General features: G+C 40.6%; 1 protein-coding gene across 4 annotated transcripts; it reads right to left on the reverse strand.

The window, feature by feature from the left end:
• Positions 1-15,221: 15,221 nt before the first annotated feature.
• On the reverse strand, positions 15,222-93,561 carry cab39l (calcium binding protein 39-like). Of its 4 annotated transcripts, none has more exons than XM_080204240.1 (10): positions 93,393-93,561; positions 80,344-80,471; positions 72,268-72,405; positions 59,871-60,035; positions 50,549-50,667; positions 44,625-44,793; positions 38,362-38,421; positions 38,156-38,221; positions 28,455-28,598; positions 15,222-16,704 (listed from the first exon to the last, which is right to left on the reverse strand). In XM_080204240.1, the coding sequence occupies exons 3-10, from the start codon at positions 72,373-72,375 to the stop codon at positions 16,516-16,518; spliced, it is 1,020 nt and encodes a 339-aa protein (XP_080060366.1). In that variant the 5' UTR covers positions 72,376-72,405; positions 80,344-80,471; positions 93,393-93,561; the 3' UTR covers positions 15,222-16,515. The 4 variants fall into 4 exon arrangements, with proteins under 4 accessions (XP_080060366.1, XP_080060367.1, XP_080060365.1 ...); XM_080204241.1 differs by lacking the exon at positions 93,393-93,561 and adding an exon at positions 89,912-90,183; XM_080204239.1 differs by lacking the exon at positions 93,393-93,561 and adding an exon at positions 86,068-86,247.
• Between the last annotated feature and the right edge of the window lie 11,679 nt (positions 93,562-105,240).

The raw sequence follows: 105,240 nt of genomic DNA on the forward strand, positions 1-105,240 counted from the left end.
ATTAGGGGCAGAATTCCAGGATTTTGACCCAGCGACTGCGAAGGAATGGCGATATATTTCCAAGTCAGGACGGTGAGTGGCTTGGAGGGGAACTTGAGATGGTGGTGTTCTCATGTATCTGCTGCCCTTGTCCTTCTAGATGGAAGTGGTCGTGGGTTTGGAAGGTGCTGTCTGAGGATCTTTGGAGAATTGCTGCAGTGTATCTTGCAGATAGTACATGCTGCTGCTACTGAGCGTCAGTGGTGGAAGACGTAGATCTTTGTAGATGTGGTGCCAATCAAGCGGACTCCTTTGTCCTGAATGGTGTCAAGCTTCTTGAGCGCTGTTGGAGCTGCACCCATCCGGGCAAGTGGGGAGTATTCCATCACACTCTAATTTAATTTAATTTAATTTAATGGATAGGCTTTGGGGAGTCAGGAGGTGAGTTACTCGCTGCAGTATTCCTAGCCTCCAGCCCACTCTTGTATAGCCACTGTTTATGTAGTGAGTCCAGTGGTAACAATGGTAACCTCAAGGATATTGACAGTGGGGGATTCAGTGATGGTTACACCATTAAATGTCATGGGGCGCTGGTTAGACTGTCTTCTATTGGTGATGGTCATTGCCTGGCATTTGTGTGGTGCAAGTGTTACTTGCCACTTGTCAGCCCAAGCCTGGATATTGTCCAGATCTTGTTGCATTTGAACATGGATTGCTTCAGTATCTGAGGAGTCCTGAATGGTGCTGTGTGCAATCATCAGTGAACATCCCCACTTCTGACCTTATGACAGAGGGAAGGTCAATGATGAAACAGCTGAAGATTGTTGGGCCTGTGATAGGACCCTGAGGGACTCCTGCAGAGTTGTCCTGGAACTGAGATGATTGACTCCACAACCACAACCAGCTGCTCCTGTGCCAGGTATGACGCCGACCAGCAGCAAGTTTGCCCCTGATACAGCCCATTGATTCCAGTTCTGCTAGGGCTCCTTGATGCCACATTTGGTCAAATGCAGCCTTAATATCAAGGGCTGACACTCTTGCCTCATCTCTGGAATTCAGCTTTTTTTCCACGTTTTTCCATGTTCCACTAGCACATCTTTCAAACTGTGGGAGGAAACCAAAGCACACAGGGGGAGAACGTGCAGACTCCACACAGTGACCCAAGACAGGAATTGAACCCAGGCTGCTCTTGCTGACTTCAAGGTTGGTAATTTTAGTACATCTATTCCTCCTCAGACAGATTAAGGCTAAAGCAAGAGGGTTTTCAAGGCAATGAAATTGTTGGTAATAATAATGTATATATAGCCATTGATTATCATTGTTTTAATCGTTTCCTTTGCTAATCTCACCAACACTGTCATTATTGTGAAGCAACAGCACTGTTGTGACATAGGACCTGCAGCAGTCAATGTGTCTTGTCAATATCTCTGTGGTTGGGCTTCAATGTAGACATACTGGTTGCCACCTCTCCTACATTACAACACTTAGTACACATCAAGAAATTCATTGGCTGTAAAGTGCTTTGGGACATCTTGAAGTAGTGGAGGCACTACATAAACTCAGGACTACTTTATTCATAGTGGTCACCGACCTCGACAAAGGGTGGGAAGAGGATAGCAAAACAGCATAATCGGTCTCTGTATATCCAAACTATCCCACTTCCTGGTGAAAACTATGGCCGTGGATATTGAGCGAGGACAGGGTAAAGCTTGTTGGTGCTTTTCCTTAAAATCCCTGATAGCTCCTTCACAAGAACATGGCTCATAACGTTCACTAAATCTTAGACGTGTAGAAAGCGTAAGCCACACTCGCACTTCAGGACTATGTGGAACATTATGTGCACACTAAAATCTTTAAACTTAAGTGCATGGAAGGACTGTGCTGAACCGGCTTTTATTAACGGGACAGCGCTAACTTCGTGTGCTTGCTGATGTTAGTAAGTATTGATACCTGTTTATTTATACAGTTCCTTGGTTCTAGCTACAGCACACAGAGACAGGAGACATGGCGGAGAGATTCTTTCGCAGAATCTTTTGTAAGTGTCTTTAAAAGATGTTTAGAATGCACAAAGTAAAAGGCTCTTAATTCCATTAAAAAATAATATATAATAAAGTGGATTCATGTCTGAAGATCCGACGCCCCAGAATATGGAGAATATGGAGGTCCCGCTCCTCTCTCAACGAACAATATCACAACTCCACGCCCCTAACTCATTGATACTAGGAGCATTATAGGTAAGATTAAGGTCCATGAAGTTCTAACTTTTCTTCAGGACTAAATTTCAGATGCCATAGTCTAAATTATGACATACAAATGTTTTTAAACGTGGTAATTTCACAGATTTAAAATAAATAACAAAACCTACATTCACTTACAAATATTGAATAATAATCTCAATCATATAAAATAAACACATACTTTAAATGAGCTAAAACAAAAGCATTAGCTGTTTAAAAGAAATGAGCAAAAACGATAAAAATGCTTTAACATAACTTGAAAGTAGCAGGGAATCCTTTTGCTTTCTGTTTTCAATACAAAACTGCTATTTCAAAACATAACCTTAATAAGTGTTCCCAATAAGGCCCTATTTGAAGGACGTATGGCTAGACTCGTTTGAGCCAGGCTGGGGTCTACGGGACTGTACTGTGGCAAACCGAAGGCTGCTACTGCGATCAGGAGTTCAATCAAAATTTTTAAATGCAGGTAAGTTCATAATTTTTCCCCAATTTCTATAAAAGGAAAATGTGGGCTATTATCTCTTTGGCAAGGCATGATTTTTAGTTTACTTATTAGTTACTTATTATTTAGTTTACTTATTAGTGTTTACTTATTACTTATTAGGCAAATTGCGCAGAGGGTGTGGAGAGTCTGCAGAAGGATCTAGATAGGCTGGGCGAATGGGCCAGGAAATGGCAAATGGAATTTAATGTTGGCAAGTGCGAGGTGGTCCACTTTGGTAGGAATAATGGTAGGAAGGACTATTTCTTACGTGGCGAAAAACTGCAGCAGGCGACGGTGCAGAGGGACCTCGGGGTCCTTGTGCATGAGTCGCAAAAACCCAGCTTGCAGGTGCAGCAGGTGGTCAGGAAGGCTAATGGGATGCTGGCCTTCATAGCGAGGGGGATTGAATATAAAAGTAGGGAGGTCTTGCTGCAGCTGTATAGGGCACTGGTGAGGCCGCAGCTGGAGTACTGTGTGCAGTTTTGGTCGCTGCACTTACGCAAGGATATTTTGACCTTGGAGGGAGTGCAGAGGAGGTTTACTAGGCTGATACCAGAGTTGAGGGGGTTGAGCTATGAGGAGAGGCTGAATAAACTAGGCTTGTACTCGTTAGAGTTTAGAAGAATGAGGGGAGATCTCATTGAGACGTATAAGATGATGAATGGGATGGATAGGATAGAGGTGGAGAGACTCTTCCCGCTCAGAAAGGACAGTAGGACTAGGGGGCATAGCCTCAAGATAAAGGGGGGGCGGTTTAGAACAGAGTTGAGGAGGAACTTCTTCACTCAAAGGGTGGTGAATCTCTGGAATTCTCTGCCCGTTGAAGTGGTGGAGGCTACCTCGCTAAATATTTTTAAGACGCGGGTTGATGGGTTTTTGATAAGCGAGGGGATTAAGGGTTATGGGGAGAGGGCGGGAATGTGGAACTGAGCCACGACAGATCAGCCATGATCTTATTGAATGGCGGGGCAGGCTCGAGGGGCTAGATGGCCTACTCCTGCTCCTATTTCTTATGTTCTTATGTCGCAAGTAGACTTAAATTAGCACTGCAATTGAGTTACTGGGAAAAATCCCTGAATTACCACACTCCAATGCCTGTTCGGATACACTGAGGGAGAATTTAGCACGGCCAATGCACTTAACTAGCACATTTTTCAAACTGTGGGAGGAAACCAAAGCACACACAGGGAGAACGTGCAGATTCTCCACAGTGACCCAAGCCAGGAATTGGACCCAGGTCCCTGGCATCGTGAGGCAGTAGTGCTGACCATATGCCACCACGTCACCTGGGCTGCTGATAAATAGTTTTCAGCATTAATCATTCTCTCCAGGGAAGGAGAGTGGAATGCAAATGATGTAATGGCAATACAATTGCTTCATAGAAATAATAGTAAGCCTTCTCATCACTTGAGCCTACAATCTAGACTGTGTAATATTGAGGGAGTGCTTGTCAGCTCGGTGGCACAGTGATTAGCACTGCTGCCTTACAGTGCCAGAGACCTAGGTTCAATTCCTGGCTTGGGTCGCTGGCCGTTTGCACGTTCTCCCTGTGTGTGTGAGTTTCCTCCCACAGTCTGAAAAATGTGCTGGTTGGGTAGACTGGCCATGCTAAACTCTCCCTCAGTGTACCTGGTACCAGAGCATGGCGACTAGGGGATTTTCACAATAACTTCATTACAATGTTAATATAAGCCTACTTGTGACTAATAAATAAATTTAAACTTAACTTGTCAGACGTGCCATCTTTTGGTGAGATGTTAAACTAAGAAGCCATCTTCCCTCAGATGACCATAAAAATTCCAATGCCACACGGTTGAAGCAGTACAGGAGAGTTCCTGGCCACTATTTATCTCTCAATAAACATTATTAAAATTGATTATCTGTGCATTACCACAGTCCTGTTTGTGGGAACTTGCCGTTCACAACTTGACTACACATTTCCCATATTATGACAGTCCCTACACAAAGTACTTAATTGACTGTGAAAATGGTAGGACATCTTGAGATAGTGGAAGCAGTATTTAAATGTTCTGTGGCAAATTGACAGAACATCTTAGTGCAGTCAATCTTCCAATAATTCAGCATTTAGTACAGATATTTTCTAGTTCTCAGACATGCCACTAGAGGGTGCTCCGAGAGCAGCAATGACCCTTCACATAAAGTTAGTGGATGGGGAGAATGTACACACAATCCTCAAGAGTGACAAAGATCAGAAATAGGGCAGGCCCCACCTCATGTGTGAGGGTATTGTATTTTGTAAAAGAACAGGACACAGCAGGGAAGGTTTTCCTTTGAGATTACATGAATTTCCAGATGTACCTCAGGCAGGGGAAGATGAAAGACTTCTGCAATGAAAAATGGGACAGACGTTAAAAAAAATTGGTGTTGACATCAACCAGAGAATATAAATGGACCTTGTGCATCTTACTTCAGAGTGTAGAATTTCCCACCTTCTGGGACAGACAAAGAACTTAGTGAGAAACCAACATATTTTCCAATAAGCAACTCATGGTGAGGTTCAGTTATTATTGATTCATATGAATTAGGGTAGGCCAGGGTTAGCGTGAAGACAGTACATATGTTTCAGCTAATAAAAAATACAATATGCTTATGATACCCATCATAAACATGGAAAATCCCAAACTGTAAAAATCAGTTGATCCATCCATATAAATAATTGGAAAAAAATGATCCAACCAACTGAATTATAGAGGAGTTAACATCACATGCAAATAAAAAAGCAGCTGATTTTAATCAAAACTTGGATGTATTCCCACAAGGCAGCTTCTGACCTCATGTCACTGGAAATATCCCAAACAATCATTTTTTTTCCCCATATAAAAATGTCAAACCACTCAGATTACTGTCCAATTACTGTTGGAAGGTTCTCTCCTATTTTTTTTCTTTACCAGCACTTTTACTGAAGCCAATTACTTTGTTTCTCAGGTTTTGGATACCAATAGTAAAGGTCCACATTTATTGCTTGTCTATTGCCAGAACTGAGTGGCTTGCTAGGCACCTTCAGCGAAGACAGTGACGAGTCAATATTGGTGTTGGACTGGAGTCACACAAAGCCAGAGCAGATAAAGAAATAGGAAGAATATTAGGGAGTCAGTTGGAGGTTCTACAATTGTGCAGTACTTTCATTGTACTTTTTACTGATATGAGCCTTTTAGTTTGAAACTCTTAAAACTGAATTAAATTTCTCAAGATAGGTTTACAAACTCATGTTCTCCTGCTCACCAGTGATTTCTAGTTCATAAACATGATCGCTACACGACTATACCCACAACGGATGGTGCTGTGAAGCCAAACTATAGCAAGCTTCACATTGTTATGATATCGCTAAGGGAATACGTATTATCAGGCTGTGAAACAGCATGTGACAAGCAGCTACTAGTATATGTGTGTGCGTGTGTGAGTACACATATGTGTGCATGACTGAGAGTGAGAGGCTGGATGGGATAGGGATTGCAGCTGTGAGTAATAGTTGCCGAATCCAAAAGTACATCTGTCTACTGAGCCATCCTATGCTGTCTCTTCAGACAATCCAAACCTATGTACAGTTTATTAGTCTTGCTGTAAGATTGGTGTGATCATGTAAAACAAATATAGAAACACAACATGGCAGTAAAGATAGGATTTTGGAGACAACTGGACAAACTACAGGGATGTTGGCACAGTGGTTAACACTTACTTCACAGTGCCACGGTTCTGGGTTGGATTCCAGCCTTGGGTGACTGTGTGTGAAGGTTACATGTTTTCCGTGTTTCATCTGGGTGCTCTGGTTTCCTCCCATAATCCATAGATGTGCAGATTGGTGATAAATTTCCCCTCAGTGTCCAAAGATGTGTAGGATATGGGATTAGCGGGATAAGTGTGTGAAGTTATGGGAAAAGACCAAGGGGTATGCTTGGGTAAGATGCTCTATCGCAGAGTCAGTGTAGATTTGATAGGGTGAATGGCCTCTGTCTGCGTCTAGAGATTCTATTAATATTCAATTCAATATTTAAGTTTGCATGTCCATTGAAATTCCAGGAGGCAGATTAATCTGTGGTTAATCGGAGCAAGACAGATGGTGCTTTGCACAACAATGAGTACTTGATTTGTAGAATAGTCAGATCCGTGGTTAATCGGAGCAAGTCAGATTTAAATTGGCAGTAAAAGTAATAGGGCCATGAATCAGGTGCCACTCCTGCATGCAAAATGGAAAATCTTGAACCATTACAACAAGAAAAAGACAGCAACTGACTGAAGAGGCTCAGAAGCTATGGTGTTAAGCTATGGAACATGCGCTACCTTGGAACTGATGGCCTACAGACAGTAAACATGAGAATCAATCAGTTTATCAGCCGGTGCCCTGGTAAGGTCTGTAATGTTTCAGAAGCTGAATGAATAATGGAGCTGGTTATAGCTTCAAGGACAATCAAAATCTTCTAAAAAGACCTTTCTGAAAAAAAAACAAAATGTCACACTATTGACACAAACATGGACTGATAGTCAGGAAACAGAAAGCCGTGTGTGATGTACAGCCTATTGCACCCACCACGAAGCATTATGTGTCCCAAAATTTTGACCTAGTATGTATATAAAAGAACATTGGGCTCGTTCATGCAGAAAATCTGGTTCCTGGTGGCCAGAAGTTACAGTAAGATAGAACCAAATAAAAAGTACGTGCAATACATTGGCATAAACAACAGAGTGCACCAAATACCCGCATGAGCACAAGCATCTACATGAGGTTAGTGGCAATGCAGACCAGGGTAGAAATTCAGACTGGAGAAATCTTGAACTGGGGAGCAAACAGACTTTCTAGATTGTGAGCGTGACACAATTTGCGTATTAAGTCAAACAATTACAGGTTGTCACTGGCGGCACAGTAGCACAATAGTTAGCACTGCTACCTCACAGCGTCAGGGACCTGGGTTCAATTCCTGGCTTGGAGTCACTGTCTGTGTGGAGTTTGTATATTCTTCCCGTGCCTATGTGGATTTCCTCAGGTTTCCTCCCACATTCTGAAAGATATGCTGGTTAGGTGCATTGACCCGAACAGGTGCCAGAGTGTGGTGATGAGGGGAATTTCATAGTAACTTCATTGCACTTGTGACTAATAAATAAACTTTAACTATGATCCTCATATGCCTGAAGAAAAGTGGCAAAAACATGCTCACAGCCAACATAATCACAGAAGTGTGTGAACATTTTATCAGAGTTCTGAATATACTTGGAATGTTGGAAATCAATGAAACAATCAAACTAACCATGTACAATGGGTCACCCATTCATTGTATGACTACATTGACATTGAAACGCAGCTATGGCAAGTGTGCATAGAAACCACAAGTATTTTACCTGGTGGATGAGTGGGCTATCAATAGCAGGATTACCAGTGTGTACGGAACTCAACATTGCAGCAATACATGCAATCACTAATATACCTGCTTTGGCAGAAGAGACCAAGAATAATCTCATTGAGTCAGTCCTGACCAACAGACATACCAGACAAATTCAATGCTACAGGAAACTTTAGAGGTGATACTTTTGCAACACTTCAGAGAAGGTGCAATTCTTCCAATTGACCCTCCTAGAAAGTATAGAGTGCAGGTACAAGAGAGGCTGAAAAGTGAATGAAATGACATGGAGTGTAATGGCATTGTTGTGTGCATCAGCACAATAACTGCCACAATTCAATCACATACATACTGAAAAAAGATGGCACAATCTGGTATGTTTGGACCCAGGATGTCTAAATTTTGTTCCAAAGAAATGCTTATGCACAATTCCAATTAGAGGAATTGATTCCCAAATTCATAAGGAGCAAAGTTTTTCTCCAAGTTGGATGCCAAACCCAGATATTGGTTGGCTAATTTGGTAGAGGAATCTCAAGAAACCACTAATTTCATTTGGACAACGTTGCTTCCAGGAGATTACCATTTGGTTTATCCATCAGTCAGAATCACTTCCTACAGCATATGGATGGAATTACAGAAATTATTCCTGAATGCATATGCATTGCCAAGATATTGCAATGATGGAAAAAAACCAAAGAAGGGTATGATCAAACATTACAGTCACTGATGGCAGCACATTCTTCAACAGCAAGAAATGCCACGCAAATGTAGGTCAAATTAATGTCATCAGTTCTACTTATTCAAGTTCCAGCTGACCCAGACAAAATTAAAGATGTATGACACATGCCTACTTCTAGGGCAAAGAGGACTTTCAATGATGTCTCATATTTTTCAACATTTTACTGCCATACCTACCCAGCTTTGCAGATAAAAGCATCATCAGAACTTTTAAGGAAGAATGTTCCATATATATGGCAGGAAGACTATTGGGTAGCACAGTGCTTAGGGACCTGGGTTCGATTCCCAGCTTGGGTCCGATTCCCAGCTTGGGTCACTGTCTGTGGGGGTTTCCTCCAGGTGCTTTGGTTTTCTCCCACAGTCCAAAGATGTGCAGGTTAAGTGAATTGGCCATACTAAATTAGTGACTTTTGAGAGATAGCTGGACAAATACATATATAGGATGGGAATAGAACGATATGGCCCCCAGAAGAGTGGGGGTTTTAATTCAGTCAGGCAGCATGGTCGGTGCAGGCTCGGAGGGCCAGAGGCCTGTCCCTGTGCTGTAATTTTCTTCGTTCTTTGTTTTTAAATTGTCCTTCAGTGTACCCGAACAGGCACCGGAGTGTGGCAATTAAGGGAATTTCACAGTAACTTCATTGCAATCGGAATGTAAGCCTACTTGTGACTAATAAACTTTAACTTAAGATGTGTTGAGTCACTTAAACTGGCATCATTGGAAGGGATGAGTTCTACACTGCCATAACCAGAGACAATCTAAGAGTCTCAAAAAGAATTAGGAGCATCCATTATACAAGATAGCAAACTATTTGCCTTTGACTCCAAGTCTAGCACAAGGACAATCCAATTATTCAAACATAGAATGAGACATTATGGTACCAATGTGATAGTTGGCGCTACGTGTACCTACTTGGTAAACAATTTCTTGTGGAAATTGACCAAAACATCTGATTAAGAATATAGTGTTATGCCTTTGAGGGCTACTGAAAATCAGCTGCAAAATAGTTTTGGACCTAGAAATGAGTGGGGTAGATGATGTACTCAATGTTGATTCAATGAGTGTTGGTCAACACAAACAACTTCATGCAAAAGCAACAAATAATCCACGGCTGAAGACATTATGGAGAACTACTGTAGAAAATTGGCCTGACAATACAAGTGGCAGCAGACTCCCTCAGATGCATTTAGCTGTATGGAGGTGAACTAATATTACAAGAGGTGTGATTTTCAAAGGAAAAGGAGTGCTTGCAGTTCTCAATTGTCATAGTTACACCTAAGGCACATGGACATAGAATGAACAGGACACCTGACAAGGGAAACTGTGCATTGGCCAGGAATCAACAATATCGAGAAGGTCACGAGGGTGAGCCGTTCATGCCAGAGTCACCAATCATATCAGTGCCAAGAACCTCTATACCGCAGGATTCCATTGTGCCCTGGTCTAAAATTACAATGGATTTATTTACTCTCCACATGGCGAATACTTTCTAAATTACTTCTCCAAACTTCCAATCATTAGACAACTGAAAGATACTTCGAGTCTGTCCGTGGCAGAAACAATAACTGCAATATTCAGGTTGTTTGATATACCTGAAGGCATCATATCAGACAATGGGTCATTTTTAGGGACAAACAATGGCACAGCCTGGCCTGCTAATCTAAATCCAGTGGTCTTGTCAAACAAATGGTTTAAGACATTAATCATGAACTGCAGGGAAACAAAGCAAGATCATTGCCATGTTACATCTAAGAACAATATCTTTTGATATGGGCTTACCGTCACCAGTGAAAATCATGGTCAGGAGAGGGTAAGGTAACTTTATCAAGACATCACCTGCTCCAGCTCTCAGAAATTCAGGGTAAACTCCACGAAAACCAAGAGAGAATGAAGATGGCACACAACCAACATGCAGGTGTGGAGTTGCCTAATCTGTACATGGGTCAAAACGTTCAGATTATACATCTTACCCAGGGAACCTAGTCACCCACAGAAATATCTAAGGCACGCAATAATCCTAGATCTTAAGAGATCACAACACCAAATGGGGCGACGTTAAAAATAAACAGAAGCCAGCTAAGGGAATTGTACATCTGTATAATATCCAGCACACCAACTGCATCTAAAAGTACAAAGATAAAGTGCAAATGCGCAAGACCATTTTGTAAAAAAAAATTAATACTTTATTCTTAATCAAAAAAGTCAATTAAGTCAAATCATAGTCCCCACATGAGAGACAAACCAGATTCAAGCTGACAAGATAAGGATATATACCCCATCTTGGGTTTGATCAAACAAGATCTGAGCTGATAAGACATTGCACCCCCTCCCAGGCTTGATCTAACGCTTCATCTTAGCCAAAAGACCAAGATGGTTTTGAAAAATTGCTTCAGTGAAGCCTCAGTTTAATCTCATTGGTTACCATGTATATTTATTCTACCCAGAGAAGACCACAATCGCAGGTGCCAGCACACCAAGTTCAATGAGCAAGCCATACCCCTTGTTTGATCATGGTTTCACCCCTGCCAGGCATTCCAATAATACTCAGGATGACAACACATTAGTCTAGAACACCCAAGTGCTAAATCTAGATCGTTACACCATACCATCGCAATATGACAGGATTAGTAGGCCACCCTTTGAACTCTAACAATCTTTTGTATCTTTAGTTACCACAATCACCCTATTGTGCAGTTATTCTGTGGGTGAAAAAAGGGATATTTTCCACTTTAGTTAATATACAAATGAGTCCAGTAACCAGGATGCAAAGCAGCATGTGACCACCAGCTGGAAGGGTCTATAGGAATTGTTGCTATGCTGTCCTGGTAATAGTTGATGAATCCATTAGATCTGTCTGCTCAGCCACTGTGTACTCTATCTTCAAATAAGCCACACCTACTCATAGTTCCCCAGTTCTGGTTTGAGATTGAGAAGCAGATGTACAAACATGAGATGTGCTTCACCTGATCAGAAATTGAAAGGACTCGAGAGGTAAAACTTTCTAATGGCCATTCAATTTTTTTCTTCCTCACTTTTGTGAAGTTTTGCACTCATTAGTACAAGTCAATATTAGGAAAGAGAACTTTGCATTTTGGGTACCCAGTGTCAGCTTCAAGGACTTCCAAAGCACAGCCTGAGACAGCAATACGCTCCCATTAATCTAACCCAATAAAGGTGGTTATAGCACAAAGTTCAGAAAAAGTAACCACTGTATTAGTGTAAATCTTTCTGTTTTCCACGCTAGCCATTGTGAATACCTCCAATTGAGATTGGGCATTCCCACCATAAAAATGAATGCATTTTGTATAAGATGATTATAAACCAGCTGACAGATATTTCCATCCCATTAGTCTAGGTTGTATGCAAACTCAAGTCCCTTACTGAAAGCCTTCCTCTATAACTGCATTGACCTTTTTTTATTTGAACCAGGCTGTTTGCAACCATGACATTACATCTGACCAATAGCTGAGCTTCCAACCCCATATCTTCTGCATTACCAAGACTACTTTAGTTCCACCTATAGAAGATTGCCAATCTCCACCCCTGCCTCAGCTTATTTAACATTGGAACCCACCATTAAGGTCTTTGTTATCTCTAGATTCTAGTATTCTTATCTAGTCAAGAGGTGACTAACACATGGTTTCTTACCCCAAGGCATGACTAGAATAGTTAAGTTGAATTAAATTATTTAAATATATTGATATGAAATTAATTAACTTAGAGAAACAAGAAAAAATATACAAAGACAGGCACAAGGGGAGAGGAAATCCTTCCTCATAATATCCAAGATAATGGATAGATTTTAAAATGTTTTACTACTGTAGAAGTCTAGTATGGCCAGCTTAGAGGAAAATATGCCGCAAAACTAGTAATTTGCCCTCTTACATTGCATCCTCCATAAACTTGAGCCCATTTAAAATTCTTCTGCCTGTAACTTAACACATCAGGGAATCCATCATGTCTGCACTCCGTGATCTACATTTATACCATGTCTTTAATAATGAAAAGTCCCAAAATATTTTCCACATTTCTCTTGTGTTCTATACCTGGACAATTCAGGTTTGGGCTGATAAGTGACAAGGAACATATGTGCACATATATGCCTGGCAATGACCATCTCCAGTAAGAGAATCTAACCATTCAATAACATTACGTTACTGAAACACCCATTCCCACTATCAACACGTAGTTGGAGTATTCAGAAATTTAATTGGACCAGCATTTAAATACTGTGGCCACAGGAGCAAGTCAGACTGGGAATTTTGTGGAGACTAACTCACCACCTGACTCTCCAAAGCTAGTCCACCACCTACATGGCATGAAAGTGATGGAATACTGTCCATTTGCATGGATGAGTGCAGCTCCAAACACCGCACAAGCTCAACACCATACAGGACAAAGCATACCACTTGTCTGGCACCCCATCCACAAATATTTCCTGCCCCCACCCACAGAGACAGCCTTGTGCATCATCTACAAGATACGCTAAGGAACTCACTAAGGCTTCTTTGACAGCACCTTGAAAACCTATGAGTGATGTCTACCACCTAGAGAAACAAGATGCACGGAAACACCACTACCTGCAAATTGCCCTCCAAGCTACACACCATCTTGAATCACATCACTGTTCTTTCACTGTCACTGGATCAAAATCCTGAAACTCCCTTCCTATTAGTATTGTGGGTGAATCCACACCACATTGATTGCAGCAGTTCAAGAAGGCAGCCCATCACCACCTTCTCAAGGGCAATTCGGGACCTAGTTAGTGATGCCCACATTCTCTGAAAGAAGAAAAACTTTCAGTCTAGCAATTCAGTGTTAATGGATGAGTAGTTTCAAGGTTATGGACTTGCACCTATTGGGAAATGGATCGAGTCCAACAACCTCATTCTTCATGAAGCTACACAAAGGATACATTCAGCCCATTGGGTTGGACTAAGTTTGAACCTTTGCTCCAAAAAGGTGAAAAGGATCTAATACACAGCAACATCCAATCTGAACACATTTGCAGTTCATAACTTGTTTGTGACAATATATGCATCTTTGGATACAACAGGACTGCCAAGTACCTTCACAACTAGCATAATCATGATTTTTTCTGAATATTGCTGTTGGCGATTCCCACATTTGCTGCTCCACAGCTCAGTTCAACTTACAGAATCATATAATCCCTACAGTGCAGAGGGAGCCCATTCTGCCCATCCAGTCTACATTGACCACAGTTCCACCTAAGCCCTATTCCCAGAAACCCCACATATTTACCCTGCTAATCCTTGACATTAAAGTCAATTTAGCACGGCCAATCATCTAACCCGCATATCCTTGGAGAATCACTTCCTGTGATTAGGTCCAGAGCACAATTTTTAAAGCAGCCTTGCGATATCAAAATGGATGCTGCAGAAAGTTCAAAGTTTTAACTTATCAGTCACAGTAAGGCTTACATTAACACTACAATGAAGTCACTGTGAAATTCCTCTTTCACCACACTCCGCCACCTGTTTGGGTCAATGCACCTAACCTGCACATCTTTTTAGACTGTGGAGGAAACCCATGTAGACACATGGAGAACGTGCAGACTCTGCACAGGCAGTGACCCAAGCCAGGAATTGAACCCAGGTCCCTGGCACTGTGAGGCAGTGGTGCTAACCACCGTGCCATCCTTCAGAGAGGAATTTAAAAATTAATTGATATCAGTTATCTTTAAGACAATTTACTTAGAGTGCTCTTTGATGACTTTGCAGTGTCACTAAAACTCATTCATAATTGTACCAATGCTTCCTTTGAATAGGCAGTGGGTAACCAAAACTGACCAGAAGATCCTTGGTTTAATTCACAGGCTGTCTGACTTCACTACTGCACCCAGAGTTGATAGTAGGGATACCACAAATTAGTTGGGGTGACATTGGACATTGCTGTGTGTTAGTCCTTCCATCTTTTTGGAGCTAAAGTCCAATCTGAGTTCAGCCCATTGGATTGAATGTGTCCTTTGGGCAGCTTCATGAAGATATTGTCCTCAATCCAATTGCCAATCAATGCAAGTGAGTAAACTCTAAGCTACTCATCAGTCAACAGTGAATTGCTATTCAGTGATCCTGGCTGGAAACATGTGGATATGAGAGACCAGAAAAAGATTCATTGATCCCTTCCTGCATTAGACATCTCTTGACTGAGACTCTAGAGGGTGGCTATTGTCCATGGAACCCCTCCCTCAAAAGGAGGGACAAAATTTGTCTCAAGATCGCGAGCAACCTGCAAAACTCAGTTTATGAGAGGAAGGAATATTAAAAGGGAGGGGAACAAAGGAAGTGGAAGAGATTAACAAGACTTTAAACAATGCTTTAAGAAAGAGAAATATAACATTGTTTGCTTATAGAACTACACATGCTGTCATACAACATCAAAGCACCATGATGGACCAGTACTGTAGTCTTAAATCAGTAAGTTTTCTTTTTAATTTTTCAACTATGTCTACACAAATGTTGTATAGTTATTCACCAGTGGAATAAACAATTCATCAATTTACTCTGAAGTATTCTCTAGATTATTTTCTTCAATAATAACTGCCTTAGGAAGGCTAGTACAATGTTTCACAACTTCATAGCGCAGTACAGAAAGAATTCCCCCAAATCATCGGATTTTGAATGTTAAAAAACATAAGCAATTTATGGGAATTAATGGCCTCAAAATAATACATAATTCATATTACATCTTTAAAAGTGAAACACTTTTGGCAAGCATACAGCATACATCATTTAAAACAAAAAAAACAAATTAAGCTTTTCATAAGTTTAATATCTTTTATTTAAAAAGTACTCAAATTAGGCTGTATTTGTGATTTTGTGAAAAGCTGACCATCAGAGCACTTACTTCTAAATGCAGCCGTACATTGTAACAAGTATTCATTGAATGCAACCACATATGTACAATTACACGTTTTGGAAAGAAAAATGATATGTGCAACCACAAAATTAAATTACAGCTTGACCCCTTCAAGGTAAATAAACAAAAATGATTGGGACATGGTTTCAGTTTTATATGCAAAGAAAATATTCACCAATCATTCTTTATCTTCTTTATGCTGACCTGTTCACAATAAAAATTGTGTACCAATATTAATGAGTAGGTTTATATGGATAGACTTAGGGTGTCTGCTCTTGCTATTTAGCAATGTTAAATACCTCAGTCTCTAGCTCATCTAATATAGGGCTAACATGGTGGGTGCCTTATGGAGATCAGCTATTAAAGCTGATCAGAATCGTTTCAAAGTTGCAAGCTCTGCAGATTCACCATTGCAAAAAGATAGTGCCGCAGACTTTTCCCTAATCCAGTGATAAACGTACTCAAATTAAAAATAACCTCATTTACATAGTAATACAGTAGCAAACTAGATCTGATCCAAGGCTATAGCCACCTTACCAATGGCATGCTAAGCCTAGCCACAGTTACTTTAAAAATTTTAAACTATCAGGGCAAAGAATCACTGCTGCTGTACAAGTATGTAAACTCCTAAATCCACATACAACCATAGATGTAGGAGGGGGAAAAACTAATATACAGGCACTCAAAGACAATATGCATGAATAAAATTAGTTTTATTATATATAAATATTAGAAGTGAGTTACTGTTACTACACAATCCCTTCCCTACAAAGAAATGTAATCAAATTGTATACAGGTGCGGCAAATAGTTAAAGCTCCATCCATCGATACTGCTTTGAACCAAATATGTTACGACTGTTGAGCTGCAGGTCTTTTCAAATCCCTGATCTGTTTGATCAAATAGGACTTCTCATCATTAAACTGGTCGTCATCTGTTCTGTCTGCTTGAAACTGACTGAGGAACTCTATCAGTTTGGTCTGGTTTTTCAACAGGATGTCCAAGATAGGTTGTGTTTTATTGGGATTTGCCACAAAAACCTAGGAAGAGCAAAGAGAGAAAAATGTGCAAGTTATTCATAAATTAGGCAAATGTAGCTTACCTGTGATGTCCAAATCTCATGTATACCATTTTAAGCTTCGTCCTAATGTAGAATCAATCCATGCCCATTATAACCCACCTCAGGAATTTAATTCTACATTTTTTGTAATTATTTTGTAAAATCTTGATTTACTGCACTAATTGGAAATGCAACAAACTAAACAGTGATTTATTTGTCGACCTGCCAAACTCATTTAAAACATCGAGTTCTCGTGGTTGAGGGCAAACTGTTTGCATCCACTCAATTCTGTTTTTTCTTTGTTTTGAAACTTTGGATGAGGTTGGCAATGTAATGAAACTCAAGGCTGTAGGAAGACAGAGGGGATTTTTGTTTCCTATGGTAGGACACTGGGCAATAGACACAGCAAGAAACATTTACACCAACAATTTAAACAGTGGACCAGCACAGAAAATCAAACCCTCACGTTACATTCTAAAACTTGCCAGGACTGTAGAATAAAGTTCCAGTAAGGACTTTCAGCTGTCTGGTCACCAAGAGGGTTTCTTGCTTTGTTACAGCAGATTTGTAGTGATATTTATGTGGGATCATGATCAATTCTAATTAAAAGGAAGACTTTTCTTTAGTTTTATCAGTTCTAGTTACTTCAGTAGATACATAGAGCAGTTTCAAAAATATAAAATGAAGCAGAACAGTTCAAGAAAAAAATCTTATGTTAACATTAACTTGCTCTCAATGACTGAAGTATCCAATTGTTAATTTATTATCTTTTCACAAGATATCTCAATTAGTTATGTTTGAAGCACAAAAAGCTCAATTGCCCAGAAACACTACACCAGATGTTGTGCATTAGTCTCCAGTCACACTTCCCATCTCAAAAAGGGAAGCAAAACTGGCCGATGCAGCATTCCTCTAAAGGAATGCACAGCCTACTGATGTCTCAGAATGCTGCACAGATGAATGACACAAACCCAAACAGCAACCCATTTGTCAAACTTCTTTTTTTTAAAAAAAGCACATCTTCGCCCACTTTCTCCCCTTTGGGAGATAGTGGGGAGGTGACGGAAGGACTCGCTGGGCTGATTATCAGCCTGTTGAATAACATCATGGAGGTTCTGTGGCCAACAAGTCTCGGAGTGGGACTTGAAATTGGAATTTCTGGCCCAGAGGTAGAAATGCTACCTCGACTGTAGCAATGGGTGACTTGGGAAGCAGAGGGTGGTGTGGGAAGTACAAAAGAGAAACACTTAAGGAATTTATATATGATTACCTTATTGACTAATTGAAGGCCTCACAAAAATACTTCTGATGCGTTTCAAACTATCAACAATTGGAATAAAGCCATCAATAATTGGAACAAAAAGGCAAGAAAGATAGATTTCTAAACGTGCAATAGTTTCCAGCAATAAATGAAGTGCTTTGGATTCACAACCAATTGAAGCCAAATCCTGATAAAATTACAAGGAACTTGCTTGGAAGATTCATTATTTAATGAGAATGCGGTTGGGATTTCCATAATTTTGTCTGTAAAGAAATCATTTGCATTTCAATAGCACCATTTCACAAGCTTAGGATGCCCTGAAGTGTTTTACGGCCAATAAAGTACAAAGGTAGAAATTTATTGCACAATGACTTCTACAGGTCAAGTCCCAAAGGAAAGCAGCCATACACATAATAACTGCAGAAAAAAAATCATTAGTAGCAATTTCCATCAAAATCAGCTTTACATCTGGAATTACATTCTTCCAATATAATTAATGAACTGCTATTAAAATTCTAAGGTTAGTACAAAAACTCAGAGATAATGGTAGAGGTAAACTCAGAGTGCTGCTAAATTGGAGCTTATTTTAACTTTAAGCATTAGCAGATAAACACTATCTTCTGAACTACTCATACAATTTTCAGATCTTGCACCATCCTTCAGTTGATGTTTTTCAATCTAAGAACACACCTTGACTAGAGAAAACTGCACAATTATGTAAATATGTATTAAAATGCACATTATTAGCTTAGCCAAGAGTACTCAGCCAGGCAGCTTGCTCAGTTCTTGCTGGGAACTGGGCAGAGTGTTTTATTGCTTTGCTACACTGCTGAATGAAACACAAATACAGACCAAAAACACATCAATGGAATACAATTACATTTCTGTCAAGGGCACTACACTGTGCTTGTGACAGAACAGTCTTGGTTGGCCTTCCCTTTCACCTCAAGTTGAATTTATGAGAAACTGATCTATGCCCATGCTGTGTTTTAATTGAATTTTTAATTGGGAGTACAAAAGTCACGTTGTCCTCTTCCTTAAGCTCTCCGCTGCTACTTGCATCTCTTTAGCAGCTTTCAGCGCAAGAAAAACATCCCAAATTGCTTCACAGAAATGTCAAAACAAGAATTAATACCAAGGCATAGATATTAGAACAGGTGACCAAAAGATGGCTTTAATGAATGACCCAAAGGAGGAAACAGCTGTGGAGAGGGCGATAGGTTTGGAGAGGAAGCTCCAAAGCTTGGAGCCTTGACAGCTGAAGATACAGTTTGCAACAGTGGGACTACCATAATCAACCAATTGCAGAGGCCAAAATCAGAAATGTAGTGAGATCTAACAGGAGGGATTTGAACACACGGGTCAGAATCTTACCAAAAAAAAAGAGCCAAGTGTCAGGGTCTGACTGAAAATTGGTGTGTTTCTTACCAAGGTGCGCGCGTGCCGGGGGTGGGGGGGTGGTGGCGGTGGTAGGGGATATCCATATGACAGGTTAACATCTGGGTGAGCATGTTGCAAACCTCACTGATGTGATGTCGTGTAAAAATGGTTTGAAAATATGGTACGTGGTGAGGGAGTCTAATTACATTCAAATGTATTGTGGGCATAAATCCGATAACATCACTGGCAAGAGGTGGCTAAGGTTGGACATCATGATTTTGTCGGCGAGATTCAGATTTTGTTGGATTGATTGAGCCCCGCTAACATTCGAGGATTGAATATCCCCACATTCCTAGGGATGGAATGCCCCGCCCACATTCCCGTGGGTGGAATGCCCTGCCCAGCTCCCCATGGATGACAGCATGGGTTCAAAATCGCTCCCAAAGATACCTGTTTACATTCAGGTCAAAAAATATAATCTCAGGTGCTGCACAGTGATGTAATCGGGACGAAGTAGAAAGGGTCAGGAGCTTCAGGTTTTCAGGTGTCCAGATCACCAACAACCTGTCTTGGTCCACCCATGTCGATACTATAGTTAAGAAAGCCCACCAACACTTCTACTTTCTCAGAAGACTAAGGAAATTTGGCATGTCAGCTATGACGCTCACCAACTTTTACAGATGCACCATAGAAAGCATTCTTTCTGGTTGTATCACAGCTTGGTATGGCTCCTGTTCTGCCCGAGACCACAAGAAACTACAAAAGGTCGTGAATGTAGCTCAATCATGCAAACCAGCCTCCCAACCATTGACACTGTCTACACTTCCTGCTGCCTCGACAAAGCAGCCAGCATAATTAAGGATCCCACGCACCCCGGATATTCTCTCTTCCACATTTTTCCATTGGGAAAAAAGATACAAAAGTCTGAGGTCACATACTAACCAACTCAAGAACAGCTTCTTCTCTGCTGCCATCAGACTTTTGAATAGGCCTACCTGGCATTTAGTTGATTTTTCTCCACACTCTAGCTATGACCGTGACATTACATTCTGCACTCTCTCGCTTCCTTCTCTATGAACGGTATGCTTTGTCTGTGTAGCACGCAAGAAACAATACTTTTCACTGTATGTTAATACATGTGACAATAATAAATCAAATCAAATTGGTCTGACCTGAGTCAATAGTGCTGTCATGACTTGCTGAGCCGACCCCATCAAGTTCAGAGTAAACAGTATGTAGAATACTGACCATCCATGGAAGAAGCAGATGGCTGGCAACTACATGTCAGCTAATTTGTACACAAAGTCCCACAGACAATAAGTGAATGTCAGACTACTGACCATAACCATGAAAATGTGAACAAAATGTAGGGGTTCATTTGTTTCCACTTGGGGGAAACCAAAGCTGGGAGTCATAATTATATGATAGTCACTACTAATTTGAATAAAGAATTCAGGGGAACTTTTTTTACCCAGAGTGTGGTTAGAATGCGGAACTTGCTAACACATGGAATAGTTTATTTTTAAAAATTAATTCATGGGGTGTGGGCGTCATGACAGCATTTATTGTCCATCTCTAATTGTCCTGAAGATAACGATGAGTCACCTTGAACTGTTGCAGTCTGTGTGGTGAAGATTGTGGCAATTTTGTTACAACTGAGTGGCTTGCTAAGCCATTTCTGTGGACAAAGAGTTAAGCACATTGTTGTGGCTTTGCAGTCACAGGGGCCAGACCTAACAAACAGAAAAGTTCCTTCTTTGAAAGAGATTAGTGAAACAGATGGGTTATATTTTTATGAAAATTGCTATTATTGATGATGGCTTTTTATCCCAGATTTATTTAATCATTAACTGAATTTAATTGCCATGGTGGTATTTCATTTTAAGTCTCTGGATCATTAGTCCAGGCCTCTGGATTACTAGCCCTGTAAATAAGCTACTATACAACTATATCCTTTACTTGAGCAAGTATCATTTAAGGGGAAACTAGATAACTATCTGACAGATAAGGAAACAGAAAGAGATGCTGACCAAGTTAAATGAAGTTGGGTTGGGTGGGGAAAAAGCTTATGTGGAACAATAGCACTGGCATCGACTTGTTGGGCAAATGGTCCATTCAGCGTTGTAATTTCTATTCAGATTATCTGATGTTGGTTGAGGGAGAAGGGGAATGGGGAATGGGGAATTGTTTGTTCAAGTTGCATCATGGGAGTTTGTGCATCATAAGTAGGCAGATGGGGCCTTGACCGAGATCCTCATCCAAAATGTTTCTTTTTTAACATTCAAAACAGGAAAAGAAAATGAAAAACAATTTTTTTTAAAAACACATGAATTCTGTGAAAAAAAGCTTTTCAGGATGTGGACAAATGTTGGTTTAGTCTCCAATTGTTCCAAGAAGTTGGTGGGCTGTGGAATTGGGGCAATTACTATTCAGCAAATATTAAAGAATTAACTGCATATTGTGAGCTGGACTGGACTGAGAAAGGGCAGTATTTTGCCTTCTTTGCAGGTCACTGATTTTTTTTCCCTAATGCAGGTCATCATATTGTCAAATTTATTCATTTCAATTTCACAACTTGCCATGGTGGGATTTGAATTTACAATGCTTAGGGTTGCAAACTCAGCACCACAGCACACCACAACAAACCCTGGCAAAAAAACTTAACTGGGAAAAATGTTGCATTTTGCTAATTTTAGAGCAGCTTTAAGAACCACCAAATGCCACGACTTCTTTATACAATTTACAAGCATCATTTGATCCCAGTGAGTGACTGGGATCTGAAACCCACTGCCTGAGAGTATAGCTGAGGCAAGTTTGAACTGAGGCATTTAAAAGGGAAGTGGATTATCCAAAAAGGAAACATGTGCAAGGCTGCAGGGAAAAGACCTGGGAGCGGCATTAGGCTACACAGAGCAATGCAGACATGACAAGCCGAAAGGCCTCTTCCAGTGCTATAACCATTCTGTGATCCTGAATCATGATTCGGCATGCTTGAGGAATCATTGGACTTCAAGATAAAATTACAGTACGACTACTGTGGATACCTAACAGATTCTCTAAATTACTCCCATAGCTTAATAAATTCCAAATGTCAATTCATCACCCAATAACATCCATACATTCTCAATATAAAGGAATCCACCTCTGCATTCCAAATAAATCAGTCTTACTTATGAGAAATCATGAGTAAGGTCATTGGGACTTGCAAACTCCTCAGCCGTGAAAGGATATAAATAAATTTTAAAAACCAGAAACTCAATGCCTCAGCTCATTAAGATAAAATCACACTGGCTTGTGGCTAATGACAAACCACGGCTTTAGCTCATAGGCCATTTCTGATGCACTTTGTTTTCTCCACCATCTCATTCAACACAACTCATTCCCATCATGGATTTATGATAATGGAGAGGAAGAGCACTCTGCACCTTCACTAACTGCAAGATAGAAGAAATGTTCCTTTCCAGGGCAAGCCGGTTATGCCATCATTTTCTATTTGCTGACTACAGAAGTAACAGGAAGCAGTATCTACATAGAGTGCAGTTTCACCTCTGTAAAACTAACATTTGCCAAACCATTTTTTACAAGTATTAGTTATAATGAAACAAGTGATGGCTTTTGCACCAACTACTCCTACAACAGATGCACTTTGGGAACATAGTGTCATAAGCAACAAGTTAGTATAAGTGACTCGACTTCATTAGATAAAAGGACATACAGATTTATATTACACAAAAACTGAACTAAATGAGACTCCTGAAGGGTCACATGTTCAGAGATTTTATCTCTACTGAGGAGCACAAGTGGCTAGGGTTATGCTGCTTCCTTGAGCAACGGTTTGATTTTAACTTCATGACACTCCTTTCCTCAAACTCTAGAGGCTTCTAAGCAAAATTACCTAAATGCAACCCCAATTGAAATAGCCCATGCATCAAAGTGGGGCATGGTGAAATAATGTCTTGGAAAAAATTACTACCATGTTAGGATTCTTACACGTTTTAAGTAAAATGAACATGAATTGACAGAATAATGAATGTATACTCCACCCTGTACACACCCAATTATTGTTTGCTGCAAGCATTTAACACACTTAGGAACTGAATATTAATCAAGTGTGAAACATTATTTAGGAACAACAATTAATGTTAGAGGCTGGTTACAGCTCAAAGGTGTTTATTCATATATAACATAACTAGATTTTAATAAAAGCAGAGAATCAACATGTCCAGAGAACTTGTGTTTTGACTTGCACCAAGTTCCGTTTGCCCCGTGCACACTGATCTACAATGACTCCAGTAAAACTGCTCAATTTTAAATTCCACTAGGGCCTTGCCCTTCCCTCTCTCTAATCTCCTCCAGCACGACAACCCTCAGGTATCAATGCTGCTCTAATTCTGTTCTTGAGCCTCACCCAATGTTAGGTGCACCACCAAAGATGGCATGCATTCAGCTGCTGAAGCCCTAAGCTCCAGATTTTCCTCACTACCACTTCAATACATTACTTTTCTTTCTTCCTTTAAGGTGCTCCTTAATATCTTGATCAAGCACTTGGCTATTTGTCCCATCATTTCATGTGAGTTGGTGTCAAATTTATTGAGTAATGGTTCTGTGAAACAGACATTTTATTACATTGCGGGTACTGTATAATTAAGTCTATATAATTTTTTTTTTAAACACAGGAGACCATTTTGCCCATCATGTTTTTGTGACAGCAACTCAGCTAGTCCCACTTCTCTACCTTATCCCATTGGGCTTGGAAATCTCTTCAGATAATTATCTAATTCCCTTTTCAAAGTTACAAGTTGTTTTGTTTTCAGGTCTTAAAAAAATTCCAATTCTCAAACATTGGCAAAAAACCTAATATTGCAGGTTAAAAAGTTGCTCAATACTGAAATAAAATAGCAGGAAGACAATTCTACACAAAACTTCACATATTTCAAACTTCTGTGAACCTCATCCCCCCATTATTCTTCGCTTTGACCCATTCTTTCTCATCAGTTTTGACAAGACCCTATTCCATATCTGTTTCTATATAATTTGGGATGGAAAAGATCTACATTTAAAAAGCTGTTCTCCAGGTAATTTAGGACAGATCAAGCATGTGCAAAAAGCAGCATGGATTGTCCCATTAGTCGCCACACTTTGACACCTGTTCGGCGCAATGCACCTAACCAGCATGTTTTTCAGACTGTGGGGGGAAACTGGAGCACCCAGGAGGAAACCCACTAACACGGGGAGAATATGCAAACTCCACACAGACAGTGACCCAAGACTGGAATCGAACTCGGGTCCCTGGCGCTGTGAGGCAGCAGTGCTAACCAGTGTGCCATCATGCTGCTGCCCCTATTATATTTATTGTTATTTATTATTGAGTGGTACTTGTTGTGGTTAAGCCAGTGTTGTAAACACAGAAAACCCTGTTGAACGCATCCTGTCAACATCAAGTTCTATTTAAGCCAATATCTGAGCACATGGAGAGAAATAGCTTTCTCTGGCAGCAAGGTCAGTAGGCCAGAGGAATCAGACTTAAGGTAATTGACTAGGAATTGAGGGGGAAATTATGTTTTTATATAAAGTGTTATGATGGGCTGGAATGCACTGCCTGAAAGGATGATGGATGCAGATTCAGTGGTAAGTTTCAAAGTGAAAATTTGAAGGACTCTATGGAAACTCTCAGCTGAAGCACAATAGGTATATGTTTCTATGATTTGCTGATATCCTTGCTGAACTACAATGTCTCCCCAGCATCTAGTGCCTCATGTTTAAATTCCTTCATGGTCTCCAGTTCACCACCACAGCCTCTCCTCCAGCCATATATCCTGAATTGAACTCTCCATTCCTAATACCAGCCTTTCGTGCATGGTTCAGGAGAGTTTGGGGGCCTTCAGTTTCCTGGGGGCAATATCCTGGCAGGGAGGTTGCTCATGCTGTTCCTGGGGCATGGTGTGTGGGGAAACCTGAGCATAGATTCAGAAAGAACAGAAAAACTTAAGGTGAAAAGGCAAAAAATTAGTAAACAAGCATGGAAGGCAGACAAAAAAAGGCTAGAAAATAGACAGCAAAGGAATTAAATGATATATACAGCAAACATAAGTAGTCTAAAATGAAAAAAAGAGGCCAAGAAGGTTAAACTGAAAAACAGGAAAGGGGAAATATGAGTCAAGAGGTCAAATATGTAGACAAATTTCTGAGAAGTGCAGAAACAGAAAAGCATTAAGAGTATGGATTGAAACTACCCTAATATTAACTGGATAAATCAATATAAAAGGTTTAGAGGACACAAAATTCTTGGAAATGTAGCCAGAATGTAGCAAGTCCAATAAAAGGGAAAGACAGTTCTGGATTATTTTTAAGAAAAAAGGCTGGACAAAAGAAGGGGACATCAGTGGACAGGTTGTCAAGGTAATTAAGAAGGCATATAGAATTCTTTTAGTAGCAGAGGTATAGAATACAAGAGCAGGGAGCCATATCAAACATTAGTTTGGCCATGACTTGAGTATTGAGTGCAGTTCTGGTCAACTCGTAGCAGAAAGAATGTAACTGCATGAGAGAGTGTATAGGGGAGGTTGAAAAGGATATTACCAGGACTGGAAAATTGCAGTTACAAAGAAAGACAGGATGGTCTGAGGATGTCCTCCTCAGAATCAAAAGGAGGCTGAGGGGAGATTTAGTCAGATGTACAATATCATAAAAGGGCCTCATTAGGACCTATTTACTTTTGCATGAGAAGTCACTGACTATATTTAGTGATTGGCAGATTTTATCATTCATGTTACATAGACATCACTGGCTGGCCAGCATTTACTGTCCGCCCCTAGTTGTCCTTGGAGGGAAGTTGAGAGTCAACCACATTGCTGTGGCTCTGGCATCATATGTAGGTCAGACCAGGTAAGGACAGCAGATTTCCTTCTCTAAAGAACATTAGTGAACCAGATGGATTCTTCCAACAGTCAATAATGGTTTCATGGTCATCAGTAGATCCTTAATTCCAGATTAGATCTGGCTCAAAAGAGGGGTTCAACTGGATAGCTCTTTTTCAGCTGTCAGACGTGGGCCAAATGCACACCTTTGGTGCTTAAATTCTCTGCTTCTCACCTGCTATCCTTTCTCCTGGTTTGCTCTGTTTCCCAGGGTGCATTAGTGAAACATTTTAAAGGTGCTTTTTATATTAATATAAATGGAAGTCACTTTAAAGAGAAACAGATCTTGTAACACGCTGAAAGGACAGGAAGAAATTTGCTCAATTTAATAGCTCAGAAGTGATAACAGGTCAGCAGAACTGGAAGTGTGAAAACTAAATCCCATTTCTCAAAGAAACATAGGAGGCCTAATCAGACATTCTTTTCATATTTTGAAGAGCAGACCAGGTCAAAACTGAAATCTCTTTTTAAAGGTTTCAATTAAAGTGTTGATTATTACTAGGGTGTGGCTCAAACATTACTCTACTATCGCACCCATATGTGGGGCAAAGCAGTGAGTGTCAGGAGGTTGTTTGACTGGGAGGGAGAGCATTCACACACTTCACAGCCAAGTCCAATTTTGATATCGCAACATCCGCATCTTCAGTTCTGTTATCAGTCAGTATCAACTCAGGTCCCATCATCTGTTCATAATCACATGAACTATTGCAGACACCCTCCCCTAATCAAGGTAACTCAAGATGAATTGTGAGTCAAGTCCTTGGGTTTCCAGTCTCTGTGGCACAGTGAAACATCAGAAAATAGCTTTGTCAATTAGGCCCTCAGAAAACCCCAGCGATCGACTGTTACCAGTCCACTTAACAACAAAGTGTGTTTAGACATCATCTTTAATGTAGCAAAATATCCAAATGTGATTCACAGGAGTGAATCTCAGACAAAAACTGATATCAAGTCAAATAAGGAGACATTTAGACAAGTGACTAAACACTTAGCCAAAGAGATTTTAAGAAGCAAAAGGTGGAGATAATTAGAAAACCAATTGACTTGAATCATCACAAATTTATTGGTGGCAAAACTACTGTATTCTGTGTGAGCAATAGGTAAAGATGCTGTTAACACATGTATCTGTAGAGCATAGAGAAATAGCTTAAAGTTAAATAGATTGGATATAGTCAGGCACATTGATAACCCACATTATGGAAACAACTGTGAGTTTAGTCATAAACATAGGACATAAGGTTCGATGCTGCTAACACAGCATTAGTTAGGGATAATAAAAAGACTGCCTGTAATGTGGAGATAACACCAGAGATGTGATGTGCAGTGAAGCATACACCACATCCTGCAGGAATGTAAGAGGCCAAGTTACAAAAAGCAAATGGTCTGCAAGATGTGTTGTTTTTACAACTAAGCATAAAAGGGGAAAAGGTCACTGAGATGGTTGGGACAGCAGTGATTAAGTTGGCAAAGGATTGATTACCGCCAATCTGAACTGGACATGTAACAGTGTTGGATAAGATGGATGAGTTTGCTAATGCACTCTTGTGATAACAGGAGACATTGTTAGATGGGGAATAGAGAGGATGACACCTCGAGCCAATAGGGGAATGACAACACATAGATGGGACAGGGACCACCAATTAGGGGAGAACAACATATTGCAAAGCCATTACAATGCTTGTAAAAAAAGTATAAAATGTGCTGCCACTTTACATAAAGTGTGCCTATTTCGCTAGACACCCGGTCTTGCAAGAACGTCAAATAAAATCTTGCTCCTTCAGAACTTGACTTGACTAAATTGTTTAACTGTGAGCTGTGTTTCTCACATTCTGTAACTAGCAATCCTCTATAGCTGTAATGCCTTAACGTTCCAAACTGAGAATGTGGGGATGGAAGTCGCAAGGATGCATTCCAGTTTTAAAAATTAAATAAAATCTCCAACTCAATTTAAAATAAGAAAAATTAGGCTATGTATTCCTTCTGTCAACCTCCTTCATCAAGGGTCAAGAAGATAAACTATATTCAATCTAGACTGAAGGATGGAACTTATCCTAGTGAGATGATTTTTAATCAAACAATTATTTACCAGTTTTCAAGGTGATCCATTGGCAGGTTAAGTTTCATTTATCGTAGATCAGCTTGCTTTTTAAAAAATAAATCATAAAGACTCACCTTGAATACATGAAATGCCTCAAACTGAATATTCCTACTTTGGTCCCTTAAGAGATTCATCATGAGCTTGAGGTTTTCAGGTTTGCTGATGTACCTCGTCATAACTGTAAAATTGTGTCTGTCCAAAAGCAGCTCTCCAATAAGCTTGACCAGGAACAAAAATAAGTGTCAAAGAACAGTGCACAACACAATACTGCATTCAACATAAACTCATACATTTATAGGTGCATAGCTTAACTTACTCACTCCACACCTCACCTATAAAATTAACTTTCCTTTAGTAATGGTTCAGGCCGAACTGAGTGAATAAAAGGCCATTACTGGGAATACCAAAAGCAAGTTGCAGCAAGATAAATCTGTAAAAGCTCGGGTCTGCATCCTCGGGGTATGAAGGAGAGTGTAACAAAGGAATGCAAATAAGATCATGACTGATTACCTGTGCTCTGAGAAAAGAGAAGCATTTCTGATCCTTGTGGTCCACAAGGATTTCATAGACAGATAAATTTTAAAATCTTCCGCAGTCTCTACTGGGTAGCAAATTGTAAGGGGTGACCTCTGTGTTGAAATGAACATTTTCTTGTGTTTTTATTGTGGCACCAGGATATCATTATTTTGCAACTTATGAATCTTAAATAGGCTCCTGCCCACTTTTAATGGGGGTCTTGATCCATGGTCTAAGTCATCACTCTAAGTAGTATGGTGGTCAACAATGTGGTGTGTTGGAATTTTGATTTTCAGAATTTTAACTTCCTCATCCAAACTTTCCCTGCTAGTCAGTAGGGTGGGATGGGGCTGCCGTAGATGATAATGCTACAGAAGTAGAGTGGCTGCCAATGTATATAGAGAAACTCATGCCCATACATGATGTTGGCAAAGAGCAACATTTAATTGAAGAAAAGAAGAAGCAAGCAGAAAGAGAAGATGACACTGCTAGCAATCTGCAGAGATGAGAGTGTTACTACAAACAAAAGAGAAGCCCCATGGATAGCATGATTGACTTTAATCAAATATCAGATAGAAGCCAAGGAATGATAATGCACCAAAATCACAGTCACAGCAGCAGACATTACTGCTGACTTTGTGACAGGGCTGTTCTCAATAGTGTGTGCGCATGGAAAGTAGATTAAAAATTCAAAACATGACATTGGGATTTAAAGTTTAATTTAGAGCAAAGAATTGGACAAATCATATATAGCACAACATAAAAATAACAGATTGATAAAGCAGGCAAGGAGACAATTTACCCTGTGAAAGTTACAGGTTTCTCCAGTTTAAGAAAAAAGGCCCAAATATTATTTTCTCCAATAGACGACCCTTCCATTTTAACATCAATTATCAACATCTCATGAGAATAAAGAAATACCTATACAATTCTTCTGTACAGGCAGTCATCTAAAAACTCCAACATTAAAAAAGTCCTCATTAGTATAAACTCCCAATCCCTTGGAAGGTAGCATATTTGATAACATCAAAATAGCAACACTTTTTGGGCACCCAACTGTGGAAATCTTCTGCACTATCATTGAATCCTTACAGTGCAGGAGACAGCCATTCGGCCCATCAAGTCTCCACCAACAACAATCCCACCTAAGCCCTATCTCCGTTACCTAATGTATTTATTCTGCTAGCCCCCAACACTAAGGGGTAATTTAGCATGGCCAATCCACGTAACCTGCACATCTTTGGACTATGGGAGGAAAACGGAGCATCTGGGAGAAACCCACGCAGACACGGGAAAAACATGCAAATGCCACAGTCACCCAAGGCCAAAAGTGAACCCGGGTCTCTAGCACTGTGAGATAGCAGTGCTAACCACTGTGCCACCCCTGAATTAATTGCCTGAGTCATTGCTTCTTTAATACTTCATCCCCTGAAGATGCATCTATAATTTGATTAAAAATCTCATGTCTGCAAGCATTTCTATTTAAATGTCTATTTAAACATATAGAGTGAAAACTAACTATGTAAATTTATCATACTATAATTATATCATCCCCATTAGAAATGCAACAGAAGAAGCACTGACAAGAGGATGCCACAATAAACATGAACGTAGAAATGTAAATCAGAACTATAAAAAACAAGGGCAGATGCTAGATTTTAAAATGGGAACTGAATTACATCTGTGGACCCTGAACTAATTCGCTCATGGTCTCTAACTCGGTTTCATAGAATTAAATCATCACGATAGCTCTCACTTCTCTATTCTTTGTCAGTAGCCCTGATTTATTTTCCATTTCAAGTGCCCATTCAATTCCCTTTTAAAAGTCAGTATTGAATCGGATTGCACCACCCTCTCAGGCAGTACATGACAGATCCTTGCAACTCGCTGCGTAAATTTTCTTTTCGCCCTCTGGTGCTTTTGCCTATTACCTGAAATCTGTGCAGTGATGACTGACTCATCTGCTGCTGGAAACAAGTTTCTCCCTATATATCTCATCAGAAACTCTTATGATTTTGAATACCTCTATCAAATCTCCTCTTAACATTCTCTGTTCTCAGAAGCATCTGAAGTTGACACATGATCTCAACATCTCACATGCAATACCACATAAGTGTGACTGATGAGTATCTAGAACATGCAATTAAAGTTTAGAGTATACAGTTTATAGTACACAATCTGTAAAAATCTAAAACTTCAAATCAATCAGACTCATCTTACTTTGAAGGTCAGGGAGAAGACAACAGGTAGTAATACAGACAATATCACTGGTGATTTTGACAGCAGTGGACTCAGCAGTCATCTGCATCCTGTCCCACACAAACCCCATTCATCTTTCATTTCTGCCTAATCAACCTGCACTGGCTCCCCATACCTCTGCAAATCATAATTTTGTCTGTGGATCATTTGCTGGCCTTATCTGTCACTGCAATCGCTCGTAGCATTCAATTTCTACATATCAGGCTTGTAAATGGTCAGCTTGGGAACACACGTTCAAATCAGACAGTTATAGGTTCAAACCATCTCTAATACTTAATCATCGGCTGACACCTTAGAGCATTAATGAGGGAATGTTGCTGTGCCAGAGACGTATTTCAAAAATAAGATGCTAACGGAGGCCCATTCTAGTGATTGAAGATCCAATCATGCAAAGAGAAGCATCACATTTTCCTAGTGTCCTGATCCATATTCATCCTTTAAACTCCATCAACTGTCACTCACTCATCTCTTGTGGCAGACAAATAGGCAGCTGGGCTACCAACAGAATAGTTGAGAGAGTTGTTACATAAATACAAATTCCGTCATTTTCAATTTTGGTTTGCTGTGCTTTTTCCCCAGCCTTTAGAACACTATCAGGGTGCAAGTTTTCAGCCATCTTGCCTTCACAATCAGAAACTTACTAATCCTTACCCTTGCTAAATCTATCATCACCATCACACCCACCATAAACCAATCGCTCTTTGATCACACTTTGCAGATCTGCACTTATAAAAGATCTGCAAAGTGTGATCACAGAAAGATTAGTTTATGGAGGATGTGATGGTGATGGTAGATTTAGCAAGGGTAAGGATTAGTAAGTTTCCGACTGTGAAAGGCAAGGTGGCTGAAAACTTGCACCCTAGTAGTGTTCTAAAGGCTGGGGAAAAAGCGCAGCATTTAAAATTGAAAATGATGGAATTAAACAGCCAGGGAATCCCAGAGGGCAGGGTACACTGCAACCCAACCATGATGAGAGGAATTTCAGAAAGGGGGAGGGGGGCAGAGTTGAAGGGCCATGAGACAGACAACATGGTTTATATACACAGCAGTTTGAATGTGTATAGCATTTTACATCTCAAGGTGCTGGACAAGAACATTGTGAATAAAAACCATTTCTGATAATGAACTGCAGAAGCAGATAACGGAAAGGTCAAAAAATGTTTGAAAAATGAGGTAAGTTTTATAGCATCTTAAAAAAAAAAGAAGAGATTAAGGGAGAGGCTCGAGACCCACCAGTTGAAAACACAATCACCAATCGTGGGGCAATTTAAATCTGGAACGTACAAGATGTCAGATTTAAATGAATGCAAATATCTCAAAGGCTTGTTGAACAAAAGAGGATATGGGAGGTTGGGAGGAGCAAGGTCATGGAGGGCTTTGAAAGTGAGGTGGAGAGCTTTAAAATTGGACTTGGAGTCAGCATAGGTCAGTAAATACAGCGGTAATGTGTGAAAACTTTGAGAGAGGTAAAATACAAGTAGCAGAGTTTTGGACGAGCACAAGTTGGAAGATGGGAGGCTGGCCAAGAGAATACTAATGGAATTGTAAAATCTAGAGATAGCCAAGGTGACAAGGGTTATAGCAAATGAGCTAAGGCAAGGTCAGACAATGGATACTCAAAGTATTCAGAAGTTGAAGAGCAAGTTTAAAAATAAGGGGTCTCCCATAAAATGAAGATGAGACAAAATTACATCTCTGAGAAAGTTGTTAGTCTTTGAAATTCTGTTCCAAAGCAGTGGAGGCTGAATCATTTAACATATTATAGGCTGAGTTATACAAATTTTTGATCTACAGAAGAATCAAGAGTTATGGAGACAGGCAGAAAAGTGGAGCTAAGGGCACAATCAGGTCAGCCATGATCTTATTGAATGGTAGAGCAGGCTTGGTGGGCCAAATGCCAACTCCTGCCCCTATTTATGATCTGATAATTGTGGTTAGTTTATTGAATTGTGAAATAACTACCAGATCATAGAACTTGGGTTTCAAACGACAAGTCAGATTTATGAAAACCAAAACAGAAAAATCAGTACAACAGATTAACTTGGTTACAAAAAATTAAATTGTAACCATTCAGGTACAAAAGCAGCAAAGACGTGATACTTTGTTAACTTAGCAGTACAAAACTGTAACGGGATGTAACTGTTTAATCATCACGGAACCGCCAATGGATTGAGAAGCACTAGAAATTCATTCTCCTGGAAAAACGACCAATACCCTTCAATTTTTTATCTGAATACAGGAAATACAATGACAGCTTGCATGGTTCAATAATGATGATTCATGAATCACAACTAGGTGCGAGACACAAATCTAACTGCATATATTATCTAGCTCCTTTCCAATCAAATAAATCATTTTCAGGACATAGTTAGCACCGTGTGTTAACTGTTAAATGAAACTGACTTACATACAATGTACTGTCTATAAATAGTTACTTGATAACAAAATTTGATTATTGCAGATACATGCTGTTGAAGCTTTTTGTCTTGTACTTTTCAGGACTGATGCAAGCACGCCAAATTTTGAATGAAGCAATAATTTACACTGCTGCAAAGAAAAGGCTGATCGTTGGCAGGTGCAGCAGGTGGTCAGGAAGGCAAATGGGATGCTGGCCTTCATAGCGAGGGGGATTGAATATAAAAGTAGGGAGGTCTTGCTGCGGCTGTATAGGGCATTGGTGAGGCCGCAGCTGGAGTACTGGGTGCAGTTTTGGTCGCCGTACTTACGCAAGGATATTTTGACCTTGGAGGGAGTGCAGAGGAGGTTTACTAGGCTGATACCGGAGTTGAGGGGGTTGAGCTATGAGGAGAGGCTGAATAAACTAGGCTTGTACTCATTACAGTTTAGAAGAATGAGGGGAGATCTCATTGAGAGTATATGATGATGAATGGGATGGATAGGATAGAGGTGGAGAGACTCTTCCTGCTCAGAAAGGACAGTAGGACTAGAGGGCACAGCCTCAAGATAAAGGGGGGGCGGTTTAGAACGGAGTTGAGGAGGAACTTCTTCACTCAAAGGGTGGTGAATCTCTGGAATTCTCTGCCCGTTGAGGTGGTGGAGGCTGCCTCGCTAAATATTTTTAAGACGCGGGTTGATGGGTTTTTGATAAGCAAGGGGATTAAGGGTTATGGGGAGAGGGCGGGAATGTGGAACTGAGACACAGTGAAAAGTCTGACAACACCAGGTTTTAGTCCAACCTATTTATTTGATAATATACTCACAAGCTTTCGGGTTAGTCCCTTCGTCAGGTGAATGGAGAGTTCTGGCCTCAGGCAGAGCATATAAAGCACAGACAGTTTACTGAATCAGTAATCTCTAAACTGTCTGTGCTTTATATGCTCTGTCTGAGGCCAGAACTCTCCATTCACCTGACGAAGGGACTAACCCGAAAGCTTGTGAGTATATTATCAAATAAATAGGTTGGACTAAAACCTGGTGTTGTCAGACTTTTCACTGTGTTTACACCAGTCCAACACCTGCATACCCACATCAGAACTGAGACACGACAGATCAGCCATGATCTTATTGAATGGCGGGGCAGGCTCGAAGGGCTGGATGGCCTACTCCTGCTCCTATTTCTTATGTTCTTATGTAAGTTGACTGATAGGTCAATGTGCTGTCATGGAGAACGCACCATGTAAGCCTACATGTGACTAATAAAGAACTTTAGGGAACTATTGCCTCCAATGCTTAGTTTCAATTCAAAAAAGGCACATTGCTCATTCTGTGCCGGTAAAAGACCAGGTCTGTAGGCCATACATCCTAACAATTGATAGATTGTATCAAACAGCATGTCCTTCAGCTGTTCACAGTGGCAACGTACTTATCACATCAACAAGCCTGTGCTTGTAGAACTCAAGTATAATGGCCAGAACTCTACCACTCGCCTGCCATGGAATCAGGGCAGGCGGGAGTCTGACAATGGATATCTCTGTTGACCCTGGGTGGGAATTTCCAGTCTTGCTCGAGCAAGTCCGTAAAATCCCACTCAAAGTCTAACATTAGATGTGAATATATGATTGGACAGCATTTGCTGACACAAAACTTCACAAAATTTTAATATGGTGTCACGATCCAAGTATACTGGTGTCTTATGGAAGTGTGTTACTCTCTGTTCGTCCTCTCTATGCCTTAATTTGTACACCATTAACCTCATTTCCTTCTAAATACACATCAAACCCAATCACAATTTCTTTGTTTAAAATATGTAAGCAATTTCAGCAACATTTTAAACTTGCCTCTCTTTCACTACTAGGCAATGTACTGATCACACCTGATCATCACTGAACTACTTATTCTTGCTTGTGAAGGGAGACAGGACTTGAATGGTTTACCCATGTTTGTTGTTGGGACTTCTGCAAACTCGCTGAAACTGGCAACCAAACTTAATTTGCCTTAATCTAGCCTTTACTGTTATTTTCACGCCCATGGTTTAATTCACTGACATTGCTCATCCTTTCCTCAACTACATCTAAACACAACCATTGAAAGGAATTTTTTCACTGCCTCAACCTCACAGAGGTTTTATCAAGATTGTATGATCCCATGCTATCTTCTGCACCCTTCCTTCTCCACAAGAAATGGCTTGAGGCTGATCTTGGATTTGGTCTCTCAGATGACTGGTGGAAGGCGGCTCTCTTTAGAGTCAACTCCACATTCTCCTGCACTAGGTTAAAATGAATTCAATTTAAAGTTCTGGACAAAATGTACTTCAACAGGGCCAGAGTACTTTTCCAACACAAACGATAAACGTGACAGGTGTTCACTTGCTCCTGGGGGACAGACCCACATGTTCTGGTTGTGTTTGAAACTGGCTGGCTTTTAGTCGTCTTTCTTTGACACTCTCTCCAAAGTTCTAGACTTAGACTTGCAGTCTTGCCCTTCGACAGCCATATTTGAAGTCCCATCTAAACTTTAAGGAACGGTCAGTCTCAATAAGATTAAGGCAGACATCATTGCATTTGCTTCATTAATAGCTCACAGGTTGATTCTATTAACTTGGTGATCTCTCAAACCACTCAGTGCTTCATCCTGGTTAGAAGACTTGATGTCTTTTCACCATAAGATGATCCACTGAGAAATGTTATCATAGGTGGTAGCCTTTTTTCTCTCTCTTTAAAGAGTTTATTATTGTGGACTGTTAGTTTTAATTGGGTTTTTGTTTGCTCCTGTTCTGCATAGTTTGTTCACTTGCTTACTGGAGGGGGAGCTGCATCACTATTGTATTTTGTTTGCTCCTTATCTCTTTTGGAAACCAATAAAAATAATTTTAAGATGTGCTTGTTGAACTTGTGTAAGTGTAACAAGCTGTCTGATAATGTAATATGGTTAGGATTTGTTCGCTTGTTCACTGCACCAACATATGCATGGACTGCCCAAGGCACACAAAAGTGATGTCCCTTTATGTCCTATCTACAACTGGGTCTGCAAACATGAATCAGCTAAATGAGTGAGTTGCTACAACCAGTTCTGAGCAAGTTTTCAACATGCATGATGGAGAATTCCTTCAACTTTGTGAAGATCATACAGGAAATGCATACTGATAGCAATGATGTTTCTATGTGTTTGCTCAGCATTGCCTATTCACTAGTGTATCACTCAAGGAAGCTATAGATGTTTGCACCACATCACCATAATATGATAATCAACGTGCATCGCCATTGTTCGGATCTGTTTTCATTGATCTTATGAACTCAAACTTGCATTGTTGAGTTCAGTTTTAATGACACCATGTATGCCAAGCAGATAGTGTTGCCAAGCGAACACCTCTACATTGAGTTCTAACATCCTTGTCAGCTTCTATGAGGTCTTCAATGGAATGATCCCTAATCTTCCAACCCTCGCATGTTTCTGATAAGTGGATGATACATTTCTTACATTTGAAACTGCAGCTGAATATAAGAATTTCTTCACACTCTTTAATGAGTTCTATTCTGCATTCAAATTCACCTATGACATGCAGCAGTTAAGCAAGCTTCCTTTGCTTGATATGCTAGTCCAGAAATTTAACAACATACTCTCTAATGCAGCCTACTGCAATCCCATCTTCACAGGTTAATATATACACATTGGGATTCCTACAGTTCTGCTATCCTATGGGATAATGGTTACCTGATCAGATCATTGCATGATATGCCAATCTCAAGAATGGTTCAAAAGCCACCATTTCCTGTCCTGAAAAGTATCCAGTCTCTCAGATCATCCTAGAAGGATAAGGTGTCTCAAAAATATAAACAACAGGTGAAGTCAGCCATATCATCTTGCTATTAAGCAGTAGCAACCCAAATCATATTCCACTAATAGGGTGCTGCCAACAAGCCAAAAAGATGCTCTGCTTACAACCAAATTGAGAAACATGGGAATGTGTATATACTATATCAGTGGTGGTGTGATGCCAGGCATGTTGACCACATGTCCAAACAACTGGTGAACTGTATCAAGCAGCACAGCACATTCCTTTGGCTGTTCGCAAAAGGTAAAGTACTGACTATACTCAACCGGCCCAGGATTTTAAACTCAGAATATAGTGTCCAACATTTGATGCGAGTCCGTGGTTGAACAGCACTTACTAAACGATCCCAGTAAAGTTATTGGAAAGAAAGGACAGCTATTCCCTGGTTCATTCCCCTTGGCAATGCCTTGACCATCGTTGACTTCCCCAGTTTGAATTTAAATAAAAGCATGGCAGTTAACTGTTCTCTTATGCATACTCCATGACAACACTTCTACCAATCAACACTCTATTCTCATACAGTATAAAGTGTTCCCTTTGAAATCTGGTATATTTGTTATTCTGTCCTGATGAGTACAAGACGAAAAGCTTTGATGGCATTTCTCTTTTAAGTAATACTTAAGTTCTTACTACCAAGAGACTACAAAAGTGAGATTTCTTTTAAGAGAAGCCTAAGTGAAGCAATTAATGTAATAAATGTTGACACTTGGTATACTTATTTGCAAATATTAAATGTGCTACACAATTAGACCAAATTTATTTTGTTACCTTTAAAGACTGCCTTTTCGTCACGTAGTTTTCGGAATGCAACAACTTCTCATAGTCATTAAATACCTTGAAAGAAAGAATAAATTTGACCAAAAATCAGAAAATTGGTTCTTTTTAGAAGTACATTAAATACACTCAAAGGTAACATGAAAACACAAAGGAAACTTAAAGCCAAGTACCAGAATTTTCTTTTTTTGCTTACTTACCAGATCATAATTCTGTTCTAAAAAGTGCCCACACATGACTTTATGTCTTGTGAGTAAGTCCTGCAACAAAATATTGCATAAGTTAACTCTAGAACAAAGAAAAAAATTACACCTCAAAATGGACCAAATTGGTGGGTTAATGCTCTTAATCCTGACTCTTTCAAAAGAAAAAGTCTCAGGATCTGTTTGGAGTTTGGTTCTCAGTTGGCAAGTATGCACCTACTACAACCTGCATTTATACAAGAGATTCTAATATAGCAAAACATTAAACAAAGTGCTTCACAGAAACGTTTAAAAAGACAGCCACTTATTTTTACAGCAGGCAAAACCTCAATTTGGAAACAGAAAGGTTGTCTTGTGCACCACTAGGTGCAGGAAGAGAAACAACAGCAACGTTTAAGACAGAGATAAGGAAGAATATCTTCACTCAGAGGGTGGGATAGTCTTTGGAATTCTCTTTCACAAACAGTAATGGAAGCTGGGTCATTGAATATAGTCATGACCAAGTTAGACAGATTTTGACCTACAAGGGAGTCATGGGTTATTGGGAATAGTCAGAAAAGTGCAATTAAGCTCAAAATCTTATTTCATAGTGAAACAGAATCTGTGTGATGAATAGCTTACTCCGCTGCTAAATGATCAGTCTATCTCCAACAACCAATACTTGATAAACAGAAAACTCTTCCAATGCTGGGAAGACTAGAGCCATTGTTTCTTGTCCTTGCTCTAAATTTCCTTCCATGAGCTACCAAATCCAGCCCTCTCCCTTGCAACAGACTGAGATTAAAGTCAGCTTACTCACAACATTGTCATGTTTGATCCTGATGAGTTTCCAGCCTCATATCTGCACAAATAAGACTGCCCATTTCCATCTTTGTAACATTACAAAACTTCATCCCATCTCAGCTGAAACCCTCATCCATGCCTTCATCTTTGGGTTTGACTATTCCTACACTCTCTTCACTGTTTCCCACTGTCAACCCTTTGTAAACTTGAGCTCAACCAAAACTCTGCTGCCCATGTGTTAACTTGCACCAAGGCCCATTCCACTTTCACCCATGTTCACTGATCTACACTGGCCTTTAGTCAAGAACACCATGGTTTCAAAACTCTCACCAGTTTTCAAATCTCCCCATCGCCTTAGCCTCTCCCTATCTCTTTCCAGCTTGGAGATATCTGAATTTTTCTAATTCTGGCCTCTTATGGATCCCAGATTTTAACTGTTCCAGCACTGGTGGCCAGGCCTTCAGCTGCCGAGACCCAAAACTCTGGAATACACTCCCTACACCTCTCCACCTCATTTTCCTCCTTTAAGACATCCTTAAAATCAACACCTCTGAACAAGTTGTGACGATCTAGTCTAATATCTCCTTACATGACTTTTGGTGTCAAACCTACGCATGTGAAGTATATTGGGACAAAGTTACTGTATAAAATGTTATTTCTGATGCTGCTGGGGGAGCTGTACATACAGGTAAGCATGTGGAATGGGCCATGGACTGATCTTGGTGGGTGGATGGGGTGTTGGTGCCAAAGGAGGAACACAAGTTATTGCAATTAGTCCTCTAACTACAATTAGACAGCAAAGAATGGAACCAGAGTAAATACAGTTCCAACCCCCTGACGACAATGAAAAAAGGTTGGAGTGTGATGTGGTCAATTGTGTTAGGGACTTGGAGGTTAAGAAAGAGAATTAGTTGACTTTTCCATGATCTCACAGGATGTCGCTTGCAAGTTTGACCAGAGTCATTTCTGTTCTGTGGCAGGAGTGGAACCTGGTTGAAAGGGATTAAGTATGGAGTTTTGGAAAAGATGGGCATGGTACACAACAACAAATTCAAAGATTTGATACGAAAGGAAGGTTGGAGATGGGGTGGTAGACTTCAAAGATGGGATGGTCAAGTAATTATTTTGGAGACAGGTGCTGACAACAGACTTGAAAGCGATGAGGAGGTGAAAGAACAGTCAACAACATCAAATAGCATGGGAATCAGCAAGGAATGATTAGTAGTTGAGTAGGTATAGTGCATACCTTTGTCAAGGTGACCTTGGCATGAAAAGGAGATAGCAAAGAAACTGGAACAATATGAGCTTAGAGTTGTGGACCTTAGCTCAACAGGCTAAGCCTCCTTTAAGGAAAGCGAGGGTAGTGACAGAGATAGGTGATCAGGTGGTTTCAATTTTGGTGATAAAGTTGTTTCTGAGTTTCTCATATATGTTGTAAATGATGAAAGGGAATGTGGGTTTGAAGTAGAGAAAGGTGATCAGGGGTTATCTTCCAAGATAGTCCTAGAACAGTGGGCAGTTTTGGCAGACAAAAGCAGGACCAAATACTTCTCTACTGGCCCACCTGGATCAAGTAGTGAATGGCGAAACCAGCTTGTTCACCAAGTCCATTCATGTCACATTTCTTGAAGACAAGAGCTGTGAGAAGATGAGGGCATACAAAAGGAACATAGAACATAGAACAGTACTGCATAGTACAGGCCCTTTGGCCCTCGATGTTGTGCCGAACTGTGCCCAAACCCAAGATCGAGCTACCCCACTCCTATCATTCTGGCTTGTTCCATGTGCCTATCCAATAACCGCTTGAAAGTTCCTGAAGTGTCCAACTCCACTATCACAGCAGGCATTGCATTCCACACCCCAACCACACTCTGAGTAAAGAATCTACCTTGGACATCCCTCCTATATCTCCCAACATGAACCTTATAGTTATGCTCCTTAATAACAGCTACATCCACCCGAGGAAATAGTCTCTGCACATCCATTCTATCAATCCCTCTCATCATCTTATAAATCTCTATTAAGTCGCCTCTCATCCTCCTCCATTCTAAAGAGAAAAGCCCCAGCTCCCTCAACCTTTCCTCACAAGACCTATCCTCCAAACCAGGCAGGTTCCTGGTAAATCTCCTCTGCACTCTCTCCAATGCTTCCACATCTTTGTTATAGTGAGGTGACCGGAAGTGGACATAATATTCCAAATGTGGTCTCACCAAGGCCCTGTGTAGTTGTAGCATAACTCCACCACTCAAACTCAAACTCCCTTTTAATAAACACCAACATACTATAAGCCTTCTTCACAGCTCTATCCACTTGAGTGGCAACCTTCAGAGATCTGTGGATATGAACCCCAAGATCTCTGTTCCTCCACATTCCTCAGAACCCTGCAATCCGCATTCAAGTTTGTCCTACCAAAATGAACCACCTCACACTTATTAGGGGGTTAAACGCCATCTGCCACTTTTTGGCCCAGCTCTGCATCCTATCAATGTATCTTTGAAGCCTACAAGAGCCCTCCACCTCATCCACTACTCCACCAATCTTGGTGTCATCAGCAAATTTACTGACCCATCCTTCTGCCCCCTCTGCCAAGTCATTGATAAAAATCACAAATAGCAGAGGACCCAGCACTGAGCCCTGTGGTACACCGCTGGTAACCGGCCACCAGTCTGAAAATTTTCCCTCCGCCACCACCCTCTGTCTTCTATGAGACAGCCATTTACTTATCCAATCAGCCAACTTTCCTTCTATCCCACGCCTCCTTACTTTCTTTATGAGCCTACCATGGGGAGCTTTATCAAACGCCTTACTAAAATCCATCAACATCAACTGCTCTATCTTCATCTACACACTTAGTTACCTCCTCAAAGAATTCAATCACATTTGTGAGGCAAGACTTACCCCTCACGAAATCGTGCTGACTATCCTGGATTAAGCTGCATATTTCTAAATGGTCATAAATCCTATCCCTCAGGACCCTTTCCATTAACTTACTGACCACCAAAGAAAGACTAACTGGCCTATAATTAACAGGGTCATTCATATTTCTTTCTTGAAGAAAGGAACAACATTCGCCACTCTCCAGTTCTCTGGCACAATACCGTGGACAGTGAGGACCCAAAGATCAAAGCTAAAGGCGCCACAATCTCACTCCTTGCCTCTCAAAAGTATCCTAGGATGTATCTTATCTGGCCCAGGGGACTTACTGACCTTCAGGTTTTTCAAAATTGCTAATACATCTTCCCTCAGAATATCTACCTCCTCCATTCTATCAGCCTGTATCACACACTCATCCTCAAAAACATAGCCCCTCTCCTTCGTGAACACTGAAGAAAAGAATTCATTCAACGCCTCACCTATCTCTTCTGACTCCATGCACAAGTTCCCACTACTATCCTTGACTGGCCCTAGCCTCACCCTGGTCATTCTTTTATTTTTCACTTAAGAGTAAAAAGCCTTGGGGTTTTCTTTTATCCAACCAGCCAAGGACTTTTCATGCCCCCTCCTAGCTCTCCTAAGCCCTTTTTTAAACTCATTGCTAGATACCTTGAAACCCTAAAGTGACCAACTGAACCTTGTTTTTACATCCTTACATATGCTTCCTTTTTCCTCTTGACAAGACATTCAACCTCCTTTCTGAGCCATGGTTCCCTCACTCAGCCATTTCCTCCCTGCCTGACAGGGACATACCCATCAAGGACACACAGTATTTGTTCCTTGAACAAGCTCCACTTTTTGTTTGTGCCCATACAGTTTCTGTTCCCATCTTATGCTCCCTAATTGCATCATAATTACCCCTGCCCCAATTATAAACCTTGACCTGCCATGTGACCCTATCCGTCTCCATTGCAATAATGAAGGACACTGAATTGTGGTCACTATCTCCAAAGTGCACTCCCACAAACAAATCTAACACTTGGCCCGGTTCATTATCCAGTACTAAGTCCAATGTGGCCCCACCTCTTGTTGGTTTATCCACATATTGTGACAGGAAACGCTCCTGCACACAATGTACAAAAAGTGTCCCATCCCAACGATTCGACCTATAAAGGCTCCAATCAATATCTGGAAAGTTAAAGTCACCCATGATAACTACCCTGTGACCTCCACACCTATCCATAATCTGCTTTGCCATTTCCTCCTCCACATTTCTGTTATATTTGGGGGCTATAGAAAACGTGACTGATCCTTTCCTATTTCTAACTTCAGCCCATGTTACCAGTGGGCAGATCACCCTTGAAATGCCTTTCAACAGCCGTTAAACTATCCTTGATTAACAATGCTACTCCTCCACCTCTTTTACCGCCTTCTCTATTCTTGCTGAAACATCTTTACCCCGGAACTGCCAACAACCATTCCTGTCCCTGTTCTAACCATGTCTCCGTAACGGCCACAACATCACAGTCCCAAGTACCAATCCACGCTCCAAGTTCACCTACTTGGAAGAGCCAGGATAAGGAGTAATGGTTTAAAAGAGTACTAAGGATTCAAAGGAGCAGGCGAGAGTGTGATTGAACAGATCAGCTGCTGCAGAAATGTTGTGATGAAGGAAGAATCAAAGGCTAAACAGTTGGGATTCTGAAAGTGCAGTTGTGAGTTGGGAGAGGCTTTATTCCAAGGCCAGACACAGTAGGAAGTGTAGTTAGAAGGAGAATGTGGTGAAAGGATATGATACAAAGTGGTCAGAGAAGGCATCATCTGTGATTGGCATAGGCCTGTGAAATAGGCCATAGAGATGGTTTAGAAATCTAACGCCCAGAGTGAACAGGCATTAATTTTCAGGTCAGAAAATTGTTTATGATAAATTATAATTCCAAGAATTAACTCTCAAATCTCACCAAGGTTTGAGAATTTTAACTCAGCTTAAAAAATCTGAAAATTAAAAACTGGTACCAGTAAAAAGTGACCATGAAACTGCTTGGAGTGTTGCAAAAATCCAAATGGTTCACTTTGTCTTTAAAGAAGAAAACCTGCTGTTTTCTGATATGTCCTGCCTGTACTGGTCTGGTCTATATTCACGTGGTTGACTCTTAACTGCCTGTCGAAGTAGCCTAACAAACTGTTTTGTTGTATCAAATCACTACAAAGAATAAAACTGAACAGCACTGAGAAGCTAACAGCATTATGGAAATACTTCAGCACACGGATAGCACTGGTTCAAATAAAAGACTTTATGAAAGATTTTTAAAATGACAACTCAGTAAATGAGAATTTCAGAGATGCACAAACTCAAATAGATGCTTCCATTCTAAAAGGGTCATAAAATGACCACAAAAAAATTTATTTCAACTGTGCCAGAAGGCATAATGAGGATCTACCAACATAAATGGGAATTCATAATCCTGTGCAACTAGGAGTAACAGCAAGGTCACGAAAGCATGTAAAACTTCAACAATGCAACAGTTAGCATACCTGCACTACAAAAGAATGTAGACTTAAATATGGCAAAATTAATGAAGCTGTAAAGTGAAACAATTTACCTTAAATGTAGCAAAGGCATCTGAAGCAATGTCAAATGTTGACATTTCCACATATTTGAAGAAATCTCTAAAATGTTCTGAATAAAGGATTATTTTGGCAAGTGGCTCATGTCTGATGCATTCTCTCAGCATGATTCCACAGTTCAAGGCAATCTCTGTTGTTTCATACCTGAACAAGAGAAAAGTAAACACTTTGGAAGACACTCAGAGTGCAAACATCAAAGTCTGTTATCGTCAGCATCACAGACTAAAGCACAAGCTTTAAATATTTAAAAACACCAGACTTGGAAATCCATTAATGTTTCACTGACACACAATGCTCTGTATCCAGTCCTTTTCAACTTCAAGAGGATAGAAAATTAAGAGGTGGAGAGACACAAACAGGCACACACATACCTATCAGCACAGGAGAAATACAAAGGTGCAAACTTGAATTAGGTGGTGGAAATCAGGTCAGATAAATATCAATTTTAAGTTGTTGGTAGTTTAAAAAGCCTATCTCTGATCTCATTACTTAATCAACAAGGATTTCTACAATATTCTAATACACCAGATTACAAGCAAAGATAAACCCAAAAGTCTAAGATGCTAAGATCATGCCATTTATATTTGCATATTTAAAAGGACTAGCTAAGTGGGTACATTCAGCAGCCAATCTTCTTCAGTTTCACTGTACAATCCAGATCAACTGAAAAGCCATGGCATGCATACTATGAATCTAGGCTAGCGCTAAATATAAAAAAGGATAGTAAGAGTTTTTATAAATATATAAAAAGGAGGAGGCTGGCTAGAGTGAATGTTGGACCCTTAGAGGATGAGAGGGGGGATTTAGTGGTGGGGGATGAGGAAATGGCTGGGGCCTTGAATAACTTTTTTGCTTCAGTCTTCACGGAGGAGGATGCAAATAGTTTGCCGGGTGGTAACAATGGAAAGATGGTAGGAGTGGGGGGCCTGAATGAGATCATTGTTACTAGAGAGGTAGTGCTCGACAGACTAGAGGGAACTGATGGTGGACAAATCCCCAGGACCGGATGGAATGCATCCAAGGGTTCTGAAGGAAATGGCGGAGGTGATAGTGGATGCCTTAGTGATTATTTTCCAAACTTTGCTGGACTCCGGGGAAGTGCTGGAAGATTGGAAAACGGCTAATGTTATGCCGCTGTTTAAAAAGGGTAGCAGGCAAAAGGCAGGGAATGATAGGCCGGTTAGTTTAACATCTGTTGTAGGAAAAATGCTTGAATCCGTCATCAAAGAGGAAATAGCGAGGCACCTTGAGAAGAATTGTTTGATAGAGCAGATGCAGCACGGATTCATTAAGGGGAAGTCGTGTCTGACAAATTTATTGGAATTCTATGAGAATGTGTCTAGTGCGGTGGATAGAGGGGAACCGGTGGATGTGGTGTTTCTCGATTTTCAGAAGGCGTTTGATAAGGTGCCGCACAAAAGGTTGTTACAGAAGGTGAGGGGGCATGGAGTTGGGGATAAGGTGTTAGCGTGGATAGGGGATTGGCTGTCAAATAGGAGGCAGAGAGTGGGTGTCAATGGGTGCTATTCGGATTGGCAGTTGGTGACTAGTGGAGTGCCCCAGGGGTCGGTGCTGGGGCCTCAGCTATTTACCATTTATATAGATGGTCTGGAGGAGGGAGCCGAGTGTAAGGTGTCGAAATTTGCTGATGACACAAAAATAAGTGGAACAGCAAATTGTGCTGAGGGCGTAGAAAGTCTGCAGAAGGATCTAGATAGGCTGAGTGAGTGGGCGAGGACCTGGCAGATGGAATACAATGTTGACAAGTGTGAGGTTATCCACTTTGGTAGGAATAATAGTAGGAAGGACTACTACTTACAGGGCGAAAAGCTGCAGCTTGCAACGGTGCAGAGGGACCTGGGAGGTCCTTGTGCATGAGTCGCAAAAACGCAGCCTACAGGTGCAGCAGGCGGTCAGGAAGGCAAATGGGATGCTGGCCTTCATAACAAGGGGGATAGAATATAAAAGGAGGAGGTCTTGCTGCAACTGTACAGGGCACTGGTGAGGCCGCAGCTGGAGTACTGTGTGCAGTTTTGGTCACCGCACTTGCGCAAGGATATTTTGGCCTTGGAGGGAGTGCAGAGGAGGTTCACTAGGCTGATACCAGAGTTGAGGGGGTTGAGCTATAAAGAGAGGCTGAATAGACTGAATAGACTCGTTAGAGTTTAGAAGGATGAAGGGGGATCTTACTGAGATGTATAAGATGATGAAAGGGATGGATACGGTAGAGGTGGAGAGGTTCTTCCTGCTCAGAAAGGACAGCAGGACTAGAGGGCACAGCCTCAAGACGTGGGGGGGGAGTACAGTTTAGAACAGAGTTGAGGAGGAACTTCTTCACTCAAAGGGTGATGAATCTCTGGAATTCTCTGCCCGTTGAAGTGGTGGAGGCTACCTCGCTAAATATATTTAAGACGCGGGTAGATAGGTTTTTGGTAGGCAAGGGGATGAAGGGTTATGGGGAGAAAGCGGGAAAGTGGAACTGAGCCACTTCCGATCAGCCATGATCTTATTGAATGGCAGGGCAGGCTCGAAGGGCTAGATGGCCTACTCCTGCTCCTATTTCTCATGTTCTTATGTTATGTTCTTATGTTCTTATTCAGCATTCAGCCACCTCCAAATGGAATATTCAGAGGTTGTTCTCCACCCTCTCCATGATCCACATCATATATACCATCCTACAAACAACCACCTCCATGTTCCTCAACCTTCACAAGCTCTTGTTCATCTATTGATTTGAAAACTTGTTTATGTTTACAAATTGGAAGAAGCAAGGCCATGGCCAATCAGCTCTGGCTCATCCTGCAGTCTGGTTTTGCACCACCATATACGGCTACAGCCTTCAGCCATCTTGCCCCCAGTTAGTTTCCAGCTTAAAACAACTTCTTCATCTGTTATCTCTCTCTGTCTTCGAAAGCCAGAAACATCTGTCTCATTTAAGTCAAAACCCATAGCCCCAAATCTGTGGATAATGCACGTGAAATAAAGAGTTCTAAGTTTATGCTGAAGCTTACTGTCAAGTAAATGATAGAAAGAAAGATGCTTGTTCACTTAGAAATATAAACAAAAGAATTTAACTCTGGTCAAAATGCTGACCTAACATTATCTGATAAATTTGCATCATAATCCTAAAACTTGCACCTTTGCCACTTCTCACAGATAGCCAACTATGTCAAATAAATAGAACATAGAACATTAGAACATAACAGCGCAGAACAGGCCCTTCGGCCCACGATGTTGCGCCGACCAGTTACAAAACAATGACCCACTAACCTAAACCAATCCCTTTTCGTCCATAAACCTATCCACGGATCTCTTAAACGCCCCCAAGCTAGGCGCATTTACAACTGCAGCAGGCAGGGCATTCCAATCCCTCACCATCCTCTGGGTAAAGAACCTACCCCTGACATCCGTCCTATAACTACCCCCCCTTAATTTAAAGCCATGCCCCCTCGTGCTAGATTTCTCCATCAGAGGAAAAAGGCTATTACTATCCACCCTATCTAAACCTCTAATCATCTTATATGTTTCAATAAGATCCCCTCTTAGCCACCTTCCTTCCAGCGAAAACAACCCCAAATCCCTCAGCCTCTCCTCATAGGACCTCCCCTCCATACCAGGCAACATCCTGGTAAACCTCCTCTGCACCCTCTCCAAAGCCTCCACATCCTTCCTGTAATGTGGGGACCAGAACTGCACACAGTACTCCAAGTGCGGCCGCACCAGAGTCGTGTACAGTTGCAACATAACGCTGCGACTCCTAAATTCAATCCCCCTACCAATAAACGCCAAGACACCGTATGCCTTCTTAACAACCTTATCTACTTGATTCCCAACTTTCAGGGATCTATGTACACATACACCTAGATCCCTCTGCTCATCCACACTATTCAAAGTCCTCCCGTTAGCCCTATACTCGACACATCTGTTACTCCTACCAAAATGAATTACCTCACACTTCTCCGTATTAAACTCCATCCGCCACCTCTCGGCCCAGCTCTGCAACCTGTCTAAGTCTTCCTGCAAACTATGACACCCTTCCTCACTATCTACCACACCTCCGACTTTGGTGTCATCAGCAAATTTACTAATCCACCCAACTATACCCTCATCCAGATCATTAATAAAAATTACAAACAGCAGTGGCCCCAAAACAGATCCCTGAGGCACACCACTTGTAACCGAACTCCATGATGAATATTTACCATCAACCACCACCCTCTGTCTCCTATCCGCTAGCCAATTCCTGATCCAATTCCCTCGATCTCCCCCAATCCCATACATCTGCATTTTCTGCAGAAGCCTACCATGGTGAACCTTATCAAACGCCTTACTAAAATCCATATACACCACGTCCACTGCCTTACCCCCATCCACCTCTTTGGTCACTTTCTCAAAAAACTCAATAAGGTTAGTAAGGCACGACCTACCCGCCACAAAACCATGCTGACTATCTCCAATCAATTCATTACTCTCCAAATAACTATAAATCCTATCCCTAATAATTTTTTCTAAAACCTTGCCCACAACAGAAGTGAGACTCACCGGTCTATAATTCCCGGGGAAGTCTCTGTTCCCCTTCTTAAACAATGGGACAACATTTGCTAACCTCCAATCTTCCGGTACTATACCAGAGGCCAACGACGACCTGAAGATCAGAGCCAGAGGCTCTGCAATCACTTCTCTTGCCTCCCAGAGAATCCTGGGGTAAATCCCATCCGGACCAGGGGACTTATCTATTTTCAGACCATCCAGAATATCCAGCACATCCTCCTTATCAACTGTAACACTGTCAATTCTACTCCCCTGCAACCCAGTGTCCTCCTCAGCTATATCCATGTCCCCCTGCGTGAACATCGAAGAGAAATATTGGTTCAATGCCTCTCCAATCTCCTCCGGTTCCACACATAACTTCCCTCTGCTGTCTATAACTGGCCCTAATCTTGCCCTAACCAACCTTCTGTTCTTGACATACCTACAGAACGCCTTAGGATTCTCCTTAACCCTATCAGCCAAAGTCTTCTTATGTCCTCATATCCTCCAAATAAATGGCACTAACCAGTGGTCATTGCCATAAGCACAATTACAAAACAACACCTTAAGTGTATTTAGCTTTATCCTAAAGCTCTCTCTTTCAGGCAGAGTCAGTCATTTTTCATTTTCAGTAATGGAACTGAGACACCCAAGAGTGGGAAATGGAGAGATGGAGGGTGAAGATTTCCTCTGTGCAATTTTAAATTTTCTTGAGTACACCGGGAAAACTGTGTTGACATCTAAATGCCCATATGCATGATGGGGCTGCAACTCTGGCTCTATAATCAAAATATATAAAGTATGTGCCATGCTTGTGTGGTACAAAGTAGCAGTACAAAAGTTGTGCCTTAAACTGTGAGCAGTAGTTTGTGTTTTATCATGTGGAATTGGGTGGATTATGGGCTTAATTCAATTATACATGGCTGTTAAAGATGTCACAATGTGAATTTTCATTCAAAGATTCTTTGAAGAAAAAAGGGTCATCCATATGATTTGAATCAAGCAAGTGTGACAGAATGCAAAACAAAGGATACTAATGCAAGACCCACTTTATCATCAGTAACTACCAGGTAGCAGATTTACACTATCTTTCAAAAGCTCACTGTGAATTGAGACTACTGACACACAATTTTCTAAAAAGGGCCTCTTTACAGCAGGTTTCTGTTGTAAAATACTACTTAAAGTATTGACGTGAAGTATTAGTTTTTGATTTTATTGACAAGTTTTGGTTTTATTGACAACCTTCCTCTCATGCCAAAAGCTTACAGACACCCACACCACATTATATTTCCATAGTAACTTTGAAACATATGCACCCAGCATTTATATTATGTTAAATCCTTTTACAAAACTATTGGATAATACATACCCCTTCAACAGCATAAACAAGATTTGCTCATGGGAACATATATATTCCACAGTTGGAGTACGGGTACCAATCTGTCTCCGCAAAATGTTGTTGAAGATCTGGGTAACATCCTTCTTCCCCTATTTCACAAGATGTATAACAAAGTCAAAAGTCTGACATTTTTAAAACAATTAAAAGCATGAAAATGTAGCCATTAGAGCAGACAACGCAATTTCAAAATAACCAATAAACCACTCAACATTAAATATCTAGCTTCTTGACAATACTGGACAGCCAAGCTTAAAAACATGAAACCTTCAAAATTGCCGAGTCAGTTTGCCCACAGATAGATTTTTGCTTGTGTTAAAGCAATCAATAAGCATAATAAAGCAAAACTAAAAGTCTAAACAACATTAATTCCAAACAATACAGCTTTAAATTCATGTGGAAGGGTGTCTATCTAAAAAGCATTCAAAATAATATTAGCTGGGATCTGGTCTTGCTCATTCTTTGAATGTGTATGTCACTTAAAGAGGGAAACTACAATGACATTGCCCCTTGCAGAGTTTTGAGTCAGACTTGGCACTGCAGCTAATGCCTTATCTAGCTGAGAACATAAAGCAATGAATGAGGTTGTGGGGTGCTGGTGGTGGGCGAATATTTAACTCATTCTGATTCTGATTAAATATTCATTTAGTTGCGTGTATGAGCGCGCGCAAGAGAGAAAGCGCAAGAGCGCATGCGTGCGCGTGAGTGTGAATGTGTGTTTCTCTTCTGTTCTCTCACCAATTCTCCAATAAGTGTCAGAGGAATACAGAAGTGATCTTTGGAATAACTGCCTAACTGGGATAGAGAACAGGGGGATCTTGGAGCACAGATAGACAAATCAATGGAAGTAGTGGGGTGGGTTTAATAGGCCACTTTAAACAAAAACTAAACAAACCAGGCACAGGAATCATTTCAGGAGTGATGGAATTGAAGATTAGTTACACTAACACAACTTTGATCCTTGGTTATGGAATTGGTGTAAGATATTAATGTTAAGTCATGGTTGCAAACAGAATTGAGACGTTAAACGGTCTAATTTCTCCTTGAGAGTAGTACATACACCATATATATTCCACTTCTTTAGTGGAATAATTTCATAGAACCATAGAAATCATAGAAACCCTACAGTACAGAAAGAGGGCATTCGGCCCATCAAGTCTGCACTGACCACAATCCCAACAAGGCCCCACCTCCACATCCCTACATATTTACCCACTAATCTCTCTAATCTACACATCTCAGGACACTAGGGGCAATTTTAACATGGCCATCAACCTAACCCGCACATCTTTGTTGCTGCTTATCAATCAAATATGAATAAATACCTAAATTGAGATGTCAATCTGGTGAAGCTACTGCGCAGGAGTTCATGCATGCTAAACAAAATCCAGAATGGATTCTGAAGCAGAATGCTATAGCAGAGCCAAGTGATCTCACAACCAACTTATCAGATCAAAGCCCTACCACATCCACATCAAGAATGGTGGGCAAATAAGCAAAATGATCCCTTTTCTCAATGATATCACAGTCCAGCACATAAGTACAAAGACAAGGCTGAAGCACTTGCAACCATCTTCAATTAGCGGTGCTGAACAAATGATTCATCTTGGCCTCCTCGTGAAGTTCCTTATTCAGGAATGCCAGTTTTCAACCAATTTGATTCACTCCGTGTTGTATCAAGTGGATAAAGGCACTGGATATATTAAAGGTTATGTTCCCGACAAGGCTTGGTGGTAGTCCTGAGGAATTGTGCTCCAAAGCTAGCTATGTCGAGTCGAACTGTTCCAGTACAGCTACAACATGAGCATCTATCCGACAATTCAGAAAATTGTCGAGGTATGGCCTATACACAAAAAGCAGAATAAATTCAATCCAGCCAATTATCATCTCATCAGTCTACTCTCAATTATTAGCAGAGATGGAAGGCATCATTGACAGTGCTATCAAGCAGAACTTAATTCAACAATAATGCTTACTTTGGCTTCTGCCAGGGCCCATCCTATCCCTGTAACACCACACATTTACCCTGCAAATCCCCCTAACCTACACATTTTTGGACACAAAGATGCAATTTAGCATGACCAGTGCACCTAACCTGCATATCTTTGGACTGTGGGAAGAAACTGGAGCATCTGGTGGAAACCTATGCAGATACTGGTAGAATGTGCTAACTCCATACAGTCACTCAAGGTTGGAATTGAACTCAGGTCCCTGGCAGTGAGGCAGCAGTGCTAACCACTGTGCCATGTTACCAATGAGACTGAGTTATACCTAGCACAAAAGAAGATGCCTATTGTTGTTAGAGGCCAGTCATCTCATCCTAGGACATCAAAATCATTAGCCATTCTCAGATTTTACTATTAATGAGTGACTTTCTCCATGCAAGACTAGTCCTCCCTCTTCACAGTTGTGCCATTCCATTAAGCATTCAATCATCTCAATCCACATGTTAATAAAATCACCAATTTTGCTCCCAGGTGCTTGTAGAGCTATTTTATTCCAGGGATTGAATTGACAGACCATTGATGGCTTTCGCCACAAATTCTTTTATATGTCCGATATTTTGCATCCTTCTTGTTCGTTTCTGAGCCTTTGCCACCAGTCAGTATTCTTGTGAAGACAATGTATGGGTTCACAATGCATGCAATATTCATGGTGTGAGGAGTGACCAACTAAGTTATAAACCCAAGAACTCCTTATTATAAATCCTGTTGAAGGACATGGCTGGAAAATACATGAATGATCAGACCATCATCCTTTTCCTCCTTGGCCAGTGGATATTTACATTGTGTGCATATTAAATGGTGTTGCTTGCTCCTAAATGCAGCTTTTCATTTTTATCAACTTTAACCTGGCTTGTATCTTTTTGCTATCAGCCCTCTGCTTCTTTTTTTCCCCTAACTGAGACCTCTTCGATGCAATAGGGAAGGAAAAAAACAGATACTGGAATTTTCAACTGAGGAGACAGAATCAAATACTAACAGGAATGAGGGCTTTCCAGATGAAAGCATGAGATGAAAAGCGTACATGATAAAATAATACAAGTTTCTCTCTCATTCAGCTTGCAGGTGCAGCAGATGGTCAGGAAGGCGAATGGGATGCTGGCCTTCATCGCGAAGGGGATTGAATATAAAAGTAGGGAGGTCTTGCTGCAGCTGTATAGGGCATTGGTGAGGCCGCAGCTGGAGTACTGTGTGCAGTTTTGGGCGCCGCACCTGCACAAAGATATTTTGGCCTTGGAGGGAGTGCAGAGGAGGTTTACTAGGCTGATACCGGAGTTGAGGGGGTTGAGCTATGAGGAGAGGCTGAATAAACTAGGCTTGTACTCGTTGGAGTTTAGAAGAATGAGGGGAGATCTCATTGAGACGTATAAGATGATGAATGGGATGGATAGGATAGAGGTGGAGAGACTCTTCCCGCTCAAAAAAGACACTAGGACTAGGGGGCACAGCCTCAAGATAAAGGGGGGGCGTTTTAGAACGGAGTTGAGGAGGAACTTCTTCACTCAAAGGGTGGTGAATCTCTGGAATTCTCTACCCGTTGAAGTGGTGGAGGCTGCCTTGCTAAATATTTTCAAGAAGCGGGTTGATGGGTTTTTGATAAGAGAGGGGATTAAGGGTTATGGGGAGAGGGCCGGAAAGTGGAACTGAGCCACGACAGATCAGCCATGATCTTACTGAATGGCGGGGCAGGCTCGAAGGGCCAGATGGCCTACTCCTGCTCCTATTTCTTATGTTCTTATGTTCTTATGTTCTTATTATTTCACCAGGATAGTAATACTAAATTATGATCTCATTTGACATACTTTAGCACTATCCATTTGCTTAGTTGTCAAATCAAGATAATATATCTGTGATAAGCATACAAGAGCCTTTATATGCAAACATGGGAGAAAATGACAATATCTGGCTGATTTTATTATACAATAAAGTGCAATAAGCCTAAACTTCATGATCTGTTAAGACATTCAACATACTAATCATTTAAATATATTGCTTAATAATTTAATTTTAATCCATTATCAAATAAAACAGTTCAAGTCAACTGAGTAAAATGACAAACATACTGTCAATTCCAAACATGCACACACCCCTGTACAATCAATGAAAACCAACAAGTTAAGCCATTTTAATCAGAAAGTAAACATGCAGTGCTGCAAAAAGTTTAGACAGCACAATTGTCTCTACTGAACTACTTGCCTCAACTTTCATTGTCATCTTGGAAGCTCTACTACATCAGCACAAAGCTGACCAACAATGCGAAAAGGCAGGTTGCATCATAATCTTAACACTTTGGGTTCACTGATCATTAACTTGAGAATAGCAAGATTAAAATCCCAGGTGCATATGATGTATTTTAGAAGTTTCTATATCTTGAGGTATTCAACTAAATTTTCCAAAAAGGCGTGGGTGAGAAGCTGCTACCATAATCTTCGAGTAACAGTGACAGTGAATAAGTGTGGACTTCTGGGATACAGCATCACTAAATTCTTACCAAATATCATATCTTTCTGTGATGCCAATTATCAACTGCAACTAAGGCAATCAACTATTGCATAAGAAAACCACTCCTCTCACGAGCCAAGCTGACAAATAATAGCTTGTAATGGACTTCTGCCAAATTTGATCCACCACTTACAAGAGATTCTATTTACAACAAATCACTAGGGACCAGTTAAGTTCCAACATATGCTTCTACCAGAACACAGTCATCAAAATCAATGCTGTCTCTGAATTTATGAATAATCCTGGCAAGTTCAGTCTATGAACCTGTGCTTAACCCTCTCTCCACTCATTGTCTGTACCTTTGAGACTTGATTACCTGTAAAGACTCGCATTCCAACAATTATTTTGTAAATTGAGTGTGTCTCTTTATACGCCCCATTTGTGAACAGAACTCCCCCTTACCTGACAAAGAGCATCATTCTGAAAGCTAGTGGCTTTTGCTATCAAATAAACCTGTAGGACTTTACTCTGGTGTTGAGAGACTTCTTACCAGGTTCAGTCTATCCAGAGCAACAATCTGAATGTCTTAGTTCATACTACAAAAAGAAATCCTGGCTAATCGGATTGGTTGGCAACTCTCGAAGGTGGGACTTCTTCCTCATATAGGGGCCAAGTCTCACCCTCAATCAATTAATATTTGTTGAATGTCAAATAGTTCTGAGACAGTACAGACATGTTCCCTGATTCAGGTGGTGGAGCAGGAAACCCAGCAACTCAAACGTCCTGCACAACCTCTCAGTTGTGGCACCATTTTTGTAATTTTTTTTTGCACTGTGTCCTTTTAATAGTATGGAAACTAGAACGGTGCAATGCTCAAACTACAACTTGAATTAATTACTCTACTCACACCTAATGCTGTTTTGTTCATCATTTTCTCTAGATCCCTTTGATCTTCTGCCCCATTCCACCTATTTTTAAGGTGGAGGTGAGATTTCTACTTTTTCATATCAAGTGCAATTTCTTCACACACTTATCCCTTTAAAACTTCACTTTCCATTTAAGTCTGCAACTTTTCTAATATCTTCTGCATTGTTAGTTGCATCCTGCTCCTGAATAGAGTTACATTTCCAAGTCAAAATCATTAATGTAATTTATAAAAATGATCCTTGCACTAATCATTGCTTTCTACCTTCTTCCAATCTGAATAGCCCCTTTCAATCCTGCTTTCTAAATTTTTATTTTGCCAATTTGCTCTTTTCTGTTATTTTCCCCGATTTCACCTGAACCTACCGTGTTACTTTCTTTGAAAACCTTCCAAAAATCTAAGAATGACATCCAATACATCACTCTGGTCTATTTTTTCCATTACCTCTCTCAAAATTTCCATCGGGTTAACCATGAATTGGCTTTTTGCTAGGTTTTATAAAATTACTCTTGAACTTCCTGTTCTGAAGAACAAGAAGCACTTTTCCCATATTTAGTGCCACTCATTTACTAAGTAAAGTTAAAGTTTAATTATTAGTCACAAGCATGGCTTACATTAACACTGCAATGAAGTTACTGTGAAATTCCCCGAGTCGCCACAATCCAGTGCTTTATGGATCCCACAAGGTCCTAAACTGCAAGTTTGATAAACTTTTGGAATATGCAGGTAGGAAAAGTTTTAATGAGAGAATGTTTGCTTTCTCTCTTCCACAGTAGAGACTTCTAAAAAGTTTCAACCTACAAATAACCTCAAGATAATCTTAATTAACACAATTAAACTTTTGCACTGAAAACGTTGACAGTTCTACAGACAAAAGTGCGACAGAAGGATGCACTTTGCTTTACATGGTACAAAACAGGGAACAATGAAACTCACACTGAGCAGTACAATAGGAGATTTGGTTATCTGCATTATGGTCATTAAGCTTTGTAAGAGTAAAAAGCTATAGATGTAATAGAATAGATCTCGCTATAATTAACTGGGCTTAAATACAAAAGGTCAGTCACATGTTAGTTAGTTTTCATGATACTGTTAAAATTAACACAAAATGTTACTTTGCTATGGATGTTAAAAAAGGATGAGAGAAGAAAATATTCCCCTCCATCATCATATGATAGGAAATATTTTCTATTCAATGGCAGTTTTATATTTATCATATTAAAGTACTGGTTAACTGGCATTTAGTTTTATTAAGTTAATTGAAGCCAGCAACAGTTTGCTCTGTGCTACAATCTGGCTGGTAACATTGTATTGTGCATTCTATGTGGATACGGCATTTCCTGTTTCTGCCAACAAGCTCTCTCTCATAGATCACGAATTTCACCTAAATGCATTTGTTAAATCTGATTCAGTTAGTCAGTCTGCGCATTACCTGACAGTTCTTGTCTAGCTCATTCAACTCCAATGCTCTGCTAGAATTATCAACTTAAGACAGATACTCAAACAATCAACATTATTCCTGTTTATGTTCTTGGGTTATTGTGTTTAAATGTTTCTGGACCGCTTATGAATCTCTCATTAATTTTACAAGTAAAGGAATGTGCATCTCCACATATTTCAGGTACCAGTAGGTGAAATTTAGTACCGATGGCAATCTTTACTCAAGTCTTACAATTATTTACAGTGAAACGTTACCAGTATACACTTCCTAACTCAACCCCACTACAGTTTCCATAAATACCTTTTCATAGGTGCTCAATGAAACCAAAATTCCTCCACCTACATACAATTAAGCAGTTGTTATTCGATTAACAGTTCGATCAGGAGATAGAAATGACACATTAACACAGTTGATGATTTCTTTAGATGGAGATAGAGCAATGCTATAACATAGAAGTAACAAACTGAAAAAGATCCATTCCCCAACTGGAATAAAAATTTGAATTTCTCCCTTTTTAAAAGAAACATTCTTAACTTTAATTAGAAATACTCTTCCCTTCACCCGGACATTTGAAGATCCATCCTTTTTCCCTGTTTACAAAAGATCCCCACACCTGACTGTAGCTTAACTCTAGGGGGCTGGATTCACAATTTGAAGCAAACTGGAGTTGAGAACAATCTTAGACTTATCTTCAGAAGTCTTTATCAAAATTCATTTCATGGGATAAGGGTATCTATCACTGGCTAGGCCAGCATTTACTACCCATCCCCAATTGCCAGTTAGGTCTGTGGTGTTACACCAAGCCACTTTTGGTGATGGACATTCAAGTCTCCCACCCAGAGTAAATTCTGCACCCATGCCACCTTTATTCCTTCCTCTTAATGGTGTTCAACATGGAGTATGGCTTCATCAGCTGAAGGGGGGCAATGTGTTTATCTGCAGGAGGTTTTCTTGCCCATGCTTGACCTAGTGTCATGAGACTTCATGGGGTCGATATCGAAGATTCACAGGGCAACTCCCTCCTGAATATAATTCCACCGCCTCTGCTGTCTCTCTCCTGCTGGTTAGACAGGACGTAGCAAGAAATCTCACAACACCAAGTTTATTTGGTAGTGCAAGCCACAAGCTTCTTCAGGTGAGTGGGAATTGTGATCTCAAACAGGGCATATACAGACACAAACTCAATTTACAAGAGAATGGTTGGAATGCGAGCCTTTGCAGGTAATTGTCTTAAAGGTACAGACAATGTGAGTGGAGAGAGGGTTAAGATCAGGTTAAAGAGATGTGTATTGTCTCCAGCCAGGACAGTTAGAGATTGTGTAAGCCCAGGCAAGTCATGGGGGTTACAGATAGTGTGACGTGAACCCAAGATCCCGGTTGAGACCATCCTCATGTGTGCAGAACTTCGCTCAAGAGTTGGGTCTGCTGTTGTCATTTCTAGGTCGATGCCAGGTGGTCTGTCTGGTTTTATTCTTTCGTACTTTCTTTGTAGCAGATCAATGCAACTGAGTGGCTTGAAAGGCCATTTCAGAAGGCAAAAAGAATCAACCACATTGCTGTGGGTCAAAAGCCACCTTCCCTGTAGGGCATTAATGAACCAGTTGGGTTTTTATAACAATCTACAATTGTTAGACTTTTTGTGCCAGTTGTTTTATTCAGTTTAAATTCTACCATCTGCCATGGTGGGATAGTAACTCAGGTCCCAAGAGGATTAACCTGGGTCTCTGGATTAGTGTGTGACAATACCACTGCACCACTGCATCTCCCAAGGTACATTCAAGTTACTTAAAAAAAAGCAAAACACTACTTAACCAACAAGCTCGATAGTGTACAATGGAGATCTATAAAATGGGATGATTTGACAATGTAAGCAAACATATCCAAAACATCCCTTGCTGCCCATCATACTTTCTTTTATCTTTCCATATCAGGGCACAATCCTGTGGCAGGTCAAGGTGACCAAACAGTCCAGTCAAGGAGGTAGTTGGTACAATGAACAATGTGAAAATGATAACACAGATACTAGAGTTGCAAATTTCCAGAGAAATAATCCGGCGATTAGGATTATCAACTTCAGAAATAACTAAGTAGCTGGTATGCGTTGGATAATAAATTGTGAAACAAACTTCTGCAAGAACAGCAAAATTCTTCTTTTGCTTCAAAATGAGTATTTTTTGTATCTTAATTGTAGCAAACTATAACTGGAATCTTATGAGCAGTTTACATGCAGACAAAATAGGTGGAAAAACTCACTCAGGTTAAACCTAAGCCCTGCAATTTAAACTGAAACCTCCCATAAAGGAATCTAAATTTAAAGCTTTTTCTCTTCCATCTCAAGTAAAAGCCTAAAACAATGAAAACGGTAATTATTTTATCCTTAAACATTAAACAAAAGAACAGACTGTTCTCTTAAAGTTTAGCTAACTTTCATCACAGCATGGCTATCACAGGGGCAAAATACACTGCTGTTCCAGGACTACTTACCTCAAAGTCTATCAGCTGCAAGTGTGCTATTAATGATATCAGCAATCCACTATTGTACAGCTCTTGCGCCAACTGTGCAACTGTTTCAGTCTGAGGCTCCTTATCATTGGTACCACATAGTATCTCTTTCATGGTTAGCAGGCATTTTGACACTTCTTCGGAGGCCTAAAGTTAAAAAAAGAATAACGGTAAAGATAAATTAAGTTGGTTTCCAAGGTACAGCTGGGGGAAAGAGCAAAACCAGTAAAATCTGAATGGAGATCAACTGGGTCAAAAATCAGTTTAAAAAAACATTAAAAGTGGAAACTGGTGAAGAGAACTCATTGCTGATGCACCTATTGCAATGTGCAGTTGCATGAATAATTTCAGAAAATAAACCGAGAGAATCATGAACTGAGATATCCTCATCAGTTGAGCTGGAGTAGCACTTTACTTTCAAGTCTTAGTCAATATTATGCTCAATACTTTTGAAGCAATGTGGAATGATGCCACTTCAATTGGAAGAGAGCATCTAATCACTTCAAAGTTTTTGTTAAATGTCACAAAAAGAATCCATGTGTTGCTACACATGACATGCATCCTCCCCCATTCCATAAGAGAATCAGCCAGTTTAAAAAGGATGTGAGGAATTGTGCACATGGCGTGCAGAGAAAAATATTATGACAAAAATATTATGATGCATTTAGATTGTTTTAAATAAGCTATCCATTTAATATTTGCATCATGCTAACAAAAAAACCCCTTTAATTCTCTACAATTTACAGAAACGGTGGTGGGTAAGTTGTTTTGAAGGAACTAAAACAACTAGTTCACAGGATGAAATCTGCCCAAAAGATGCCCTGTACAGCAATTAAATCTAGATAGTAATGGTCAAAAATACAATAATAATTTCTTATGCCAGTGTTACATTTTCAGCATTAAGACAATATGAATAATTCATTTTGCTCAAGTAAAGTCTTTTAAAACTCCTTACCCTCAAAATATCCAATCTTGCAAATTAGCCATCCACCCCCAAACTTTCTTTCCAAAGTTTTTGAACAATGTCATTTGATCCACATTTGAATCTCTAAATCAAATACCTGTGTTACCATAGCACTGAAATGGCATTAATAATGATGCAAATCATGTTCTAGGTGGCCTTATTCAAGCTGCATTATCCCATCTGAACTTATTTGCAGCTTTTGTTTGATTAAACACATCATCATACTCAAGGTTCAGCTTGGTAGGCCTGACCATACTAGGTTCCCTTCCTTCACATCTCCTCTGCTGTGTAGTTAGACTGCTCCTCTGATATTCCAGTCTTAGAATAGATTCAATTCCCTACGGCTGAATACCAATGCTGCAGCCAGTCTTGCCACAGTTTTCTTGCCTCCAACCCCATCCTAACCACTGTCTTCAGCCAAATGTTCCAAACCTATGCATGTTATTCAACTCCTAAGATGAGCTCATACTCCACACGTTTCTCATCACAAAGATAGCCTACTTCATCTCTAACATCACCCATCTACTGCTCGAATCATCATCTATACCAGCAGTGTGTTTGGACTTGACTATTCTAAAGCTTTCCAAGTTGGCCTTCCATTCTTACAAAGTGGCAATTCATCCTAAAATCCGTTGCTTAAACCTTGGAAATCTATTGCTTATCCTTATATACATTGGCTCAGTCCCTTGAAAAACTACAACCTCTTTTCCTAGCCTTGCCACGCTTGAAATGTTTTACGGCACAGGAGATAGCCACTTGCCCATCAAATCTATACTAGCTCTCTGCAAGAACAATCCAGCTAGTCCCACACCACCATTCTTTTTCTTTAGCTTGGCTATTCTTTTTTTTATATTTCTCCAATTCCCCTTTGCAAGTCAAAATTGAATCTGCCTCCACCACCTTTTCAAACAGTGCAACCCAGAGTACAACCACTCACTGCCTTTAAGAATTCCTTGCATCACATTTGGTTCTTTTGCCAATCATCTTAAATCTGTCACCTCTGGTTCTTGACTCTTCACCAATGGGAAGAATTTAATTCAATCTCTGTCTAAACCGCTCATGATTTTAAACATCTCCAATAAATCTCCTCTCAACACTCTGCTCAATGGAAAAAAAGCCCCAACTTTTGCATCTGTTCACATTTTTGAAGCTCCTTACTCCCAGTAATCGTTACAGTAAATCTTGTCTTCACTCTCCCAAGATCTTCACATTCTTTCTAAAGTGTGACACATGGAATTGATACAATACTCCATTTGTAAAGGTTTAGCCTAAATTCCTTGTTTTTGTTCTTAATGTCTCTAGATTGATCAAGTCCAGATCTTGTATGCTTTTTTAACCACTGCCCTGCAATGTTCAATAACTTGTTTCTCTACTTTAGTTTCTATTGTATCATTTCAATATTCTACCAACATGTATAACATTGCACCGGCCTCTGTCCCCACTTCTACATGTACCACCTGCAAATTTTGAAATTGGTTGTTATGGGGAGAAGAGCTTTCCAAGTTGAAAGACTTGCTGAGAAAGTGCAAGATGTTCACACCTGTGGGCAACAGCAACAGCATCTGTACTAACCATCAGATTGTTGGTCTCCAGCTATCAAATGGTAGAATGCAGGTGGGAGTTCAAATTTAGATTGATGAATAAGTTTGTGAGAATTTAAAGGGGGGGGGGGTTGTGCTCGAATATTCACCTAGCCCAGAGACTGACCAATTGGGAGTCTTAGTGAACTTGGCCGTTTTCAGGTTTGTGTTAATAAAAGACAGTTATATTGTCAAGTAGGCATATCAGGGGATTGTCTGTATCTGCAAACTCCTCTCATCTATCCAGTGTTTTAGAACAGCCATCCACTCAATAACACCAGTCACTGGGCAACTATCAGCAGCACTGGCTGCTCCACATTATCCAGCTGCTTCACATCTCCTTTGGTGAAAAACTTGCCTACAAGCCTGCAATATCCCTCCTTGTGTTCCATCCATCAAAATTTCATGGCCTGCATGTTTGAATCCAGTGTTCTATTTTTGCATAAAGCAAAATAAAAATTATTTTTCCTCTTTAGATTAAATGTCTAATAGTGTAATGATAAAACGGAAGCTGGTTTAAAACATGAAGGTTTAATATAGATTATTGCCCATGTCTCTCCTTATTCTCACTTCTTCAAAGTTACTGAACATTACTGCTACCATTTAGAATTAATTAGCAGTAAGCTTCCCATGACACCTAACATTTATTCTGCACCAATGTTCTATCAGTCAGATGTGAATGAGTACGTGTTTATGCACACACATGCTACTTTAAACAAGAGTATGCAAGGAACATTGAAAAGATGAGACACGCCCTAAACAGAGATATCTTAGGTTAATGATATAAAGCTGGCCAACGCTTCTTTGGTTTTGTTTTGCTGCAACATTACAGCTGAAAAGAACATACAAAAAATTTCTACTTCAATAAATCAATTATAAAATAAGCTAATTGCCTGTATCACAGGTACCATAAACTAATTATGTCTGAACCGGAATCACTTTCTTTACTAAGCAGATGCCTGATTAAAAAAATCAAAAATCCTGTTGACAGGTAAACAGAATATAAAAAAACTAACATGCTAACTAATCCTTTATATGGCATCTCTAATATTTTATTATTTCTTGTTACAGAGACTACTCCACCCAGATAAACTTTCCATGCCCAAACCACTGTCTTGGCTCATTGCTGCATCACCCTCCCAAGGCCTCTGGCAATTTTCTGCTCAAATCCACTTTCCATTCTCCTCCTCCATCCTGTATATGGAATGACTCATCTGTAGACTTTACCCCACAAATTCTCATTCTTTCCTCATTAGCATCACTCCTCCTTCACATGCCAGTTGGATAAAGTTAACATGAACTTTTGAGGTACATTTTTAATAAGATGTTCAGAAAGCCAATCTTATTCCCCTGATTTTGTCACCCTGCCTCAATTTCACCATCCTAACCAGATCATTACATGATGTGTCACTGATATGGCCATCTTCAATTACTTTCTTGCTTCCTTCTCAATCTGCAATTTCCTGTCTCCAGTCTCTGTACGCTTGCCATTTCTTATGGGGAAAGGAAACGACATACACCCAACCATCTCACTTTCATCATTCTATTGTCCAACTTCTGGTCCCACCAAAACATTGCCAACTCCATCACTCCATTCGAGCTGTTTTGCTTCAGCTTTCAATACTCTAGTGGCCACCGAATCACCCTCATCCTCTGACCACTGCCATTAACTTTTGTGACACTGAGCTCTCCCCCCTCAACTGTCACGTTAGCCCAAGTCTCCAAGATCAGATAAAGACAATCCTAAACTTCTCTTTACAAATTACACCCTTAGATTTCCTTCTACTGCCTCTCCTTCCTTATCTGATGCAAGGTGAGAGGAGTTCATTGATTATTTTGTCTCCAAAACCACACCAGGTTAATCCTTCTGCTGAGCTTAACCGCGATTACTTTTCCTTTTGTCCTCACACGGTTTCCACCAGCTTGCCCATAGTGTAATATTCCTCATTTATGTACTTCCTAGCTTTTGCCAACATTATCTGTAAATACAGGATCAACTTGAAAATATATGCTGACAACACCCAATCTGTCAGAATTCTCAACTCTACTGGTGTTCCCTTGCAGTGAGACATTGTTAACTGCACCCAATCCTTAGGCGTCGTTTCCCATCCTAACCCAGTGGCTAAATAGGTAAGTACACCATAAACTATAACATTCCAACAGCCCAAAGATGTGCAGGTTAGGAGGACTGGCCATGCTAAATTGCCCTTAGTGTCCAAAGACGTGTAGGTCAGGGCGATTGGCAGGGTAAATGCGCCGGGTTGTGGGGACAGGGCGAGGGATGCTCTGTCAGACAGTCAGGGCAGACTTGATGGACAAAATGGCCTCCTTCTGCACTGTAGGGGTTCTATAATTAACCACATTCAACTTCCAGACTGCAGTTTTAATTGGTAGCAATTCATAGGATCACATCGCAGAGGAGGCCATTCTTGTGTCAACTCACTAAACGAGCTACTGGATTATTCTCACATCACTGTTTCTTTCCTCATAACTATGCACTTCCTTAGAAAATTACCAAATCTTTTTCAGCATTGTATCCTAGATCATAATTCACTATATAAATGACACTCACCTCGCCTCCGGTTGTTTTACCAATTACCTTAATTCTGTGTCCTCTGGCTATCTGCCATCAATAGAAACACTTTATCCCTTTGTACACGAACAAAGCTTTTCACAATTTTGAACACCTTTATCAATTCTTCCCTTTATTATTTCTGTTCTGAGGAGAACAACCACTGCCTCTCTGGCTTTTTCATACAACAGAAGTCTCTTCAGCCCAATACCATTCTTGTAAATCTTTTCTATACCCTCACCAAGGCTTTGACATCCTTCCTAAAGTACTATGTCCAGGAGTGAACACAATATTCCAGAGGTAATCTATGTCTCTATAAAGTCTAGCATCCTGTATGTTTTTTTAAACAATATATCCATTTGGCCAGCTGCCTTCAAAGATTTATGCAGGCAATTTCACATTTCTCCATCAAATGAACATCTCTGTCCATTTCCTCACAGTCGGCTATTATCCTCCCCCTTATTCACTGCATTTCCAACTTGTGTAATTCTCAAGTTGGGAAACTGAAGTGGTTTAGTTGACCGGGGCTCTGTGTGTGTGTGTGTGTGTGTGTGTGTGTGTGTGTGTGTGTGTGTGTGTGTGTGTGTGTGTGGTGGTGGAGGAGGAGGAGAAGGAGAAATAGAGTGAAAGGGGAAAATGACCTAAATATGACTTCCACTCTCAACAAACCTGCTGGAAGTACATACAGCAGGGCGACACAGGATTCAGAGAATCTCATCACTATGTCCAAATCCACAGATATAATGGGTGCTTGAGCAAATTACCAGGACTTTTTCAATTACATTCCAATAGTCACAACCTGTATGAGATGAAGGCGGGGAGAGAAAATTAATAGCTACTATAGAAAAGCACTGAATAAAAAAAGCCAATGCTTAAAAAGCCCTTCAATAACCAAGTGACATCAACAACTCAATATGCAGCATCATCACTGATTAGATTGATCTATATTTTGTACATTGTTAAAAAGACAGCAGTTTCATGAATCCCATATTCCACACAAGCAAGGTAAGCATGTGTCACATGCTGCTCTGGGCCACATACACATTGTAAACAGTTTTATCAGCACTCAGCAAATACAAAATCCCTTGTCAGACTAGGCATCCCTCTTTATTCAGGAAAAAGTACACAGAAACTAGGTAGGGGACACAATAATTAATTTTCACATGCTGGTGATTTAGGAAAGCATCTCCAAGTTTTGGCATTGCAGCTCAAAGTATAATATTGTACAGTCAGAAACTCCTCCCCACAAAAATAGGGGAGGGGGAAAGCAGGTACACGACAGAGTCAGCACTTGGGGGAGAAGTGAGCGCATGAACAGAATCAAGTTCACTGCTTGCACAACCAAAGTCATTCCAACGTTTAATTTCTTTAAAATTGTTGGCAGGGGATCATTATTCATTGTAGGAATCTATCATACAAAATTCAGGCATCGGCAAAAGCTGATTTTAACCTCCATCCCTAGATTTAGTGTTGAACTCCAATCATTCTTAATGCAACAATGGTGGATTGGTTACAATAGAATAGCAAAGGATACCTAAAGAAAACTTTGAATTTTCTTTTAATGTAATGTTCTTCAAAAGAATGTGAATGGTCCAAGAACATGTTCTGCAACTTCCAAGTATTTAACATTGTATGTCAGAGGTTCCCAACAAGTCTGACACACTGACATGTTGTAAGGATCTGTGCTCAGCATCTCAAAGTCCGATGAACCTCAGGCCTCCCACACAATCGCAGCTTGGACGGACCGCACATCTGGTCAGATACATGGGTCTAACCAATGTGAAAAATCAGAACATGCATGTGTGGTCCTTTCCCAGCTGGCACATGCACAGTTCAGATTACCAACATTACGTTTCGAGCTGCTTTCGTGGCTGATACATGCACAGGAGATTCCAGGTTCTCTGGAAATTGAGGATGCTGACCGTGGAGTTGAAGACAAAGGCCTCTTGTATCTGCACAAAAACACAACAAGGGCACAAAAACCTGGGAGAGATGAAGGAGCCATGATGTGGCTCTTTCACGAGACGAAGGAGACAGGGAGAAGAAAAAAAAACAGGGAAAGTCAGGGAGAAGTCTTTTTAAAAAGCTCCCAATAAAGGAAGAAGAGAGAGTTAAGAGACAGGAACCAATAAAGTTAAAAGGAGAAACAGGCTCCAATATTTAATTTAACATGCAAATGGTAATGAAGCTTCCACTGTAAATTTCTTAAACTAATGAAAATTACATTAAATGGTGGCTTGACATGTTTTGGGAGATTTAGAGATAATAGACTTCTGCGAGAGGACAGTTCATTTGGAGAAAATAGGAGGTGTGCCTCAAAATGTTTTTAAAGCATAAGGGTGTGCCCTGATGTAAAAAAAGGTTGGGAACCACTGGTATATGTATTTACTAATGCAATTGTTGAGAACAAATACAATTTAAATTCAGTAAATTTACTAACACAATACTGAAAAACATTCAACACTGCTGCAAGTGTTTTCTAGCCCCTCCAGTTAGTAATTAAACATACCAACTGCTTTATTATTTGTTCTGGAATGCGAGTGTCACAAGCTAGAGCAGCATATATTGTCCATCACTAAATGCCCTTGAAAAGATGATGGTAAACAGGTGCAGTCCATGCAGTGTAGGTGTAGCCACATGTTTTCTTCTGTGGCAGATTGCTACAAGTGCAAGAATCAGAAAAGATCACCATAGTGCAAATCTTTGGATTTATCAAGTGATGTTGCAACTTGGGGCCCACTTCATATCCTGTCAACTAATGGAATGCTGCATCTCATTGTTACATTGACTTACAAGCCAGTTTCTACTCAATTTAGGACACATTTGGTGCCAAACCATTGTGATTATACACACGGGCACTCAAAAGTAATACCTGCTTGCTGTTTACAAGCTAACTTTGAAGCCAAGGGCAGAGAAATGAAAATGCTGGAAGATCTCAACAGGTCTGACAGCATCTGTGGGGAGAGAATAGAGCCAACATTTTGGGTCTCGATGAGCCTTCATCAAAGCTCATTAGAGCCAATGTTTTGAGTCTCGAAACTTAGCTTTATTGGGCTCTGACAAAGCGTCACCTAGACTTGAAATGTTGGCTCTATTCTCTCTCCACAGATGCTGTCAGGACTGCTGAGACTTTCTAGCATGTTCTGTTTTTGTTTCAAATTCCAGCATCTGCAATATTTTGCTTTTATATTTGAAGCCATGGATTTATTTTCTCGAAAAGCAGTTTTTGAACTTCAAATTGAATGCACCAGCAAGCTTTATGCAATCTATTGTTTCTCAGGCTGCTTTATTCTGGTATTCACAAACAAACCCTTTCATTTCAGTTCGTATTGTCAAAACTGTTGGAAACACAACATAGCAATTAAACGATTTGATACCTGACCCATTGCTATATTAAAATGTTCTTCCCCACCCTGCGCTCCCCTCCCACCTTCAATACTGCCTCACATCTCTGGAGACAGAAAGGTTATCAACCTGAAACATTAACTCTCTCCATAGATGCTGCCACATCCAATTATTTCCAGTATTTTTATTTCAGATCTCCAGAATCAACAGTATTCTGCTCATTTTCGAACTTGAGGGCTACATTCTAAGAATAAGAAATTTCACATTTGAGTTAATTTTTAGAATACTGACAGACTGCAAAAAAAACCTTTTTTTTAAATCATGTGAAATTATAGAAGTCATTAACACAAAGCCATCAACTCTCTCTGCCAATTTATTTAATTCACTCAGATAAGCAATTCTAGAAAGGGACTTTTCAGCCAACCACACCCATCCTTCTTTTGGTTCATTTATGCTCTTGACAGTGCATTAATTTTAACAATAGTTAAATGGTCTAGAAAAGCCATAGCCCCACCTTAAAACATACCATAGAATCAGCATAGAAATGCCAGCAGCAAAAGTAGTTAAATAAAGGAAAGCTAACCAATGTCCAGAAGAATTCAATTAAAAAGATAGAAGCCTGGGAAACTTGGGAAGTGCCCCTTAGCGTCAAAATGAGCACAGATTATAATATCAATATTTTCTGTTACTCCCTCTCCCTCATCTCCCAACATTTTGAAAATAACTTTTCTTTACCATTTAAAGTTTTCTGATCCAAACACATTCTCTTGAGCAAAATGGCAGATTGAGTGGATTATGCCAAGCTGTATTTCAAATATTGTTTCTGAACCAGCTACTGGGAAAGCTGTACAAGTTGTCAATCATCCTCTCTTTAAGCAAGTCCCTCCGCCAGACAGTCCTGCTGAGAAGTGGAACTCAATACATGATCACTTGGAGGATTGAATTCACATCCTAGCATTCTTAGTACTTTGAGACTGGTGTGTCAACAGACTAGGTGCAGGACTAAAGCCACTGCTTTCACAGAAAATCTCAGAAGACAAGCTCTGAAATATCAAGAAATAAAAAAAAGCTCTCAAATTTCATGTAATTAAAAACTGACCAAGTCTGTATGTATCAACATACATAACAGAAACATGGAAATGGTGCCTACTATCTCAACAAACTAAATTAATGTTTGGTTCCTAGATTAACGGCAATCTGATGTGTAATCTTTGCGTCAATTTATCATATCCACCAACTTTAAACACTCTTTTGCTAACAGAACCTCATTCACATGTACAACTCCGAAGGAATAGCAAGACAGAACTTTCTACTATCCTTTATAAATAACAATTTTTATAGCATTTCTGTGCATCTCAAATTTCCCAGGCACACCTTACACAATAAGTTATAATGCAGAGCTGCAACGTGAGCACTAAGATCCCACTAACAGTAATGAGATTCTGGTTAAATTGGTTAAAAGGTTGATTATTGGTTAGGACACAATGAGATTCTGCTGCTCTTTGACAGGGTTCTTTAACTACCAGAGTGAGAGTTCAGGAAAGGTGCCATCTGGCATGTAATACCTCCTGCCAGTGTTAGCCCAGAAACTGCTTGACATACATATAAACAAATCAGGAGCAGGAATAGGCCATTCAGCCTTTAGCCTACTCTACCACTTGATAAGATCATGGCCGATCTGATTTTGGCCTCAACTCAATCTTCCTGCTTACCCCTTATGCCGTTCTGACTCCTTTCAGGATCTTGTATGTTTCAACATATAAAAAAGCCAATGTCAAATAAAATGAATGGCGTAAACCTATTCTCTTTCCTATTAACAGATGTACTAATTTGTGGGAAAATCCACTTGACAGCATAGAAGCCTCAACGCTCAGTGAAATCTCAGAAGAATTTGAAAAAACTTGATACAAATGTACTTTAAGGATCTGAAAGAAAGTGATAACTGCTAAGATAACTTGACAATCTATTTTTAATAACAATAATGGGATGTAAAGATGAAGGGCTGGATTTTCTCTCCAGGAGGGAAAACACAGAGGTTGAAACTACTGGAGTGTGGCTTGAATCTGCTATCTTTTGATTAAAGTGACACAAGTGCGATCAATAGTGCCAAGCTGACATAGACAAAACAATGATGGTATCCACTGGACCTTGTTTTCTTCGAGTAGGTTTATTTACATCACAGTCTTGTATTTGTAGGTTCCCTGAAAGCTTACAAGGTTGCACACAGGTAAGATCATTCCATAATGTTCCACACACACTAAAATTTACAAAAAATGTGCACAATACCATGTTGAGCACTGAAATAGGTATGCAATACTTTAGTGATGGAGGTCAAAGTGCATTTAACAATTGATACCAAATATGTTCACCAACTTAAAGAGACTGCAAAGATTAATACCCACTAAAAGCAATATAACTCACTCTGCAAGTCTGCATGGGAGCACCCCAGTATTAAGTGGATCGGCCATTTCTCTTTTGGAGTGGACAGCGTGAGTGACATTCTTAAACATACAACACTATTTGATATATTCAGTAACATGCTCTGTTCCACGTTAATTTATGAAGAAATTAAACTACAAGAGAAGCGTTTTGCAAATCAGCAGTCCTGAATGCCATCCTGCCTATGAAGATGAAACCTTTACTTAAAAAGTGAACTGACCACGTAGATGTCAGCAACAAAATACAGCTGGCACCAAACTAATAAATTATGTAAAACACTTCCAATCTATCACACATTCATGTTTTCAAAGTCCAGTTCACATCCAGTCTCGAATGCACATTGCAAGGCATTAAGCATACAAATTCTCAACATGTGCTAATGTACTATTTTGTTCTACTATTTTAATTTGAGATATTAGCCCACTTAAATAAATGCATTAATACTTCATTAAAACTGTTACCAGGTATTCATACAGCTGAATTTCAAAACACTGGCATTTTTTTCTTGTGCCTTGAACATCACCCAAGTATCTGCATCTGAACAACCATGAGTTCTACCATCAGTAGTAAAATTCTCACCTGCCACTCAAAGTAATGTTTTTCAGCCCTACTTCAGAAACTGAGCACCTAATCTGTGCAGCACTGGGGGACTGTTGTGTTCATGATGTGGGTATGCCGGCGTTGGACTGGCGTAAACACAGTAAAAAGTCTGACAACACCAGGTTTTAGTCCAACCGATTTATTTGATAATAGACTCACAAGCTTTCGGGGTTAGTCCCTTCGTCAGGTGAATGGAGAGTTCTGGCCTCAGACAGAGCATATAAAGCACAGACAGTTTAGAGATTACTGATTAGAATGCGATTACTGATTAGAATTCGCATTCTAATCAGTAATCTCTAAACTGTCTGTGGCCAGAACTCTCCATTCACCTGACGAAGGGACTAACCCCGAAAGCTTGTGAGTCTATTATCAAATAAATCGGTTGGACTAAAACCTGGTATTGTCAGACTTTGGACTGTTGTGTTGTCAGAGATTCAATCTCTGAAATAGTTCTTCAAACTGAAATTGCTTGTTCAGCTGAAGATCCCCTGGCACTACTCAAAGAGTATGTATAACTGGTCTATATGCCTCATATACCAGTTATACATAAGCGAACACCACCCAAACAGAACAACTGGTCATTTATCACCTTGTTGTGAGCAGAATGGCTGCCTTGTTTGCTTTCATGTCTCATCAGCTGAAATGCAGTATATAATGCAAGTTATTTCCTCCCATAAAAGCCAAACAAAATATTTTAAAAGCTGACATAAAAGCATAATTAATTATTCAATTGGAGAACATTGGCACTTTGATTATGACATGGCAAAGATACTGGAAAATTTCTTTTGTCAGCTTTGAACTACATAACTGCTTTTTTCACTCATGCGTTGAACAAAATTACTCCCACATGACAACACCTTTTCAAGCACTATTAGATACCTTTTCAGCCTTTTTGTCTGAAATGTCTTGCTTTTCCAGCATCGCCATATTCTCTTTGAGATTTTTGACAATGTCTGCTGGACTTTTGTGCGACTTGAACAGCGGCATTTTTGTTCGATTTATTTCACCCTGATTTACCTGTAAATAAACAAATGGAAAAGAAATAAATAAAATCAGAGCCAGATTTTAATGCAATTTTTAAAATTATTTGGCACATCTAGCAAAATATGTATTTGCCCCTCTTCAATACCAAGCTAAGCTGTGTGTAATATTTGTGCAATATTTACTACCAGAGTCGTGTCTCCAAACAAATTAGAGGAGTAATTGATAACATCCCACTATCAAAGAAGTTATAAAAGTATGTGGAAACTACCAGAAATATGCCAATACAAGGGTTGGGCCCACTTTGTGAGGAGGGGTGGAATAAAGAGGGAAATTACCAACTTTAATTGCAGCTGCCCTTTTGAGGCAGAAGAGAATTCCACTTGAATCCTGCATACCTTCAGAGCATAACCATGGCTTCTATCTATAAGTGGCTACTGGGCGTCAAAGCTATTCAGAAATGAACTGCGATTTTTAATATTTTTTCAAGCTGTTGCAACATGTATAAGCTATAGTTTGGAGACTAATGTAACAATCAGAAAAGAACAGCTGTGATTTGGTTCTCATGAGGAATGTGTAGGGCACTTGCAACTTTATTCCAGACTACAGAATGTCTAGAACATAAGAAATAGGAGCAGGAGTAGGCCATCTAGCCCTTCGAGCCTGCCCCGCCATTCAATAAGATCATGGCTGAACTGTCGTGGCTCAGTTCCACATTCCCGCCCTCTCCCCATAACCCTTAATCCCCTCGCTTATCAAAAACCCATCAACCCGCGTCTTAAAAATATTTAGCGAGGCAGCCTCCACCACCTCAACGGGCAGAGAATTCCAGAGATTCACCACCCTTTGAGTGAAGAAGTTCCTCCTCAACGTCTAAGGCTCCTTGAACTTGCAATTCTTTTAAAATCACTCTTCCCAAGGCTATGACCCTCATGAAGATAGAGAAAGCTATTCAAGTATTTAACTAAAATCTGAACCTTTAACCAGGGTTTACTCTAGCTCAAATATTTGTAGGAGAGAGACAAAGTTCATTATCGAACCCAACTCTCAAAAGAGTGATGCAAAGATGTTCACAGCAATTCAACATGTCTTCACCAATGTTGGATGGTACTTCAAGTGATGGACTGAGTATCTGGTCCAGGTAGTCTTAAAAGTATTGGATTGCAAAGTGAATAATCAGGGACCTACTGCACTCGATCCACTATCTGGAATGAAAGACTAACCAGAACAGCAAAGTCTCAATACAAGTTAAGCACACAAAACATAAGCACAGTTTTTCTTGGAGATTTGGAACCATGGGCACACATCACAAGGGTTTAGCTGAGGGCAACAAGGGGAAGGGGAAAAAAGAGAGAGCAGGAGAGGAGGAGTTGCTGGGTAGAATGGAGATCTTTTGTAGTCAGTTTTCAAGATCTGAAAAGTTGGTAGAAGTTACTTGCATAAATTATTTTTGAAGGAATTGCACAGGTACCAGGGGTTGTGGAACCTAACAGGCTGATAAAAAGCAAGGATGTGACTTCACCACAGTTGCTTTTCAAAGAGGCAGCACTGGAGTGACAGATCGAGTGATCTCCTTCCGTGTTACACTTTTTAACTATTACATCACGCAATTGTTAGCTTGAGCCTATTAGAATGCAAGCTGCTTTCTCCCATGTGCACCATAGCTTATTTGGTAGCACACTCACTTCTGACTCAGAAGACTGTAGGTTCAGGTTCCACTCCAGGACTTGAGCATAAAATTCAAGGTGTCACTCCAGTGCTGTTCTGAGGGAGTACTGCACTGACAGAGATGCTGTCTTTCAGGTGAATTTTAAAACTCCTATACCTACAGTTTGGCATGTCAGCTATATCTCTCACCAGCTTTTACAGATGCACCATGGAAAGCATTCTTTCTGGTTGCATCACAGCTTGGGATGCCTCCTGTTCTGCCCAAGACTGCAAGAAACTACAAAAGGTCGTGAGTGTAGCCCAATCCATCACGTAAACCAGCCTTCCAACCATTGACTCTGTCTATGCTTGCTACTGTCTCAGCAAAGCAGCCAGCATAATTAAGGACCCCATGCACCACAGACATTCTCTCTTCCACCTTCTTCCATCGGGAAAAAGATACAAAAGTCTGAGGTCACGTACCAAACGTCTTGAGAACAGCTTCTTCCCTGCTGAATGGACCTACCTTGCACTAAGCTGATCTTTCTCTACACCCTAGCTATGACTGTAACACTACATTCTGCACTCTCTAGGTTCCTTCTCTATGAACGATATGCTTTGTCTGTATAGCGCACAAGAAACAATACTTTTCACTCTATTCTAATAGATGTAACACTATAAATCAAATTAAATCAACTTCTGCCCCCTCAGCTAAATGGAAAGGATTCTCCTTTGCTTTCTCTAAACCATTCTGTCCATTATAAACATCACTTGCCTTCAATCTTATTTAGCCCAAGATTTTGACCATCCCTTTTCCCTTTCATGTCCTGTGTTAGCTAATATTATAAACAGTTCTTTCCCTCCTCGGATACTGTCCTCCAATTCCGTTTCACTCCATTTCACAAAGAAAAAGCCTTGATCTTCTGTCCTTACAAACTACTTCCAAGTCCATCCTCCCTTTCCTCAGATAAAAGCAAATTACTGCAAATGCTGGATTCTGAAACAAAGAGAAAATACTCAAAATCATGTGTAGTTCCTCAGTCCTTGGATTTGCTGTCATCTCCTAAATATAAGCTCATCACTCTTACAAGTTCATGTTTCAATTTCTCTAATCATGTTTCCAGGCTGGAAAGCACTTGAAGGTCACAAATGGCATTTTTTTGTGACCATAACCAATTACTCCTCATCTTCTCAACCTATTAACAGCCTTTGACATAGCTGATGGTGCCATCCTACTTCAACACTGTTCCTCTGTCATGCAACTATGTGGAACTGTCCTTTAGCGGTTCAATTCTTATTTGTTGAATCATTGCCAGAGAATCACGTGCAATGGCTTCTCTCCTGGCTCCCGTTACCAGTGATTTGCCCTTATGGATCCCTTTCAATTTCTCATCTACGTAATGGCCCTCAGCAACAACATTAAACATGTACATTGATGATACTAAGTTCTACTTTATCACCACCTCACTTGACTCCTCCTCACTGTCTTTAAATTGGATGAAACTGGATGAGAAATTTCTTCCAACTAAATAAGAAGTTCAAAGCCACTGTCTTCAGTTCCCATCACTAATTCTCTCCCTTACTTACCAGCTTCATCCCTCTCCCTGACAATTGTCAGAGACTGAACATGGCTGCTTGGAAGCTTGGTGTTGTATTTGATACCAAGGTCAGCTTGTGACCATGAATCTACAAACATTCAGGCCATCAATTTCCACATTTGCAGGGTTGCCCAACTCCACCCCTGCCTCAATTCACCTGCTGCTGAAGCCTTATCCATGCCACTGTTACTTCTAGAACTTAGCTATTCCATCATACTTATCCAACCTTTCGCATGCTAGCTTCTGTACACTTGAAGTCATCCAAAGCTCTGCCACACACGCTCTAAGTTGCACCAAGTCCTATTTCCTGTCACTCCTATGCTGCCTGAGATATACTGGTTCCCAGTTAAGGAATGCCTAGATTTTAAAATTCACAGCAGAAAATGCTGAAAAATCTTAGCAGGTCTACCAGCATTTGTGGAGAAAGAACAGAGCTAATATTGCATCTGAATCCAGAGTTGAAATGTTCGATTTGCTTTCTCTCCACAGATGCTGTCGAATGCTGAGATTTTCCAGCACTTGGTTATTGTTTCAGATTCCAGGATCCGCAGTAATTTGCTTTTATTTTAAAATTTGCATGCTTGGTTTCAAACCCTTTCAAGTTCTCAGTCCACCCAATCTTGGTAATCTCTTCCAGTCCCATAACCATATCAGATATTTATGTACTTCCAATTCTAGCTTCTTTAATATCCCAGATTTCAGTTGTTCCACCATTGGGTAACATGCCTTTAGCTGCCAAGGCCCATATTTTAGAATTTCCCCTCTAAACTCCACACCTTTTTAAGGTATTCCATTAGTTTATTTATTAATTTCACAAATAGACTTATATTAACACTGCAAAGAAGTTACTGTGAAAATCATTTACTTGCATAAAACCTACCACCTCACCTGCCCCAATATCTCACTTGGCTCAGCATCAGCCTTCGTTTGATAACATCCTTATGGAGTGCCCTGGGATATTTTATGTTCGAGGTGCTGTATAAATGCAATCTGTCGCTGCTATAAAACAAAATCTCTTTCAAAGGGAAGCCAGAGAAGGAGGGTGACAAAAGTGCAGCAAAAGTTGGGCAAGCTTATACAAAAGATTGTTTGCCTGTAACCACATACGGTTCAGCATTATTGGCAAAGTAATAGTCATTTCGAGAAAAACAATTTAATAGGTTTGTGCCTGTAATTTCCCTCACAGCCAAATCCTGATTTTGGCCTGGCTGGAACACTGAGCTGCAGAACAGGGGTAGTGTAATTTCTTTGTAGGGAGGAGGAGATTTTTTCAAGTCAGAAGTTACAAGCGAGTCCATCCTTACTCTTCAATTAGTAACTCACTACAGAATGCTATTGAGACCAACTTACCTTTTCCTTCATTTGGAGGGAGAAAATACTAAAGTAGGGAAAACCAAGAAGTGCACACTAAAATATAAAAATGTTCTTATTTCTGAAATTTGATGATAACCATGTTTTGTTCATCTATGGTTGATTGTCTTTTAACAATCTATATAGTGACCAATAAGTTGTTCTTCAAAAGAGGGATTTGTATTCCCAGTGACCACTCAAAAGATCACAAGAAGATTTCACGCCAAAACTAACAGTAACAAACAAGCTAAAATCAACATTGACTAAACATCATTTAGTAGGTAACTAATACACAAAAACTACAGAAGACATCCCTGATTAGTGTTTTAAAACATTCGAAAACCCCACACTGCTTTTATGTGTGTCAGAACACTCTGTCCAGTCTGTTCAGGAATCAATCCAAAATTACTCCCAGCTTCCAATGAGCTCACTTCTCCCCGTTTCACTAGGTGACAAGAATGTCCTGAGAATAAAGCTCCTCTCCCTCAGTCTTCTGAGAAATCCTAAACAAACTTGCAACACCAAGGCACATTCCATGACTCCTTCCCCTGACCTCATCAGAATGAATTTTCCAGTGTCCTTAAATTTCCAAGAATTTTGTTGCTTTGACTGCAGAATGTCTTCCCATCCGTATTCTGTCTGGTAGCTATCAAAGAAACAGCCTTTTTTCTCAGCTGACCACAGCAGCTGCCATCTCTGTCTCTCTCTCTCTGGGACCATCTTACTCCCTGTCCAGGGCCTTTTTTTAAAAAAAAGGCAGACTGCCTGAAAGTCTGCAAGTCTACCCTTGGCAAAATCAGCTGCTCTGTCCTTTGTTTTCAGGTTTTACACCTAACACGTCCACTTCAATTGCACCTGATCTGGGTCTCTTGTTCTCAAGGTAACCAGGCCACACAGGCTCACTGACGGACAGAACTAGCAAGAGTTCACATTTCCTTTTTATTACACCATTTTACCTTGAATTAAAAAAGATAGCATAACCATCTTATAAAACCTCACATTCATAACACCTCCAGTTGGCCAAGTATAAAACAGGTAATTCTGTGTACACCAGCTTCAGGAAAGCAAGGTCTCATAAGGCATAGGTTAAAACAAACTGTCGGAGCAGAACAGAGGTGCTATGCTCTGTCACTGTAATTGGTTTGACAAGACTATTTTGAGATTAACAACAGGCAAAGTTGGAAGCATGTTCCATTCTGCAGCTTAACACAGGGACAAGAAATTGACTAACATGCCTGAAACAAAAATCTTAAGCACATTTTATAAACGCCATGCATCGAAAGGTTGAGGTTTTTTAAATGAAGTATAAACGTCATTGACAAACTGTGTAGCTCATTTGCCCAACATCCAATGTGGGAAATCTTAAATTATTTCGTCATCAGCCATATCCACTCTTAAAACACAGTCAACCGCCTCCAATTACAAAGTAGAACAATATGAAAACCATTGAAACATTAGAAATTGCAACAAGGAGCAACTTAAATTTAAAAAATGTACACTTCCACGAGTAGCAGATATGCTGCAGTATCTCATCCAATTGGATATTCTTCATTGCCAAATTAAGATAGTCTGCAGTTGACATGATATTTCGCTCCAAGTTTGAAAAAAAGGCAAGTGAAAAATACTACAGGAATCCAGTAAGTTCCATGGATATTTTCTCTGATGCCAACCCCAAATTATCAGTTACGAAATCCAACTTCAACTTAACTTTCTCCCTCCCTCATGTATCACCATGTCATAAGCTCAGACCTCAGCTCTGAAACCAAGTTACTTGTGTTGCAAACATTCAGTGCAGATGGAATTGCTGTGAATCATACTGGTGTCCACTTAGCACCACATGCTGCACCTGCAATACATCGCCTGCCCTTCCATCTCAATTGTATTTTATTTAACTGATTAGGATTTAGATCACTCAGGGATTACTAATGCAATTAAAAAACCTTCATAGTACTCTACCTACATAGCATCGAAATGATCACAATGGTGTACTGGTACCAATTGTTCCCTTAGGCTTATTAATGACTAACTGGATTTGAATGTGTTTGCATCTATTTGGTAATTTAGATAAATCCAACAGGTTCAGTTATTGATTAATTAATAAAATCATCACTGATATAAATCAACAAACAACTTCAGAATCTATACACTATGCCCTGAGTGTGTTTTGGCAACTATGGGCTTCTGTGCTGGTGTGGGGTTAAATTTGGCAAGATAGGGGCGGCATGGTAGCACAGTGGTTAGCACTGCTGCTTCACAGCTCCAGGGTCCGAGGTTCGATTCCCAGCTCGGGTCACTGTCTGTGTGGTGTTTGCACATTCTCCTCGTGTCTGCATGGGTTTCCTCCGGGTACTCCAGTTTCTTCCCACAGTCCAAAGATGTGCAGGTTAGGTTGATTGGCCATGCTAAGAAATTGTCCCTTAGTATCCAGGGATGCGTAGGTTAGAGGGATTAGTGGGTGTAATATGTAGGGATATGGGAGTGGGATTGTGGTCGGTGCAGACTCAACGGGCTGAAGGGCCTCTTTCTGCACTGTAGCGTTCTATAGTGCAATGGTCTGCCATCGTCTTCCGAGATGGCTGACCAGGAGTCTCCCCTGTTCTTATCGTCTGTCACTGAAATATGTGGAAGGATTTACAAGTTGATACTCAACCTGTTTGGCCACGTCAAGAACATATCTTCTTTGGCCATCAAGTCCTATAGTGAGACTTCAACCCAGAGCTGCTGGTTCACAGGCAAAGACACTGACCACTATGACTATGCCACAACACTTAACTTCAGAATAACAGTCATCTTAGGACTGAAAGTTGCAATTATTGGTCCAATTTTTACAAAAATTAGTTCCTCACAGGAGTGGCATTTGCTACTGCATTAAATAGAATCACTGTGATAAAACAACAAATTGGACTATAAACTCTGTAGTTCAAGTAGTTTGTACTCTGACACAATAAGCAACTGTATGGCAATATTTTGACCTGCAATAACTGTCCACAGCTTGCTTCCTAACTTAACCTAGAAGAAAAAAAATGGAACAAGTGGAACTCAACTAACCCCTGTACTGTTCGAGGACACATCTCCATGGAGTGATAATGGCAGAGACCTGGATTCAAGTGCTTTGCTTGTCTTCTTTGGCAAAGAACTGACCTTTGTATTTGGGTGGGGAGAGAGATATGGAGGCCAAGGAACAGAGAAAAGAAGTTCTTGAAAGACTCCCACTGCATAATCACCAATACATAGAAAGATTAGAATGTGGGCCCTTTCAAAAAGCAAACCTCAGTAGAAATGTGGCTTTTGAAGAAGTGAGAACACTAACATTGAAACACTATGCAAAACGTAGAAAATGTAATAAGTTTAACACTTCAAGAAGATGTCAGTCTCTTACCTCTTTGGTAGACTGTGGGTAAGGCACGCAAAGAAACAAAATATGTATTTTCAGCAAGAAATCCTCAGCAACCAAGATCTGTCAACAGCCTTTTAGTTTAGCAAGACTTCCAAGCTTCTGTACTTCACCTAAAATAAAAATAATTGAGCTAAACAGTCGAGCTAAAAACAGAACTGATTTATTCAGCACAAACAGACTGTTTTTTGTTGAAATCTAAACTACATATGCTTCTAAACGAATTTCAACACTTCATTATATACATGGTGTTGGACATCACTCATATGATTCATTCTGAAACTTCATGTATTAAAGCCTGCATATATTAATAACAAGCATGTAAATATTTAGCTTGGTCAAGATGAGCATTAATTTTGAGGTCCATCCTGAATAAACTGCTAACAAATCATATTACTGCCCTGTAACGGGAAATCAGATATCTTAATGCAAAAAGCTTAAGCTACACTGTTACAATCATTGAACACAGATTTGCAAATCTAAACCATCCTACTAAATACACAGAACTAAAAAATGTTATCAGCTGACTGGAGTTGCTTTAAAGGTTACTAATATAGAACCTTAGAGAAGGGCAAAAGGACTTTGTGTTGAAGGATAGGAACAATTTTTTCTCCCCATGCTAAAAACAAAGTATCAAATTCCGAGTGTAGCAAGCAACGACATTGCAAAATGAATGTACAGTCACAAAAACCACATTGACTAGCATCTAGTCAAAGCGCATTCAGGACAGGTTACTTCACTTAATAGCAAGCTGGATAGCAACAAGTTCTGCTTCAGCATTAGCACATATGTCAGCTGTGGCTCAGCTGGTCGCACTCGTCTCTGGGTTCAAGTCCCAACCCACAAATTCAGCACAAATATTAAGGCTGAGTAGTACTGAGGGAGTGCCGCATTTTCACCAGTGCTCACTTGCAGATGAGATGTAAAATTGTGTGCCACCTTCCCCTGAAGTTGATGTACAACAACCCAAAAGAGCAGTGGCATTATCCCTGATCTATGGTCACTATTTATTCCTCAATCAACATGACAAAACCCATTATCTGGTCATCATCACAGCTTTGTGGGAGCTTGCTCCATGCAGTTTGGCTGCCACATTTTCTACAACAGTGATTGCACTTCAAAAGTACTTCATATATAAAAACACATAGGAGAATCCAAAGGTCATGAAAGGCAATTTATAAATGAAAGTCTCTCTTTATTCCCCAATTGTACTGCCACTCAGCCTGTTGCTGTACAAAAATGTCCTTATACCCTGGCTGTCAAGTAATACCTGCACTCTGGAATAAAGCATTGCAAGATCCACACTTCCAAAATCAATGTAAAATTATTATTTCACTGGAGTGGCATGGTGACACAGTGGTTAGCACTGCTGCCTCACAATGCCAGGGACCTGGGTTCAATTCTGGCCTTGGGTAACTGTATGGACTTTGCACGTTCTTTCTGTGTATGCAAAGGTTTCCTCTGGGTGCGCCAATTTCCTCTCATATTCCAAAGATGTGTGGGTTAGGTTGATTGACCATGGTAAATTGCCCCCTTAATGTCAGAAGGACTAGAAGGATCAATATATGGTGTTAGTGTTGGTGCAGGCTAGATGGGCCAAATGACCTTCTGAACTGTAGGGATTCTACGAATGAAACAAAAACAGAAAATGCTGGAAAATCTCAGCAAGTCCGATAGCATCTATAGAGAATAGAGCCAACATTTTGAGTCAGGACGATCAAAACATTGGAGAGGGAATAGAGCCACAGATGTTGTCAGACCTGCTGAGATTTTCCCGCATTTTCAGTTTTTATTCCAGATTCAAGCATCCACAGTATTTTGCCTGAATCTCTCATATGGCTGACATCACAGACAATAACTTCAGCTTATCAAACAGAGTCATTTACAAAGAGCTTTGGGGTATGTCACACCTCTTTGATACTTCATCAGCTTACCCAGAACCAAGAGTACACTGACTGCAAAATATAAATGCAAAATCCAACCTATGTTAGCCCTGGCCTGTGAAACAACAGGCAGTAGTTTAAATTCCACATTTCAGCACATAATTTAAGCTGACACTCCTGTTCAGTAGTGGAGGTAACAAACTTTCAGTGAGACTTGAGGCTTGGTCTGACCATCATATTGATATGAAAGTATACTTGGCACAACTTAAAGAGGAGGGTGTTCTTGGTGTCCCAGGCAACATTTATACCTCCTAAAAATATATATATTATTTGGGTATTTATCTCATTGCTGCATGTGGGATTTGATGTGCAAAAATGGTTTCTGCACCTTTCTATGTTGTAAATGATTACACTTCAAAAAGTACTTTTTGACCAAAAACTTGGTCAGAATTATTTCTTAAAAAGGACAAGAAGAGATGTTCAAGGAGAGAATTGCAGGTATTCAGGCAGAGGGCCAGAGGGACTTGACCTAATAAAAAAGTCTATCAATCCCTTTCACCTGTTGGGCACAAGGTTAGAGGGCACAGAGGAGGAGTCCAAAGAGAAGCTGGGATTGTTTCATCTTTTCATAAAGATCATGGTGCAAGGAGTGCATTGCACAGAGAGTGAGGGGTCTAACAGCGCTTAATATGGTCCAGTCAGATGTGGTGAGGACAGTTGCTTGTTGTCCAAGTCTGTGTCCCTTGACCTTGAAGAAAAGAAAAAGAGGTGATAAAAGGGAAATAGCCAGGGTGGGAGGAAGAAGATACTGAGCACAAAGATAAAACTGAGGGTGATTAAATGGATCAAGAGCTGCAGTATTGCAATGAACAAAGGCCAGGCAGTTTGGAATTGGGAAATTACATTGTAAGTGATTTAGGGGAGAGTATTTCTTTCTGGTCAGGTTGCAAGACATAAAGGTAGTGATCAAAGATCTCCATGAATATGGATCTCTTAAGTTTATATGAGGGATAGATTAAACAAAGATAGCAAGGCAATGGAGAGTACTTGTATGTGTTTATCTTTATGGAAAACCAGCTTTTTTGACAGCAAATTAAATTCAGATAGCCACCGCTCCACAAATCCACGTGGAAGTAGATGCTCTTGGAGGTTCTGCTCAAATGTTTTAGAATTGAATTAGAATAATTAAAGAGAAGTAGAAATAGGATAGCCTTCATATAATGGATAGCTTTAGAATTCTGCATCACAAAGCATTATTGAAAGTATGCAAAGGAAATCTTAGATAGTTGTATGCAAAAGAATATTAAGAATAGGGTAAATGAAGGAAGTGGGATTAGATAGAAGAAAATTGGCATGCATGTTGATGTGCCAAATTACTCATTGTGTGTAATGTTCCATGTAGGTGCCTTTTTGGGAGGAATGGACTTGGGTCAATTGAGTTTTGTAATATATTTTTTCAAGCTTGCTATTCTATTGTACTTAATTTCCACCTTTTGTGAATTGCTTTGTATGCCAACTTCACACAACTTCTTGCTCCAAAAAGAACACAAACACATCGCCACCTCATCTCCTGCTTCACCTGCTGCCACAGGGTTGATCTACAACTAGCTGCAGCAACTGTCATACATAACAACTAGATCCATAAAATTTCAAGAGCATAAAAGGAGTGCACCAACATTCAGGATTTATATACAACAGCCTAGTATGTACAACAATAAATGGCACCAGTAACAGTGCAGTATTCCCTTAGTATTGCACTGAAGTCCCAGCCTAGATTATGTGCTGAAGTCTCCAGAGTAAGGCTTGAAACAATGTATTCATAACAGCAGATACAGTCCGCTGCCAACTCTCAACTTGAAACTTTTAGCTGTGTTGCTACTGGGAGGCACCAGCTGGAACAGGGAAAGCCAACCTTTGCCTGCTGTCACACACTTCCTGGCACAGCCCTAGGACTTTCCCTTCACTGCTGTAATTGCTTGGTCCAATGACTGATTTAAAAAAAGGTGTTGGGATATTTTGAATTTTTATGATGTTTATCTTCACACTAACTGCAGATTGTAACAACAGAAACAAAATTCATTTTGGTGGTATGTACATCTACATGGTCAATTGGCACTTTGTGAATTAGCAAGGCAACAGTTTACAGAAGGATTTTCTAAAATGAAGAGAATTTTCAAATGCATCTCTACATCGAATTTATTAAAAAATACACACATTGTATACATTGTGCACTGTGCTCATACCTCATGTATTGAAAGATGCTTCAATCCTCAACCAGATAAAATATTTGTACCACATTTGTATTAAATCTCTAAATGCATTCTCTGGCTCTCTCCCTTTTTGTACATTTTTTTTAAAGAAACATGTATTCTCCCCTTTGGATTGCTGCTTGTTTCAAATGCTTTTGATGTTAGAGCTACTAACGACAGCAGTCTCTCCTGTCGTGGTGTCAAGTCAACTTTTGTTTATATGTTAAGTAAAGAATGGTGACAAAAGTACCAACAGGAGAAAGCTTTAGCACTGGTTTACATTACCGTGGTATAGATCCCCCTTGGCTCTATGAGTCACATTGAATATATGCATAGAATATTACATTAATTGTGTTGAAGCACTTCAGAGTGCTGCATGATCTATGCAGAAAACTTGAGAATCACTGCACTGTAATGGCCGTTTTGAGTTGTTTGTAATGTTCTCAGATATTTTATGAACAAGGTATACGTTTTCAAAAAAAAAAGCAATCTACAGATCTAAACAAATAGAACAGCCAGGTGTAACAACAAGTCATGAAACTGGCAAAATGTTTTAATCCTCCAACTTGAGCACTGTTTATCTTCCAACAGGAAACCAAAAACATCAATATTAAACAGACACACTCATTCGACTGTGATAATAATCAAACTCTCTAAAGTGCATGTTAAGGTATTCTTAATCTCTCTATTTAGAGCAATGTTCCTAAACTGAATAAACTTTGCTGATTATCTGAATTCCTTGACTGGATTACTATTTTATAATTCACTTGTACCTATTCCATTACTGTCCGAAGTGCACCATAAAAATGGCAAATTGTCAGTGACTGTTAAAAACTGAAAACATTTCAAATTGCAGGAGAATCTAAACTGAACGTTATGGAGACCCAATCCGAAGGAAGCAAAAATCAATTATATCTCACTACATTGGGAAAGTATTTGCATACTTTCGTTCCTCCGTGGATATAAGACAGACTCTGAAATTTGGCAGCCTGTTTATAGAGGGCGACTGGAGCATTGCAAAAGGTGGAAAGAACTATCGTTCAGATTTGTTGCTTTTAAATAGTACTTCAACGAGCACCCGAGAGCTGACGTTCAGCAAGCTTAATGCTGGCCTCAGGTAACCACCGTCCGGGCTTCACATTCAAGTCCTTCGCCTTTCTAGCAGCTTGAAGACGAGCACTCAATTTTTAAAATAAATCCTGCCATAAAGAGACATCCAGTGAAATAACTGAACTCGAAAGCAGCTCATCAAGTCAAAAGCTAGATTTTGTTTTTTAAAAATGCGCCATATATTTCGATTCAAATCAATAAATCATACTGCAAATAGGCAGAAGTTGCGAAAGAGTGAGCGGTTCCTTGCGTAGTTGTAGCACATTTGCAGTAACTCCAGCCCAAAATCAATGCACTGGAAGGGGTCTGGGGGACCTGGATGCAGCACTGAAGCAGCAACATTGCACAAACTCCTCTGATTGACAGGTAGTCGGCGAACATGCGCACTGGCCTTACCCACTGATGGCAGGCAAAGGGCCCAACCGCCACTCTTTGGAAATAAAACTCACTTCACCCCGGACACCGACCTGCTTACTGCTTTTTTTTCCTCTTTTTCCAACAACAACAACGCAGCAACCGCACCGCCGACACTTTTCGCCCGCTCTTGAACTACGGGGGGAGGAGAGCGCACCGGCAGACAGAGAACCAGATCGTCAGTCACACCGCCAGCAGCTCCCTCATTTCCGGCTCTTTCTATTGTGAAGCAGCAAAAGCTGCACTCGGACCAACCCCCTTCTGACGTCAGCGGGAGGGACGGGGCAAACGTACGTCACCGAATGTTGCGCATGTTGCGCGTCACCGAATGTTGCGCACCTTGCGTGGCATCGGAGTGACAGTCACACGCCTGGTCCTACTGCCAACGTAGCCTGTGCGTGAGAGTGAAAAGTGAAGGGCGTGCTTTACCGTGTGTTTTTCTATTCATTTGCCCATCTCTATTTGCCCTTGTTCAGAGGGCATTTGGGACTCAACCACATTGCTGTGGCTCTGGAGTCACATGTAGGCAAGACCCAGTTAAGGACAACAGATTTTCTTTTTCCTAAAGGACATGATTGAACCAAATGGATTTTCCACCAATCAACAATTGTTTCGTGCTCATCCGTGGATTCTTTAATTCCAGATTTTTTTTATTTGAATTCAAATTCCACCATCTGCTATGGTGAGTTTTGAACCCAGGTCCCCCAGAACATTAGCTAAGTTCCTGGATTAATAGCCTAATGACAATAGCAGTAGGCCATCACCTCCCCAAAGGGAAGTGTGTGTGTGTGTGTGAGATCAGGGTTTTGTTACTTCTCAGCTCAGTTTTTCACTTTGTTCACACGTGAATCTTTCTGTCTTTGTCTCATATTTTGACTTTGAACCTCAAGATTAAATTCAGCAACATTGGAGCAATATGAACACTGCGTCCATTTTGTTTTAATTTTTTGCTGGTTTGTATTTTTTCTATTCTTCCCTTTGAATCAGAGGCCCTACAGTGTAGAAGCAAGCCATTTGGCCATCAAGCTTGCACCGACAACAATTTCACCCAGGCCCTATCCCTCTAACCCCACAAATTTACCCTCTTAACCCCCCGACACTAATAGACAATTCAGCACGGCCAGCCCATTTAACCAGCACGTCTTTTGGACTGTAGTAGGAAACTGGAGCACCTGGAAGAAACCCATACATGGGGAGAAAGTGCAAACTCCCCACAGTTACCCTAGGCTGAAATTGAACCCAGGTCCCTGGTGCTGTGAGGCAGCAATGCTAACTACTGTGTAGCCCTTATTACTATCTAGCCATTCACACTTGTTTTGGACACATCTTTTTTTTACTATAACACTCCTTTGGTTTTTATATCATAAACCATTTTGTTAGTTAATCCCACTTGTCTTCTGCCCTATAAACACGGATTTTGTTCTTCCTCACCCAGCTCTTTCACATTACATTGTTTTCTGCCTTCAGCTCTGATGAAGGATTGTGGACTTGAAAATGATAACCCTTGTTTCCCTCTACAGATGCTGCCTGACTTGCTGAGTATTTTCAGATTTTATTTAAGATTTCCAGACAATATTTTTGGGATTTTGCTTTTGTCTGTAGTTCGGTTGCTGAAACCATAAATTAGAGCATCTATGCAAATATAAGCTGCTGAACATTTTAGAAGACTTTGCATTCTGGGTGGACCTGTTCCTGGAAGTCAGGTGATGAGATGTATGATCTTGCAAATGTTATCGTAAATGGTGGTTTAACTACAGATAAGTGCCTTTGCTCATTGTTTCTTCCCACAGCCAACTCCCCAACCACCATCACCTGCAACTCTGCTCCCCATTACTGAAGAACTATCCAAGGCCAAACAATGAAGATGGTGCCAGATGCCCACAATGGCCAGGGCCATTCCAAGCACAATGGTGACTGAACCAAGCCATTTTGCACGACTCAGAATAGAGGTGTGCCTCCCACTCCCCCCGCCCACGAAAATCTAACCTCTAAGCTCAGCAATTGTCCATTTTGAAAAGCACAGGAAGATTCTGTGAAGTAATCCACCTGACAAATATATATCCATACACATTTTCTTTCACATTTCGACTGTGATAGTAACTATACATTCAAAACTTATCCAGAAATATTAGACCAACATGTGTAATATTCCTCTTTAGAAGGATCTAGATAGGATGGGCGAATGGGCCAGGAAATGGCAAATGGAATTTAATGTTGGCAAGTGTGAGGTGGTCCACTTTGGTAGGAAAAATGGTAGGAAGGACTATTACTTACGAGGCGAAAAACTGCAGCAGGCGACGGTGCAGAGGGACCTCGGGGTCCTTGTGCATGAGTCGCAAAAACCCAGCTTGCAGTTGCAGCAGGTGGTCAGGAAGGCGAATGGGATGCTGGCCTTCATAGCGAGGGGGATTGAATATAAAAGTAGGGAGGTCTTGCTGCAGCTGTATAGGGCATTGGTGAGGCCGCAGCTGGAGTACTGTGTGCAGTTTTGGGCGCCGCACCTGCGCAAGGATATTTTGGCCCTGGAGGGAGTGCAGAGGAGGTTTACTAGGCTGATACCGGAGTTGAGGGGATTGAGCTATGAGGAGAGGCTGAATAAACTAGGCTTGTACTCGTTAGAGTTTAGAAGAATGAGGGGAGATCTCATTGAGACGTATAAGATGATGAATGGGATGGATAGGATAGAGGTGGAGAGACTCTTCCCGCTCAAAAAAGACAGTAGGACTAGGGGGCACAGCCTCAAGATAAAGGGGAGGCGGTTTAGAACGGAGTTGAGGAGGAACTTCTTCACTCAAAGGGTGGTGAATCTCTGGAATTCTCTGCCCGTTGAAGTGGTGGAGGCTGCCTCGCTAAATATTTTTAAGACGCGGGTTGATGGGTTTTTGATAAGAGAGGGGATTAAGGGTTATGGGGAGAGGGCGGGAAAGTGGAACTGAGCCACGACAGATCAGCCATGATCTTATTGAATGGCGGGGCAGGCTCGAAGGGCTAGATGGCCTACTCCTGCTCCTATTTCTTATGTTCTTATGTTCTTATGTTCTAACTCCCAAGTGGGGTTTTGGAGCAAAGACAAGCCATTTCTTATTGTTAAATCTCTATTGCTGAATTTTAAGATTATCGCTTAAACTATATGGCAAATGAGAACAGAATATCTGATGTTAAAATAGAGCTTGATTTAACCTAACCTAATTAAACAGTGCTCTCCAATCCCAATTCATCTGAAAATTACACATGACCGTGCTTCTCTGTGTGCAATGCCACATAGTTTAGAAGATACATTTATAAAGATATGCAGGTTTGAGGGATTGGCCAAGCCAAATTGCTCCTTAGTATCTCAAGATTGTAGGTTAGATGGATTAGCCATGGGAAATGTGTGTGTTTATGAGGATAGGGTAGGAGAGAGGACCTGGGTAAGATACTTCAGAGAGTCGGTACAGCCGCGATGGATCCAATGGCGTCTTCTTCCACTGTAAGGATTCTATGATTCTAGTTTATGATAAAGGGGGAAATCAGAATTTGAGAAGACCTTTCTGTTTACAGACAGATAGAGAGTGGAGAAATCAGAACAGTTTAAATTGACTGCCCCTCCTGTCTATGACATTACATATTTATAGAAGATGACTTTGGTCTTATACAAAAACAAAATATTACTAGAAACAACAGCATCTATTAGTGACTCCTAAACACACAAGTATGGCAACAAGACAATTTCATGGCAGTATTATGATTACATTATATTTCTCAACAGGAATAAATTGGGCATTGTTCTCTGATCACAAATAATTAGCCTACATTATGTAACATTTCAAAATGCTTTATGATATTAAGTTAAAAAGCACTCAGAGAGAAAAGGAGCTATTCCAAAATCAGTTTTCTGAAGAGGCTCAGTAATCATACCCAACTGTAATGAAAGCTGTCCTGCAGTCTTCACAAAAGACATCATTTTTGGATAGCTTCACAATGATGCATTCAGATTTTGATTGATAAGTGAACATAGTTGTCCTCATTAAGAATGTTCAGTTTTCATCCTTCTGTAGCCTTTGGGCTGCTCGCTCAATGTCTTAAAAATTACTTCAAACATTTCTTTGTACTCTGAAGCTGGGTTTGGAGCAGTTGCTGTTTCATATTTCTCAGGTGTGGCTGCAGCAGGTTTTTGCTGAATAATTTTCTAATGCTTTTTTATGAAACGTAAGTGTATTAAATTATTTGAATTAATTGTGCCTAAGATTACAACAAGAAGCTTTAAATTCTAAAGTTTCAGTAAAATCTATACTGGCAGTGAAAATAAAACATTTAACTTTTCATCAGGATTTTTACATTCTTTAATATTTGGAGAAGTATTTATGTATTAAATATAGAATTTGTTTAAATATAGCATGAATAACAGTCCCAGTGCACCAAATAAAATTCAAATAATAAGCAATGTGCTTCATGCTAAAATTTGATTGAATAATTTGAAAGTAAAGTTTATTTATTAGTCACAAATAAGGCTTACATTAATGCTGCAATGAAGTTACTGTGAAATTCCCTGAGTCGCCACAGTCCGGCACCTGTTCGGGTCAGTGCACCGAACCAGCATGTCTTTCAGACTGTGGGAGGAAACCGGAGCATCCAGAGGAAATCCACGCAGACACAGGGAGAACATGCAAACTCCACACAGACAGTGACCCAAGTCGGGAATCAAACACGGGTCCCTGGTACTGTGAGGCAGCAGTGCTCACTGTGCCACCAATAACATGTCAGTTGTGTGAAGGTGGTACAGTAGTGAGTGCAATTGCCAACACAAAAACAGAAAATCTCAGCATATCTGACAGCATCTGTGGAGAGAGAGATTAGAGCTAATGTTTGAAGTCTGGATAATCCTTCATCAGAGCTGGTGTAATTACCTTCCAAGCAGCTCAATTCCCAGCCATCACATTGTCTAATTACTACTCCAGGATGAGAAGATCCACTGAGTCTGATTGGAACAGTTCTCACAAACACTGCCCAGGACTTTCTTTAGTGGCAGTTAGACTCAGATCCCGGGCAGTGAGTTTGGACTGAGCAGAAGTGAGATGGCACTAAGCTCTTGTCTAGGCAAGTTACAACTGGTAGGGGTGAGTGATGGTGATGGCAACCTGATTTTATACTTGGGGACGGGGGGGGCACGGGGGAGGGGTGCCATTATTATTGAGAACTTTTGACTCTTTTCATTATTCTTCACCCGGTGGAAACAAGGAAGTCAGTGGATTTGGTGAGCAAGCTGGGGGGTTACTTCTTCCCCCGAGAACTCACTGTCACTATGAGAGAGCAGCAGTGCTTTCAAAAGAGGCAGAGAAAGTGAGATTGTAGTTTGGGAATTCACGAGAATAGTTCCTAGAACAAGGAACTTTAGTTATGAAGATAGATTGGAGAAGTTAGGATTGTTTGCATTGGAGAAAAGAAGGCTGGGAGGAGATTTGACAGTATTCAAAGTTACGAGGGGTCTGAACAGAGTAAATAAGGAGAAACTGTTCCCACTCATGGAAAGATTGAGAATGAGAGGACACCGAATATGCAGCATTCTGGAATTCTGTGCTTGAGAGTGCAGTGGAGGCATGTTCAAATGAAGCATTCAAATTGAATTAGACTGTTTTCTGTAAAGAAAGAATGTGCAGGGTTATGGGGAGAAGGCAGGAGAATGGAACTCTGTACATTGCTCATTCAGACAGCTGTTGTAGACACGATGCACGGCACCGATTCTGTGATTGTTTCTGTGAAACTGGGAGTTGCAGGACTTTAAAACTGGCGGAGAAAGGGAGACTTGCACGATAGGAAGCAGGGAGAGCAGTGGCTATCCTGAACCAGTCAGAATCAACATTCTGATAGAAAAATCAAGATGTGGCATCAAAGGGAGGCAGGTAAGTGATTGGTGAGTATTTCCTATTTACCTTGGCAGCAAGGAGTAAGAGTTGGGCAGGGCATAAAAAGTGGTGGAGAGAGCAAGACTTCAGTTGGCGCAGGATGGGAAGAAACTGAGCCGAGTGGGGCATAAAATGTGGCTGGTGGAAGCAGAGCACAGGCGGAGTTTGAATAAAAAGTGATATTGGCACAGGGGAAGAAGCTGATTGGTGAGTCGTTGCTAATAAAATTCTAATTTCTACTCTTTACTCTTCAGCTTACAACAAATACTCTGTAAAGTTAAGGCATTAAGAAGTCTCACAACATCAGGTTAAAGTCCAACAGGTTTATTTGGTAGCACAAGCCACTAGCTTTCAGAGCACTGCTCCTTCATCAGGTTAGGGGGGTTTCAGTTCACAAACAGGGCATATAAAGGCACAAACTCAATTTACAAAACTAAAATTGTTGTAAATTGAGTTTGTGTCTTTATATGCCCTGTTTGTGAACTGAGATTCCACTCACCTGATGAAGGAGCAGCGCTCTGAAAGCTAGTGGCTTATGCTACCAACTAAACCTGTTGGAATTTAATCTGGTGTTGTGAGACTTCTTATTGTGTTCACCCCAGTCCAACACTGGCATCTCCACATCAAAGTTAAGACATGGCAGAGCAGCTTGGCCACATGGAACTGTGACATGGAGAATTGTGGATGCTTCCCATGGTTTAGACAACCACGTGTGCAGGAATTGTCACCAAACTTGAGCTCCAGGTTTTAGAATTGAAGCAGTAGCTGGAGTCACTGTGATGTCTCTGCAAGGCTGAAAACTGTGCAGACTAGGCTTAGGAATGTTGTCACACGACAGGTTAACAGAATACAAGCAGGGAGGAGGAGGGTGACGCCAGACAGTATAGGAGGACCAGGCTAGTAAAGGAGTCCTCTGAGTCCATCTCTCTCACTCACTAGCCAGTTTTGTATTTTGGATACTGGTAAAGACAATGGTTCCCCACAGGATTGCAGCCACAGCCAAATCTATGGCACTGAGGAGGAGAGGAAGAAGAGTGGAAGAGCATGGTGGTAAAGGATTCAATAGTTAGGGGAAAGTTAAACCATTTATTTATTTACCAGGCATACTTGCTGTGTGCAGTTTTGATTCCATTATCTTAGGAAGGATATTACTGCCGTAGAGGGAATGCAACAAAGGTCCCGCAGACTTATTTCCAGTTCCCACACAGAAGGACAAAGGCAGATGCATGGGAACATTACCATCTGCAAGTTCAGCCCCAAGCCACATACCATTCTGACTGGGAACTATATCACAGTTCCTTCACTGTCATTGGGTCAAAATCATGGAACATCCTCCCAAACAGTACTATGGGTATATATACATCACATGAACAATAGCAGTTCAAGAGGGAAGCTCACAACTACCTTTTCCAGGGCAATTAAGGATGGGCAATGAAATTGCTAGCCTAACCAGATCTGTCCAAGTCTTGTGAAAGAATAAATAAAAGGCAATATACCATCCTGGATTCACATCTATGACTGTAGAAATACCTGTTCCTTCAGGTATCAGGCGGCACCATAGCACAGTGCTTCACAGCGCCTGGCACGATAGCTTCACTGCTGCTTCACAGCGCCTGGCACCTCCATTATCCTGATCGCAGTTTACATCCCACCCCATGGGGACATGAAGATCACGCTGAACGAAATATACACCACTACGAATAGCCTTGAGACAAAACATTCTGAGGCCTTGTTCATTGTGGCCGGGGACTTCAATCAGACCAAGCTCAAGAGTATCCTATCAAGTTACTACCGACGCATCTCCTGCTCCACCAGAGGCCCAAACATCCTACACCACTGCTACACAAATATCAAACATGTCAATCACTCTATTGCCCACCCACACTTCAGCAAATCAGACCAGAAGGCTGTGCTCCTGCTCCCGGCTTACAAGCAAAAACTGAAGCGGAAGAATCCATCAAAGAAAGTCGTACAATGTTGGTCTGAGGAATCAGATGATCTCCTACAGGACTGCTTGGAGTTAGTGGGCTGGTCAGTATTTAAAAACTCTGCAACTAGTCTGAACGAGTACGCCATTACAGAAACTGAATTAATTAGTAAGCTTGTAGAAGACTGTATACCAAAAAAATAAATCCGTGTGTTCCCCAACCAGAAACCATGGATGAACAGGGATATCCGCTACATGCTGAAGTCCAGGTTTGAGGCGTTCAAGTCAGGCAACACTGATCTATACAAGAAAGTCAGATACAACCAAAGGAGATCCATCAAAGATGCCAAAAGATAGTACCGGACCAAGCTAGAGCCCAGGCTAGCCACACCAACTCCTTTACTTTGTCAGAAGACTAAGGAAATTTGGCATGTCAGCTACAACTCTCACCAACTTTTACAGATGCACAATAGAAAGTGTTCTTTCTGATTGTATCACAGTTTGGTATGGCTCCTGCTCTGCTCAAGACTACAAGGGACTACAAAAGGCCGTGAATGTAAGCCAATCCATCACACAAACCAGCCTCTCATCCATTGACTCTGTCCACACTTCCTGCTGCCTCGGCAAAGCAGCCAGCATGATTAAGGACCCCACGCATCCCAAACATTCTTTGTTCCACCTTCTTCCATTGGGAAAAAGATACAAATGTCTGAAGTCACGTACCAACCGACTCAAGAATTTCCCTGCTGCCTTCAAACTTTTGAATGGACTTACCTTGCATTAAGTTGATCTTTAACGTAATTATGACTATCGCACTACATTCTGCATTCTCTCGTTTCCTTCTCTATATACGCTTTGTATGTACAGCACACAAGAAACAAATAGTTTTCACTATAAATAAATGTGACAATAATAAATCAAATCTAATCTAACATTAATACTGTGGATTTTGAATTCCTGGAATGTATGAGATGGTTTTCAAGGACAGTATGTTAAGGGATCAACTAGGAAATGGTTTATTTTAGATCTAATGTTATGCAATGAGAAAGGACTAATTAATCATTTCATTGTAAAGAAGCCTATAGGGGAGAGTGCCCGTTGGGCACCACAGGGGCTGAGGTGCCTTATAGACCCCGATAATCACATTTTGATTTGACTCGTCTTAAGTTTCCTTTGTACTTTTGTTTCCGTTCAGGCCGTTCCCCCTCCTTTTGGGGAGCCGCCCCGTTTTTCTTTGTCCGAACATAATTTAAGTTTGTTTACTTGGTTCGACCCGCAAGAACTGGGAGAGAGTGACTCTAATATGATAGTATTTTATATTAAGTTTGAAAATGATGTAGTTCGATCCAAAACTAGGGTCATAAATCTAAACAAAGGAAACTATGAATGTATGAGAGACAAGTAGGCTGTGGTAGATTGGGAAACTACATTAAAAGTAGACAGGCATTTTAAAGAATTTAGCATTTAAAGAATTAATATAAAGTTTACAGGAGGCACAAAAATGCAAAGGAGAAGTGACTCAGTTGTGGCTAACAAGAGAAGTTAAAGATTGTATTAGATAAAAGGAAGAGATTTATGAAGGTGTCAAATAAGTAGGAAGCATAAATCTATTTTGGGTGGAATTTTATCACCTGGCTGTGCCTGGCGCAATTGGCAGCGAGCTGGGAAAATTGCGTGTGAATTTAAAAATCCAATTTACATCAGTTTGCAAACTTCCCACCCATTTCAAGTGGTACAAACTGCATCACACCCAGAAAGTACGCAAAGCTTATTAGTGTGAGATTGATTTGATTTATTAATGTCACACATAGTAGCATACAGTGAAAAGTATTGTTCCTGTGCGCAACACAGACAAAACATGCCATACATAGAGAAGGAAAGGAGAGATTGACTGAATTTTACTATCATTAGGGAGCTCAGCACGTAATGGTCCCCTCTCCCAGAGGCTTCCCATTTCTATGGTGTGATGTCATGCCAGCACAAATTAACATAGGTCTTTAAGAGTGTGGCTCAGGAACAGCAGTGACGCAGGAGGTGAGTACTACTGAGCACCAATCTCTGGAATGTGGAATGGGGTGGGGACCTCGGGCATGTCTGGGGGATCCACAGGTCAGAGGGGGTCACTGCTAGTGTGAGGCTCATGTTGTGTGCATTCCGTCTGGCCACTGAATGACCCCTGAGGGATTGCATATGAGGTTGAGTCCCAACCCCACGAATGTCACACTGGTTAACCTGCCGTCTGTCTGCTGGACTGGCTCCATTATTTATTATGGACATTCCTTCCCAGGCCCCACTAACAGTATCAAGCAGCTAGTCTGGCACCTATTGCCCCAATCAAGGGAGCTTGGCAGGTGTTAACACAGCTCCTCACACTGGGTGAACTCTGCAGTGCTCCCCCTGCCTTTTTCCTTGTATGTTCCCACCTCCCCTTGATGTACCTCAACAGGTACATCAAGGGGAGGTGTGGTACAGAAAGTATCCCAGGTGGCATATCCTTGTCTCTCCAGGCGATTGTCTGCATGCTCAGGGCGAGGGTAAGTCATGATTGATTAATATACTTGTGTTCTTCAAAGATGCAACAAGCAAAGTGGATAATGGTGATGCTATAGATGTAGTATATCTGGATTTTCAGAAGGCATTTGATTAGGTGCCACACAAAAAGTTAATACACAAGGTTAGTTCACTTGGGATTAGAGGAAATATATTAGTTTTGCTAGAGGGTTGTCTAACCAGCAGAAAGCAAAGGGTCAGGATTAATTGATTTTTTTGGCTGGCAAGATGTAACTAGTGGGGTGCTACAAGGCTTGGTCCTCGGGCTCCAACTGTTTACAATCTATAATTAATGATTTGGATGCAGGGATAGTAGATATCATAGCCACAATAGGTGGGATGGTAAGTTGCGATAATGAAATAAGAAGTTTACAAATGGATATGGATAGATTAACTGATTTTGGTAGGAAAAATATAAAGGCAAATTATTATCCAATGGAGAGAAATTTTGGAGTGTTTTGGTGCAGAAGGATCTGGGTGTCCTTGTGCATGCATCATAGGAAACTAGTTTGCAGGCACAGCAGGTAGTAAGAAAGGGAAATGGAATCTTGACATTTATTGCAAAAGAACAGAATATAAAAGTAGTGAAGCGTTACTGCTCATGTACCGCACTTAGAGTATTGTGTCCAGTTTTGGTTCCCTTGAGGAGGTTGTAGTTGCATCGGAGGTGGCTCAGAAGAAATTCACTAGATTGATTCCAGAGATGAGTGGTTTGTCTTGCGGAGAGATTCAGCTGTTTAGGCCTATGCTCCCTGGAGTTCAGCAGAACTAGAGGAGATCTAATTAAGGTCTACAAGATGATAAGGGGATGGAGAAGCAGGTGTGGAGAAGACATAGTTTTAGGATAAGGGGTGGCAAATTTAAAGCAAAGATGAGAAGAAATGACTTTTCTCAAACAATCATAATTCTGTGAAATTCACTACCCCAGAGTGTGGTGGATGCCGGGATAGAGTAAATTTAAGGAAGAGGCAGACAGATTTTTAATTAATAATGGTTTGAAGGGCTATGGTGAATGGGCAGGAAAGTGGAGTTGAGGCCAAGATTAGATCAGCCTTGGTCATATTAAATGGTGAAGCAGACTCAAGGGGCTGAATTTCCTACTCCTGCTCGTAGTTCTTATGGTCCTTCTGTTTGGCATGAGTCATTGATGTCCATGGCCATCTGCTCCCAAACAGTACTCAGGGTGTACCATAAGGACCTCCTGGCCCTCTAAAGAACAATGGCATCTTTCCTTTTGACCTCCCACACTAACACCTCTGGTGTCACATCTGATATCCTCTTGTCCATTGTTTCACTTTTATCCAAGTCTTCAACAGACATTTTGTAGTCTCTTTTGTAGAATGAGTGCAGCTTGTCATTAAGTGCAGGCTAGACGTGCACCATTCTTATTCCCCGGTTAAACATGCAGCCAGTCTTCAGTGAGTTCTGGGATGGGATACATCTTCAAATCATTGTAAGGAGGAGACAGTACAAAGTTTTTCTGTTGCTAGTCTCCATGAAATTACAAAATGTGGTCTGCCCAGCCTGAAAACAAGTTTTAATAAAATTTCACCTTCAATCTAGTATCACCATAACGCTTGCTGCCAACTGGAATGACATCAGAAGTGTTTGCGCATGTGCACGTGTCCCACACTATAGCTGCCAACACATGGGCAATTTTTCATGATGCCTTTCCAGTAAGCAGCAGGAGCATTGATGAAGGTTCAAAACCTTCTTTTATAAGTCTTCCAATGCTTCAAAATGAAGATCAAGATAGCAAAACTATGACAGGGTAAGAGAGTAGGATGCCAATGAGAATGTAGCGACAGTGCCAGCAACAAGAGCAATAAAAGTGTCAGCTACAACATTTCATAATGGAACAAATATGTCTGCCAAAGAATTGTGCCCAAACTACCTTCTCCAAAAGTTTCTTGCAAAGTTTCAACTGGCATAAGTATAAAAAGTGTTGGGCAGTGAGTTGAGGAGCTGTCACCAAGTTGGAAAGCCTTTATGAACCAAATGCTTGCACAGACTAGTTAGTTCACGTTGTAGATAATGGGGCTCTTAATCCCAGGATCATTGGGTGAGGGATTTTTATTTAAGAAAGTAATAAATTCTATGCAATTAACTGAGAAAGAAACTTTTGGACAAGGTTTTTTCTTCTGGGAGGATGACAAACTTTTCTTCAACAGTTCAAATTCTGAAGTTGCTTTTCCATGACAGTAAACTCACAATGAGTCAAATTCCAGGAGAGCCGCCTTCAGATTCAGGTTAAGCAGAACTTCTTGACAGCCAAGGAGGCCCAATCAATCACATGATTGCATCTCTGTCTAACTTGATGTGCTTACAAACACTTCTGACATTTACTTCATTACTTTCTAAATACTGAATAAAAATACATTAAACATGGTCAAAGAATTTAAAGTTGTTATTCCATTTGTTTAGATAGTATTTACATTGTGCTGGCCTTGCTTAAGGCGAAGAGGGTTGATCTTGAGAAAGCTGGCATTTAGCACTGGAAAAAGCTCTAATGTTTTTTGCTTAGTGTGCTGTTTTAGGACGTGCACAATTCAGTCTGCCATCTGGAAACTTCCCTTTCCATGTCTTCATACATGGAGGGCTAATACAGTGATTCCTTGGCCCTGTGTCTGGTTGCTTCAAACACCTGGTGCCCTTGGTGATGTTGTTGGATATAGTACCTCTGAAGAATAATAGGGATGACAAATTGCTAGCAGTATTAGTTCATTCTGTAGGATTAGTTCATCTCTGAGAGCGAAGAATGTGCAGAGCTCGTGGGGAAGCTCCCTTGAGGTCTTATGATGACAGCATGCAAATATCTGCACGTGATGTCCACTGGCAAAGTGCCTTTGCGTCCTGAATTCAACAAGAGGACTGTACCTTTACTGTCATGATGTCCATATCTTCCTCATGATCTGCCTGATCTGTAGTGGGTACGGAGGCTCTGGAGAGGGCATCAGTGAAGTGCACTCCCGTACCACATTTGTAGACCGACACTGAGGTTATAACTTTGCAGCTATAGCTTCATCTATTGCAGAAGTACAGATGTAGTGTGGAGAGATATTTTTAAAATAGTTATGAATGGCTGTGATCTGTTCCAACAGTTGCACGACAACCATCCAAGATTGTACAGGTGGATGTAAAATATCCCATTACAGCATTCAAAGACAAGTAAGGATATATTCCAGTGCCCTGGTCAACATTTATCCTTCAACAAACATCACCAAAATAGTCATTTTCTGATTATGTGATTTGATTTATTATTGTCACATGTCTTAGTATACAATGAAAAATATTGTTTCTTGCATGTTAAACAAGCAAAACATACCATACCTAGGGAAGGAAAGGAGAGAGTGCAGAATGTGTTACAGTCATAGCTAGTTGTAGAGAAAGATCAACTTAGTGCAAGGTAGGACATTCAAAAGTCTGATGGCAGCAGGGAAGAAGCTGTTTGTGAGTTGGTTGGTACATGTCCTTAGAACTTTAAATCTTTTTCTGATGGAAGAAGGTGGAAGAGAGTAAGTTCAGGGTGCATGGAATCCATGACTGTGCTGGCTGCTTTTCCGAGGCAGCGGAAAGTGTAGACAGAGTTAATGGATGGGAGGCTGGTTTGTGTGATGGATTGGGCTTCATCCATTATCCTTTGCTTGTTTATTGCAGTCTTGGACAGAACAGGAACCACACCAAGCTATAAAATTACTGCCATCAATGGGACATTGTGTACAAATTGGCAGCTGTGTTTTCCTAAATTACAACTGGTTTACAATTTAATCATAATTTATTGGATCTGAAGTGGTTTGGGTGAATGTGAAAGATGCTACAAAATGCATGTCCTTCTCATATTGGGGTTTGGAATAGTCATGAATGAGATGCTCAACAGGCAACATGGCAGGTCTGGATTAATGCAGCACTTGGTAACCACTCAGATGTCTTGCAACACTTCTGTTGCTGCAGCCAAGTCTTCAGGCTGCAGTAGGAATTTTCTGTAATATTACCCACTGCAAGGATCAGAGAAATGAGAGCAGAGCACTCCCTGGTGGCTAAATGTGGAATTGAAGGTTACGCATCTTCCAACTTCCAAAAGACAATGAAGCTACATCAATGATAGGCAAATGGCAGCATGGGGGCCACATGTGGCCTATTTGGGTTCTGAGTGCAGTCCAAGAGACACTTTGTTGACTGTTGCCCATGCACAGGATTGCTAGATTCCACTGGTTTCTGTCTGCGTAGTTTTTTTTCCGACTGGTATGATTAAAGCGACATGCATGTGAAGCAAAGGCACATGAAGTGAGATACGTGTTGATTGAAGGCAGTGTGCTTCGTCAGTGCCGGATTAAAACATAAACATTTCTTTTGTTTCTAGTGTTTGAAGTTGATAGTCTATTAATATGTGAATGTTTAAGCATTTTCTATAACTTATGAAATTTTCAGGGTCATGGTTATTGAACTTATGCAATTTCAATCTTGCAGCCCACTGAGATGACAGAGATCTACCCATCAGCCTTGGGTGCCTATTGCTCATCTGCATACAGGTCAGTTTGCACATCAACAATTCAACATGGATTTCAATCAATAAATGCAATTAAAACTTCAATTTCTTATAATTTTCATGATTTGTTCTTATTCTTATTCAACTTATTCAACACCCTGCTCATCAACTCTAGACCTTGATTTGAAATGTATTGGAATGTTTTATCACACTGAAAATCCTTAAGCAGCAAACCCAATGTTTATTGAAACATCTTGCCACTCACAATGCAGTTGTTAATTGATACTTCCCCATGGGTACAATGTTAATAAAGTTAATAAAACAAAACAAATCATTTAATTATCCATCAAAATAGGTTTGACCGATCAAGATAGGAGTGATATGAGCAGCATGCGGCTCTGGAGCTGCAGGTTGCAAACTCTTGCCTTCAGGAATCAGGAATAATTTTCCAGAGTTTTTCTTCAATCGGGACATGGGCAGAATTTCATGGCTCTGTCATGGCTAGGGGCAGGACTGCAAAATAAGTGAAGCAGTCAAAACTCCATTGGCTACAGGGGACTAAAAAATACACTGATATAAAATCCTGTCCCAACTCTTCCTTTTCCCAAGGCATTTGTATTGCTAAATGGTGAAGAAATGATGCACATGTTTGCAGCATAACTGGATGGGGTTAAAGGTTGCCCTTATCATAGAATCATAGAACCCTACAGTGCAGAAAGAGGTCCTTCGGCCCATCAAGTCTGCACAATCCCACCCATGCGCTACCCCCATATCCCTACATATTATACCCACTAATCCCTCTATGCATCCCTGGACACTCAGGGGCAATTTTTAGAATGGCCAATCAATCTAACCCACACATCTTTCCTGTGGGAGGAAATCGGAACACTCAGAGGAAACCCACGCAAACACAAGGAGAATTTGCAAACTCCACACAGACAGTGACCCCAGCTGGGATTCAAGCCCATGTCGCTGGAGTTGTGAAGCAGCACTACTGTGCTACCATGTTGCCCATTCTAGAGATAAGTATTTAATTTCTGGAGGCTCCAGGATAATATCAGAAGCTTGGCAATCCTGGATAGCCAGGGTTTAATAGCTTTAATGATCTTTTATTACCCTTTTCAAATGCCTGTAAGATTTTGATTATACCACGAATATTTCGGTTTTATGTCAGCCTGCAGTAATATTAATTGTTTTGAGCGCTTTTTAAACTTTTTTGAAGCTGAGGGATGATCTTATACATGTCTATAAAATAATGAGGGGCACAGATCAGTTAGATAGTCAATATCTCTTCCCAGAAGTAGGGGAGTCTAAAACTAGAGGGCATAGGTTTAAGGTGAGAGGGGAGAGATACAAAGGGTGCAGATGGACAATTTTTTCACACAGAGGGTGGTGAGTGTTTGAAACAAGCTGCCAGAGGTAGCAGTAGAGTTGGGTACAATTTTGTCTTTTAAAAAGCATTTAAACAGATATATGGGTAAGACGGGTAGAAAGGGATATGGGTCAAATGCGGGCAAATGCAACTAGCTTTGGGGTTTTAAAAAAAAGGACGGCATACTGTAAACCTCTATGACTCTATGTGGAGCAGAAGACAAATCAGGAGATAGAAAAGGCATATAAAAAAGACAATAATCTTTGAAGGAAGGAATTGAAGGCAATGTTGCTAAGTTTGCAGATGATATGTAGAGGAAGCAGGAGTAGGGCTGCAGAAGGACTTGGACAGGTTAGGAGAGTGGGCAAAGAAGTGGCAGATGGAATACAATGTGGAAAAGTGTGAGGTTATGCACTTTGGAAGACGGAATGGAGGCATGGACTATTTTCTAAATGGGAAAATGCTTAGGAAATCAGAAACACAAAGGGAATTAGAAGTCACTGTTCAAGATTCTCTTAAGATTAACATGCAGGTTCAATCAGCAATTAGGAAGGCAAATGCAATGTTAGCGTTCTTGTCGAGAGGGCCAGAATACAAAAGCAGGGATGTACTTCTGAAGCTGTGTAAGGCTCTGGTCAGACTCCATTTGGAGTATTGTGAGCAGTTTTGGGCCCCATATCTAAGGAAGGATGTGCTGGCTTTGGAAAGGGTCCAGAGGAGATTCATAAGAATGATCCCTGGAATGAAGAGCTTGTCGTATGAGGAACGGTTGAGAATCTAGGTCTGTACTTATTGGAGTTTAGAAGGATGAGGTGGAGGGCTGTTTTTGAAACTTACAGGATACTGCGAGGCCTGGATAGAGTGGATGTGGGGAGGATGTTTCCATTAGCAGGAAAAACTCGAACCAGGGGGCACAACCTGAGGCTAAAGGGATGATCCTTTAAAACAGAGATGAGGAGGAATTTCTTCAGCCAAAAATCTGTGGAACTCTTGGCTGCAGAAGGCTGTGGAGGGCAGGCCACTGAGTGTCTTTAAGACAGAGATGGATAGGTTTCTTGATTAATAAGGGGATCAGGGGTTATGGGGAAAAGGCAGGGGAATGGGGATGAGAAAAGTATCAGCCATAGCAAAACAGAGTCTTATGGTCTTATAAGATGTTCTTGAGTTGGGGGTTTGGTATGTGTCCTCAGGCTTTGGTATCTTTTCCCGACGGTAGGGTCCTTGATTATGCTGGCTGCCTTTCCAAGGCAGCGGCAAATGTAGACAGAATGGATGGGAGGCTGGTTTGTGTGAAGGGCTGGGCTTCATTCACGACCCTTTGTAGTTTATTGCAGTCTTGGACAGAACAGGAACATGCTATACAGTGTTGCTAATATTTGTTGTTAAACCATAAGATATAGAATTAGACCATTTGGCCCATCGAGCCTGCTCAGCCATTTGATCATGGCTGATAAGTTTCTCAACTCTATTCTCCCGCCTTTTCCCGGGAACCTTTGATCCCCTCACCAATCAAAAATCTATCTCTGTCTTAAATACACGCAATGACCTGGCCTCCACAACCTTCTGTGGCAATGAATTCCACATATTCACCACCCTCTGGCCAAATAAATTCTTCTTCATCTTGGTTCTAAGGGGTCGTCCCTTTATTCAGAGACTTTGCCCTCGGATCCTAGTCTTGCCTATTAGTGGAAACATCTTTCCCATGTTCACTCTTTCCAGGCCTTTCATTATTCTGTAAGTTTCAATGAAGTCCCCCTCATCCTTCTAAACTCCATCGAGTACAGATCCAGAATCAACAAACGCTCCTCATATGTCAAGCCTTTCATTCCCAGGATTGATCTCGTGGACCTCCTCTGGACCCTCTACAAAACCAGCACATCCTTCCTTAGATACAGTCAATAGTCTCACAATACCAGGTTAAGGTCCAACAGGTTTATTTGGTAGCACTGTGCCTACCCCAGTCCAACGCTGGCAACTCCATATCATTCCTTAGATACAGGATCCAAAACTGCTCACAATAATCTAGTAGTCTGACCAGAGCCTTATAAAGCTTCAGCAGTACATCCTTGCTTTTGTATTGTGAATGGCTTTAGTATCCTTGGAAATGGGTGGAAATATTTTGATATGAATGTTTATGTTAAGTTGTATTATAGTTAAGAGGATGGAATATTGTTTGTAACTGCTCTAATGGACTAAGACTTCACACCATATATTTTTATGGTATATATACATTCTCATGGTTAATTTCTAAAATTTAAAATAATAAACAACAAAATGGCTGAAGCTATGTCTAGCTGTGACCCTGAATAAAAGGGGTTATTTGGCAGTATTGAAGAATTTTAAACCTCGTTATCTCTGAAGACCCCAACAATTCCCTCAGCGCTGCAGAAACAAAATTCAAAGAGACCACAGATTTGGCCAACTGGCTAAACTGGCATTCTAGCTAAATCATCTACTAGAACAAAGGACCCAGACAAAAGGATATGCACCATTTGTCATGTGATATATACTCTCCTCCTCAACCCCCACTTTGGCTGATGAATCTAGTCATATTGCCTTGTGGAGCTGCAAAGCTCAGTCCACCATTTCTCCATTTACTGAGCAGCAGAACAGAAAAGGGACTTTGTCTAGGTGTCCATCTATATTGTTTCAACTGGAACTTCTGTACCATTGCATACAAGACAAATTCATCTCTGCATGTCTATCTCATTGTGGAAGTCAACTCTGCTGGAAATCTAATTAGCCAGCATCAGTTCAGCCTGCTGACCTCTGTGAAGGAATACACCATTGGGTTTGATTCTGAACTCTAGGCAGATGCGAAACAATAATTCTGTTCTCTATGGATTTTGCCTTGTAAATCTTTCCTTTTCTATCTCTTTTTACTGTATGAGTACACAGTTGGGTATGTCACAACCCCTCGTCCTAGGTTTCAAGTGTGTGCAAATAAACTAACCCTCCAAATTTGCATTGTCTTGAGTTTGCTGTGGGATTATTAATAGTAACTGGATT

The sequence above is a fragment of the Carcharhinus amblyrhynchos genome, chromosome 15, assembly GCF_965287045.1.
Source record: "Carcharhinus amblyrhynchos chromosome 15, sCarAmb.v2.hapA, whole genome shotgun sequence".
Classification (NCBI taxonomy): domain Eukaryota; kingdom Metazoa; phylum Chordata; class Chondrichthyes; order Carcharhiniformes; family Carcharhinidae; genus Carcharhinus; species Carcharhinus amblyrhynchos.

Coding starts and splice junctions, on each gene's coding strand:
- cab39l (XM_080204240.1), bottom strand. CDS start 72,375: ATGCCGCTGTTCAAGTCGCACAAAAGTCCAGCAGACATTGTCAAAAAT. Junction 60,036..72,267: donor CAGACAAAAAGGCTGAAAAG/GTATCTAATAGT, acceptor TTTTAACTTTAG/GCCTCCGAAGAAGTGTCAAA. Junction 16,705..28,454: donor AGGCATTTCATGTATTCAAG/GTGAGTCTTTAT, acceptor TGCTCTTCCTAG/GTTTTTGTGGCAAATCCCAA.